The following is a 144179-nucleotide window of genomic DNA, read 5'->3' as shown; positions in this document are numbered from 1 at the left end:
AAGCAATTTAAAAATAGAGTGTTGAATGATATAAAGGGAAAAAAAGATTGAGATTCAAGAAGATATATGGCAAGTTCACAATGCTGTGAGATGTATACCTCATTAGCAATCAAGAAATGAAGTGCATCAAAAGTTGGTAGGCATCAGAGGGTGAAAGTTTTCTTTCTTCTCATTCTTCTTTTTGCTTATCTTCTTCCTACTTTTCAAATTTTTGGATGAAATCCTTAATTACATATAAAGGTAGAGGTATAGAGATGCCCACGGAGGGAGCATATATAGACTATATTAGCATAATTATGCATTAAAATTGTTGTAAAAACTAGTTAATATAATAAAAATGAACATGTACACTGTAGCTATTTCATTCTAAAACACGTACTTAATAAAATTTGAATATATGGTAACACCTCTGTACCCCCCAAATGATGCTGAGATTTTGGGGAAAGGAATGAAAGAATATTGAGGATGTTATGAAGATGGAAAGAGAGTGTGGGGTCTAAAAGAAAAGAACTCCCAGCTACCCATTTAAGATGGGTTTTTTTATTTGTTTGTTTAGCTATTTAACAAAGCTTAGCTTGTTAGTTGCAGGAAGGGGAATTGCTTTTTAATTTTATTTCATTTTAGGTTTATAGATACATGTGCAGGCTTGTTACATAGGTAAACTCCTGTCATAGAGGTTTGGACTACAGATTATTCTGTCACCCAGGTATAAGCATAGTACTCAATAGTTGTTTTTAAAAATCCTTTGCTTCTTCCCGCCTTCCACCCTCTAGTAGTACTGAATGTTTGTTGTTCCCCTCTTTGTGTCCATATGTTCTCATTATTTAGCTCCCACTTATAAGTGAGAATATGCAGTATCTGATTTTCTGTTCCTGCATTGGTTTGCTAGAGATAAGGGCCTCCAGTTCCATCCATGTTGCTGCAAAGGACATGATCTCATTCTTTTTATGGCTGCATAGTATTTCACCATGTATATGTAGCACATTTTCTTTATCCAGTCTATTGTTTATGGGCATTTAGATTAATTGCATGTCTTTGCTATTGTGAATAGTGCTACAATAAGTATATGTGTACATGTGTCTTTATGATAGAATAATTTATATTCCTCTGGGTTTATATCTAATAATGGGACTGCTAAGTCAAATGTTAATTCTATTTTTAGTTCTTTCAGGAATAACTATACTGCTTTCCACAATGGCTGAACTAACTTACACTCCCATCAGCAGTGTATTTCCTTTTCTCTACAGCCTTGTCAGCTGTTATTGTTTGATTTTTTAAAAAATAATAGCCACTCTGACTCTGTAAGACAGCATCTAACATGGTTTTGATTTGCATTTCTCTAATGATTAATGATACTGAGCTTTTTTTCATATGCATGTTGACTGTATGTATATATTCTTTTGAGAAGTGTTGGTTCATGTCCTTCGCCCACTTTTTAATGGGGTTTGTTTTTTGCTTGTAATGTAAGTTCCTTATAGACTCTGAATATTAGGTCTTTGTGAAAAGCATAGTTTGCAAATATTTTCTTCCATTCTGTAGCTTGTCTGTTTACTATGTTGATAGTTCCTTTTGCTGTACAGAACTCCTTGATTTAATTAGATCTCATTTGTCGATTTTCACTTTTGTTGGAATTGCTTTTGGCATTTTTTTTTTTTTTTTTTTTGAGATGGAGTTTCGCTCTTGTTACCCAGGCTGGAGTGCAATGGCGCGATCAAAGCTCACTGCAACCTCCGCCTCCTGGGTTCAGGCAATTCTCCTGCCTCAGCCTCCTGAGTAGCTGGGATTACAGTCATGCGCCACCATGCCCAGCTGATTTTTTGTATTTTTAGTAGAGACGGGGTTCCACCATGTTGACCAGGATGGTCTCGATCTCTTGACCTTGTGATACACCCGCCTCGGCCTCCCAAAGTGCTGGGATTAAAGGCTTGAGCCACTGCACCTGGCTGCTTTTGGCATCTTTGAAATCTTTGCCAGTTCCTATGTCTAGAATGATTTTTCCTAAGTTATATTCCATGGTTTTCATGGTTTGGGGTTTTACATTTAAGTCTTTAATCTATCTTGATTTGTTTTAATACAGTGTAAAGAAAGGGCCCAGTTTCAATCTTCTACATATGTCTAGCCAGCCATCCCAGCACCATTTATTAAATGCAGAGTCCTTTCCCATTACTTGTTTTGTAAGCTTTGTTAAAGACCAGATGGTTGGAGATGTGCAGCATTATCTCTGGGCTATTCTCCTCCATTGGTCTATGTTTTTGTGCCAGTAGCATACTGTTTTGGTTACTGTAGCCCTGTAGTGTAATTTGAAGTCTGGTAATATGATGTTTCCAGCTTTGTCCTTTTGTATAGGATTGCCCTAACTATTTGGGCTTTTATTTGTTTCCATAGGAATTTTTTAATGATTTTTTTTTCTAGTTCTGTACAGAATATTACCAGAAATTTGATACAAATAGCATTTAATCTGTAAATATCTTTGGGAAGGCAATGTGGCTATTTTAATTATATTAATTCCTCTTATCCATGAGCATAAAATGTTTTTCCATTTGTTTGTAGCATCTTTGATTTCTTAGAGTTCTTTCACATCCCTAGTAAGCTGTATTCCTAGATATTTTAATCTTTATGTGGCAACTGTGAATGGGATTCTGTTTCTGGTTTGGCTTTTGGCTTCGATATTGTTGGTAGGAATGCTACTAATTTTGTATATTGATTTTGTATCCTGAAACTGTGCTGAAGTTGTTTATTAGCTTAAGGAGCTTTTGTTCAGAGACTGTAGGGTTTTCTAGTTAAAGAAGCGTGCCATCTACAAACAGGAATAGTTCGATTACCTCTCTTTTAATTTGGATGCTCTTTTATTTATTTATTTATTTTTTCTTGCCTGATTGCTCTGGCCAGAACTTCCAAAACTATTGACTAGAGGTGAGGAGAAAGAGCAATCCTGTCTTGGTGCCTGTTTCCAGCTTTTTCCCATTCACTGTGCTGTTGGCTGTGGGTTTGTCATTGATGGCTCTTACTGTTTTGAAGTATGTTCCTTCAATGCCTAGTTTATTGAGAGTTCTTAACATAAAGTCATGTTATATATTATTGAAAGTATTTTCAATACTTATTGAGATAATCATGTAGTTTTCAAACTTAGTTCTGTTTATATGATGAGTCACATTTATTGATTTGTATTTGTCCTAATCTTACATTTCAGAGATATTAACTTTTTGATGTGCTGCTGGATTTGGTTTGCTAGTATTTTGTTGAGGACTTTTGCATCTCTATGTTCATTAAGGATACTGGTCTGAAGTTTTCTTTTTTTTGTTGTGTCTCTCTGTCAGGTTTTGATGTCAGGATAATGCTGGCCTCATAGAATAAGTTAGGGAAGAGTACCTCTTCCTTAATTTTTTGTAACAGTTTCAACAGGAATGGTATTGGCTCTTCTTTGTACACCATCAAAATTGAAAGAACTAGAGGAGCATGATCAAAAAATCTCAAAAGCTAGCAGAAAACAAGAAATAACGAATATCAGAGCAGAAGTGAAGGAGATAGAGACACACACACACACAAAAAAAACCTTCAAAAAATCAATAAATCCAGGAGCTGGTTTTTTGAAAACATCAACAAAACAGACAGACTGCTAGCAAGATTAATAAAAAAGAGAGAAGAATTAAATAGACGCAATAAAAAACGATAAAGGGGATATCACCACTGATTCCACAGAAATAAAAAATACCATCAGAGATTACTACAAACAACTCTATGCACATAAAGCAGTAAACCTGAAATAAATGGATAAATTCCTAGACGCATGCACCCTCCCAAGCCTAAACCACAAAGAAGTAGAAAGCCTGAAGAGACTAATAACAAGGGCTGAAGTTTAGGCAGCAATTAATAGCCTACCAATCAAAAACAACCCAGGTTCAGATGGGTTCACAGCTGAATTCTACCAGACATAAAGAGAGGAGCTGGTAACGCTCCTTCTGAAATGATTCCAAACAATCCAAAAAGAGGAATCCTTCCCAAATCATTTTATGAGACCAACATCATCCTGATACCAAAACCCGGCAGAGACTCAACAAAAAAAGAAAACTTCAGGCCAATATCCATGATGAACATAAATGCAAAAATTTTCAATAAACTACTGGCAAACCGATTACAATAGCACATCAAAAAGCTTATCCACCATGATCAGGCAGGCTTCATCCTGGGGATGCAAGGCTGGTTCAACATACACAAGTCTATACATGTAATTCACCACATAAACAGAACCAAAGACAAAAACCACATGATTATCTCAATAGATACAGAGAAGGCCTTTGACAAAATTCAACAGCCCTTTTTGCCAAAAACCCTCAATAAACTAGGTACTGATGGAATGTATCTTAAAATAATAAAAGCTATTTACAACAAACCCACAGACAATATCATATTGAATGGTCAAAAACTGGACGCATTCCCTTGAAAATCTGGCACTAGACAAGGATGCCCTCTCTCACCATTCCTATTCAATATAGTATTGGAAGTGCTAGTCAGAGCAATCAGGCAAGGAAAAGAAATACAGGGTATTCAATTAGGAAAGGAGGAAGATTCTATTCTAGAAATAGAAATTCCATCTGACCCAGCAATCCCATTACTGGGTATATATCCAAAGGATTATAAATCTTTCTATTATAAAGACACATGCACACATATGTTCATTGCAGCACTGTTTACAATAGCAAAGACCTGGAACCAACCCAAATGCCCATATAGGATAGACTGGACAGGAAAATGTAGCACATATACACCATGGAATACTATGCAGCCGTAAGAAATGATGAGTTTGTGTCCGTTGTAGGGACATGGATGAATCTAGAATCCATCATTCTCAGCAAACTGATCAAGAACAGAAAATCAAACACCACATGTTCTCACTCATAGGTGAGTGTTGAATAATGAGAACACATGGACACACACCACACACTGGGGTCTGTTGGGGGAGACTAGGGGAGGGACAGTGGGGGGTAGGTATTTGGGAAGGGATAACATGGGGAGAAATGCCAGATATAGGTGACAGGGACAGAAGGCAGCAAACCTCATTGCCACGTATGTACCTATGCAACAATCCTGCATGTTCTGCACATGTACCCCAGAACCTAAAGTACCATATATATATATATATATATATATATATATATATATATATATATATATATGTTTTAAATGGGAGGGTAGGAAGTCTGGTGTAGAGACAAGGATGTGCTGAAGTACAGAAAAGTTTTTGGAAAACTGCCATAGCCAACCAAATTTTGGAATAAATTGTACTTAAATATCAATAAAAAAAGAAAAATAAAAAGAAAAAACAACCATTTTTGGTAAATGATGCGAATAGCTAAGAAAATTAACTGAACAATTACTACAACTAGAAGGACTAGAATCAGTACATTACTAATAAAATATTCACACACAAAAATTCAATAGTTCTGTTTAGAACAACAACCAATTAGAAAATGTAATTGAAACATTTTGAAATGCTAATTCACTGAATAAAAAAAAATACAATAAACCACATGAACCTAGGAAGAAATCATCAAGTCCCACATAATGGTAAATATAAAGCTTCATAAAATAACTTGAAAGAAGACCCTACTAAATGGAAAGAAGTACCATGTTTCTGGATGGGAAGATCTAATTTTGTAGATATTTCAGTTTTTTTCCCCAAATAAATTCAACGGTTTTGCAGTAAGATTTCCCACAGAATGTTTTGGAGAATTTTAAAAATTGATTCTAAGATTTACTTAGAGAAATGTTCAAAAATAGCCAAAAAAGTTTCAAAATCAAATACATTCATCCAAAAATGTCTATTCCCTGTTCCTTATTTTCCAGACATTGTTCTGGGATCTAGAAATAGGGTTGAAATAAAAATTTTAATGTAGGCCGGGCACGGTGGCTCAAGCCTGTAATCCCAGCACTTAGGGAGGTCAAAGCGGGTGGATCATGAGGTCAAGAGATCGAGACCATTCTGGCCAACATGGTGAAACCCTGTCTCTATTAAAAATACAAAAATTAGCTGGGCGTGGTGGCATGTGCCTGTAGTCCCAGTTACTTGGGAGGCTGAGGCAGGAGAATTGCTTGAACCCGGGAGGCGGAGGTTGCAGTGAGTCAAGATTGTGCCACTGTACTCCAGCCTGGTGACAGAGTGAGACTCTGTCTCAAAAAAAATAAATAAATAAAAAATAAATAAATAAAATAAAATTGTAATCTAATTTGAGGTCAAAACATGGCAAAATCAATTATATAGCAGTCAATGTTAGAAAATACTATCTTTTCTGCTAGTTTTGAAAGCTCATTTATATTAACTACCAGTTTGAAAAAGTAGATCGAAATAATGAAAACCAAATTCACATAAGAATACAACATTTAATATGTATTAAGGATGTCAAGTACCAAGCTATGCACATTAATACTTTTTTTCTTAATCCTCACATCAATTCCGTAAAATAGATACTAATATCACCACCATTTACATTTGAGGAAACTGAGCTTTAGACATGAAATTTAGCTTTTCCCAGGAGAGTAATTAAGTCTGGATTTGAACTAAAATTCATCTATCTGTAGAGCTGAAGAACTTTATCAATATCTTCTATGAAGATTAATGATGACACAACATAGCAATAGTTTTATATGTTCAACCTAACTATTAATTAAATAAATGGCTACTGAACAGCAATAATCAACTATTAAGTTGAGCATGATTAAAAAATATCCAAACTTGAGTAGGGCACAATGTGGACATATAAAATTTTACATTTCAGGAAAGCATTCCAGTAAAGGGGTTTGACAATCTTTGAAATCTTTAAAAAGTTTTAAGATAAATTTTCTTATGTATGTTTAAAGTATACAACATATTATGGGATACAAATAGATAGCAAAAAGTTTACTATAGTGAAACAAATTAACATCCATCATCTTACACTGTTACCAATGTTTTTAGTAGCAAGAATTGCTGAAAATTTCATTTTGCATGAATCCCATACACATACCTTTTTTCCTATTGTTGTCATGTTGTACATTGGCTGTCTCAGCCTGTTTATCCCATCATATATTGCTTTATATTCTCTGACCTACATATCCTCATCTCCCTACCTCCCACTGCCATGCCTCCGTTAACCACTCTTTTGTTCTTTATCTCTATATATTTTATTTATTATTATTATATTCCATGGTAAGTGACATCAAGCAATATTTTTTCTATGGCTGGCTTATTTCACTAAGCAAAATGTCCTCCAGGCTTATTTATGTTGTGGCAAATGGAAAAAAAAATTGTTCTTTTTTCAAGGTGAATAATATTCCATTGTGTATACACACCACAGCTTCTTTATTCATTAATTTGTCTGTGGTACTTAGGTCATTTCCATATGTTAGCTGTCGTGAATAATGCTGCAATGAACATGGGAGTGAAGATGTCTTTACAAGGTGGTGATTTTATTTCCTCTGGGTATATGACCAGAAGAGGGATTGATAGGTCACAGTTCTAGCTTTAGTTTTGGTTTATTTTTAATTTCTTTGGAAAGAATATGGAAATACTATTTTCTCAATGACTGTACCAATTTACAGTCCCATCAGCAGTGTACAAGAGTTCCACCTTCTCCACACCCCTGCTAACATTTGTTATCTTTTGGCTTTTTGACAATAGCTATACTAACAGGTATAAGTTAGTATCTCACAGTGGTTTTGATTTGCATTTCACTGACAATATGATGCTGAACATCTCTTCATATAACTGTTGGTCATTTTTATGTTTTCTTTGGAGAAGTGTCTAGTTAGGTCTTTTGCCCTTATTTTTTTAGTTCAGTTATTTGTTTTCCACAACTGAGTTGTGTAAGTTCTATATAAATTTTGGATATTAATTTCTTGTCAGATGCATGATTTGCAAATATTTCCTGCTACTCTATATCCTGCTGTTTTGTTTCGTTATTTCCTTTGCTGTTCAGAAGCTTTAAACAGTGTTCTACTTTTAGAAATTTCACTTGAAAAATAATCAGAAACGCAGACACAATTTTAAATAGAAGGATGTTCAGTTCAATGTCGTTTATAACAGCAAAATTTTGAACTTATCTAAGTGATAATAGCGTCTTCATAAGATAAATGACTGTAGATAATATTAGAAATCAAAATTAAGAAGAGTATACAATAACATGAGACATGATAATTATGCAATATTAAGTAATAAAGATGGAATACAAAAGTTATAAGCCTAATACGAAATTTTAGATAAACATACATTGATATAATGTTCTATACATAGAAAATATTTATTTAAATTAAAATACATTTTATAAAATAAAATTTATATAATAGTTGTTTACACATTTAAGGAAAATAAAATAGTAACAGAGATCATAAAAACCAGTGAAATGATTTTAACCGGGAAGGTGTTAAGTTTCTTTCTGAAAATTTACTGTATTTCCTTATTCTACAAATCAAAATAGATTACGTGGCCATACAAATACATAAATATAACAAAATGAAAAATAAAACTAGATAAGAATCATCCCATTGTCTTTTGCACAGAAGGCAATTAAAACCTGTAAGTATACTAAAATGGGGTTGCTAAGCCTTCCTCTACCTTTCCTGATACAGAGAAAATGCTAATTAATTTATAGGTAATATTTAAAGTTTATTTTATGCAACATGTCAGCAGATGCCATGAAAAGAGAAAAGTGTGCTTTACAGTCCTGTGGAAGGTAATAAATGTCAAAGACATGTAGATACAGTTATAACTTTATGAACACTCAGGGTAATGCACACAAGTAAAACCTTACACAAACACCAAATAAAAAGACATGTTTTCTAAGCACAGTCAGGGGACTGTTTTTAGCTCTATGTGTAATGTAGGTGAGACAGAGGGTTAAGGGCTGCAGTACAGTGGTCTGCAATAAACCCTCTGCAAGCTAGGGCTTTGATGGGGTGCTAATTGAGTAGCAGGTGAACATAAATAGAAAGCACCAAGGGTGTGTAGCGGGGAGTGTTTTTGTTGATGAGAGAACATAAAAAGGCTGAGCTCTGTAATAAGAAATAAATACAATCTGGGGTTTATTTCTCCAACCTCATTCTACCCGCCATGGTATGGGCCTCTCTAGCTAAAAATGCTTTCTTAGGGATTAACATGGCTTTTTAATGTGTGGATGAACTATAGAATAAATCAAATAGGTTTTCTAAGCATATAAAAACTTAAGAGTTTTGTGTCTAGTGTTCTGCGTTTGTTCACTAGTTTGTGGTTAGATGCAATGTTTTGTTTGGTTCTTGCTGATTTCTGACGTGATTGGCCCAGAATGTCCCAAGACATTAACAATGGCTGAATCATGCAGCATCTAAAGTAAAATTTCATCAAGATTTTATCAGAATGCAGATACCAAAAACATAGAAAACAGAGTGGACAGAAACATGAAGCCTGACTCAAGCTTTCTGAAGTTCAGGATTCTTTTTTAAAAAAGTAAATACTTTTTTTGTTCAATTCACCTAGACAGGTTTAAAATATTTGTAAGTTCTAATGTTGATATTTCACTTTTGCCAGGAAATCATATAATACAAATACATATAACCATTATATTGAAGATTTACCTTTCTCTGAGTATTTTGAGGTGTCTGTAAAATACCATATTCACTGACAATGCCGTATATTTGAAAAAAATGAGGTCCCTGCACAGTGATGTTACTTCTAACAAAATATTACATCTAAGATGTAAGACATTTTAAAACTATTATATTTTAATAGTGATAGCTAGTGACACCTTTTTTTGTGCACCAGGAACTGTGCTAATCACTTTATACATACTACTTCATTTGATCCTCACAACAATCTTAGGAAGTAAACATTCTTAATTTACATTTCCAAGTAAGGATACCAATCTTTAGAAAGATTAACTATCTTGGCCGGGCGCGGTGGCTCAAGCCTGTAATCCCAGCACTTTGGGAGGCCGAGGCGGGTGGATCACAAGGTCAAGAGATTGAGACCATCTTGGTCAACATGGTGAAACCCCGTCTCTACTAAAAATACAAAAAAAAAAAAAAAATAGCTGGGCATGGTGGTGCGTGCCTGTAATCCCAGCTACTTAGGAGGCTGAGGCAGGAGAATTGCCTGAACCCAGGAGGCGGAGGTTGCGGTGAGCCGAGATCGCGCCATTGCACTCCAGCCTGGGTAACAAGAGCGAAACTCCGTCTCAAAAAAAAAAAAAAAAAAAAAGAAAAAAGAAAGATTAAGTATCTTTTCTGTAGTCACATAATGAATTAGCTGTGAAGCCAGAGGTTAAAGCTAAGTAACTGACTCTCTGCAGAGCACAAATCATAGCCTACTATGTTATACACCCTCCTTACATTTGCTCTTCCAAGTTCCTGTAGAATATTCACTAAATGAATGCTTTGTTACAATAAAGACTCTTGCTCTTCTAAGAGAGTTAAGGTAGACTGACAAAAGTTTACTTCCTCACATTCTCTAGAACAGTGATGTTCAAATTCTCACGTTCAAATCACCTGAGGATCTTTTGAAATGTAGATACTGATTCAGTGGTTCTGAGGTGGGACCTGGGAGTCTCCATTTTCAACAAGCTTCCTGGTGATGTCCTTTTTGCTGCTGCTCCTGACCATACTTTAAGTAGCAGAGCTGTAGAATTTTTCCTGAGATGCAGCGCAGGGATAGAAATATAGCTCCAGTTGTTTTCCTGTGTCCTCCTTTACATTCCCTAGTTTCTTTGATGTCACAGTGGAGTCTGGAATACCCTTTTCAACTTCCTCTTTCCTCTTCTGTTCTATTTTCCCCTTGTCTCAAAGAAGAAAATTGGAATGCTAATATAAATATAAATACTATCATCAAATTCTGAAAGGGAGATAGCCAGTTCAGGCATGTGTTAAGGGAAAAGAATCCTGTGCCTTCTTTGTATTACTTTATAGATTACAGACTATTTCATCGAAGTCTGAAATAAGTCCTATACAGAACCCTACGTGTCACTAAGCTCACAGGGTGAAAATCAGAAAAACAAGCATCTCCAAAATTACCATTTTTAGAAGTATCAGAACAACCCTATAAGAATAAAAAAAAGCAAGAAGTAAAATGGTGAATGTTTTAGGAACCAAAATATTGCTTGGAAATTTAAGACTCATTTTAGATTTCTCCTGCACATTCAAACTTGTTGCTTCATATCCAACCATTTACCACACCCTGTAGATTTTACATAACAAACAGCAGTTCTTCAACCACCACTGCCTTGGTTTACTTCACATCACTTCTCACTTTACCAGTTTCCTAATATGGGCAGGAGAGAGGGTTCCTATTTAGCCCCAGGACTACTTCAAGGCCATTCTCTACCCTGCTGCCAAGGAAACTTCTCTAATTAATCTAATGTCACTTTGTTTTACCTCCTTCAGCAGCACCCTATGGTGTCAAAGTTCAGGCTTCCCGGGTTAGCACACATAGCTTATTGTGGTCACACCCTCTCTGCTCAGTAATTCATTACTTCCATTACCTCACACAAACCTTTTACTGGTACCAAACCAGAATATAGCTCTACTATTGCATTACAGTGCTTTACACCTCCCTGCTTTCTCAATTGCTATTTTTATTCAGAACCTTTCCCTCTTCCCTTCTTTCCTCTCCTTCCTAGCCCTCCTGTCTACACACCAAGCCAACTTGCCAAGACTCAGTTCAAGAAATGTTCTGAAATATCTGGAAGCTCCCTGAATCCCCCTATTAAGAAAGTCAGAAGAACCATAGTAGGAAAAACAAGACCTCATAGACTACATATACAAAACTCTAGATCACAAATATGACTCTAAAATATAATTGGGTGGGGCTAAGTTAGGAAAAACTACAAGACCTATATGGTATCAAAACAGTATGGTTGAAATCAGAAGACAAAGGGACTACTGATGACCCTGAGAGCTGGAAAGCCCCAACTATCAGGTACCCCTAGAAAGCACAGAGGCCTTTTCTGAGAACAATGCAACACAATGGGAGAGGATTTTGAAAGTTTTACTTTGATAGTAATGAGGGTAAGTGCAAGTGGTCTAAAGTATGATCTGATGGTCCCAGAAAGATTTGGGGTCTGGGGCCTATAGACTCTCAAAAGTGATAGACAATGCAAGCCTTACATTACAGAGCTTAGCCCTAAGGACACACTGTTGGTATTCTAAGCCACAGAGAGGAAAACAGGAACTATAAGTGCAAAGAAAAAAAGAGTTGAAGATAAAACTGAGAAGAGTAGGAGAGAAGAAGATCTAAGAGGTAGCTATTTTGATATATCTTCTCTTCTAAAAGTACAGAAAAAGTCATTTTATTTAACAATGAAGAGCAGCAAAAGAATGCTACAGGATCCTATGTAAAATTACTATAAAAATATAAGAGTGAAAAAAATCTCCCAAATAAGGAAAGCACACCAGAAAGATATGTCTACAAAACAGATGAAGAACCCAATGTTTCAAAATGAGCTAATAATAAGCAAGAGAATTATAGTGCCTATAAAGAACAAAATACATCAGAACTTTAAAACTCAGAAGTGAGATGACTGAAGAAAAAGATTTTAAAAGAGAGGTAAAAGAATTCAGGAAAGAATTAGCAACAAAAGAAAAAATAAGTACCTCTAAAGTTAGTAAAAAACTCAAAAGTCAATAAACACAACAAAATATGCCTCAAGAGAAATAGAATATAGAAAAGAGAAAATTTTATAGATAACAGAATTACAAGACTACTAAAAAGCATTTGAGAATAAGTGATGAATATAGATGATAAGCACAGGAGACTCAACATAAATATACTAGTGGTCTCTGAAGAAGAAAATGAAAGCAATGGACAAAATAATTATTAAAACTATAATTCAGGAAAATATTGTAGAATAATAAAAAACCTTAAAACTAAACATTGAAAGGGCATGCCCTTTAGCTGTGGATTAAATCTATAATGGCAATGTCAAGAAATAGTCTACCAAATGACTGGAAATATATACATGAATATACGTGTGTGGATGTATTTGTGTGTGTGCGTGTGTGTGTATTCAGGGAATATCATTCCCTTAAACCCTTCCTGAATAATCCATTAGAGAATTAGCTTCATACAATAAAAATGACTTGAGAGGTTTTGACATAAGAATAAGAGGTAGCACTAAATATATTTTTTCTATAGAATCAAGGCAGATGATTTTAACAATAAAATGTCTGTGTGCCCTAATAAGGTAGCTATAGTACAAGAATCAAATATAGATGAGTACAATAAACTCATGTGTTATTTAACATGCATTCATCAGGTCTACAAGGAGATTACATCAACAAGTGCTGGATTCGAGGGAAGAAAGAAAGAGAAAGAGGTCACTAGCTGTTTGCATTAGTGCTCATAGTGGAAAACAACAGTCAATCGCCAGAAAGTAAGAGATGGAAATTACTATTATACAAAGAATTGATTAAAATAAATACAAAAGTAATGATTAAAACAAAAAAATACAAACCTTCCTAAATTCCAGAAGATATTTTTAAAACTTTTAAATTTACTTGTGTTGAAAGAGAAGAGTTAGAGTGAAATAATCAGAAATAAAAGCTAAACTTCCTTTATTACAACTTGCTTCAAAATTTTGACTTTTGGATGGTTGTGATGGCTCATGCTTTGTAATCCCAATGCTTTGTAAGGCTGAAAAGGGAGGATCACTTGAGGTCAGGAGCTCAACACTGATGTGAGCTATCCTCATGCCACTGCACTCCAGCCTGGGTGACAGAGCAAGACACTGTCTTAATAGTAAGTAAATGAAATACAATTTGATTTTGGACCCTTGTAAATATTTTACATAATCACAAAGCAAGCTTAATTTTATAAAATACAACTTCTAAAACTTAAAAATACAAGAATAAAAATGACCCAACTGTATAAACAATGGAGGCATAACTATACAGAAAGGAACTAATTCAAGTGAATTTAAAACACGGTCATTTGATTGTACATTCCTACTGGAATATGCCCTAATGACTAAAAGTATAATAAAAGAAAATTTTAAAAATCCACTAAGATTAGACTACTTTGAGTAATCATATAGTTAGTGGACATGTTGGTAGTGTTATTCTTAGGTTGTTGTGTGATTATTATGGGATAAACAAATGAGAATTATGCTGGTGTTATTAAAAGCAGAGATCTTTTACAGTGAGAGGAAGAAACACTATCGTAACACAGATAAGGTTAAGTAGTCTTGAACTATAGACTTGAATTTTGATTGTCAGTACAAAGTCACGATTTTCTTTTCTTTTAAAAATATTTCTCAACTCTACCCTCCGGAATGTCTCAAAACAATGAACAGCCCAGTTGAAATTAGTGTCTTTAGCTCAGAATATGGGTTCTAAATAAGACACCTCACTATGAAGAAACAGAGATCCCTGCATAAATCGCTGATTCCAAGTCTGGGATTGGAATGGGAAATGTCCGAGATAGTCCTTAATGAATTGACAAGCAAACTGGAGGGACTGGAAAAATGTGGTAACTTGCCCGGTAGGGCTCTAACGTGTAAGGAATGCAGCTTCTCTGTCTTACCTGAGACCTGCTGAATCAGAAAATGTCGGGCAGGGCGCAGCAGTCTGAGGTTTAACAAGTCTTCCAAGTGATGTTGAATACTGAAGTTTGAAAACCATTGCTCTAGGGGAGTGATTATCAATGGCTCTTAACATCAAAAAATGAGAAGCAACCAAACATTATCCTTTGTCTGACAGAAGTACATACAGCCAGCCTATGAAGTAATCTTGCCTCCAACCAAAACCAAAGTTGAACCTGGGTCAGAATAGGCTTTAGTTCTTACAATCAAGTTAAAGAAAACAGAGATAAACATGTTATGCAATCAAGAAAATCCAGACAGAGAAAAATTCTATAGGTTAAATAACCCAGGTTTTTCCAAGAAAAAAATTTCAAGAAAAAAAAATATTCAGGGAAAAATAATCTATAAAATAAGAAAGGCCAATTATAGTAATAGATGGACCCTAGCTGATCAAAATTCAGATAAATAAACTGAAAAAAAGGACATTTATAATACAATTAGATAATTTGGAGCACTGACTATTCAATAATATTAATGTTTAATCATTGATTTGTTCTGGAAGATGGTGATACTCTACTTACATTTTGGAGATACTCATGTAATTATATGCTGTCCAGAAAAAAATTCAAAATAAATCTGGGGAGGAGATGGGGATGTAGATGAGAGAAATAAAATTGGCATTGAGTTGATGGCGTTAATGATTACTGAAACTGAGTAATGGTTACTTAGCAGCTTAGAAGCCTATTACAATATTGTTTCCACTTTTATATGTTTTAATTTTTCAGTAATAAAAGGTTTCACGTCAAGTATCATCTTTTCCAAGAAACTTTTCCTTAGCACCACTCCCAACTTGATTTAGAAAGCCTTTGTCGATGCTTCCCCACTACTCTGTGTGTTACTTTATCTTACCTATGATCAGTTCCTTGAGAATACTGGGTTTTACCACCTTTTATAATCCAGTGGCTATTGCAATCCCTGGACAAAGCATATTTTTCAGTTCAGGGTCCTCAAGGGAAATAGAAATCATACCCAAACAGGGTAACTGAAGGAGTTTCAATAAAGGAATTACTTACAAGGATATAATCATGGTTAAGAGAAAAAAGTTAGAGAGGTGGCATATGGGACTGACAACAGCAGGAAGCCATTACCTCATCTTGCCCCATGGGAAGGGAATGGGAGATTTACCTGAAATCTAGTGGGAACTGTGGCTTTAGGAAAGGGCTCCTGAGAGGAGTGGTGGTCTTTGTTAGAGGAACAGATCTGGAGCCCTATAGGGGGGTGGTTGCAGGGAAATACATACTTCAAAGTCACTCCAATATTCTGCCGGTGGTTTTCATTGATTGAATCCAAGTAGAGGCCAGTGAGCCTGTTAATGCAGTCACTAGGAAGAATGTGGGGGTGGAAAGTGGATCTTGATGGCGAAAAAATTTAGCACATTAATCAATAATAATTTTTGAATAAAAGAATGATGCCCACAAGGAAATAAATCCAAAGACAAAATGAAATAATGGTCCAGGAAAGTAATCAGTATTGATGTCAGAGGCAGACGCAATGCCACAAAGACATGAGGCTTCCTTAGAGATTCAGGGGGTTTCCAAATCATGATTCTTAAACTTTTATGTGTGCGCACACACACAGCTGTATGAATGCGTATGTACAGAGGGGTGTGTTTGTCTGTGTGTTTATATAAAGAGGTACATTTGATTACACCATTCTCATAAATCTCTTACTCTTCCTCTTAATCCACAGGGCACAGATTCTGAAAAAAATCAGTTTATTTTTAGCAGATTATTAAAATAACCACAGATACTTCTACTGAACATTTAAAAGAATGATCCTTGTCTTTTCTATCAGCTTTTTAAATCTCTAATAAAAAAATTATTTGGATACATACCGTATCACCTCCAGTAGCATTTTTTTAAAGCAGCAAGTTAATATCAGAATAGCAGTGTAAATACACCTGCAATTGTCAGTTAACCTCTCACTATTATTTTTAGACTGCCTGCGGCAGTGTATCAGTACTGTCAGAAGGAAAAAATAATACAGAAGACGACATTTTCACATTCTTTTCCACAAGCCAACACACAAAATAGGCTCATTATCAACATGTGGTTGTCTACAGTTCAACATTAATATATCTTTAGCTCTCCAATAACTGCTGTGGAGTTGTCTAATTCAGCAAAATGTAAACATGTGTTCCCCCAGGAATGATATGCTGCCAGGTAAATGAGACTTTTTCCCACCTCAAATCCTTCCTTGAAATAAACTAGTCAAGTCTAAAGATTCCAGGGCACAATTCTACATAAAAATGTTTTTTCTGAATATCACAGTGCTGCTAGTGTTTCTACCCAGTGAGTTCAACCTGATGGTCCTGTTACATACACAAGGCCAACAAATATTCACATCAAGAAACGATTTTTTTTCTTGTACCGAATTCTCATAGGACCTTTACCTGATAATAGCTACTAATGTCTGTGGGAAAAACAAAAATTATATTATTCTGGAATATGTATATCTTCATACTTTCCATTATATCCACAACTATATCTTAAAGCATTTACCTGGTAATAGGGACATCAATTCAAACTCTTTGGCATCAGGGACCAGCTTTGTCCCTGGGGAGAGGCAGGAATAGTTTTGGAATGACACTGTTCCATCTTAAATCAGCAGGTTTTAGATTCTCATAAGGAATGCTCAGCCTAGATGCCTTGCATGTACAGTTCACAAGAGGGTTTGTGCTCCTATGAGAATCTAACGCCACGGCTGATCTGACAGGAGGTGGAACTCAAGCAGCAATCCTTGCTCTCCCATCACTCACCTCCTGCTGTGCAGCTGGGTTCCTAACAGGCCACAGACTGGCACCAGGCTGCAGCCTGGGAATTGGGGACCCCTGGGCTAGAGTGCTGGTTTGCAAATCCCAATCTTGAAGCCGTATCCCAACTAAATATCCCAAGACATAATAATAAACATTTACTATTCTTCATGCACAAAGATGGTTTAGTTCTCTACCGGTTAGATGGCAGTATACTTTTTTTTTTTTTTTTAGTAGAGGTAATGGGTTTGCATCATACACACAGATACACTCTCCTCCATGAAACTAGGAATATTCGTTCAGCTATAATAGCTACCAGCATGCACAGTAGCCAAACCTACGACTTCTTCCATAAGGGCCACAAAGTTTCAACCAGTTGAGTTTCCTAATGCATCTGAATCTTATGAAGTACTGTAAAGTACAGTGGTATGCTTAGAAGAACATGTGATCTGCAGCCAGATTTGAGGTTTGGGTCAATCTCTGCCACTTACAAGCTATGTAAACGTGGGCAAGCCACTAAATGTATTTGAATTATAGTTTTCTTATTGATAAATTGTAACTATTTAAAATATTTTCTGTCTTATAGAGCTGTTGTGAGGATCAAATCACCTAAGAAGTGTGAAAGAACTTTATAAATTCCTAAGTGCAATATAAAGTAAGTTTTCTGGCCTTTGACATAATTGTTTTATTTGATCAACCTACATTATTGAGATCTGTCAACATGATTTTCAATGATCGAGTTCTGTTTTCTGTTTCCTCCATCTTTTCCATTTATCCTCTGTTTCCAGTTTTACTATTCTCCATCTTAATTTAAAATGTTAATTCCTAATAAAAATCTCAAATCTGAGTAAATCCTATAGCTCAATATTTCAGCAAAATTTGCTCTTTTTACCCTTCAAATCTATTTCTAGTTCGGCTTCAGGTATTAAAGCCAGAGACCACAAATGTGGTCAGGCCAAGAGTTAGCCTCAGGATTAAGGACCCAAAGAAGCCTAAGAGGTCAAAAACCTCCCTGAAGAGCCCATCTATGGAGAGAGGTGTATCTCACAGAGAGTTACGCTCACAGTGATTGAGGGTTAAAAAACTCCAACACCTTATACAAGGAGATGCCAGCAAGAGGAAAGGAAAGTTGTTTTAGATGTTTTGGTCCACCAGCAGATTCTCTTGCCAATAGGAATTTGTAAAGAATTAAGAATGGCTAAATGCCGTATGAGGAAAAGCATTTGACTCATAGTAAGAACTAGTTTCACTTACTGTTTCTGCTAGTTCTGGAACTGGTTTGAAGTCTTGTTTTGTCTTTTTGGGCTTCAGATTCCTCAACTATAAAAAGTCTAGATCATTTTTAAATTTCCATCAAGCTCTAAAATGCTACATTACTCATAAGTAATTCATTTCTATTTTTACTATGCAAAATAAGATCTGTCAAAAATAAAATATAAACAGCCATCACCACTAAACTTTGTGTTTGATATGATTTTGAAGTTTTCCCATTCACTTAAGAAAATTCAAAGGTTCTATTTAAGAAGGAAGGTTCCATAAAGAGTCAAATTAATATCCTTTGTACCTACATCTTTAAGATGACTGCTTGACAGGAATCCTGATTTAGAATAGGAGCTTCTGCCTGCAGCAACCAATCAAAATGATTATTAGTGTAGCATTCCTATGTAACCACATGCAAATAATTACCTCTTAAATGAGGTATGTGGAATTCTTAATTGCCACATGTAGAGAAAATCACAATCACTGGGACCTGAAAAAATTGTAATTAGAAATTCCTACTGTGTCACATTCCAGACTTCTTGTTGGTTTTGCAACACTGGACCCAGAAGACGAAAGCACAAGGTCACTGTAAGAGCATCCTTCACTTGGCATAAAACCAAGGACTTAAACTTTCTTATCTGGACAGGAACCCTCTTTTCCTTCATAACACTTCTTTCTGTCTTTCCTATCCTCTTTATTGTACCCACAAAATATACTGTCAGAGCTTTCATATTTATAAGCCATTGAAGAGATAATAACAGATAAGAACTTTTTTTTTACTTAATTTTGAATTTGTTGTTGTTTTGATTCAAGAAAACATTGAAATGAATTAGTGTAAAGGGGGAGAAGAATAAATCTAGCCTGATGAAGAGTGGAAGATATTAAGCAAATGATTTGTCCTGGAGCAGGGGAGTCAGTGAGTATTTTACATTGATAAAATCAGAAGCAAGTGAGCTAAAATATGAGAATGTGTTTATTAAACCATAAGATACTATATAAATACTATTATTGTAATCAGTACTTTAAGCAGAGCAAAAATGGAAAAGAGAAAGAGATTTTTGCTAAATGGTAGTGCTACCCCTACAAAAGATGTGTTCTGGGCTGGAAGTTGATCCTTTAAGTTTCATGTCTTCATCAGATGCTATAACTCTTGATTGCTTTTGAGTTTCATCAAGTTATCTTCTCTTCCTCCACCCACCTAACATTGATGCCCGGATAATGCTAGTCTCAGTTGCATACTCAGTTCAGTGTTTGAATCCATGGATCATGGATAGCCTCTTATAACTAATGGAAAGAAGTTCATATGTAATTAAAGATGAAGGAAGTCATTTTAAGACATCCTCTTTCAGCAGTTGCAAATAAATGGTGTTTTCAGATCAGCATCTCAGGAGCTCTGTCAGAAAGCACAGATTTTAGAATCTTTAGTTACAGTTCCCAGTGTTCTCTGAGGCTACAATGGCAATCGTAAGCCCATTTGTCTTTCTCTGATTCTTGGCTTTAGGCTGTTAAGCCTTGGCCTTCTGCCTTCTAAGTATGCATATTTGGTCTCCAAGGACACTGGTGAGAGGACATGGATAGTCAGGGAAAATCTAAAGTCACAACTGGGATAAAAACAGAGAAAATCATAAGTCTTTTCCTCCATGTGGAGGATGTGCAGTATCACCTTCTTATGTGCAGGACAATTTATGTCTTTCCCAAGGTAATAGAACAGAACCACTGTGGTAATGTTTTTTCCATTGCTACCAGCCTACTATGTGTGGTATTATAATTATTATTAAAATAAATAATGAAAATGTTGTTGGATGTTGGTCTCAGAAAACTCAGCCTTTAAGAATTTTTCTGCTCTGCAAGTAGCCTTCCTGTCATAACTGCAAACAAAGGATTAAAGGGACCTGCAGGGTCCCAGAATGCTCTTCCTAACTGTCATGGCCCGTCCTTAAATGTTAAGAGCTGTTGAATCTCTGTCTGCAGAACTCGATGCTTCAAAAACATAAATAAATCGTTCTTAAAGCCCAGGTAGAACACAGCCCTGCTGTCGTGAATACTGACGACTTTCCCTAGTTGAGGGACTACTGAGGTTGGGGGAGGGGAGTAAGACAAAGGAAAGGAAACCTCTCAGAGTCACAACAACAGACTCTTGCATCTCTGAGGAGTTCCAACCGGCTGAGTTCACTGTTAAGCTCTGAATAGAATTACCTACATGTCAGTCAGTCAAGGTAGTTTAAAATACCTGTGCTTCTAAAGCCAAGGTGTCATTATGGATTTAGCACTACCAGCAGCGTTCTCTTTGTCACACAATGAAGCAATATGGCTAATTAACGCTCACTAGGGAGTCTGGGATAATGATGCCTCTTTCTTCCTAGAGCCAATTACCCCAAATATTCAGATTACCTACCTACTATTTCACTGAAAGAAGTGTCTGGGTGTTTTTTTTTTTTTTTTTTTTTTTTTTTTTTTTTTTTTTTTTAATTCAGGGATTATGTATCATGTAACGTCACATTATGTGATGTTGTGTCACAGCCTGACAGCTTACAACGAGGGATATGCTGAATATATTGGGTAGTTAATACCTGTCTAAATTAACAAGACAACCAACTTTCCAAAGAAAGAAAGTCTGAGAAATATCTGGGGTACCTCCTGGGATATCTGGAGGGAGAAAACATCTGATTCACTGAATCAACCACTGTGTGTCACTGTTGCTTCTCATAAAGACACATGAAAGGATATCTGTCTGCAGAGATGGCACACATATCTACACATAAGCTATCAATGGTTTTATACAGAATCCATAATGGATACTCATTCATAGAGATTCTATGTCAGTTCTGATTAAATGATCTCACTCATCTAGGAATTAATTATCAAGAGTCAGGGTAACACACTGAAAAGGGTATGGGACTAAGCAAACCAGTTGAGAACCTGGTATGTCACCTCTATTTATTCATCTATTCATTCAAAAAATATTCATTGCATACCTATTCTCTACAGGGATTCTGATACCAGCAGATAGACTATATTCCAGCTCCTCTTTTCATTGTGCCTCAAATAAGCCAAGTATAATCCTGCCTCAGGGCCTTTGCACAAGTTGATACCACCACCTAGAATGGTCTCCCCAAGGTATCTTTATGATGAATTTTCTTGCCATCTTTAACATTTTCCCAAATGTCAGCTTCTCAATGAGGCCTATCCTGGCCAACTTATTTAAAATCCTATCCCCTCTTTCATTTCAGTACTCCTTGTTTTATTTTTACTCCATAGGAAAAAAAAATCAGATAAACTCATCGGAGAAACTTTCTTTGAGGATGTGATATGGAAACAGAGTGGAAAATGACGAGATATAGACATCCCAGAAAGGAAAGAAAAGATGGCTTACTTTCCTCTTTTGTGACAGGGATAAATACTATCTATCTATCTTCTTACCAGATAGATAGTATTTATCCCTGTTGCATATATTAAATGAGATAATATACGCAACAGTCATAGAATGTACTTTCTCAATGTTCTAGTTATGTCATTTACTCATTCAGAACTTTCAGTGACCTCCCGTTTTGTTCTAAACAAAATCCAGACTCTTAGATCAATAACTCCATTGCTCAGTCCTAGTTTCTTTCAGGCCTCTTTCTTTCTTCACCAAACTCCCTCAACTTCCACCAACTCTCTCTCTCTCTCTCTTCTCTCTCTCTCTCTCTCTTTCTTTCATGAAACTATGTAACTTCTTATAAAACCCAAATGTCAACATCCTGTTTTGATGTTATTTCCATTGCCCCTACTGGGAATAAACAGTCTGCCCTGAGGAAGCTTTCCCTTAAAGCTTGATCAATCCTGTGTGTCCCATGCATCTTCTGCTTTCTTTTACTCTATTACTTCTTGCACAATACTATGATAGCTACTTTTATTTCCTTCCCTGGAGCTACACTGTCAGATTACTGGGGATAGAGCTGTATGTTATTTATTTTTTCTAATCCCAGCTCTTGATGCAGAGCCTAGATGTTAAACTCACAATGCAAACATCTGAATGAGTGACTGAATCCATTCAATAAATCAGCACTGAATCAGTGATGGGCACATAGATTGTTCATAATAAATGTTGACACTCTCCCATCACTCCCAACTAACTCATTTAATTGTAAATGTGAACAATGAACCTTTTAGTTTGCATAGGTTATATAAAGTCATACTTATAATTATCTAAAATTTGATATTAATAAAATATTGTGTTTGACAACGCAACAAATATGCTTTAAGGTCTATTATAAGCAGACATTTTATATTATTCTATGGGTGAGGGGTAAGCATAAAGTCACAAATGAAAAATGTTAAGATCCATACCTTCAATGAGTATATAATCTACTAAGGAAGACAAAGATACGTGAACAATTAACCAGCCATAGTTTAGACCAAAATGAATTATCATAATACTAGCATATATGAAAGAAAATGATTGACAGCGTTGTATAAAAAAGGAAAAATAAGAACAAGAAAACAATGAGCCTTTAAGAAAATGCTATGAGGATGAGGCTGGAGTGTCAGATGCATTCAAGGGTCCGGGATCTGGACACATGGAACCATAGAACAGAAAAGGTAAATGAGGTCGGGGTGGAGGAAGAGCAGATGACAGAATGCATTAGGATGTTTATTTCAATGTCTCAATGCTATTTGCAGGCACAATGAATTTAGTATCAGCATACTGATAGAATATAAGAACTTGTGGCAACATGTAAAGAATAGCTGAAGTTTCTGTCAATTCATCAGACTCATTCTCCATCCAGCTTTGTTCCCTTGCTGGTGAAGAATTGACAGAAACAGGCTTCAGAAGGTGGATAATAAGAAACTTCTCTAAGCTAATAGAACATGTTCTAACCCAATGAAAAGAAACTAAGAACCTTAAAAAAAAGTTTGACAAAATACTAACAAGAATAAACAGATAGAGAGGAATATAAATGAATTGATGGAGCTGAAAAACACAACATGAGAACTTCACGAAGCATACACAAGTTTCAGTAGCTGAACTGACCAAGCAGAAGAAAGGATATCAGAGGACAAAGATGAACTCAATGAAATAAAATGAGAAGTCAAGATTAGAGAAAAAAGGGTAAAAGGAAAAGAACAAAGTCTCCAAGAAATATGGGAGTATGTGAAAATACCTAATCTACGTTTGATAGGTGTACCTGAATGTGATGGACAGAATGACTCCAAGCTGGAAAATATTCTTCAGGATATTATCCAGGAAAACATCCCTAACCTAACAAGGCAGGCCAATATTCAAGTCCAGAAAATACAGAGAATACCACAAAGATATTCCTCAACAAGAGCGACCACAAGGCACATAATCGTCAGATTCACCAGGGTTGAAATAAAGGAGAATATACTAAGGGCAGCCAGAGAGAAAGGTCAGGTTACCCACAAAGGGAAGCCCATCAGACTCACAGCCGATCTCTCAGCAGAAACCCTACAAACCAGAAGAGAGTGGGGGCCAATATTCAACATCCTTAAAGAAAAGCACTTTCAACCTAGAATTTCATATCCAGCCAAACTAAGCTTTATAAGAGAAGGAGAAATAAAATCCTTTACCAACAAGCAATTACTCAGAGATTTCATCACCACCAGGCATGCTTTACAAGAGCTCCTGAAAGAAGCACTAAACATAAAAAGAACAACCAGTGCCAGTCACTCCAAAAATGTACCAAATGGTAAAGAGCATCAACACAATGAATAAACTGAATCAACTAATGGGCAAAACAACTAGCTAGCATCAAAATGGTAGGATCAAATTCACACATAACAAAATTAACCTGAAATGTAAATGGGCTAAATGCCCCAATCAAAAGACATAGACTGGCAAATTGGAAAAAAAGCCAAAAACCCATGGGTGTGCTGTATCCAGGAAACCCATCTCACATGCAAGGACACACAAAGGCTTAAAATAAAGGGATGGAGGAAGATTTACCAAGCAAATGGAGAGCAAAAAAAAAAAAGCAGGAGTTGCAATCCTAGTCTCCCATGAAATAGACTTCAAACCAATAAAGATCAAAAGAGACAAAAAAGGACATTATGTAACAGTAAAAGGATCAATGCAACAAAAAGAGTTAATGATCCTAAATACATACACACCCAATACAGGAGCACCCAGATACATAAAGCAGGCTCTTAATGACTTACAAGGAGACTTAGACTCCTACACAATAACAATGGAGATTTTAACACTCCACTGACAATATTAGACAGATCAACGAGACAGAAAATTAATAAGGACATCCAGGACTTGAACTGAGATCTAAACCAAGCAAACCTAATAGACATTTACAGAACTCTCCACCCCAAATCCACAGAATATACATTCTTCTCAGCACCACATCACACCTACTCTAAAACTGACCATATAACTGGAAGTAAATCACTCCTCAGCAAATGCAAAAGAATGGAAATCATAACAGTCTCTCAGACCACAGGGCAATCAAATTAGAACTCAGAATTCAGAAACTAACTCAGAACTGCACAGCTTCATGGAAACTGAACAAACGGCTCCTGAATGTTGACTGGATAAACAATGCAATGAAGGCAGAAATAAAGATCTTCTTCAAACCAACAAGAATGAAAACACAACATACCAGAAACTATGAGGCACATTTAAAGCACTGTCTAGAGGAAAGTATATAGCAATAAATGCCCACATGAGAAGTAAGGAAAGATCTAAAATCGACGCCCTATCATCAAAATTGAAAGAGCTAGAGGAGCAAGATAAAAAAAAAAAAAAAAAAAAAAAAACACTCAAAAGGTAGCAGAAGACAAGAAATAACTAAGATCAGAGCTGAGCTAAAGGAGATAGAGACACAAAAAAAAACCCTTTAAAAAATGAATAAATCCAGAAGCCAGTTTTTCAAAAAGATCAACAAAACAGACAGAACACTATCCAGATTAACAAAGAAGAAAAGAGAGAATAATCAAATAGATGCAACAAAAAACGATAAAGGGGATATTATTCAGATTCCACAGAAATACAAACCATCATCAGAGATTATTACAAACAACTCTATGCATATAAACTACTAAACCTGGAAGGAATGGATAAATTTCTCGACACTTCCATCCTCCCAAGCCTAAACCAGGAAGAAGTCGAAAGCCTGAATAGACCAATAAGAAGGACTGAAGTTGAGGCAGCAATTAATAGCCTACCAAACAAAAATAGCCCAGGTCCAGATAGGTTCACAGTTGAAATCCACCAGACATATACAGAAGAGCTGGTACCATTCCTCTGAAACTATTCCAAACAATCCAAAAAGAGGAATCCTTCCCAAAACATTTTATGAGACCAACATCATCCTGATACCGAAACCCAGAAGGAACTCAACAAGAAAACAAAACTTCAGGCCGATATCCATGCTGAATATAAATGCAGAATTCTTCAATAAACTACTGGCAAACCAGCTGCAACAGCACATCGAAAAGCTTATCCACCATGATCAAGTAGGCTTCATCCCGGGGATGCAAGGCTGGTTCAACATACACAAGTCTATAAATGTAATTCACCACATAAACAGAACCAAAGACAAAAACCACATGATTATCTCAATAGATACAGAGAAGGCCTTTGACAAAATTCAACAGCCCTTTTTGCCAAAAACCCTCAATAAACTAGGTACTGATGGAATGTATCTTAAAATAATAAAAGCTATTTACAACAAACCCACAGACAACATCATACTGAATGGGCAAAAACTGGAAGCATTCCCTTGAAAATCTAGCACTAGACAAGGATGCCCTCTCTCACCACTCGTATTCAATATAGTATTGGAAGTTCTAGCCAGAGCAATCTGGCAAGAAAAAGAAATAAAGGGTATTCAGTTAGGAAAGGAGGAAGTCAAATTGTCTCTATTTGCAGAAGACATGATTGTATATTTAGAAGACCCCATTGTCACAGCCCAAAATCTCATGAAACTGATAAGCAACTTCAGCAAATTCTCAGGATACAAAATCAATGTGCAGAAATCACAAGCATTCCTACACACCAATAACAGACTTAAAGAGAGCCAAATCAAGAACAAACTGCCATTCACAATTGCTACAAAGAGAATAAAATACCTAGGAATACAACTAACAAAGGATGTAAAGGACCTCTTCAAGGAGAACTACAAACCACTGCTCAATGAAATAAGAGAGGACATAAACAGATGGTAAAACATTCAATGTTCATGGTTAGGAAGAATCAATATTGTGAAAATGGCCATACTGCCCAAAGTAATTTATAGATTCAGTACTATCCCCATTAAGCTACCAATAACCTTCTTCACAGAACTGGAAAAAAAAACACCTCAAACTTCATACGGAACCAAAAGATAGCCTGCATAGTTAAGACAATCCTAAGCAAAAAGAACAAAGCTGGAGGCATCACACTGCCTGACTTCAAACCATACTACAAGGCTACAGTAATCCAAACAGCATGGTACTGGTACCAAAACAGATATATAGATCAATGGAACAGAACAGAGGCCTTGGAGGCAATGCCACACATCTACAACCATCTGATCTTTGACAAACCTGACGAAAACAAGCAATGAGGAAAGGATCCCCTGTTTAATACATCATGTTGGAAAACATGGCTAGCCATGTGCCGAAAGCAGAAACTGGAACCCTTCCTGACACCTTACATTAAAATTAACTCCAGATGGATTAAAGACTTAAACATAAGACCTAACATCATAAAAACCCTAGATGAAAATCTAGGCCAAAACATTCAGGACATAGGCATAGGCAAGGACTTCATGACTAAAACACCAATAGTAATGGCAACAAAAGCCAAAATAGACAAATGGAACCTAATCGAACTCCACAGCTTCTGCACAGCAAAAGAAACAGTCATTAGAGTGAATCGGCAACCAACAGAATGGGAAAAAATTTTCGCAATCTACCCATCTAACAAAGGGCTGATATCCAGAATCTACAAAGAACTAAAACAGATTTACAAGAAAAAAACAAATAAGCCCATTCAAAAGTGGGTAAAGGATATGAACAGACACTTTACAAAAGAAGACATACATAAGGTCAACAAACATATGAAAAAATACTCATCATTAGTGGTCATTAGAGAAATGCAAATCAAAACTACATTGAGATACCATCTCAAATCCCAGCACTTTGGGAGGCCGAGGTGGGTGGATCACGAGGTCAAGAGATCAAGACCATCCTGGTCAACATGGTGAAACCCCATCTCTACTAAAAATACAAAAATTAGCTGGGCATAGTGGCGCATGCCTGTAGTCCCAGCTACTCGGGAGGCTGAGGCAGGAGAATTGCCTGAACCCAGGAGGCGGAGGTTGCGGTGAGCCGAGATTGCGCCATTGCACTCCAGCCTGGGTAACAAGAGCGAAACTCCGTCTCAAAAAAAAAAAAAAAAAAAAAAAAATCTGGAAACCACAGATGCTGGAGAGGATGTGGAGAAATAGGAACAGTTTTACACTGTTGGTGGGAGTGTAAATTAGTTCAACCATTGTGGAAGACAGTGTGGCAATTCCTCAAGGACCTAGAAATAGAAATTCCATTAGATCCAGCAATCCCATTACTGGGTATATATCCAAAGGATTATAAATCATTCTATTATAAGGACACATGCAAGCAAATGTTCATTGCAGCACTGTTTACAATAGCAAAGACCTGGAACCAACCCAAATGCCCATCGATGATAAACTGGACAGGGAAAATGTGGCACATATACACCAGGAAATACTATGCATTCATAAAAAACGATGAGTTCGGCCGGGCGCGGTGGCTCACGCCTGTAATCCCAGCACTTTGGGAGGCCGAGGCCGGTGGATCACGAGGTCAAGAGATCGAGACCATCCTGGTCAACATGGTGAAACCCCGTCTCTACTAAAAATACAAAAAACTAGCTGGGCATGGTGGCGTGTGCCTGTAATCCCAGCTACTTAGGAGGCTGAGGCAGGAGAATTGCCTGAGCCCAGGAGGCGGAGGTTGCGGTGAGCCGAGATCGCGCCATTGCACTCCAGCCTGGGTAACAAGAGCGAAACTCCGTCTCAAAAAAAAAAAAAAACAAAAAAAAAAAAACACCCCCCAAAAAACAACAACAACGACAACAAAAACGATGAGTTCGTGTACTTTCAGGGACATGAATGAACCTGAAAACCATAATTCTCAGCAAACTGACACAAGAACATAAAATCAAACACCACATGTTCTCACTCATAGGCAGGTGTTGATCAATGAGAACACCTGGATACAGGTAGGGGAGCATCACACACTGGGGTCTGTCGAGGGGAAACAAGGAAGGGACAGTGGTGGATCAGGAGTTGGGGAGGTATAACATGGGGAGAAATGCCAGATATAGGTGATGGGGAGAAAGGCAGCAAATCACACTGCCATGTGTGTACCTATGCAACAATCTTGCATGTTCTTCACATGTACCCCAAAACCTAAAATGCATTTAAAAAAAAAAAAGGAAATCTCAAGGCCGGGCGTGGTGGCTCAAGCCTGTAATCTCAGCACTTTGGGAGGCCGAGGCGGGTGGATCACGAGGTCAACAGATCGAGACCATCCTGGTCAACATGGTGAAACCCCGTCTCTACTAAAAAGACAAAAAGTTAGCTGGGCATGGTGGTGCATGCCTGTAATCCCAGCTACTCAGGAGGCTGAGGAAGGAGAATTGCCTGAACCCAGGAGGCGGAGGTTGCGGTGAGCCGAGATTGCGCCATTGCACTCCAGCCTGGGTAACAAGAGCGAAACTCCGTCTCAAAAAAAAAAGAAATCTCAAAAAAAAGAACATCTGAAGTTAAGTTTGGAGAAGTGGTAAGGGGCTGGGATCCTGAAGGCAGGAAGGCAAGTTACTAGGAGATTATAAAAGAATGAAAAAAAGTGGGGAGGAAATAAACTAGAGCACCACTGAGATGAATGGGAAACAAACAGTCAGCATTGTGAAGACAGACCAATGCATGCATCTGACAAGTCAGTGATGAGACCAGTGATGATTCCAGGAATTCAAGGAGAAGTTCAAGGAAATGGTGAGTCCATTGTCCTAGAATAAGAACTGTATACAGAATAATTTAGGTGGCAGAGGGGAGGGGCAGGTTCACTAATGATTGATTATTCAGTCTTAGACCTCATTAGCTGAGGTGTTAGGAGTGCAAGGGACACTCTGACATCAGATAGAACAGGCTGTTAGTTATGAATTGACTCGAGATTCAATTAGTAAAAAGTATATTTTTGCTAATATAAGGATACAAGAAACATTCACATTAAAATAGTTTGTTTTCCTTTCACTGTCTTTTGAATTGTTTCCTTAGGGTGAGTTTCCACAACTGTGTCACAATCCTTTACAAGGGCCTCTTCCAATCCTCTAATCCTTTCACTTGAAGCCAGTAAAATCTACCTACCTCACCGCTTCCTTAGAAACCTTGATACTTGTTTTGCTTTCAGCCCTGTTCCAACATCCCAACATAGCACAATCCTTATGGCATTCCCCAATAATTTACAGTAATCACTTTAATAATTTTATGATATGCTCTCCAAACAAGATCTCAGTTGTTTCAAGCCAGTACTTTGAGAACAGTTTCTAAGACACTGTTATAATCTTGTTTCCAAGACCTCATTAACATAAGCCGACTTTGTCCCAGGGTAGTGAGAGTGAAACATAATAAAACACTTGATTTTTTGGTTGGAGTCCATAGCACTATTATGCTATTAACATATAAAGATATGAATCACTAAAAATCAAGTTTTAGCTGTACGATTCGCATATTTCCGTTGACAACACAATGGTAGAAGTCATAAATAGTATTTTTGACATTCATAAACCTTGGTATATCCAACAAGCATATCTCTATGTCTTCCTTTAGTTACTGTAAATGTAGTCTCTCACATTCTAAGCATGTAATCAGTAAGCCCAGAAAGTGATTTTTTTCATTGGCTAAAATGAATATCAGGGACAGACATAATCCTGACTGTTGACTCTGATGAAGGTTTCAATTGTAAACATGGATTCAATAAAACCTTAAATAAATTATGCCAAATGCTTTGCCTCAGTGTGTTACATTATTTTTTAGTTTAACAAATTGTATTCTATATCTTTTGGGGTTTCTTTCCTCATTTGTAAAAACTGCACTTCACTTATTACTTTTTTATATCTGACAAAATTTGTTTTTGTAAAGCTGCGTTCTTACTCCTTTAAAAAATACTAAATGGGAAATTAGATTTTTCCAAGAGTAAATAAAGTCTTCACTTTAATTCAAAATTACGAATCCAAAACATTTGAGAGATTTCACAAACTGGCCCAGCATGTTCTGTTGGCCTTGGAGGAATAAGATGATCCAGGGAGGATACACAGCTCATAGATCACCATCAGCATCTCTTGGCCACAGAAAGAAATATATAAGATCATCCTGCTCCACTCCCAGAAAACTTTTTAGGCCTAGATTTCCATCTCCAGCCTTGCCTTGCCTACAAATGTGAGTTATTTTGGTGCTCACTCACCACGTAATGGCCACCTTACCCAATATGGAGATATAAAGATAAGACACAGACCATTTCGCTGAGGTGTTAGTAGAGCACTTTGCCTTGCTGGCCCCTCTGCTTTTCTGCCTAGCCAGCTGCTTCTCTTTCATCAATACCCAGATCAAATGTCACATTCTCTGTGTAGCCTTATCTAATGCCTCCCCTTTATCCCCAAGAGGACTAGCCTCTTTCTCTTAACTCCTCCATGACTCTATTCATATCTGCAGTAACTTGATGCATTTTGATGTATCTGTTTATCTGGTTATATTAAAAAACTCATTTAAGCACAGGGACTTACTTAAGATTTATTAGAGGTAAGAAATACTCAAGAAATGGATATGAAAGATAGGAAGAGAGGGAACATGCCCTACAACATAACAATGAAAAGCTTAGACTATAGAGCCACATGGGTTCAAATTGCATCTATGCAACGTACTAGCTTTGTGATCCCAATTTAAATCTGAATGAGTTATTGAACTCTGTGCTGCAAATGGAGAATACGGTAATACTGATCTCTCTTAAGAGTTACTGCTTGGCAACTTTAAAGATCAATCTCTAGAGAATGAAAATAGGGGGAGACAAGCTTTGGTTGTATTGCTCATTTCTATACTCTGCAATTAATCATTAAGACAATCTACCCTCTAAACATAGAGGAAAAACAAGATCAATGTACAGTTTTTCTCAAATTTTGATGAAGTATAAGTATACCTTTGACAATATATTCAGAATTCTCTTACTTCTAACAAAGGGACAAATTTCACTGAAATGTTATCTTAAATGACTTTTCTCTGACCATAAAATTCAACTTGCTAATTGTATCTATCTATTAGAAAATAAGAAGAAAACAACATCATCCATAATTCTTCAACCCAATAGTTCTTCAAAAGCTATTGTTAAAATAGTTTTAAAAGTTGTAGTTTTAAAAATTGTAAGCAATTCTTAGTATGGTTAAAAATTTTTAACTTTTCTTCTGTTCATACTTTGGCTCATAATTCAAGTTTACTGGGTACATTTTCATATAACATTGCTTAATAGAAATTTTTCAAGTTATTAAATATTCTTTGAAAACATAATTATCTACTTATATTTATTTAATATGCTCCCACTACTAGATATTTAGGCAATAGCATTTTGACAATCATATTTGCTATAAGTTGTGCACATGCGTTTTTTACATGTTAGATAACATACTTTATAGCATTTTCACCTAATTTCACTAGATTCTAAAAAATAGGTCAAATGGTACATCTTTATTTTGTAGAAGAAACAAGGGATCAGTGTTAAGCAATTCCTTAGCAAATCAATGCTAAAATAAAGACCACAGGTTAAGGCATCTGGCTCAGTTTACTACTCTTTCCATCATATCACTTCATATATAAAATTGAAGTAACAAACCTGAGTATAAAATGACCATTGGGTGCATGTGTTTGTGAGCACTGACAATTTTGTCAACTCACACATTCTTTCCTAATTCCCTTTGTGATAAGTGAGAAAAACATGTGATACTGCCCCTTAAGGAACCAGAGCCTCTGCTTTGGACTAAACCAGCACTGGACTGTTATCCACTGAGCTAATTATCTCATTTCTGCACAAGGAGGTTATATGCACACTAGCAGCACTAAAAGCTCTACTGAGGCATGCAAAAGGGGAATCCTCTAGTGGGCAGAAATTTGAGTGGCGTATCAGGTTTTTCAGCTTACGTAGAAGGAGATATGACTAGAGATGGGGATGGATACTGATTTTTGGTCAGTAGCTAACTGGATGATCAGGGACTAGAAGGAACATACTGGAGCACTGATTATGTAAGAGCCATCATGCCAAGATTCTGCTCCTCACTGTATCCCATGTGTTAACAATGCTTAGCATATTGTGTACTCTCAAAAACATTTGCTAAAAGAAAGAAGAAATAAGACCTATTGTTGGCTAGCACAATAAGACGACTATAGTCAAAAATAATTAATTGTACATTTTAAAATAACTAAAAGAGTATAACTGGATCGTTTGTAACACAAAGGATAAATTCTGGAGGTGATGCATACCCCCATTGACCCTGATGTGATTATTACATATTAGATGCCTGGATCAAAATGTCTCATGTAACCTACAAATATATACATCTGCTCTGTACCCATAAAAATTAAAAATTAAAAAAAATTAATAAAAAGAAGGAATCTCAGAAAAAGATAGGCTATGCTTCTTAGAATTGCCTGAGAATTTGAGAATATTTGCATGTTTTATGAATTGTCATCCAAGGACAGCCACTGCAGAAAAACAGATACTCTGGTAAGAATTCTATCCAAATTTTTCCCAATCAGCTTTGTCCCATAACTGCTTGAGGGCTTGTTTAAAGTATCTATGAACTACTGGCTACAGTAGCAAGGCTTGATGTATATACACACTCAACCATAATGATTTGCCTTCCCCAGAGCTGTTCTGGAAATGAACAGATACCTTGTCACATTGTGTTCCAACAGCAGAAATCAATCCTAAGCCTCCAACATGGCACCACTTCCTGCTGATTAATAACATTGGACCTATCCCCCAAGGAAGGGCTAAAAATTCTTCCTTACTGGAAGAGAGCAAAAAGAGTTTTTCTGCCCTGCCTGATCTGCATCTAGAAGCTCAGCATCCATAGTCTTACTTTATATAATATTTTTTATGCCTATATCCTTTCATTGTAACCTAAGAAGTCACTATACAGAAAGACAATAAAGCAGTGGGTTAAAACTTATGGGATTCACTGGTCTTTTTATGTACGCCATCATTTGAAAAAAACTGTACCTAAAGAATTGCATAATTGGTCTATTGAAGACTTAATTGTGGCACAAGCTGGAGAATGACTACTTGCAGACTTGGCACTGGCCTATCTAATGCCTATATGATATGGAATATGCTCTAAGTCAGTGACTATACATGATACCATTTTCCCCATACCCAGAATGTAGGAATTTGGGAACCAGCTGGTATTAGTTAAGTGTGTGGTTCCTCACACTATTTTACCTAATGAACCACTTCCAAGATTTTTGCTTTTCATCACTATGACTTTGGGCTCTTAAGATTTAGAAGTATTCATTTCTAAAGGAAGAATGCTTCTATCATGGGAAGGACATACATATGAAAAGTTGAAACTCTTGTCTTCATTTCCTCTTGTCACTGAAACAACAGGCAAAAAAAAATAGGTTACTATATTGACTGAAGAGTTTTATCTTAATCAACAAGAGGAAATAAGACAGACAATGGGACAAGCTTGTGTGCAAGGGATTATTTAGGGATACCCCAACACTTTTATGTCTAATAGTAAAATGGATTGGAAGCCTGAAGCATACCAGAAGGATGACCAGCAAGTCATATCCCTTCAAGAATGAAGTGACTCTTCATTCATTCAAGAAACTAACTAACTGAAGTACTAGTTGAGAGAAAATTGATTATTTAAAGCATAGCAGAGGAAGGAAGTTCTAGCTATGAATTATGGTTCAGTAGCTGGTTGCAATAATAGACTTTATTAGTTAACTTTTCTTCCTCTCTCTCTTTTGTTTATATTTATGAATATTAACCTATTTAAAATTTCTCTATGTCTCTTATTTTTTATATTAAATGTATAATAAATTTCTCATTTAGTCATTTATAGAATACCAAGGTAAACATCTGTTTGAACCAAAATAAACATTGCTCAGAGATGGATTCACAAGTAATAGCATATTTGTCTCTCTTTAGGTGAGAAGTTAAGCAGTTACTCATTTGTGCAATGGATACAGTGCATTACATGTAGGACTGTGTTTCTTTTTTATTATTTGGTAATATTTATATACACTGAGTAAAGAAAGAGTATGATTATTTTTATGTTGTGAATTCACACTCAGCATTCATTCCAACAACTTTTCAGCATACCTCCCTCTACTTTAGAGGCTGGGAAGCTAAAAATGACTTTTCCAAGATGCTCCTGCAGTGTGCTTCAGGATACCTGAAGCTTGAGTACCCCAGCTTTGTTGTATGTGAGAATGTGATCATTTAGATTTTCACATAGAAATCATGAAACTGAGTCATCTATTTTGCAGCCCAAAATACTTAAGAAACTGTGTTTTTGTGTTACCTAGCAAGGCACCCAGCCAGGTGATCCTAAAGTGAAGATCCAGAAGATAAGCATCCCCCATCAGCTCAGCCTTCCCACTGAAATTGTGTATTTCTTCTTAAATCTGAATTGACTGTTAAAACATTTAAGAAAAAACTCTGATGGGAAAGCAGGAGGTCAAGACAAACAGAAAAGGGCCACATGTAACAAAAACTATGGCATTTAAAATGATCATTAATACCCTAAATAGATGAGAAAAGATGTTACATCTACAAAAGAATAAAAGGATGTAATCTATAAAGGAAGTCTGAGAATAAATAAAAGCTTTTGGAAATTAAAAGTAAGAGAGCATAAATGGAAAAAAAAATGTGGAAGGATCAAAGATAAAGCCACAGCAATGTCATAAAGAGCAGAGGAAAAGACAAAACATGTAAAATAGGCATAAAAATAAGAAAATTAAGGGAAAAATCCAAATAACAGAAAGATCCAAGGAGAAGAAAAATCCATGGAGGAAGTCATCAATGACATGCTTGCAGCATTTTTTTCCAGAACTGAAGTACCTAAAATTCTGGCATAAACGGTCTACTAAGTGTCCAGCACAGCATATGAAAATAGACCCACAGCACACAATGCCTTTGAAAATTTAAAACAGCAGGGCAGAGAAAAGCTTCAGGAGAAAAAAACAGTCTCAAATAGCCACATTAGAAGAATGAGAAGACAGGAAGTAGGTGTCTAAAAAATCAGAACATAGCAATAGAAGCACGTTATTTAGAGATAGGTAAATAAAAAGAATCTGAATTTAAAAGTGTGAACATGTTTTCTCCCAGGAAACAGAATAAAAGAAAGAGGTCTAGAGGATCACAGCCTTGTAAAATATTTGCCACATTAAACTATTTCCATGCATAATTCTGATGAAATTAAAAATGAAATAGAAGAAGAGAGAGCCAAAAACAAAATCCTTCTGCACATCATCTCACATAATGCTTCTGTTAAAATACCACTTTTAGCATTTTTTCTCTATTTTCTAGCCTTCAACAATTCCCATTTAGAATTTGTATTTCTGACATAAATCATTGAAAATGTGATTCCATAGCTGCTTCTCTTCAACCTAAAATCTTTATTCTACTCAGACTGTTCTTAGTAACAGTCTTAAATATAAGCATACATCTTTCATTATTCTCTCATCACAATATGAGTCAAATTCCAATTTTCTCTTTTCTACCAATCTTGAGCGTACACTTTTAGCTCTCTTCTTTAAATTATTCTGTATGTATATTTTAATATGTTTTATATCACTTTCTAATTCTTATGTGTCAGTTCTATTCATGACTGCTGAGTAGATGTATGATACTCCTCATGTATCTGAATGGGATTTGAAAGTACACACACTATAAATTCCAAAGCATTGTTCATGAATCAGGAATGAATGAATACATACATACATCCATATATGCATACATGCAGGTGGGAAACTAATGAATGGTAAACAAATGTTCTATTTAAAATTGTTGGAATTTTAAAAACATGATATGCATTTTTATCTTTAAGGAAAGAGTATGTTATCATCAAATTAAATTTTCCAGGGTCTTTTCTCTGAACTGAGATATTCTTATGGATTTGTAACACTCACATTTTATGGACTCCAGAGTCTTAAGAAATGAGGAATCAGCATCTAATTGAAACATCTAGAATCATCTTAGTCCCTAATAATCTTAGAAACCACAAAAATCTTAAGAATCCTATGACCATGGGTAATTTTAATAATATTTTCTAGGTATTTTTTCAGTGGTAAAATTTGCACTTAAGAAATCATTTCAAGTGCCATAACAAGTCATTTTCAGGTGAAAAAGAAACATGAAAGCATCCACTGTTATAAGAGAAATGAGAGGCTAATATCCATCACTGCAGTGCTCACCAAAGGGTCTTCTGGAGGGGCCACTTGCCAGGGTGAATATTTTGCTTAGCCTTGGTGACAAGTTGGTATCCTCTCCTTTATTATTCTCTTCCTTAGCCAAACCACAAACATCCAGGTAGTCTGAGCCAAAAACCATATCCTTCCCTCCACAACACAAACACATACAAAGAAGTTAAAATACCAATCCCTTCCTATGCTCTAAAATTATTTAAAATGTTCATTTATATTTTCTGTCATCACTAGTTTACATTATTTAAATAGGATGATAAAAATTAGGTCCTTGTATTTTAACCAGCAAAACTTCATCCAAATAAAATTCAAAGAGAATTTTTTTTTAACAGGGGTGGTGGATTATTAACCACCTCTGAACTGGAGTTAATGGATATGAAGGAAGGCGCACAAATAATTACGGCAGATTGGTAATAATGTACAGCCAGGTAAGGAAGATAACACACTTGGGCCACACCTGGAAAGCAGGATCTAGTATTTGTGTAGTGCACCTCAGGGATGCGGCCCCCTCCTCAGCCACTCAGTCACCATGGGATCCCCTGTAAAAGTCACATGAACCCAAGACTCAGATTCTTCATGACAAAAAATATATTTGATTATGTGGAAAATAATAATGACTATCATTTATCCTATCCACTTCTGTTTGCTAAGCAATGAATATCTTCTCTTATCTAATTCTAACAGCAAACCTCTGAGATTACTTTGATGAGAAAGAGGCTCAGAGAAGTTCAGTCATCTCCCCATATTCACATAGACACCAATTGGAGGAGTTAGGAATTCTGCTCCGTTCCTTTTAATCCCACTCTACGTTATGAGTACAGAAAAAAAATGGGTCAAAGACAGGCTTTTATTCTCAAAAACACAAAACAACTATTAGGATGGGAAGAGCAGAATTTTCATATCGATTTTGTTAATAACACAAAGAGATTGTATATAATGACAACTAGAATTAAGATGACATCTCACAATATTTAACTTTTTGTTTAAAAACATTACATCAGAAATGCTTATCACAGAGCTTAGAGATCACTTAATATAATATTCTCTTTGCATATGTTTAAGATTCTAAGGCCCTCAGAGGAGGTATTTCCTTAAGGGTACACAAAGCCAGGACTGGCCTGAAACCTAGCTGACCCGTCAGCAGTCCACTGCTATCTATCCTCTGCAGAGGGCAATGCCTCTCTCTCCCTCTGTCTTTTACACACACACACACACACACACACACACACACACACACACACTTCTACACACTTCTGATAGTTCTAATAATATTCAGTGTCTTTTGATTAGTAGGGAAATACTTCTCTTTTTCAAGCTCAGAGGAGGTAATAGCATGCCCATTTCTCTTTTTAATTTTCCACTGTTCACAGTACAACTGAGAGAATCTGACAGAGATTGGCACTGGCAACACCCACTGCAATGGCACATATCTGTCAAGTGAGGGATCAGAAAAGAGGCCAACATAAAAATATTTGTAATTTTCCGCTTATGAATGGTGCTTCTATCATGCCGCTGATGAGATCCCACCCCTTCTCCCAGCCACTGGCCCCTCCCATTTGTTCCCAATGCTATTACCTTAGTGTATCTTTCATTCTCAATTTCTAAAGCAAAAGATATGCTTGATGCTTACAGCATTTTTGCTGAGCCAAATACAAAAACAGAGAGTGAAGGTTAGAGAAGGAGGAAGAAAAGTGAAACTTTTTGCTCATGCTAACAACAAAACCACTTACTGCTTTCAGCCAGTATCATTCTCTATTCACAATCTGTGTAGGAATATGAATTCACTACTGCAATAGAGCATTCCCTGGGGTGAAACTCAGCAGTCACAATAGCCAAACAGCTCAAAAAGTTAACGTACAGTGAGCAAAAAGAAAAGAATGCTTATGTCAGCCCAAACTGCCAAAGTAGTGGCACATCAGACCATAGACTCAGAGAAATCAGTCTGAGACCTGGAAGGCATTTTAGATAACAACTCCAGTCCCCATGTTTTCAACACAGGGAAACCAAGGCTGACAAAGGTTAAATGCTTGGTCCAAAATCACACAGGGTTCAAGTCAGAAAGCGAACCCAGGTTTCAAAATCCCACTCTGTTATTATTCCACTACAACTAATATGTCCTATCAGGCTCCATTGTTCAGTCCTTTTATGCCGACAGTGAGGAGGAGGACTACCATGCCTCCACCTAGAGTTTCTTACCGCGCGGTGAGAAACAGACTCTCCTATGCTAGGCGTGAGATCCCAGTTCATTAACAAAAAGTGAGACTCTTTGTTTCCTGTGGCCTTGGGATGGCAGGGACCAGAAGTACACGCTATCAGTGAGGCACATAAACGGGGAAGAAAGTAGACACAACTGTTAAAAAAACATCCCCTGTCCTTCTGAGATTCTGGAAAAATTAGAGACATGATAATAACCCACAACAGGTGCCACACAAGCTTAGAAAGCTACTGCTAGAAAAGAAAAATGAATACATTTTTACATAATTCATGTATTCATGTACCATTTGCCAGGAACTATGCTGTGCAATTTTACATTGTTTTACACTTTTACATTGTTTAAAATTGCCAACATCCTTGAGAGGTAGGAATAATTATCTCCATCACAGTGAACACAGTAGGCTGTCTACCTTTTCCTTTGTCTTTTTAACAAAACATTTCTCAGTATCCACAAAAGTTTTCCTACAGTGAAAACTCTAAATCCAAACTTTCTAGAAATAATACAAATATTATAAAAGCCTTCCATTAATAGAAAATAAAACAATCCAACTAACACTTTTATGACTCTAGCATAACCTTGATACCAAAGCCTAATATTTACAGTGCTGGAAAAGAAAAATATATGTTGTAATAAAGATGCAAAATTCCTGAAATATTAGCAAAACAAATTCAGCAATGTGTAAAAAGACAATAAGCTCATGACTAAATAAAATTATCATACGAGAAGATAATTCTAATCTTAAGCAAGGTTGGTTTAAGAGTAGAAATCAAGTCAATTAATTAACCAATCAATAACATTAATTAAATAATCTATAAAAATACATGATTTTTAATGGGGGCAAAGAAATTAGGGAATTCAACATCTATGATTGATTTATACTTTAAACACTCTTAGCAGCCCAGAAATAAAAGAGAATTTCTTTTTTATCTGCATACACACACACACACACACACACACACACACACACAAATCAAATTGATGAATTATTAAAATCTATTCTTTTGCGACTCAAAACAAGAAAGGAATGGTCTTCAGGTCAAGAACTTGAGGTCCTAGCCAGTGCAGATTAACAAGAAAAAAAAATGATCCAAGAATTTAAAAGGGAATAATTATCACTATTATTATCAAAAAATGATATGATTGTGTACCCTGTAAGTATAAAAGACTTTATAACAAATTATTAGAATATATCAGAAAATTTTAAGCAAATTTTCTGGTTATGAGATTAATATTTTTGATCTGGCCCGGTGGCTCATGCCTGTAATCCCAGCACTTTGGGATGACAACATAAGTGGATCACTAGGTCAGGAGTTCAAGACCAGTCTGGCCAATATGGTGAAACCCTGTCTATACTAAAAATACAAAAATTAGCCAGGCATGGTGGCAGGTGCCTGTAATCCCAGCTACTTGGGAGGCCGAGGCAGGAGAATCGCTTGAATCCAGGTGGCAGGGGTTACAATGAGCCAAGATCGCGTCTCTGCACTCCAGCCTGGGCAACAGAGTGAGACTCTGTCTCAAAAAAAATAATTATTTCTTTACTTATGTCATTAGCATATACTGACCACAAAGAGAAATTAAAATGTTAAGAAAGCTACCATTTAAGCTTTATGAAAAAAACCCACTAAATTAGCTCTAACTATATAAGCAGATATAGTATATTCATGGATTGAAAGGCATTTTAAAGAATATAAATTCTCACAAAATTGATATATAAGTGTAATGCCCTGTTGATAATATCAGAATACTTTTTAAGACATTTAGTAAGTTGAACCTAAATTTTAAACGAATATTCCAAAGGGCCAAGAAAAGGCAAAATATCCTTGAGGAAAAATAAGGCAGGAGGACTTTCCCTACCAGATATCATGTTTTACTAAAAAGCTGTCATAATGACAAGCTGCTATGGGTTTTGGATAGATCAATGGAACAGATTCGTGTGTGTAGAAAGACCTACATATAAAATGGACATAATAGATGTGATAGAGGTGGTATTGCAAATCTGCAAAATGGAATAACTTTTTCCAGAAAACTGTACTAGGGCTGCTATTTACCTAAAATATGGAGGCGTGTAGATTATTTTACACACTTGCTTATACTAAAAAAAGTTGAAAGATAAGCTATGAAATACACCAAAATAACCCATAGAAAAGTGATAGAATAATGTGTCAGAAATAGATGCCAGACTTCTCTGAATATCCATTATTTTTTAGATTTGAAATTCTCAATATTTTATCTGATTCTAAAACCAAACTAAATTTTTTTTTAATTCCTAAAAACAAAACAAAACAAACAAACAAACAAACAAAACAGAAAGAAACACACCCTTAACAGTATTGCTAGCTGCTGACAAAACCACTGTGTAGGAAGAATTAATTTTACCTAAAGAAAAATCTTGCCTTTGCTCTCAGCTACCAAGAGATGATGTCTAGCCCTCCTGCAATTGGTTGTCTAACAGGAGCGTCTTTGCCTGAGGGCTTTGGCCACTGGACAGTCTAACAATGAGATCTGTCATGGAAACTGTGCACCATGACACATCCGTTCTAACCTTCTGAGTAACTTGACACTGTAAAAGCATCAGTCTGTCCTCCAGGAGAATGAGCTACAAGAGCACTTTGCGATCTAGTCCCAGTAAAAACTCTGGACACCAAAGGCTCAGTCAGGTGAGCTTCCCTGGTGGACAATATCCTTGGAATATTTTCCCACATCACAGCAAGGAAGGTGTAATGCGATCTAGGACATCATGGAGAGGGAACAGCCAGAAACTTTGGGCTGGACCTTCCCAGACTTCAATTTATGTGTCATTCCAATTTAGTGATTCTAGTTTTTATCATTTCACTGTAATAAATCTCTTATCATAAATATTGAGTTTATTTGAGTTCTGTGAGTCATTCTAATGAATTATTAATCCTGAAAGCAGTCCTGTGAATCTCTGAGTTTGTAGCCAGCTTAACTAATATGAAGGTGGCCTTGAGAACCCCTGAAATGGTGGCCAGTGTTAGAAGTAAGGGCAGTATTGTGGAAACTGTTTCCTCAGACTGGGCAGTTTGACTAAACATCTATGTAACCACATAAAGCTAAACTATTTCAAATGACTAAAACGGTCATTATCACTAGGAGGTTTTTAAAAATAAAAAAATAATAATTAATCTGTATTTAGCAAACTGTGATATTGGTTTATAAGAACTTCCAAGATATGGCCCATTCACTGGAGGCCTTATTTTATGTAGGCATGAGGCTATATCCAAAGCCTTGCCATAATAAACTATGTCAGCCTGGCTATGTTCCAAGAGATCAACTTATGTTTAAAATATGTTTCATGACATTTAGCCAGATGTTTCAGTAACACAAAAATTTAATGATAATAATAACAATGATAGATAAGGTTTTTGCAGCATTCGATTTGTGCCTGGCGTTACATGCTTTACACACATTATCACATTTAATTCTCACCAAAATCCTGTATTATTAATCCACTTAAGATTGTCTTATTACAGCATTACTCATTAATTTCCTTGAGCTGACAGCACTTTATAAAACGGAATAACCAAAATTGGTGCCACAGGTCACAATGTCAAGCTTCTTAGAAAAGCATTGAATTGTAGTTCTAACACATACCAAGAATTACTATTGCTCTTCTAAAGGATATTTTTCTATACAGTGAAAAATGAGAAAAAAAAATACATAAACAGACATTAAAAACAGAATAAATGTGGTACATTCTGGTAGCAAGGTCTCAGTGTCTCTATTACCCTTTTCTTCTCTTTACCCCAGTCACCCCATATCATGAGAGTGAGAAATGGCTCATCATGTGAGGCCAAACAGCAATTAGCTTCTCAGCATGCTTCTGGAAACAAAGACTTTTGGAAGCAAAGACTTTGTCCACTTTAAGTGTCTTCATTTCTGAAATATCACTTTTTTCTTCCATAACTTCTATTTTTTTAATAGATCATTTCAATGTCTTGATCAACAGTAAAAAAAAAAAAAAATCAGAAATGGTAGAAAATGCATATAAATGCAACTCATCAGGGCCTGAAAATAGCATATAGGATCTTTGGGATTCTAATCTCACCTTTATCTTAGAGATAATCTAATTTAATATGTACATTTTACGGATACATACAGATGTTCCTCAACTTATGATAGGGTTGTGTCCTGATAAACCTATCTTGTGCTGAAAATATCATAGATAAAAAATGCATTAAATACACCTAAACTACGGAACATCATACACTAGCCTAATCTACCTTAAACTTGCTCAGAACACTTATATTAGCTAGAAGTTAGGTAGGATAATCTAATATAAAGCCTATTTTGTAACAAAGTGTTGAGTATCTCATGTAGTTTATCAAATACTGTACTGAAAGTGGAAAACAGAACGGTTGTATGTGTGAAGTACAGTTTTTATTGAATGCGTATTGCTTTAACATCATCATTAAGTTGAAAAATTCTAAGTCAAATCATCATAAGTCAGGGATTATCTGCATAAATATACAAATGTATATACACCCAGATGATTCACTCTCCATCTCTTTGGGTGACAATTTCTCATTATCTCCTCTCTCTTTAAACCTCAAACACCACTTCTACTTTTTGTTATTCTTAGCTGATTAAGTAGATTCTTAATTCATTGGAAAATAGGAGCAATGAGAATATAAAGTCCCCATATTTCCTACTATCAAATGTATTTACCTCTCTGAATCTACCTATGTGCTCTGCATAGCCTCCTGTTCTAGTGGGTTAACCGTCTGTGTTCTATTTAATGCCGACCCCTCAGCTGAGCTAGGTCCCATCCCCTCTCATTTACTCTGGGGCTTTGCCCCTGCAATTGTTTTCCTCTTTTCTGCATCATCTATTTTTCTCTCTCCTGGATGATGCTCCTCTGCACACCAACTAGACTAATCTTTTAAAAATATTTAGTTTACTTTCCTGTTCTCTAGCAAATTACGGTTTATTACACCTAAAATAAGACCCAAAGACCGCAAAACCTCTACACAACCCCTATCAATTTTCTGCCTTCTTTATTCTATTCCTCACACCCCAAGCTAATTCTCACCCTGAGGCTTCGTTCTTTCTTCAGATCATTTCTTCTGAATTTGCTTCCCTTCCTTCTTTCATGCAATTATTGCTCAAAGAGTTACCTCCTCAAAATGAGCTGCCTTGACCCCTTATATAAAGTAGCACCCAACTATGAGCTTTTACCACTGTACTCAATAATTTTTTATAGCATTTATCTGAATTAAAATGAATTAAATGAATTTAAATGAATTAAAGTCCCATACAATTCCTAGTCAATGCTATTTCATAGCATTTATATCTTGACATTATTTAACCTACTGATTTACTTATTTATTGTCTGCACTCATGCTAAAATGTCATTTAAGGATAGAGAATTTACATTTAAGGATAGAGAAATTACACTACAACCTAAGACAGTACATGCACAGAGCAGACGCTGAATATTTGCTAGCTATCACAATGAACATTAAATGTGTACATACAGTGCTTCATTGTTATCATTTAAGAACAAATTCCATATTATATAAACAATATTCCATGGATATTCTATAAACCATTCTAATAGTATATGTAAGCACACAAGTTCTTTTTATTAAAATACATAACTCTTCACATTAAAAAATGAAACCACAAAACTCATGTCTCATTATTTTAAAAATCTCTCCTACTATGCCAATATGGGGCATTAGGTTTCTATTTAATAAAAACACTGACAATAAGAAATAAAAATATATAATATTTATATGTGTCATTTAGTTTGTTCATGACTAGTAATGGTTCCTATAGCTTAGATGCAAATTATCTGCTTAAAAGACAATTAGTTAATAAATGTTAAAACAAAATATGATTCCTCTGTTTTGTTTCATTAAATAGTTATATGAATTGCTGAACTAGAAGCTGTTTCTAGTTTCTTCCAGTTATAACATTCTATGAAACTAGGAATTTTTTTTTTACAGCACACACAAATTAACTAAAGTCATTCAATTATCACTAACAAAAAAGAGAAATGATAAAATAGTGACCTGTTGATTCTTTATCTGTTCGAGTTGATGACAATGGACTAGAAAAATCCTACTTAACTTTAGAAAGAAAATAAAGTCTAAGGCTTCATTCCAACAGCCAACCAGCATGGAATTTACAATCAGTTTAGCAAGAGGGTGGTTAATATTTTTATTTTATTATTTCAGAAAATCCTGAACTAAAGCTACAAGAGATGATGACATTTTCAGTTCTGTTTGTCTCTTTTCTTATTCTCTATCTCTGCAGTGATTTGCCTAAGTTTTGGCTGTGATGCCACAGGATTTCTATACTGCTATACATCTCACACTCCCTCCAACACTACTTTTCCAAATTGATGTATGTCTTTTATATTTAGAACTTTGTCAAACATGTATTACTCACACCCTCCTGGTCTGATGATTAAAAACTAAAGAAAGGAACTTAGCCAAGGATCTGAGCCATGTTTTCCTCCCCTATAATAAACACGAGCTCACTTGTCTGTAAGAAAAACCAGCACCCTTCGGTCTTAATGTTGACTTGAACTTCAGTCAGATCGAGTCAGACCAAAGAGTGCCAAAATCGCATGTTCACATGCTTCTGCAAGCACCAGTTCAACTATTACTTTATTTATAAAGTTTCTCAAGTAAATTTTGAGGACAAAGAAGGAAGGGTTAGAGGCATAAAATACAGTGGTCTACCAAAAGTAGAAGTTCCTTTGAAGACTTATGATGTGCTTTAAAAATGAATTTGAATTTACACTCTATAACAAAAATAAATGTTGACATATAATGTTTTAATTATCATAAATAAAAATGATCATAAATAAAAACAATTGCTAATTTTCTTTACAGTTGATGGTAAAATTATGTATTGAGTCTATCAGTTTAGGATAGCTGGGCTGAGATGAAGCAAGCTGGTTCAGTGCTAAGCACGGCTTCTTTTTTGACTTATCATCACACTGCTTTGAAATCCTAGACTCACATAAATGTGTAAATACAAATGGCAACAATTTTTTCATGCTTTTTGAGACATTTCAGGAAAAATCGCTGCAGTGCTATGGCCAGAATGCTGCCAAAGAGATGACAGAGTGCTTGATACCCATAGAGGAATTTAAATAGTGGTATCTTACTACCAGTTATGCTCATGTGTATCTTATTATGAAATTGAAATTTCTGTGGTACATTCTGTTCTATCTCAAATAAGTATTAATCAAAGCCCTTTCCCAGTAAATAAAAAATACTTATAATTATGTTCTAATAATTGATGTAGATTCTTAAATTTTTATCAGTTATAAATGAATTAAAGTCCCATAAAACTCATAGTCCCTACATCAAGTTTCTTGATTCAACTCTCAAATTTCAGTTCAGTGCAACTATGTCAAGTAATGTAAAACCATATGGAGTTCTACCATATTGATATGGATTGAAAGAGTCAGCAAAATAGGTCAGAGTAGTCAGCCACTTATTATCATAAGGCTGAGAAACGTATTCATTCTCTTCAGGGTTTTACTATGTACTATGGATGATACCTTAATTTCTTGAATTTAAAACACACATACACACATCAAGTCACCTTCTGCACTTTGTTCATGCTAAGTCTATGTAATAATGATTATAATGATATCTGACATTTATAATATATTTACAAGACAGTGATATGTAATTATTTTATATACATCATCTATTTAATTCAATTCTTTAAGCAACCCTATTAGTAGGTATAATGATTACCTACATTTTACACATGAAAAATCCAATATTCAACAGGTAAAAACAGGATTCAGGCTCAGGCTCTCCAGAGTTGTAAATTATAACCATCATGTTATATTGCATCCATCTATTTAGAAAAAGACACTTTCAATGTCACTTCCCATTTCATTTATAAATTTCCTGGGCTAAAAATGATTACTGTATGAATGTTTCAAGCCTTTCCTTTTCCTCATGTCTCTGTATGTTGGAAAGATTTCTAGCTTTGAGTGCTTTAGATTTTTGCTCACTCCTGCCCTTAAAGGAGTCCTTTCCTCCCTACTCATTCCTTAGACCTTTGTGATGGGAGAAAAGTAATGGTGAGAAATTAAGGGAGCAAATGTTTCACAGGTGAGGTATAGAAGGGTTTTTCTGAAAATTTTGAGGAGAGAAGAAAAGGAGTAACTATGGTCTATAGGGATAGTTACAAGAAAGCAACAAAAATTGCTATGCTATTATGCCTCTCTTCATTTTGTTCAATAAACACAAGAAATATAATTTTTAAATTATTTTTGGTTGCTGGGGCCATGTTCTTTGGACCAGAGTAGGACTGGAATCCAATTGTGAAGGCTGAAATTTTATAACCAATTTATTTTATTAATTTTAATTAATACTAATTATATATTCATGGAGTACATAGTGATGTTTTGATACATATAGTGTACAGTGATCAGACCAGGGTAATTGGAATATCCAACATCTCAAGCACTTATCATTTCTTTGTGTTGGGAATATTAAACATTCTCCTATTTTTTCAATTATAGCTAATTGAAACTATACATTATTATTAACTATAGTCATCCTAGAGTGCTATAGAACATTAGAAATTATCCTTCCTATTTAGCTGTAGTTTAATATTTTTTTTACACAAATCCATAACAAATTTTCTAAAGAGAAATCTTTCCAAACCTTTGCATTAAATAAATATTGCCTTTTAGCACCCTGCTGTATGCATCAAGAAAATCAAGAGGTCAACTTTTGGGGCTTGGCGCTCTGCTTGAAACTGTGGTAGCTACTGCCAGGGAGAGGGCAGCATGACCTTCACAGCAAGTTTTTCACATTCTAGATTTTTCCCCATCTGGGCTCAGCTGAATATCTTTTCCCAGTCAACATCATGATTTTGAAATTACTCACTGGCAGAACACTTCTTTGCCACTTATTGCAACACTAAATATTTATCAAATTAGCATGGCTTCATATCTGCCATCAGTGCAAATACAGAGCATAAGGATTAATAAAAATATATGTTATGCCACAAATTAAAGAACTAGAGTAACTTCAGTTTTTCTAACAGTTGTTCAGGAATACATTTAAGACCACAATAAATACACCATTTGAACATTCAGTAAGGGCAATTCTCTGAGTCTATTTTTGGTTTGGACAGATTTGAGCAGATACACATCACTGAATTTTCCTCTGTTATTTGAGATTTACTTTCCATGGTAATTCTGAAATCGACATTGAAGTGAGTAATTTCTGTTGCTTTTGTCTACTGTGGAAGTAACTGCAATAGATACTGTATGTGCCCTCCCTTCCCTACTTTCTGGTCATTCTTTTTTGTACACTAAAGCCTGCCTACTGGAAACACCTGCAAGTCTCTGCCTGAGATCTTCTTCCTGGATGTAGGAGCTCACTCAACTAGAGACCAGGACCAGCTACAAGTCTTAAACAGTAAGAGCTCATAGAGATAGTTTCAAATATGACAGAGGAAGCAGTGGTTAAATACCCTAGTTTCCCTGGCCCCTCTGTCTTGCTGACTCTGAGGTGTGTTCTATACTATACCCAGAACTCCCCAGAGGGCTTGCACCTTAGTTTTCCACATCCCATATAGCTTAATAATGCACTCTTTCCCTTTTTTGTTTTACTTCATTTTTTTGTCTCATCTGCCTGCTTCCCAGTGATGTCTTCCAAAGTCACTTCCCAATTACACTACTTGCACTCAAATCCTTGTCACATGGTTAACTTCCAGAAGATGCTAAATTGAGAAACTATTTTACTTACATTTTTATAAATCAAAATTAGATTGGCTAATTGCAAATGCAGCAAGATGAACATATTTATAGGCACCAACAATGTTTCATATAATCAAAATGTTTTAAATGTTGACTTGTAATGAGATTAATTTAATTTTCATTAATCAAGGAATATACACACACACATATAATATATATTTATATATTTAAATGTATTAATAAAAATTAAACATATTAATATACAAATATGTATGTGTATTCCTTGATTATATTTGATATATATATGCATATATTTACATCAAGGAATACACACACACACCTACGTGTGTGTGTGTGTGTGTGTGTGTGTGTGTGTATTCCTTGATTATATATGTTTGTTTCGACCCCTGCAGGCCTGGTGAAGAATCACACACTTACATAGCAATATTTGTTATTTTGAAGATAAGTCTTAATGGCATTGGCCAATCATATCAACATAATTATTTTGCCATAGTGTTTCAACCTGTTAACCTGTTCATGATGATAATCCTGTAGTGTTTAATAGCACTGGATACTTCCATACCACAGAACTGCATTTTAATTAACTGCAGAAATGTTTTCTTCACTGAGTTGCTACTTTTGCTTTTGCGTGCATGCAGTAAAGCTTGTTGAAGAGTTTAGAAAATCAGAACACCTATCTATGATCTCTCGTGAAACTAAGTCTAAGAAAAATGCATCATTTTGACTGTGACATCTAGTATTTTTGGAACATCCCTGGGGTTGTGCATACAGCAGCTGGAGAAGCACTGTCTGGATGATCCATGGCTCCCCTCAAAAGAGTGCTCATCTGTTTCCCCCAAACATTAAAAAAGCCAGAGATTCTAAAAGTCTTGCATGGGTAACTGGAAAGTATATTTACAATCTTTCTTTCAGGTATATTTCTTTATTTTATTAGTCTGGAAAAGTACAGAAAATCACCTTAAGCAGTGTCAGTTGAAAATCAAATAAGGAAGGATCTCATTAATCTTCCCCACTCCTCATCAACTCTTCCACTCTTTCCTAGGCCCACCATTCCCTGTTTTGAGTTCTGTGGCAGATGTTATTGTTAAGATGATCAACAGAAGCATTCACACCCAATAAACCCTCCCCAAGAAGCCCAGTTCATGTGTGAGAGCACATGATGAGCACAAGACCTCATATGTAGATGCTTGACAGCTAGGGATACCTATGGTAGTGGCTGGGCATGGTGGCTCATGCCTGTAAGCCAAGCACTTTGAGGAGCTGAGGTTGGAGGACTGCTTGTGCCCAGGAGTTCAAGACCAGTCTGGGCAACATAGCAGGACCCCAACTTCACAAAAACTTAAAAAATTAGCTGAATGCAGTAGTATATGCCTGGAATCCAAAATACTCAAGAGGCTGGGACAGGAGGGTTGACTTAGGCCAGAAATTTGAAGCTGCAGTGAGCCATAACTGCACTCCAGCCCAGGTGACAGCAAGACCCTGTCTCTGGAAAACAAACAAACAAACAAAAAAACCAATAGGACACAGAAATTTCAAGATAATAGTAAACTGACAAAAATCCACTGAAAGTGGTTATAGAGAATATTCCAACAGATTTATATGCGTTCAGTATTTTTTATTAAATCTTAAATCCTGTTAATTTCTAATAAAGCAGCTCATTAGATTTGCAAAAAGCTGTGATCATGAAATAAAATACAGTTTTATTATGAGGGAATATAATAATTCAAATTAGGATAAAATGGTATTTAAAATAGAATCTTAGGGAAACAGTAATGCACAGATGAGAATTGTTTGCAATTAGGATATTGTTTGTTTGTATACAAAACACTTGAGGGTACTTAGAAATTGCTCCTTCTCTGTTAAAATCTATCTAATTTGTTTATACTGTTAATTTAGATTTCCTATGGAGGAAAAAACGATCTGGAGTATTTTCTTGGTTTTTTGCTTGTTGCTTAAATAAAATTTTGTCTTCTTTCTTCCTTACCCTTTTAATACATGGCCTCTGAAATAATAAGACACTAAACTGAGAATTAGAGATCCCTTGTTATCATTTGAATTATATTCCACTCTTCCCCCTGTCCCCCCAGATTTGTACACTGAAGTTCTAACATCTAGTACTCAGAATATGACCTTATTTGGAGAAAGTACATTTACAGAGTAATCATATTAAAGTGAAACCATTAGGTGAACCCTCATCCACAATGACTGGTACCCCAATAAAAAGGAGAAAACTGGAGGATGGGGCATGTCCCCACCTGGTATGTGCAGCCGGCTCTGAGGGTTGGAGACTTCACCCCCTTGGTGCTCCAATTCGGATCCTGTGCTTACCTCAGCCCTCCTGCAACCCACAGTCCATGAGAACCCTGCCAGACTGAGGGGAACTGTGGGTTGTTGATGCAAATCTGAGCGACAGCTCCCGCCTGGTGCCACAAGTTATTGGCAGAGACCTGCACACAAGTTTGGACCAAGCCAGCGGGAGGGAACTACCCATCCCACAGAAAGAGCCAGAGTTGAAAGCAGCGAAACAGGCCATAAGGCCTGGCAGGCCCCACCCCCACAAAACTCAATCTAAAGCCCTCACACTAGAGAACTTGGCAGTGAATACACCAGTTTGACCCCAACCAGGAAGACTGAGCTCAAGGAAGGAGAGATGCCACTGGGAAGGTGGGGCTAATCTCACCTGCAAACAAACTGTGGGGAAGACTGCCCACCCAGCAACCTGACTGAATCCAAGGCAGCCCAGCAGCCCTCTACAGGCCAAAAAAGATATGGCTCTAACTGCAACAGAAAGGACATATACACAGACATTCCTTCTGAAAACAACTTAAAAGATCAAAGGGAGATAAATACATGAAGATGAAAAGGAGCTACTGCATAAAGGAGGAAACCGCCAAAAATCAGAACACCTCTTCCCCTCCCAGGAATCACAACTTCTCATCATCAAGGGAACAAAACAAGACAGAAAATGAGTTTGACAAATTGACAGAAGCAGACTTCAGAAGGTGGGTAATAATAGATTTCTCTGAGTTAAAAGACCATGTTCTAATCCAACGCAAAGACACCAAGAACCTTGAAAAAAGGTTAGATGAAATGCTAACTAGAATAACCAGCTTAGAGAAGAATATAAACAACTCTATGGAGCTGAAAAACACAGCACGAGAGCTTCACGAGGCATACACAAGTTTCAGCAGCCAAACAGATTAAGCAGAAGAATGGATGTCAGAGATAGAAGATCCAATCAACGAAATAAAATGAGAAGCCAACATTAGAGAAAAAAGAGTGAAAAGAAACAAACGAAGCCTCCAAGAACTATGAGATTATGTGAAAAAAACTAATCAATGCTTGATCAGTGTACCTGAATGTGACAGGGAGAATGAATCCAAGTTGGAAAACACTCTTCAAGATATTATCCAAGAAAACTTCCACAACCTAACAAGGCAGGCCAACATTCAAATCCAGGAAATACAGAGACAACCACAAAGATATTCCTCAAAAAGAGCAACCCCAAAGCAGATAATTGTCAGATTCACCAGGGTTGAAATGAAGAAAAAATTCCTTAGGGCAGCCAGAGAGAAAAGTCAAGTCACCCACAAAGGAAAGATCATCAGACTCACAGTGTATCTCTCTGTAGAAACCCTACAAGCTAGAAGGAAGAGGAGGCCCAATATTCAACATCCTTAAAGAAAAGAACTTTCAACCCAGAATTTCATATCTTGCCAAACAAAGCTTCAAAAGTGAAGGAGAAAGAAACTCCTTTATGGACAAGCAATTACTGAGAGATTTTGTCACTACAAGTCCTGCCTTACAAGAGCTCCTGAAGGAAGTACTAAACATGGAAGGAACAATCGGTACCAGCCACTGCAAAAACGTACCAAATGGTAAAGAACAATGACACAATCAAGAAACTGTATCAACTAACAGTCAAAACAACCAGCCAGTAATAAAATGGCAGGATCAAATTCAAACATAACAACATTAACATTAATATTATTATGTATGAATTTGATCCTGCCATTTTGAATTTAACAAGAATAGCTAACTATCATAAATATATATGTAAATGGCCTAAATGCCCCAATCAAAAGACACAGACTGGCAAACTGGATAAGAAGTCAAGACCCATCGGTGTGCTGCATTCAGGATATCCATCTCACTTGCAAAGACATACATAGACTCAAAATAAAGGGACGGAAGATTTACCAAGCAAATGGAGAGCAAAAAAGAGCAGGAGTTGCAACCCTTGTCTCTGATAAAACGGACTTTAAACCAACGAAAATCAAAAAAATAAAGAAGGGCATTACATAATGGTAAAAGGATAAATGCAACAAGAAGAGATAACTATCCTAAATATATATGCACCCAATACAGGAGCACCCAGATACATAAAGCAAGTTCTTAATGACCTACAAAGAGACTTAGACTCCCACACAATAATAGTGGGAGACTTTAACACTCCACTGACAATATTGGACAGATCAATGAGACAAAAAGTCAACAAGTATATCCAGGACTTGAATGCAGATCTGGACCAAGCGAACCTAATAGACATTTACAGGACACTCCATCCCAAATCCACAGACTATACTTTCTTCTCAGCACCACATGGCACTTACTCTAAAATTGACCACATAACTGGAAGTAAATCACTCCTCAGTAAATGCAAAAGAACAGAAATTACAACAAACACTCTCTCAGACCACAGTGCAATCAAATTAGAACTCAGGATTAAGAAAAGCACTCAACAGCACAATCACAAGGAAACTGAACAACTTACTCCTGAATGATGAATGCATAAACAATGAAATGAAGGCAGAAATAAAAACGTTCTTTGAAACAATCAAGAATGAAGACACAACGTATCAGAATCTATGGGACACATTTAAAGCAGTGTCTAGAGGGAAATTTATAGCAATAAATGCACACATGAGAAACAAGGGAAGACTGAATCAACACCCTATCTTCAAAATTGAAAAAGCTAGAGGAGGAAAAAAAAAAAAAAAACTCAAAAGCTAGCAGAAGACAAGAAATAACTAAGATCAGAGCAGAACTGAAGGAGACAGAGACATAAAAAGCCCTTCAAAAATAAATAAATACAGGAGCTGCTTTTTGGAAAAGATCAATAAAATAGACCACTAGCTAGACTAATAAAAAACAGAAGAGAGAAGAATCAAATAAATGCAATAAAAAATGATAAAGGTGAGATTACCACTGATTCTTCAGAAATACAAACCACCATCAGAGATTACCACAAACAACTCTATGCATGTAAACCAGCAAATCTGGAAGAAATGGATAAATTCCTGGACACGTGTACACTCCCAAGACTAATCCAGAAAGAAGTTGAAACCCTGAATGGACCAATAACAAGGTCTGAAGTTGAGGCAGCAATTAATAGCCTATCAATCAAAAAAACTCCAGGTCCAGACAGGTTCATAGCTGAAATCTACCAGATGTACAAAGAGGAGCTGGTACCATTCCTGTTGAAACTATTTCAAACAATACAAAAAGAAGGAATCCTCCCTAACTCTTTCTACAAAAGCAGCAGCATCATTATACCGAAACCTGGCAGAAACACAACTAAAAGAGAAAACTACAGACCAATATCCATGATGAACACTGATGCAAAAATCTTCAATAAAATACTAGCAAACCAAATCCAACAGAACATCAAAAAGCTTATCCACCACCATCAAGTAGGCTTCATCCCGGGGATGTAAGCCTGGATCAACATATGCAAATCTATAAACATAATGCACTACATAAACAGAACCAAAGACAAAAACCACATGATTATTTCAATAGATGCAGAGAAGACCTTCACCAAATTCAACAGCCATTTATGCTAAAAACTCTCAATAAACTAGGTATTGATGGACCATATCTCAAAGCAATAAAAGCTATTTATGACAAACCCACAGACAGTATCATACTGAAAGGGCAAAAACTAGAAGCATTCCCTTTGAAATGTGGCACTAGACAATGATGCCCTCTCTCACCAGTCCTATTCAATATAGTATTGGAAGTTCTAGCCAGAACAATCATGTAAGAAAAAGAAATAAAGCATATTCAATTAGGAAAAGAAGAAGTCAAACTGTCCCTATTTGCAGACAACATGATCATGTATTTAGAAGACCCCATCATGTCAGCCCAAAACCTCCTTAAGTTGATAAGCAACTTCAGCAAATTCTCAGGATACAAAATCAACGTGCAGAAGTTACAAGCATTCCTATACACCAACAAAAGACAGAGAGCCAAATCATGAGTGAACTGCCATTCACAACTGCTACAAAGAGAATAAAATACCTAGGAATACAACTAACAAAGGATGTAAAGGACCTCTTCAAGGAGAACTACAAACCACTGCTCAAGGAAATAAGAGAGGACATAAACAGATGGAAAAACATTCCATGTTCATGGTTAGGAAGAATCAATATTGTGAAAATGGCCATACTGCCCAAAGTAATTTATAGATTCATCGCTATCCCCATTAAGCTACCAATAACCTTCTTCACAGAACTGGAAAAAACCACCTCAAACTTCATATGGAACCAAAAGATAGCCTGCATAGTTAAGACAATCCTAAGCAAAAAGAACAAAGCTGGAGGCATCACACCACCTGACTTCAAACTATACTACTGTACAAGGCTACAGTAATCAAAACAGCATGGTACTGGTACCAAAACAGAGATATACACCAATGGAACAGAACAGAGGCCTCAGAAACAATGCCACATATCTACAACCATCTGATCTTTGACAAACCTGACAAAAACAAACAATGAAGAAAGGATTCCCTGTTTAATAAATCGTGTTGGGAAACTGGCCAGCCACCTACAGGAAGCTGAAACTGGACCACTTCCTTATATCTTATACAAAAATTAACTCCAGATGGAATAAAGATTTAAACATAAGAACTAACACCATAAAAACCCTAGAAGAAAACCTAGGTAACACCATTCAGGACATAGGCACAGGCAAGGACTTCATGACTAAAACACCAAAAGCAATGATAACAAAAGCCAAAATAGACAAATGGGATCCAATTAAACTCCAGATCTTCTGTACAACAAAAGAAACAATCATTAGCATGAATCAGCAACAGAATGCAAAAAAAATTTTTGCAATCTAACCATCTGACAAAGGGCTAATATCCCCAATCTACAAAGATCTAAAGCAGATACACAAGAAAAAAACTAACGAACCCATTCAAAAGTAGGTGAAGGATATGAACAGACACTTTTCAAAAGGAGACATATACAAGGCCAACAAACATATGAAAAATGCTTATCATGACTGGTCATTAGAAAAACGCAAATCAAAACCACACTGAGATACCATCTCAAGCCAGTTAGAATGGTGATCATTAAAAAATCTGGAGACAATAGATGCTGGAGAGGATGTGGAAATAGGAATGCTTTTACACTGTTGGTGGGAGTGTAAATTAGTTCAACCATTGTGGAAGACAGTGTGGCGATTCCTCAAGGACCTAGAAACAGAAATTCCATTTGACCCAGCAATCCCATTACTGGTATATATTCAAAGGATTATAAATCGTTCTATTATAAGGACACGTGCACACAAATGTTCACTGTGGCACTGTTTGCAATAGCAAAGACTTGGAACCAATCCAAATGCTCATTGATGATAGACTGGACAAAAAATGTGGCATATATACACCATGGAATACTATGCAGACATAAAAAACGATGAGTTCATGTCCTTTGTAGAGACATGGACCAATCTAGAAATGATCATTCTCAGCAAACAGACACATGAACAGAAAACCAAACACCACATGTTTTCACTCACAGGTGGGTGATGAACAATGAGAACACATGGACACAGGGAAGAGAAAAACACTTACTGGGCTATGTCAGGGGATGGGGAGGGGATGGGAGTGGAGGGGCAGCAGTGGGGTGGGGAGGATGGGAAGGGATAACACCAGGAGAAATGCCTGACATAGGTGACAGGGGTGAGGGGGATGGAGACAGCAAACCACCATGGCATGTATGTACATATGCAACAATCCTGCAGGATTCAGGATGTGCACATGTACCCCGGAGCCCAAAGTACAATACAAATAAATAAATAAATCATATAATAAACCCCAACACCACCACCAAAATGATAGTCATTATACTAGCATCCTCCCCATCCCCCCCCCCAAAAAAGGAGTAATTTGGGTACAAACATGCAGCAAAGAGAAACTCCATGTAAAATTCAGAGAAGAGATGGGGTGATATGCCTACAAGTCAAGGAACACCAAAGACTGTCATCAAAACATCAGAGGCCAAGAGGGCATGGACCAGATTCTTCCTCACAGCCCTTAGAAGGGACCAACCCTGACAACACCTTGATCTCAGACTTCTTGGCTTTAGTACTACGAGACAATAAATTTCTGTTGTTAAAGCCCCCCAGTGTGTTTTACTTCATTATGACAGCCCTAGCAAACTAATACAGCTCCCCAATGTGTTCTCCTTCCTATCTCCTTAGAGCAGTGAGCTTGGGAAATTAAGTACTAGATTAGGCATCTAGAGTTCTGTGTTGTGAATCTAGTTTCATCAGTGACTAACTACAAAAACTTGGATATATTACCTAATTGTTCCAGACCTCAGTTTCTTCGTCTGTAAGATAATGGTACCCAATCCAAAAATTCTAAAGTGCAAAAATTCTAAAGTGCATAAACTGGCACAGATTTCTTTCAAGAGAGCATTAGTATGTTCAACTGTGTTTTATCTGTTATACAGAAAAACAGGCTTACAAAATGAGTTCATCAATGACTATGCATATTGCAAAAGTTTCTTTATATTAAAGATAAATTGAATACAACTGTTTTACTGATGAGGATTCTATCTAAGTATGTTATTTATTGAAATTTAATTTACATGTATCTTTTCCAAGTTATCTGTTACAGTGAGTGAGATATGCTTATGGTAGTAAAATTCATTTCCATTACTTTATAGTCAGTACTTGTGCTACAGAACTAGTAATAATGTATCTATTCCCCAAAAATTTTCTATTAAAGTCTTTGGTCACAGTTTCCCAGATGAACGGTGCTGGATAGTTTTTTTTGTTTTTTTTGTTTTTTTTTTTTTTTTTTTTTTTTTTTTTAATAGTAAAAGGGGAAATTGTTTCCCTGAAAAAGTTTCCCCATGTCCAATCATCTTTAGCATATATGCCAATTTAATGCTTGCTTTAGTCTAAAAATAATTATAATCGGAGCTCAAGGGCATGGAGTCAGTACTGACCCAGATTTTCTAGGCCATCTTCAAGATGTCTGGAAGTGGGCCACAACCTTTAACTGCTCTAGACGTTGAATGATTAACAGAAGGGTATCTAATTCAGTGTAATGAAGCTGACACTGAAACGACCAGAAGGAAGACATTTCTCATGTCTTATCTTAGAGCATCATTTGCTAAGTAGGCATCTGTATATGTGGAGTGGACAGACTCATTATTTTCTTTACAAGCTTCAAAACCAGCCTCCACTTTCAAGAAGCAGAAACTTCACTCACTGTGTGGAACTTTTCTGTCCTTTTGAAAACTCAGGTCTCTCCTTCAAGAAATAGTAACAGACACCTTATTATGTATATAATTATCTGATTAACGTGAACTAGAACCACTTTTTATCATAACTGCACATTATTTATAACTTCTTTCAAATAAAAAAAAATTAGGTGAGTAAAACTACGAAATGGCTTCTAAATGTAGAGGCAAATAAAGTCTTGCCGGCTTTCAAGTTATAAGTGACTTGTGAGCTAAGGGCTGAATATATTTAGTTCAGGTAACCACTTCAGCTTGACTGATACAGTTGTTGTTTCAGTGCTTGGGCAAATAGCCTTTTATGTTGCAATCAAGCAATAGATACAAGATTGACAAGTAACAAAGAAAAGGAGCTTTCAGTCAACATGGACTAAAATCCATTATTGTGGTATGTACACTGTGCAGGGGACCTGTAAACACATCTTCATTGATCCCACAGAAAGATAGAAATATCTTTCCTTGTATGGCTCAATCAAGGCCTGTTTCACAAAGGTAAAGTGCAAACAATATTGAAGAAGCAGAAAGAGACTGACATTATAGTCAAACAGTAAATAATGGTTGGGCTTAGGAAATCTATCTATAACATTTCAAATTCCTGTCAGCTCAGATGAAATGCACAACCTCTCTATTGCAAACTGAGAAGGATCAGAACAAGGGGAACTGTACATTCCTTATTGCCATCCCCGTTTTACTAACTGACCAAATCAATAAGGAAAAAAAAATCTCATTTTACAGTTTTGCATTTTCATGGGTATCTCAGTGGATATGCCTCTGAAAAAGATCTCATCTGTGAAGGTCAAGAATTCATTCCTCCCTACTCCAGCCCCCCACATTTAGGATCCGCTGCCATTTATGTGAACGAATTTTGTTAATTATAAAATAGAAAAAAATTAACATGCTATGTGAGTAGAGCTGGGGTTTCCTGCCAATTTGAAATTTTATTAGAATTGCCTACTGCATCAATTCTAAACTTCCACTTTCATTTATGTTTAAATACTTGTAATTAGGAGAAGTTATTTGGGAGCTGTAGACACCACTAAATAGTTTGTATGGGTTTCTAAAAAGGTTGGCAGGATGGTCTGAAGCTCAGCAGAGTTTATAAACAGATTCATCTGTTATGTAAATCTCCATCCGTAATCATTATTTATCCATTATGGCTACTCAGCATTCCAAGAAGAGGAAAAGTGGAAAGAATCAGTAATGTATTAAAAACAACTGCTCTTATACCTACAGATTCCTTAAATTTAGTCATCAGCTGACTAGACATTTAATCATTTGTTCCTCTTTTTTTAAACGTCTAAAACACATCAATACCGCACATTTAAAACAATGTTCTTATTTAGATTCAGAATAGGCATCCAAGAAACAAACTGGATCACCCTTTTATATCACTTACTATCCTGCAGCCCTCTTCTCCTCCTTTCCTTCCAAAACATAAGATTCCAAAGAAAACAAAGACTCATTTAGCTCAGGATGAGTACAGGTTATGCCTACATGCAGAAAACAGTCCTGACAGGATGCTTCGATGCCTGGGAATCTTGTGTAGGGAGTGTTAATGAGGCGCTAACACAGCTCATGGCATAATCTTTTGATGTAGGTTTATAATCAGCGTCCCAAGTAAAAATTCATCATACGGCAATGCAAAATTCTATCTTCAGGACCCCAGGAAGAAGCTTATTAGAATAATACCAAACCCAGTCAGGAATAAACTGAATCCTCACTCCAGTGCGCCACACCCTACCCCACACTTCAGGGAAGGTTTGAGGAGCTGATGTTCCCTTAATAAACAGGACAATTATTGATCTCCTATTATGTGTTAAGCACCATGCTGCCTGTGGTTAGCCTGTGTTAGAAAACACCAGTAAGCACATTTGCACAAATTTAAGTTCCTTTCTCAAATATGGAAAAAATAATTTTTTGCAAGCTTTGAAATAAGAAATATGCACATTCCAAAATTTACATACACTCAGCTGAAATTTGTGATAGAATTATAAAATATTGTATTCATTATATATTATATATTTATTATACATTTTTTTCTTATTCCCTTTTTCTTTTCTTTCTTTTTGAGAATTCAGGTCTTCAAGCAGTAACAGGTATCTCTCTCTCTCTCTCTCTCTCTCTCTCTCTCTCTCTCTCTGTCCCTCCCTCCATATATATATATGTTTGATCAAAGTGAGACTGGAACTACTGAAATCATTTCCTTGACTTGATTCTCTGCTAGATAAACACTTTCCCAGCTTCTATTCTCCCCAACTATTTGACTCTAACTTAAAAAATGTAACTATCTATCCTTCAAGTCCCAGTGAAAAATCCATTCCCTCCATAGTCTCTTTCCGAATTCTTCATCCAGAAATGCTCTCTTCTTTATTGGATGACCCACACAAGCTATACATACCATACCTGTCACAGATCAACTCTATTTTGCCCCATGACTCTCTTCCCTATGTATTAGAAGCTTTATTTATTTTGTGGATGCCTTTACCCACAGCACTTAATAAGCTACCTTAAGCATGGTAGTCATACAGACACATCCACTGATGTGATTTGGATCTGTGTCCTCACCCAAATCTCATGTTCAATTTTAATTCTCAATGTTGGAGGTAGAACCTGGTGAGAGGTGACTGAATCACAGGGGCAGTTTCTCATGGTTTAACATCAACCCCTTGGTGCTGTTATCATCATAGTGAGTTCTCATGAGATCTGGTTGTTAAAATGTGTGTGGCACCTCCCTGGCTCTCTCGGTGCTGCTCTAGCCATATAAGATGTCTGCTTCCACTGTCCCTTTTCTCCTGAGTAAAATCTCCGGAAAGATTTCCCAGAAGCAGAAGCCACCATGTTTCCTGTACAGCCTGTGGAACCATAAATCAGTTAAACCTTTTTTCTTTATAAATTACCATGTCTCAGGTATTTCTTTATATCAATAAAAGAATAGCCTAATACAGAAAACTGGTATCAAGGAGTGGGGCACAAGAAGTGGGGTATTGGTATACAGAGACCTGAAAATGCAGAAGTGACTTTGGAACTGCATAACAGACAGAGGTTGGAAGAGTTTGGAGGTCTCAAAAGAAGACAGAGGGAGGCAGGGAAAATTTTGAACTTCCTAGAGACTTGTTGATGATTGTTACCCACACATTGATAGTGATACAGGGAAGTCCAGGCTGATGAGGTCTCAGATGAAAATCAGGAACTTTGAGGAACTGGAGCAAAGGGCACTTTTGTTATGACCTAGCAAAGAGCCAAGCTGCATTTTACTTCTGCTTTAGGGGTCTGTGGAACTTTGAACTTAAGAGAGATGATTTACAACATCTAGCAGAAGAAATAACTAGGCAGTAAAGTGTTCAAGATGTTGCCTGACTGTTTCTAACTGTCTATTCTCATATGCATGAGCAAGAAAAGATCTAAAATGGAAACATATTTAAAAGAAAAGCAGAGTATAAAAGTTTGGGAAATTTGCTGCCTAGCCATGTGACAGAAAAGAAAAGCCCATTTGCAGCAGAGAAATTCAAACCAGCTATAGAAATTTGCATAAGTAAAAAGGAGCCAAGTGCTAATAGCCAAGACAATAAAGAAAAGACCTTAAAGTGGTCTCAGAAATCTTTGTGTCAGCCCCTCCAATCACAGGCCTGGAGGCCTGGGGGGGAAGAATGGTTTATGGCCAGGCCCCGGGCCTCACTGTCCTGCATAGCCTCGGAACGCCACTCCCTACATCCTGACCACTCCAGCTCTAGCAACAGCTCAAAGGGGCACAGGTACAGTTCAGGCTGCTGCTTCAGAGGTTACAGGGTAGAGAAGCCTTGGTGGCTTCCACATCATATTAAGTTTGCAGATGTACAGAATGCAGGTATTGAGGCTTGGGAGCCTCCCCTGAGATTTCAGAAGATATACAGAGAAACCTGAATGTCCAGGTAGAAGCCTGATGCAGAGACAGAGCCCTCACAGAGAACCTCTGCTAGGAAAGTCTGGAGGGGAAATTTGAGGTTGGAGCCGTCACGCAGAGTCCCCACTAGGGTACTGCCTAGTGGAGTTGTGAGAACAAGACCACCGTCCTCCAGAACCTATAATGGTAGATCCATCAGCAGCTCATACTCTCAGCATGGAAAAGCTACAGGCACTCAACAGCAGCCAATGAGAAATGCAGCAGGGGCTGAACCCTGCAAAGCCACAGAGGAAGAGCTGCCCAAGGCCTTGGGAGCCTACCCTTTATACCAGTGTGCCCTGGATGTGAGACATGGAGTCAAAGGAGACTATTTTGGAGCTTTAAGATTTAATGACTACCCTACTGGGCTTCAGACTTGTGTGGAGCCTGTAGTCTCTTTCTTTTGTCTTATTTCTCCCTTTGGGAATGGGAGTCCTTACCTAATGCCTATGTTCCCAATGTATCTTGAAAAAAAATTTTCCCACAGGTTCATAGGCAGAAGGGGCTTGTATTGTCTCAGAGGAGACTTGGAACTCTAGACTTGTGAGTTAATATTGGAATGAGGTAAGGCTTTGGGGGATCATTGGAAAGGGGTGATGGTATTTTGCAATGTGAAAAGAACATGAAATTTGGGGGACTAGGGGTAGAATAATATAGTTTGGATCTGTGTCCTCACCCAAATCTCATGTTCAACTGTAATCCTCAATATTGGAAGTTGGGCCTAGTTGCAGGTGATTGGATCACAGGAGCAGTTTCTTATGGTTTAACACCATTGCCCTTGGAGCTGTCATCACCATAGTAAGTTCTAATGAGATTAGGTTGTTAAAAAGTGGTGGCATCTCTTCCTGACTTAACCCTACTACTGCCATGTAAGATGCCTGCTCCTGCTTTGAATTCCACCATAAGTAAAAGCTCCCTGAGTCCATCCCAGAAGTAGAAGCTTTCTTCCATGCCTTCTCCATAGCCTGTGCAACCAAGAACCAATGAAATTTTTTTCTTTATAAATTACTCAGTCTCAGGTATTTCTTTATAGCAATGCAACAATGGCCTAAGACACCTACTGAACTGAATCATGCATGTATAAATTAAATGCTAGACCAAAAAAAAAGAACTTCTCAATTTTAATTAAAGCTCCAAAGAGTTATCCAAAAAAATAAGGGAATTTCTCTTAAAGGTTATATAAAAAATAGTAGTTCTATAAATTGAAAATAATTAGCAAAATCATCCTGATTTGTTATCAGGTTCTCTAACCAAATTCTAATTCTGAATAATCTAATTATGAAAGAAACTAAGTTGAACACTGAAGCTTAAAATTATCCAATGTCAATTATTTGTGATGGGCTTTATCATAGATAAAATATAAATAACTCTTTGTGGGAATAATATTTATTGTCTATATGTGTGTATGTCTCATGATTAAGAATCCAGCTCCATTAAAACTGGTCCTGGAGAATGAGATGAGTTTAATTTCCAAGTGGGCTAAATGTTCTTAATTTCAGAGACAGCAGGAATCCAGTAACCAGAGACAATTCAAAGCCCCAAAATATAAATCCTATTGTGTCACTTTTCTCCTCTCTGAATCCTAAATGAATCTCTTCACCAAATGCTCTCTCATTTTTCTCTTACATTCCAGCTCATGAGCCTTGAACAGTATTCTAGGTCTGAAACACCAAGCTATTTGCCTCCCCTCAATTTATAACTATTTTAAAGTCCGTATTTAAGAAGCTTACTTCAATGAACTAGGTGATCCAACCACTAAAGATGATTTATGGCACCTATTTCCTGGACTAGTAATACTTAATATCCAAGAATAAAGAGAATATAAAGAGGTGATGGGTTGGCTCACTCTTTCATAGTAAAGTAGAGCAGTGACAAGCACTGCTCTGTCATTAAGAGGACAGAGTATTCTGGTGTCATCCCGATGTTTCACTTAGAGATTTAGCTTCTCACAGCAATATTAAATTAATGACGACCAAATTCAAGGAATAATGGCTTATACATTTTTTTTGGCTTCTTCAGGTTTTTTTCTTTTCCTTCTCAAACCTCCATGCCTTACATCATGCAGAGTAACAGCCCAAAATAATCTAAAACCTTGGCATTCATGTATTCTGTGTTCGAAAATTCAGAACAACCCCAAAGACTCATGACATGTAGAAATGTATAACTTTGCTAAAGAGTAGAGCGTAGGAAAGAAGCTTTGGCCAGTGAGTAGTTCTTCCCACCCCATCAGCAGCTTCCATTTTCTTTAGGTAGCTTATTGTCTCCTCTTGTTATTTTGTAAGAATTTATGGAACATACTTTATCCTATGTTCCTAAGCATGAATTTGAGAAATTAATCTATTAAAAATTAGTGTTCATTTCTTATTTGCATGTATAACAAATACTGAAATCTGAAATCTGCTATAATTTATAATCTGAGAGGAAATGACTTGTGGCCCTAAGCACGAGGATGGCATATATTTTAGTGTCCCTTATGTTCCTGGAATAGAATGCCATGAGCAACACTCTCCATCTTTTCACCTATCTACTTCTGTGTCTGTAAATACCTCTTAGACAGGACATCTAAGCCCATTCCAGACAAACCTCTTCTCAGTTTCTACCAACTTATTTTCCCTATAGGTAAGAGCTGCTTCCATTACTTCTCATATATTAACTGAATGATCTATCCCTTGAAAATTTTCGGAATGAGAATATAGACTTTCAATTTCTAAACAAAATGGAAAAGACAATCCAAGTAAACAAAATACATGAAACAATGGTTTTCAGACACTGGATATCAGACAGAAAAGGACAAAGGAGCAATTACATAAAGAGCATTAAGATTTCTATGTTTATTACTTGGAATAAATTTCTAGGCCAAGGCAGTGAGTGAGAAAACAGAACCATGTAAAACTTCATGTGTTGAGGAGACAGAGCCAAGAGTGTGGGAAGTCCAAAGTAGCTGGAGTAACCATGGCAGAGTATCAGAGACACAGAAGCTGCACAGAGCATTTCAAATCTGCATAAGATTTCCCTCAAGTCTTCAGCTGAGTGCTGACCAGTGCATGATATGAAGGAACCAATTATCAAAGACCAGAAGATTGCCCAAAAAGAAACTGAAGGAGTAATCCCTAGCGCTTACACACAAGGGTATTGACAAAAGTAGCCATAGATTAAAGGCTGTTCTGGTTAGGCCTTGAAAAGCTTAAAAGTGAACCTCAAGAAATTTAACTATTTTTAGTAATTTAACTGCTGTAATAAAGCATATAACTATTTCTAGATATATAAAAATGTCTAGTATCCAACAATGTAAAACTTACAATATCTGGCATTCAATCAAAGTTTACCAGGCACACAAAGAAACAAGAAAATATAACCCATAATCAGCTCATCAAAATCTGTCCAGAAGTGACTCAGATGCCAAAATTAGTAGACAATGACATTAGAAGAGTTTTTATAACTCTATTTCATATTTTTAGAAAGGTATATAGAAAAGGATGAACATTTAAAGGAGACACATAGAAGAGCAAAATCGACATGAACATTTAAAGGAGACATTTAAAGGATGAACATTTAAAGGAGACACATAGAAGAGCAAAATCAAACTTTTGGAGGTGAAAATAACATCTGAAATTTGAAACAGAAAATATAGCGAACGGAATTAACAATAGGTTGGAAACTGCAGAAGAAAACAATTTAGTGAACTTGATGTATCAGAGTAAACACCATGTAAAAGAACACACAGAATAAACATAGGATGGAAAAAAAATTGAAGATAGCATGAGTAAGCTATGGAACAAGAAGCCCAATATACATGTAATTGAAATCACGGAAGGAACTGCCAGGAAGTTGTTCTATTTAAAGAAAGAAGAACCAAAATCATTTCCTAGCTGATTTTAAGATTGTTTTCTTTATCACAGATTTTGATACCAAAACTCACACTAAATACAAGTCAGGGTCTAAGGAAAAATGTCTAGAGCAGTTCAGAGAGTGGCATAATGTTGAACTCTCTAAGAACACAGGGCATATTAAATTTCAGAATGGCCAGCCCCTGATCAGAGCAAGAACCACCTTTCTTCCTCTAGCCCTTCTGTTAGGAACTTTCAACACAACTCAAGCATCCTTGGGTATGGTTGTGATAAAACTTTATTGTCAAGAAGATTCAATCCCAGTGTTACATAAATTCTGAATAAGCTGAAGTCTTGAAGGACATTTAAGAAGACGTGAGTCTTTTTTTCTCATCTTCCTTATCTTTATTAAGTTCTGGGATACAGGTGCAGAATGTGCAGGTTTGTTACATAGGTATATATGTGCCATGGTGGTTTGCTGCACCCATCAACCCATCATCTAGATTTTAAGCCCCACATGAATTAGCTATTTGTTGTAATGCTCTCCCTCCCCTTCCACCCCACCCACTGACAGGTCCCGATGTGTGATGTTCCCCTCCCTGTGTTCACGGGTTCTCATTGTCCAATTCCCACTTATGAGTGAGAATATGCAGTGTTTGGTTTTCTGTTCCCATGTTAGTTTGCCAAGAATGATGGTTTTCAGCTTCATCTATGCCCGTCAAAGGACCTGATTTTATCTCATTCTTTTTTTTTAGATTGAGCCTTTAAAAAAAAAAAAAAAAGTCTTCCAGGTAAACAAGGTTTAGATACTGCTTAAATCAGCACAATAAATACACTTAAAATGATGTTCCACTAAGAGCCGATGTTGTAAAATCAGAATTACAATCAAGAGGCAAATATACATCAGGATTTTACAACATTAAGATTAGTATTAGTGTATGAGGTGATTGGGGGAAATCTGTGTAAATGCCAATACCTGGTTGTATTTAGACTAACAGTTGAATACAGTTAGGTGTACCCCAGCCACAGTGCCCTCCTCAGCATTCATGAAGCATCACATGCATGCTCCTACCTAAGTACCTTGCATGTGCCACTGTCTCTGCCTGGGTTACTTGTTCCCTCATTTCATTCACTTGAGACTTACTTCACTCTTCATTTTAAGAAAAAAACCCTTCAAATGTCATGCCTCTTCCCAACCACCAGATAGCATCTAATGTTACTCTGTATGCACTTATGAAGCTCTATGCATGTTCACTGCACTCGTCTATACCTGATATTACATCATGTATCCAGTTATTTGTTATTCTAGAACAGAGATTGCTACGCTAAGGCCCACAAGCCAAATCCAGAATTCTGAATATGGCTTTTGAAGGCTAAAATATTTATTGTCTGATCCTTTCAGAAAATGTTTGCCAGTCCCTACACTAAAGTGTGAATTCCATAGAGCAGGAATGTATCTGCTTTATTTCCTGTAGTAGGCTGCATTATTTCCACCCAAAATCTGCATGCTGAAGTCTTAACAGCACTATACCTCAGAATGTGACTGTATTTGGTGATAGGATCTTCAAAGAGCTAAGATAAAGTCACAGGACAGGCTCTAATCCAATACGATGTTTGTGTAAGAAGAGGAAATGTTTACACAAACACACACATGGAAGACCATGTGAAGACACAGGGAGAAGACAATCATCTATAGGCCGAAGAGTCAGGTCTCACAGGAAAGCAACACTGTACAAAGGAAACACACATCCTTTATTTTTGTATCAATAAAATTACTTAAAATTAGGAATTATTTTTTCTCCAAAATAACATGGTTTTTCAAATGAATTTAACCGTTTTTTATCAGAAAATCATTTTAGAATGGTAGACAACGCCTGCTTTATAAAACAGGTGAGTTTGTATGACTCCTGAATTACTGTTGGTAGGCTGCTTTAGAGGAAATACATTTTATTTCAATTCATCATCACGTTACTGTAAAACACATATGAGCTGCCAATTTACAAAAATAACTAATTTTTTCTCACTTTCTAGTAAAGATGCAGAAAAAAGCTATTAAGAGATAAGAATCTAAGTCTCTTTACATTCCACAGATTTAAATAAGTTGAAACAGATTCAAGTATAATTATGGCACGTAATATTTCTATAATATCAGAACAAAATTTTATGACAAGAGTACACAGCAAACTATAGTTTTGTGCATTGTATTGTAGTACCAACATTACCCCTGAAGTTCACAAAATTCCCAGACTCATCAAAACCCTATGTGTGAGCTCCAAGCAGTGTCAGTTTGTCCTTATAATCACTACACAGCTAGGGAAATGCATAGTGAAAAGATCAGAGCTTCAAAACTAATTTGATCAACAGTTATGGAAATGATAATATGAAAGTATTTTTAAAAGAGTATTAAAATTTTTAATTAAAAAAATGTGCCACAAAGCACAAAAATAGGGAAAACTTACTCATTAACACTCGAATTGGTTGAAAGAAAGATGATCTAATTCTAAAATCGAGACATCTGGGGTATACAAAAGTGAAACACCATTCAACTGTGGCTTTTAATCAATATCTGCTCTTCTTAAACTCTATAGAGGCATTCAAGAACCTAACACTTCAAAGACTCACCATAATGAAATGATGCATGCTAGACTGTGACTTGTTCAAGGGCAAGAGCTCTGTGGCTTTTGTTTTCCTGTCTAATATTTATTTATCTTACTACTGTCTGCTCAAGCACAGAGCTGAGCACCAAGTATGCACTCAATAGATGGATGTCAGTTGCTCATGCTACTCTCTCACCTTGGGGAACCTCTAGCATCTCCATTCCTCATTTCTCTCTGTTAACTATCAGCCATCCCCTGCCTTTACTTCTCCCTCTAAACTTTGGGCCCACGGTCTACTGCTTTGGCCACTCCCTTGCCATCTTCCTCAAATCTTCTGCCAAATGGATCCTTGTTCCACTTGCCTGAAAAAGCTCCAAACCGGAGTCAGTTCAAACATCACCACTCTGGCCTCCATTTGGACCACTCGATGCAGCTACCACAAAGCACAACCAAATATGCCAATGTTAACATCGTCTCTTGAACCTCGGCTGCACCCTCACTGCGGCCTGCCACATGCCTTCATCGGCTTTCTTGCCAGTTACGTTGTGCACAAAGACGATTTCAAAGCTTTTCCACTCGCCTAAAATTAGTCTTACCACGGATCTCCTCTTTGAGCCAAAGACCTCAGCTCATACAGAAAACAGAAGTCCTTGAACTTTCTTTCAGCAAGCCTACATGTGTGTCTGTGCCTCTCCCTATCATTCTTTGTTTCTTTCTGGAACAATGAAAAAAGAGGCTGTCCTTCCACCTAATCTCTGAAACATCACTTTTAGTCTCCAGAGAGACATGGCTCAGTTGATGATTCCCTCTTTATCATTTCTGTCTTCAGCCTCTCCCTCTCTAAAGGTGTCTCCCTGTCCACACTTTAAACATGCTCACGTCTCTCCAGATTTAGAAATCACTGTCCCCTATTCCCCACATCACTTTGTGGCTACTTTCCTACACTTTATTGTCCCAGCAAATTTCTTGAAAGGATTGTTGCGTGTGTTGATTTGACTTCCTACGTGCACTTAGCCCACCCACCATACCATGAAAACTTCTCTTGCCAAGTTCACCAAGTTTGTGACTATTTGCAATTAATTCTGGGGACATGTTGGTCCATATCTCAGGTGACTTCCTGGCAGCATGTGGCACCGTTGACTGCTATTGTCCTTCATGAACTCTTCTTCAACTTGACTTCGATGACTTTGATCTCTTTCGTTTTTTTTTTCCTCCTGCCACACTGTAACTCTTTAAAAGTTTGTGCTCTTTGTTCAACGCCCGCCTATGAGTGAGGACATGTAGTGTTTGATTTTCTGCTCTTGTGACACAGGGAGGGGAGCACTACACACTGGGGTCTGTTGGGGGGAAATGGGAGAGGGATGGGGGGTGGGGAGGTGGGGAGAGACAGCATGGGGAGAAATGCCAGATATAGGTGAAGGGGAGGAAGGCAGCAAATCACACTGCCATGTGTGTACCTATGCAACAATCTTGCATGTTCTTCACATGTACCCCAAAACCTAAAATGCAATAAAAAAAAAAAGTTTGTGCTATACTGCACTATAAAACCCTTCTTCCTCTGACCACGGTGGTTTTCAAGTTTTTATTTGTATTGGTTTCTTAAGGCTGCCATAACAAAGTACTACAAATCAGGTATATTGAAACAATAGAATTTTTTTCTCCCTCACTTCAGAAGGCAAGAAATCTAAATCAAGTGCCATAACAGAGTATCAAAAATCAGGTGTGTTGAAAATAGAGAATTTTATTCTCCCTCTTTTCTGAAGGCTGGAAGTCTAAAATCAAGTTTTTGGCTCTGCCAAAAACTTGTCTGGTGGCACTGGGGGAAGATCTTTCCTTGCCTCTTCCTAGCTCCTGGTGTCTTAGGGGCATCATCCTCATCTCTGCCTCTGTAACCATTTCACAACATTCCTACTGCTGTTTTGATAGAGTCCAAACCCCTCAGCGTGAATTCCACGTTCTCTCATGGTCAAGCCTCTGAGTTTCTCACCTTCGGTTCTCACACTCTATGCTTCTGCCATGCTTAACTTCTTCCAGTTCTTCAAAAACACCATCTTTTCTCTCATTTCTTACCCTCTCCACTGGTTATTCTCTCTGCCTGAAATATTTGTTATTTCTCTTTTCATCTGGCCATCTCACACTCATCCACCCTGTCTCAGTTAGATGTCACTTAGTCTTTCCTGAACATCTGAGATTGAATTCTGTATTTCTGCAGTGAGTGTTCATCGTACACTCTAATTTCCTGTGATCACCCTTACCATAACGCTTTAACCATTTGTACTATAGTGCACTATAAAGCCCTTCACGATGCTTAATACATTTAACTGAAGCCCTCAGCACTGTGCCTGGCAAATAGTGCATGTAGAGTAAGTATTTGTTACATGAAAAATGACATACATACTACACACACACTTCTGAGAAAATGAGTTGAGTTCAGAATGCTATATTCATAGACTAAGGTAGAGATCCTTAAAACTAAGTTACACAAATTTCTTAGGAGTCATTGAATAAAGATAAAGATGGAAACCTAGATGTTGGCATCCTTTAACTCCAATAACTCCTACAGAATACTTATTGATTAAATTGAAATTTTAGAATAAAAAGACTATCAAAGATATTTTTATAGCCAGAAACAAAAGTTTATTTTAATATCAATGAATCCTAAATATTAAAAGAAGCCTTTTATCTAGAGTCCAGCCTAATTTGAAAGCAGCAGATAGAGAAACTGAAGGAGACAATTTATAACTTCATATTTTCCTCACCATCATTTTTATTCTTCCTTTTAACTAAGAAATATGTCCTCCCTAGTTTTTCATATCCCTTGACCCAAAAACAATATTCACTTAGTCTAAATAGGAGAAACTAAGACAACACATGGCAACCATTTTCAAGGAATTGAATTTTGTCCTTCCAGAACAAAGAACATATACCTCAGAGATATTGTGGGTTCAATTTCAGACAACCAGAATGAAGTAAATATCTTAAGAAAGCAAGTCACACAAACATTATGGTTTCCAAGTACATGTAAACTTACGTTAACATTTACATAATACTCTAGTCTATTAAGTGTGCAGTAGCATTATGTCTAAAATTAATACACATACTGTAATTTTAAAAATATTTTATTGCTGAAAAAAATGCTAATGATCATGTAAGCCACCAGCAAGTCATAATCTTTTTGCTGGTGGTGGGTCTTGCCTCACTATTAATGGCTGCTGACTGATCAAGGTGGTGGTTGCTGAAGGTCAGGGTGGTTGTGGCAATTTCTTAAAATAAGACAACAATGAAGTTGGCCACGTAGATTGACTTTTCCTTTCATGAAACATTTTTTCTATGACATGCCATGCTGTTCCATAGCATTTTGCCCACAGCAGAACTTCTTTTAAATTGAGACTTAATTCTCTGAAACTGTGTCACTGCTTTATCAACTAAGTTTATGGAATATTCCAAATCCTTTGTTGTCATTTCAACAATGTTCACAGCATCTTCACCAAGAGTAAATTTCACCTCAATAAACCACTTTGTTGACTCATCCATAGGAAGCAACTTTTCAGCCATTCAAGTTTTAACATGACAGTGGAGGAATTCAGTCACATTTTCAGGCTCCACTTCTAATTCTAGCTCTCTTGCTATTCCTACCCCATCTACAGTTACTATATACACTGAAATCTTGAACTCCTCAAAGTCATTCATGAGAATTGAAATTTTGACCTCTTTCCATGAATCATAAGTTCGTTTTTCTGAGATGGAATCTTGCTTTGTTACCCAAACTAGAGTGAAGTGGCATGATCTTGGCTCACTGCAACCTCTACCTTCTGGGTTCAAGCAATTCTCCTGCCTCAGCCTCCCAAGTAGCTAGGATTACAAGCATGTACCACCACACTTAGCTAATTTTTGTATTTTTTAGTACAGGTGGGGTTTCACCATGTTAGCCAGGCTGGTCTTGAACTCCTGACCTTGTTATACACCTACCTTGGCCTCCCTAAGTGCTGGGATTACAGATGTAATCCCACTGTAACTGGCCTGAATGTTCTTTTTTTTTTTTTCTGAGACCGAGTTTCGCTCTTGTTACCCAGGCTGGAGTGTAATGGTGCGATCTCGGCTCACCGCAACCTCCGCCTCCTGGGCTCAGGCAATTCTCCTGCCTCAGCCTCCTGAGTAGCTGGGATTACAGGCACGCACCACCATGCCCAGCTAATTCTTTGTGTTTTTAGTAGAGATGGGGTTTCACCATGTTGACCAGGATGGTCTCGATCTCTTGACCTCGTGATCCACCCTCCTCGGCCTCCCAAAGTGCTGGGATTACAGGCTTGAGCCACCGTGCCCGGCCTTGAATGTTCTTAATAGCATCTAGAATGGTGAATTTTTTCAAGACTGTTCTGTTTACTGAGATCCATCGGATAAGAGGAATCACTATCTATCATAGCTATGATGTTACAAAATATATTTCTTAAATAAGACCCGAAAGTCAAAAATACTCCTTGATTCATAGGCTGTAGAATGGATTTTTTGTTAGCAGGCATGAAAATAACATTCATCTCTTAATACCGCTCCATCAGAGCTCTTAGATGACTAGGTGCATTGCCAATGAGCTGAGCAGTAATACTTTAAAAATAATCTTTTAAAAATATTCAGTAAACCATGCTGTAAACAAATTTGCTCTCATCCGGGCTTTGTCATTTCATTTGTAGAAACACACAGACTAGATTTAGTGCAATTCTTATGGGTCTTAGGATCTTTGGAATTAATAAATGAGTATTGCTTTGACTTAAAGTCACCAGCTACATTCACTTCTAATGTTAGAGTCAGCTTGTCCTTTGAAGCTTCAAAGCTAGGCATTGACTTCTTCTTTCTAGCTATGAAAACCATATATGACATCTTATTCCAATATAAAGCTATTTCATCTACACTGAAAAAAATCTGTTGTTTATTGTAGGCACTTCATCAGTGATCTTAGCTAAATCTTCCAGATAATTTGCTACAGCTTCTCCATCAGCACTTGCTGCTTCGTCTTGCCATTTTATGCTATGGAGATGGACTCTTTCTTTAAACCTCATGAATAAACCTCCTCTAGCTTCCAACTTTACTTCTGCAGCTTCCTCACCTCTCTCAGCCCTCACAGAATTTAAGAGTTAGGAACTTGTTCTGTATTAGGCTTTGGCTTAAGGAAATGCTGTGGTTAGTTTGATCTGTTCAGACCACTAAAACCTTCACCATATCAGCAATAAGGTTGTTTTGCTTACATATCATTTATATGTTCACTGGAATAGAACTTCCAATTTCCTTCCAGAACTTTTTCATTGCATTCATAACTTGCTTAACTGGTAAAAGAAGCCCAGCTTTTGGCCTCTCAGCTTTCAACATGCCTTCCTTACTAAGCCTCATCATTTCTGGATTTTGGTTTAAAATGAGAAACCTCTTACTCTTCCTTTCACTTAAACATTTAGAAGCCATTGTAGGGTTATTAATTGCCCTAATTTCAATACCATTGTGTCTCAGCTAGTAGGGAGGCTTGAGGAGAGGGGTAGAGATGGGAGAACAGCCAGTCAGTAAAGCAGGTAGAACACACAGAACGTTGATCAATTAAGTTTCCCATCTAGTATGGGCACGGTTCATAACATCCAAAACAATTAAATTAGTAACATCCAAGATCACTGATCACAGGCCACCGTACAAATATAATAACAATAAAAAAGATGGAAATACTGCAGAATAACCATGATGTGACACAGAGGCACAAAGTGAGCACATGCTGTTGGAAAAACGCCATGAAGAGACTTGCTCGATGCAATATACAAATTAAAACATTTAATCTGTAAGGAATGCAATATCCGCAAAGCACAATAAAGCAAAGTGCAAAAAAAAAAGCTATGCCTGCATGTATCCTTTGTTGTTTCATAGAGTAGAGCATGGACCAAGGAATGGAATTTTTAAGGGGTCAGATTTGTATTCAGCAGAGTTTAGAATAAACACTTCACAGGCTAAATCACGTAAATTCCACATCAAAGAGAAGCTGCATGTGATAAAGCAATAACAATAACAATAGTTATGGTAGACAAAATAAACAGACCACTAGCCAGATTAATAAAAAAGAAAAGAGAGAAGAATCAAATAGATGCAATAAAAAATGATAAAGGGGATCGATTCCACAGAAATAAAAACTACCATCAGAGATTACTACAAACAACTTTATACACATAAACCAGTAAATCTGGAAAAAAAATGGATAAATTCCTGGACACTTGCATACTCCCAAGGCTAAACCAGGAAGAAGTTGAAACCCTGAATAGACCAAGAAAAGGACTGATGTTGAGGCAGTAATTAATTGCCTACCAACCAAAAGCAGCCCAGATCCAGATGGGTACACAGCTGAATTCTACCACATGTACAAAGAGGAGCTGGGACCACTCCTTCTGAAACTGTATCAAACAATCCAAAAAGAGGAAATCCTTTCCAAATCGTTTTATGAGACCAAAATCATGCTAATACCAAAACCTGGCAGAGACTCAACAAGGAAAGAAGACTTCAGGCCAATATCCATGAGGAACATTGATGCAAAAATTTTCAATAAAATACTGGCAAACCAATTGCAACAGCACATCAAAAAGCTTAGCCATTATGACCAAGTAGGCTTCATCCCAGGGATGCAGGGCTGGTACAACATACATCAATAAACATAACTTGCCACATAAACACAACCAAGGACAAAAAATCACATGATTATCTCAATAGATGCAGAGAAGGTCTTCAACAAAATTCAACAGCCTTTCGTGCTAAAAACTCTCAATAAACTAAGTATTGACGGAATGTATCATAAAATGATAAAAGCTATATATGACAAACCTATAGCCAAGATCATATTGAACGGGCAAAAGCTGGAAGAATTCCCTTTAAAATCAAGCACTAGACAAGGATGCCCTCTCTCACCACTCCTATTCAGTATAGTATTGGAAGTTCTAGCCAGAGCAATCAGGCAAGAAAAAGAAATAAAGCATATTCAATTAGGAAAGGAGGAAGTCAAACGGTCTCTATTTGCCGATGACATGATTGTATATCTAGAAGACCCCATCATCTCAGCCCCAAATCTTCTCAAACTGATAAGCAACTTCAGCAAAGTCTCAGGATACAAAATCAATGTGCAGAAATCACAAGCATTCCTTTACACCAATAACAGACTTAGAGCCAAATCAAGAATGAACTGCCATTCACAATTGCTACAAAGAGAATAAAATATCTAGGAATACAACAAAGGATGTAAAGGACCTCTTCAAGGAGAACTACAAACCACTGCTCAAGGAAATAAGAGAGGACACAAACAGATGAAAAAACATTCCATGCTCATGATTAGGAAGAATCAATATTGGAAAAATGGCCATGCTGCCCAAAGTAATTTATAGATTCAATGCTATACCCATCAAGCTACCTATGACCTTCTTCACAGAACTGGAAAAAACCACCTAAACTTCATATGGAACCAAAAGGGAGCCCGCACACCCAAGTCATTTCTAAGCAAAAAGAACAAAGCTGGAGGCATCACACTCTCTGACTTCAAACTATACTACAAGGCTGCAGTAATCAAAACAGCATGGTACTATACCAAAACAGAGATATTGACCAATGGAACAGAACAGAGGACTCGGAGGCAACACCACACATCTACAGCCATCTGATCTTTGACAAACCTGACAAAAATAGACAATGGGGAAGGGATCCACTTTTTAATAAATGGTGTTGGGATAACTGACTAGCTATGTGCAGAAAACAGAAACTGGACCCCTTCCTGACACCTTACACTAAAATTAACGCCAGACAGATTAAAGACTTAAACGTAAGACCTAACACTATAAAAACGCTAAAGGACAACCTAGGCAAAACTATTCAGGACACAGGCATAGGCAAGGACTTTATGACTAACACACCAAAAGCCTTGGCAACAAAAGTCAAAATAGACAAATGGAATCTAATTAAACTCCAGAGCTTCTGCACAGCAAAAGAAACAATCATTAGCGTGAACCAGTAACCAACAAAACAGGAAAAAAAATTTTGCAATCTACCCATCTGATAAATGGCTAATATCCAGAATCTACAAAGAACTAAAACAGACTTACAGGAAAAAAACAAACCCATCCAAAAGTGGGTGAAAGATATGAACAGACACTTTCCAAAAGAAGACATATGTGAGGCCAACAAACATATGAAAAAATGTTCGTCATCACTGGTCATTAGAGAAAGGCAAATCAAAACCACATTGAGATACCAACTCATACCAGTTAAAATGGCGATCATTAAAATCTGGAGACAACAGATGTTGGAGAGGATGTAGAGAAATAGGAACACTTTTACACTGTTGGTGGGAGTGTAAATTAATTCAAGCATTGTGGAAGACAGTGTGGCGATTCCTCAAGGACATAGAAATAGAAATTCCATTTGACCCAGCAATCCCATTACTGGGTATATATCCAAAAGATTTTGAATTATTCTATTATAAAGAAACATGCACATGTATGTTCACTGTGGCACTGTTTACAATAGCAAAGATCTGGAACCAACCCAAATGCCCATAAATGATAGACTGGACAGGGAAAATGTGGCACATATACACTGTGAAATACTATGCAGCCATAGAAAACGGCGAGTTCGTGTCCTTTGTAGGGACATAGATGAATCTGGAAATCATCATTTTCAGCAAACTGACACAAGAACAGAAAATCAAACACTGCATGTTCTTACTCATAGGCAGGCACTGAACAATGAGAACACAAGGACACAGGGAGGGAAGCATCACACACTGGGGTCTGTTGGGGGAACTAGGGAAGGGACAGTAGGGGTAGGGATTTAGGGAGGTATAACGTGGGGAGAAATGCCAGATATAGGTGATGGGGAGAAAGGCAGCAAATCATATGGCCATGTGTGTCCCTATGCAACAATCCTGCATGTTCTTCACATGTACCCCAGAACCTAAAATACAATAAAATAAAAAAATTAAAAAGTTTATAATAAATTAAAAAAAAATAGGTATGGTATTATTTGCTGGGTACCTGTAATGTACCAGACACTGTGCTAGGCATTTTCATAAGTATCTCATTAACATCCACAACAATTCTGCAAAATCACTATCCTTATTCACATTTTTAGAAAAAAAAACTGAGATATGCAGAGAAAAGTCACTTGGCTAAGCTCACATATTATTAAAAGGCAGAGGTAAGAATTGAAGCCAAGTGTTTCTGACTCTGGATTCCCCCACCCCTCTTTTCTCAAGCCCACACTCCTTAGTGGTAAATGTCTAAAGAAACAATCTCTAAGACTCTCTTTCAACTCTGAGTCTAATCTTCAACCCATTTCTTCAGGATATGTAGGAGAATTTAATGATGAATGTCTCACAGAAAGACAGACTAGTGAGCTTGAAATCTGAAGCTTGACAGGTGAATAAATGTCATGCTCTTTTCACCAAACATAAAGCCATTAGAATCTAGTATCATAAAATGAATTCCTTTAGAAATTTTTAGGAACATTGACAAAATAAGACATTATTTCCCAAATTTTAATCACCTCTATCTCTTTTGTGGTTTTGTACCCCTCATTTTATTGTTTCTCAGGAAAAGTAAATTTTATTTTAGATTGCTTTGTGTTAGGAAGATTACAACTTACAGGATGGAGTAAAATTCAATTTGTAAACTATTTTCAGCCTATTAAGGGTAACTATTTAATTCTATCTGGAATTCATCAAAGAAGAAAGGTGCTTCCCTGGATTATGAAATGCAAAGTAGCATATCCCTGGTATTTGTCATACCACAAGTTTGGTTAAGACTACCCTGCCCAAATAAATTGAGACTAACAATAATACTAGTGGAATTCTTCCTTAGAAAGTCCAATTATATGTATCTATCCTTATTTTAATAGACAGGTTGGTATTACAATGCTTTATTAACATTTCAGTCAGACTTTACATTGATAGAGCTACCAAGGCCCCTGTATAGTTGATATCTTCAGCAATATCTCTCTTTAGTCTACACTCCAAAAAGGTGATTTAACCAATGAAAATGAAGATGATTTCTCATCTATATGTTATGCATTACAGTCCTAGACTCCTTTCTATTCCCTGTGCCACTCTCCCCAATTAAGGTTCTTCACCTCTCACCTAAAGCATGATAAACACCTTCTAACTCACCTTCAGTCTCTAATATTACACTCTCAAACTCACCTTTTTAAGTAACAGCTCTGAGTATATCACCTTTTTCTCCTCTTCAAAAAAAAAAAAAATATGTACCAGTGAATGTCTATTAACCATAAAATATCATTTTTAGCTTTTAGGCAAAAAATAGGATTCTCATTTTGGCCCAGAATTTACCTTTATAAATTCTATTTCTGGCAGTATAGCAGACTAAATACCCTGAGTGAACTTCCTAGCTAAAATAACCTACATGCCAAATAAAATGTAAAAATAATCTTTTGAAATTAACTGCTATACTAGCATGAAAGAATACTTTAACAGCTAAAATAGAAGGAAGGACTCCTGATATGTAAGCAACTGCCAGATTTTCCAGTTTTCAGAGAGTTTTCTACTGACTTCTGGTGATTTTAAGCTCCTCCTTAATGGCTCCACCACACACAAAAAGCAGTAGATAAACCAGAGTCTTTGCAAAGAGGTGAGAACAGGGTACCCCGCACATATACAGTATCCCAAAGAATATCACATTCAGTGTAAGACAGAACAAGAAGTAAATCTGCCAGACCAAAGGAGAAAACCAGGAACCTTATTATATTAGTTGGTTTTCATACTGCTATAAAGAACAGCCCAAGACCGTGTTATACCCGAGTGAGTCAGAAGGAAAGTGCCACACTCTGAGTTCCAATTGTGAGTCCTTTATTGCCAGCAACCAGGAGATGGCTGATACTCAAAATTCTCTCGGCCCTGAAGAAGGGGCTTGATTCCTTTTTATACTTTAAGATAGGGGAAGGGGAGCCTAGCTGAAGCAGAATTTACAGAAGCAGAACAAACAAGTTAGATAAGGAGGCAGGAAACTAGGAGGCAGGAGGTTCCCATAATTGTTGATTACTAAGGAGGCTATACACAAGCGGTTCCCATGATTGCTGGTTACCAAGGCAGGTATTCGGTATTTGCCATACAATCAATTAAGGGGGTATTCACAATAGCAAGTGGGCTTGCCAGGCAGGATATGGTTACAATGGTTATATGCCTCTATAGTTCTAAGCACAGCATGACCCAGCACAGTAGCATGACCCAGGTATGCACTCAAGGGAGAAATGAAGGAAGGGGTGAGGCAGAGGTTAAGATGGAGGCTGTGGGACTCTCAGCAAGATGGAGTCTGTCAGGCCAACACAGGGTAGGTTAGTACAACAGGGTAATTTATAAAGAAAAGAGGTTTAACTGACTCACAGTTCTGCATGGCTAAAAGGCCTCTAGAAATTTACAATTATGGCAGAAGGAGAAGAGGAAGCAAAGCAAGAAAGAAAAAGGAAGCAAGAGCAGAGAAAACTGCCTTATAATACCATCTGAACTCATGACAACTCACTATCACAAGAATAACGTGGAGGAAATCACCCCTATGATCCAATCACTTCCCACCTGGTCCCTTCCTGGACACATGGAGATGATGGAGATTACAATTTGAGAAGAGATTTGGGTGGGGACACAGCTAAACCATATTACTTATCTATATTGATTTTGGTGCTGAAGAAAAATGAAATATATCTTGAGAAGCACATGTAGGTTCTTCTCATGGTGTTACACTCCTGATACTTATGTAGGTCAAAAAATTTCAAATGAATAATTTATTTAGAGTGATTTCATGTTTGTAGTGCCACCATGCAACTCCCAAAAGCAAAGGCAAATCCTCTTTGGAAGAATCTTTGAGGCCTTCAATTTAGGTCTCAAAGAACTCCCATACATACAGGTTCAAAGGAAATGAATAGTTCATAGCCCAAAATCTAATGACGCATAACAAATCATCCTGAGTGGGAGCAAGCAGAAAGGGCAGATAGCGGAGCCCAATGTGTAAAGATTTCAGGTATTGTAATTATGAGACACAGATTATGAAATACCATATTTCTAAAGAATTTTTAAAGCTTGAAAACAGAATAAGAAGTAAGAAACTATAAAGAGGGACAAAGTAGATTTTTAAGAAAATAAATAAAATTTCTGCAAATGAAAACATAATTGAAATCAAATTATACCCTTCCAACCTCATCTTGCACCAGATTTTTGCTGTTCTCGACGTGTTCCCGGAACTTTCTTGCCTCTGTTCTTTTGCTTTAATTACTCTCCCATTTCAAACTACGTGTTTTTCCTCAGCATTTTAAGCTCATATCCATTGATTGAGGGTGAGATCCAATGCTAACTTTTTTATTTAGCCACCACAGACATCCTTCTAAATGAAATTATTCATATAGGTCTTCATGTTTTGTTTACACTATATGTGACATTTAGAATATCATTTATTAGTTGTTGTTGCTAGGTTTATTTGCAAGATTCCATTATAAACAACTTGAGAAAAAGAGATTATAATGTAAGCAATTCTATTTGTCCCAACTGGACAAGTATTTTACCCAGAATAGATGTTAAATATATGCCGATCATACTGATTGGAGCTCAAAATTATTTTACTTCTATAATGTATTCGATTCTATAGCCATAGAAACTTAAGCAATGTACAACAAAAAGTCTCATTTGGCCTAATTCCCACTGTGCCTTATTTATAAAAATGAATCTTAAAATTTTGTCTCCTATAATATTATATATCTTGCTTTCTTTCCATTGAGCTAGATTTATGACAGGAGACCCATATTCTTTCTTGCATCAAATTAAGTCCCAGTTTTTCCCAATTTATGCTATTGTATTACTATTACTATTATTACATTGCATTAGTAATAAAATAAAACCTATTTAAGACCAATTCTGTTAAATGTGTTTAGGGCTCTTTTAAATTGACATATAATAGTTTTACATCTTGGTAGGGTATATACTGATTTTTGATACAATGTTTAGTGATCTGATCAAGATGATTAGCATATCCCTCATTTGAAACATCTGTCATTTCTTTCTTTTGGGATCAGTCAATATCCCCCCTCTTTCTAGCTATTTGAAACTATATATTACATTATTGTTAACTATAGTCATCCTACAATGCAATAGAACATTAGAACTTACTCCTCCTATCTAGCTGTAATTTTGTATCCTTTAATAAACCTCTCCCTATCTCTCCCTTCCCCCTACCCTTCTCAACCTCTTGTATCCTCTGTTCAACGTGTTTGTTGTTGTTGTTGTTGTTGTTGTTGTTGTTGTTGTTGTTGTTTTGAGAAGGAATCTTACTCTGTCCCCAGGCTGGAATGCAGTGGTGCTATCTTAGCTTACTGCAACCTCCACCTCCCAGGTTCAAGCGAATCCCCTGCCTCAGCCTCTCAAGTATCTGAGACTACAGGCATGCAACACCACGCCTGGCTAATTTTTTGTATTTTAGTAGAACCGGAGTTTCACCATGCTGGCCAGTATAGTCTCGATCTCCCAACCTTGGAGACTGACTTTCTTTAGCTTCCACACTAGTGTGAGAACATTCAGTGTTTAACTCTGTGTTTAGCTTATTTCACTTAACATATTCCACTTCCATCCATGTTGCCACAAATGACAGGATTTTACTCTTTTTATGGCTGAATAGTATTTCAATGTGCATACATATTTTCTTTATCAGTTCAGTTATTGTTGGACAACTAGGCTGATTCCATACTTTGGCTTAGTCAATGGTGCTACAGTAAACATGAGGGTGCAGTTGTCTCTTTGATACACTGATTTTCATTCCTTTATATTAATGCCTAGTGGGATTGCTGGATCACATGGCAGTTCTATTTGTAGTTTTCTGAGGAATCTCCATGCCATTCTCCATCATAGCTATACTACTTTACATTCCCACCAACAGTAAATTAAAGTTTGATTTGGGATTTTTTTCTACAGCATTAATATAAGTTATTGAATTTAAGTAGGTCTGACAAAAATTTATACTGTTAGGGAGAAGTGAAGTAATACAAGGTAGGCAGTAGGTTTTTTGGACACTAAACATCAGGATGACTTGGAATGAGATCCTGCTTAAGAAATTTAGAACACTTTAAACTAAAATGCAGGTTGTCTATGAGATAAGTAATAATTTTAAAATGTATTAGTTGAAGAAAAAAGAGTTAGGTGGAAAACATAAATAATACAAAAATATAAGAAATAGAAAAGATGGAAAAAGCAGCTACAATGGAGGTTAAAGATGCTAAACGTCTTTTAGAGAAACGGAAAACAACGTGGGTAGACTCATAGACATCAGGTAAATAGCCAACCATCCTTTAAAGCTCCCTTTCTCTTGGATAATACCAAATGGTTTCAATTTTAAAACCGAAAATCTGGCATGAAGGAGTTCTGTAACATGGCCTGCCCACTTACGGGATTTAGAGTAAAAAATGTAAACCAGCTGTGATATTGAGATTTAGGAATCATTTGTTGTCCATATTCAGTAGCTTTTCCCATGGAATTACAAAAAGAATTGTATGATGGATAGTCTACATCCTAATTAGGTAATTACACAGTGGAAAAGAACAGCTGAAGAGGAGCCATTCATCCTTGTGTCCAGTGCCTGTGTAATCTATGTATCACATCATGGATGGAGGTCTTACTATACAGCAAACTATAATTTTACTATAAAATGTTGGTTTTCATATGGGATTAGAATATATATATATATATATATATATATATATATATATATATTCAAGCCAGTAGAGACAAAATTAGATCTAATCTAAAGCTTCAAGCTGAACGTCAACCAAATTCAAATACGTTATCATTAAGATTTTAATATATTTTAGAGAAAAAAATACTGTTCTTGACTTAGCTCCTCTGCTCTTTCAAGTACAGTCAATCCCAAAGCAGGGATATCACAAGGCATCCCAGCAAATAAAGATATTAAGGGCAAATGCCAAAACTTTCTAGTTGCTAACCTAACGGAAGTCTCTGAACCTAATGGAAAATATAAGTGTTGAGCTCAGAGTAGGTAATCAATCATCTGTTTTATCAACTATTTCTGTGCCCTTGATGTCAAGAGAGGTTATGTGCGCTGTATCTCTCAGAAAAATCTCTCCCTGCCAGGTTACCAGAAAGCAATTCTAAATGTGGAAAGTGTTAGCTATTCAAGAATGGCAGAATGAGAAATCAAAGAAAAAAAAATTCAAAAGCTCAGCTAACCTGGAAATGTGGCATGATGGAAAATATTATTTACAAAGTGTTGGAGGAAGAGTGGGGAGGAGGGAAGTTACAAAGGGAGCTGCAGCAGCAGGTCTTTTCAAGACACCTGTAGCAGAAACATTTGCTGACTTTAACTTAATCATTACTAAATCACAAAGAACACCAGAGATATTGCTAGTGAACCGAGAAGGGGAAGTTGGCCAAAATAAATGCAGGCAAAATTTGCCATTTATCTTCAAAGGGTAAAACATCTTAAGCTCAAGAGAGAAGGAACCCTTTTTCTCTTCCCTGCTCACTTTGCATCTTTGTATCTCAGCCTTTCTTCATCTTGTGGAGTTTCTGGTCAGCCAGCAAAGCTCTCCTCACAGAACCTTGTCTTTGCTTACTGCAGCAACATGTCTTTCACTGCTACAGCATGTGACATGCTTAGGCTTGGAAATGGATTCAGGATTTAGTCCTGGGCCACCGGTACAAATTGCAGAGAACAGCTTGCTCAAACTCTGGGGGAAAGATGCTGACTTAAAGTAATTGATAAGGTCATTCCTGCCGGATGATCCTCCAGTGGAGGAAAGGTAGCTACTATGCTTAGTAGAGAACTGGGAACATCAGTTCCAGAAAGAATGGCTTCGCATTTCACATGACATCCAAGAATTATATCACTCCCTGTAGTCCACCGTATAATAAGAAGTCTGTAGCTTTCATTCTGTAAAAATTATTAATCATTTGTGGCTGAAAAATGAATCAGTGAAGTTAACCTACATTGTCAGGTTTGATTTATCTGGAGGTAAACAACATTCTAAGAGGATTTAGTAGGCTAGTGTTTAGTAAAAGGATATGTCCAGGTCATGGCACTACATGGATTGAATGTCCAAACATTTAAAAGCTCTTTCATCATTGGACTGAATAAGAAAATGACAGCCATCATTTGGTGACCTTAGAATGTCCCAGCCATTTGTAACAGCCTTTCAGTAGTGAATCTAAACTCCCATCAGGCTTGGGTTAAATAAATGACAAGTTATTTTTCTGACTTTAAGATTAATATTGAGCTGCCCTGTTATAAATATGTTCTTCTGAATAGAACATTAAATTACAATTATTTGGAGAAGTAAGTGAAGGAGGAAAGGAGAGAGAGGCAATTTTTTTTCCTCCTTTTCATTTTATTTCATTAGGTTGGTGTCTCCACACCTCATCATAATATTTTTCTGTCGATACAGTGATTGCTACACTAACCACCTGTGCTAGACAAGCACCTGCCTTAAAAATGCAATTTTTAGCTAAGATTTAAATTGCAAACTAGAATTCCAAGGCCCCCTGCCAAAACAAACTCACTTTTCTTTTGAAGAGTATGTTGTCTCCCAAGGAAGATTTTTCTGTACAGTACTCTGTATTTTGACTTAATAGCAAATCTCTCTTTCTCTCTCACTAAATTTTTTTGTCTCTTGTCAGCTGGTTCAGGGCAATGTCTTCATCAAATTCTCAAACAGCCAAACGGGAGGACCCTCTCAAATTCTAAAAATTAACTTCTCTTAGTCATTAACTCACTCATATTTGAGGGATCAAATGTGTTCCTAATATAGTAATTCTGCCTTAACCATGAGAGATATGCTTCAAGAACCCCCATGGATGTCTGAAACTACCAAACACTATACATATATTATGTTTTTTTCTGTTCATGCATACCTATGACAAAGTCAAATTTATAAATTAGGCACAGTCCTCTTGTGCCCTGGGGACATTATTTAGTAAAATAAAGGTTAGTTGAACACAAAGAATGCAATACCAAAACAGTTGATCTGATAATGAGATGGCTACCAAATGACAAATAGGCACCAGTGGTTACAGCGCAGATACACTGGACAAGGGGAGGATTTGCATCCTGGGAAGGACAGCCTGAGATTTCATCATGCTACTCAGAATGTTCCACAATTTTACACTTATTAATTGCTTATTTCTGGAATTTTTCATTCAATATTTGAGATCTCAGTTGACAACAGGGAACTGAAATCTCGAAACACAAAACCTCAGATAATGGCGGAGACTACACCTTTACAGCAATGAAGACTTCCAAGAAAAAAATGTCAAATGTGGCAAACTGAGCTATTGGTTTATGTTTAAACTTTATTTGAGAAGCATATTAAAGTTTATTTTATAATCTAGTTCTGAAAAAGGCTAAGAAGCTCTGTCCTCCACCTCTCATGTCCTCTGGTTTTCAGGGTGCAGTGGAGAGCAATGGAATGAGCCCCAACTCTGGAGAAAGATTTGAATTTGAATCTCTACTTGGCCTTAAGAAGCATCAACCCACCATGCTAATTATTTTCACATAAACCTATTAATATGGGTAGGAAAAAGGGATGAAAATTAAATGTGACTTTTCCTAACATAAACTCATGGAGAAATCCAGATATAGCTTCAGTCGGGACACTGACTCTAATATCTCATATTGAAATGGTTGCCATAAAAATTGATCTTTTATGATAGAAAATGGGCAATGGTAGCCCTCAAGAAGTGCTTTGAAGAACCAACACAAGTGTCAAGTGAGGAATCTCACTGAGTCCAAAGACAGAAATGGCAGAAACCTCACTGGGCACCTCACAGGATTAAAATTCTCTTATCACCTCTTCATACCACTGATGTGTGTGCCTCACTGTGAAACAAACAGTTAACAATAAAAAAAAAAATTAAACAAGAAAGCAGTTGATTTTGTGCTTAACATGAAACAGGTCTAAAAATCTCTTAAATTCCAAATAAGCCTTATCACTTGTCAATTTCTACCTTACGACTGTTGGGAGATAGAACTGATGGAGTGCTCCTACATGTCTTTTATTTTTCTTTGATACATACTAGTTGTACAAATTTTCCTACTTATCTTGCTAGGCCAGGAATGCAAGGCTCTGACTGCTTTTTCCTGGGGCCATTTCTCAGGGCTATATTTGTAGGAAGCAATCTTAGAGGGATGAAATAGTCTCTCCCTCCAGGATGAAGAGCAGGACGGCTTATTTACTATTTGAAAAGTGGGTCTCCCAAGCCTGATGTTCCTCAGCTGCAACACAAAACATACCCTCTTCATGTTGTATGTATAATATTCACCTTTTTATTCTGTGTCACCCCACTGAAACTCAGTGCGCAAATGGAACTAATATAAAATGATGCCACTTGCTGTGCTGTGAATAATATAATCCTCCATCTCTGACTCAGAAATATATACATTCTTTCTGCCAGCACCCATGAAGCAGTAATAGGTCACGTTATTAGCCTGTGAGTAAGCTAAAACCAAACCCCAGACCAGCAATGACATGCTAGTGCCCCAACTTAACTATGACCTTCACAAAGACAATATTTGAGTTCGATTATTTTTGTACCACACGAATACAGTGCTTGCACAGAATAAAGGACTAAGAAACGTGTTCAATAATTAGATGGTTGAATTAATTATTCACCAACTTTACAACAGGAAATTTTGTGTTTAGCTTTACATAAAATAGCCCATGACTCTAAAATAGACCTAGAGACCATATTAAAATAAAAAGTAGGAAGACAATCAAAAATTTAAAAATCAACAGTGACCCAACTGAGCATGAACAAGGTTAATGCTCATACCTGAAAAGAAGATAACACTATTTCATATCTGAATAATGGTTTAAACCTTACAAAGTTCTTCCACATCTATTTTGCACCTCAAAACGAGAGACAGGAAAAACATTATTATCTCTTCAGGGATGAGAAAGTGAATTTGTAAGACAAGCTGAAGATCATTAGGCTTGTAAGTAGCTGAAAAAATTCTGCAATCCAGATATTTACTCCCTTAAAGTTAGGGCTCATTTCAAAATGTGGCATTTTCCACAGCTTCTTTAGTATTCACTTTGCTTCTTTTGAAGGCTCCCTCTCACGTGCTGATTATGTTTAATATGCATACTCTCACCAATATTTTCAGATTCTTTAGTGTATGTGGTTGTGAAGGAACATAATTTCATTATTTAATAAGAAAAACAGGTCTGCGACTCTTTCGAGTCTGATCTGTTCTGAATACCAAATCATCTCACACTCCACATACTCGACTCAACAATACAATGAAGTCAGCAGACCTATTAGATGCATTTATCTTAGCACAAATTTCAAAATCTAAGCTATAAACTCAAGATTTTCTTTTTAAAAAGACAAGTCTCATAGTGCAATATCTATTAAAACTGTAGATGTGGTAACAGACTGATTTTTTTAAATTGATTTACTTGTGAACAGGGCCAGGCTTACACCACTACTAACATAAAGCTTGTTACACTTAAATCTCCAAAGTCCTTTTCTAAATGCTCTTGAATTGCATGTGAACTTTTAAAGAAATGCTTTTTTGAACTAGTTTTCCATCTTTTTGAAATCATCTTAATTTATGATAATATATACTATCTTGTGCTAAGTAGAATAAATTACCTGAAAGGCAAGCAAAATGCACTTAAGTATTATACAAATCGGAAATCATTCACATTTCCAAGTTTTTCCAAAGTAAAACTTTGAAATATTAGTAGTTAAACGTTTCCTTCATGATTTGTATTTCACTACTCAGCATTATTTCCTCTAGAGTATTTAGGATTTTTTATCTGTCATATGAGAAAAAATAACCAGAATTTGAACAAGTTGGTAGTTCTGCTTTATATGATCCAGCTGGCTGCAAAAAGAACCAGCCTGACATATCCATATTATATTTCATAATTTCTTATTTCTACATAATTGATAAACTCCCAAAATTTAGACTTGTAACATACTGATTTAAAGTTATGGACATTTTCTCAAAAGATCTAACAACAGTGTGTCAAAAATATTTATTCAAAGTTTCCATTAGTGTGTTTCTTTTCAGCACTGCTGAAAATTAGAATACATCAATGGCAAATTAAATCAAAGTCTTTGACCCAGTTTCCTAGATTTCACAATTAATAGGACCCAAAATAACATACTTTATGTGTTGTAGAAGTGGGGTAGGAGGCATAGTGGAGTGAGATGATGAACAGTTCAGCAACATGAGGTCAACAGATGCACTCAAAGAATCCAGTGAGTAGTACAGCATCAGTGGGTTGCTTAGGATTCTCATACAGTTCTAATTTCATTCCGTAATGTCCTGCAGAAGGTACTATATAACCTTAAATTCATCCGTCTTTAGAAAAATGCTGTCCAAGTTTTCATCAGTGCAAGATGCCAATTTTAGGGCGGTATGGATTTCTTTTGTCATTCCTAATTCAATCACATACCTAACTTAAGAAATACATAATGGATTTCAGTTATTTTACCCAACCATTAGACCAAAGGAAAATAATCTGTAATGGTACACAACCAATATATGATAACAAACTTGCTAGAGAGAAAGTAAGCAAGATAGAAGAAATAAGAAAGACAGTGAAGTAGTAAATGAGGAACAGAGAAAAATGAAAAGAGAGACAGGCAGGAAAACCCTCAATCCAGGTGGTCCAGTGAAATGACTGTGTTCTTATCTATTCCCTGCTCTTGCTTCTACTCAGTTCCAAGCTTGTTCTCAGGTTACTGGTCCAATACAGATAATTGAGTTAATGAAACCACCTATCTCTTACCTAACATATAGCCACAGGTTTTTATTTCAACTCTTATTTGAACTACTATCCAAAGTGTATGTAATAATAATTAATCACACAATGGCCCAATTTAAATTTCAGGCTAACCCTGAATGACTATTTAGGTATTAACTTCACATTTAAAAAGATAATAACACTTACATGTTTGAGAAGACATAATTGTTTAAAACCTGTACCATAATATTAACCCAAATGAAACTCAAAGGTTTTAAGTGAAAGATTAAAGCATGATGTAAATAGTATCAACAACAATATATGGACCTCTATAAAGGCTAAGCCCAGAAAAAAAAGTATTTCCTACATCAAAGAGAGCCCTCTTGTAAGTTCATTTATTTGCCACTTATAATCTATTTGAATGTCTACTTCTTTAATTCTAAGAATAAAGAGTTCTAAGAACATGGCTATATTGCATAATATTTAGCTACTTATCAACAATTTTTATCATTTGATATCAAAGAAGGGAGGAAGAGCTGGGTACAGTGACTCACACCTGTAATCCCAGCACTTTGGGAGGCCAAGGTGGGCAGATCACGAGGTCAGAAGATTGAGACCATCCTGGCCAACATGGTGAAACCTCATCTCTACTAAAAATACAAAAAATTAGCCAGGCCTGGTGGCATGTGCCTAGGTCTTACCAGCTACTTGGGAGGCCGAGGCAGGAGAACAGCTTGAACCCAGGAGGCACAAGATCACGTCATTGCACTCCAGCCTGGGCAACAAGAACGAAACACCGTCTCAAAAAAAAAAAAAAAAAAAAAAAAAGAAGAAGAAGAAGAGGGGAGGAAGAACTAGATAAATGATGATTTTTCTTCTTCCAGGAAGGTGAACATAAAGAGATACACGTCATCTTTCCTGTAATGCTACAGAATAGAATTATAACTAGTAAATTTATGACTTCAAAGTAAAGAAAAATATAACAAAAATTCATTGGTAAATTTGAAATAAGCCTGCTAATATCAAGAATAAGGTAAACTCTGCTGAATATAATGTATCCAACATGTCACTGCCCTTCCTTTGGCTTTATAAACTTGAGTTCTAATATGGAACATAAATTTTAATTAGGAAACCAAAATTGATACCAATATGAATCCAGTTCTTAACTAGCTGCTTCGGAGAACACACATACACACATGCACAAACATATGCACATACAGACATCTATTATCAAGGAGTTTATCATCTGTTTAGAAGCACCAGACTCTGTCTCCTCTGTTTATTCCTTTTGTTCCCACACAGCCCTATATGTGATCCACTCCAAGCTGAGCAGCCCTCTGCTTCTTCTCTCAGAATTCAAACAGAATATCTATTTCTTCAGCTACATCAAGAAAAAAGGTTTTCTTAATTGAACAAGGCTGTACCCTCCAACTGGCCTTAGTGTTTCTACTCATCAGAGCTGAAGACTACACTATAACTTCAGTCTCTGCTTGTTTTTCCTTCTCCTTGACATCTACTATGCTAGTCTTGCATGAGAAAATGTCCAGGTATCCCCCTATTTTCCATAGAAAAATAAGGTTTGTAGAACAGTGACAGACTTGGGATATGTGACAAGCCATGAGTTCAATCCCCTCACAAGATCATTTCTTCCTGAGAGTGAGTAAAATAAACTGTTTTCCTATGTGGAATGAAAATCCTTTAGGACTCAGGAGCTATTTCCTGCAGCATGAGCAAATGAAACACACAACAGGTACCCAATAAGAACACGGAACAATGAATAACACAAAGAATATCTGACTGCCTCTGTGCTCCCTTTTGAGATGGTGAGATTACCTAACAATCTCATAAGCAACACGATGTGAGCTTTTACAGACTTGTAACATACTGATTTAAAAGGATGGACATTTTCTCAAAAGATCTAACAACAGTGTGTTAAAAATATTTATTCAAGGTTTCCATTAGTTTATTTCTTTTCAGCAGTGCTGAAAATTAGACTACATCAATGGCAAATTAAATCAAAATCTGTGACTTAGATTCCTAGATTTACAATTAATAGGACCAAAAATAACATACTAATTTCTGTAGGATGAGAAAAATTAACACTTTAAAACATTCTGCATTATCAATAAACCTATGGTTCATTTTCACAAATGGCGTTTGTTTCAATTCTCAGCTGTTGGGTGATGATTTGACTTGGAGCAAAGGCAATGTAATTGGGTAACGGCTGAGATGTGGTTGTTTGAGGAGAGCAGAAAGATCCATTGCAGGATTTCTAAGAGTGTGAATTACAATTCCAATGATATCAGAAACAACTAATTCTGTTCTTTAGAAGTGAGGACATAAAAGAAGTTTGAGGTTTTCTTATTTCAAGCTTTAATTGAGGGCTAGGCTGTAATTCATTTTCATCCCTGAGTGAGTGGTAAAAACATACACAGCAGGTAATTCACACCACCTCAAAAACTGTTGGTGCTGTAAGAAGACTAATCAGGGTAAGCTTCCAGTAGCAAATTATCAGCTACAAATTAAAACCTTGCCTCATGCTTGCTAAAAGAAACCTTCCTTTTCACCAACACATACATGTGAATATTAGTAACTGTTGGATTGCAGCAAGATAGGAAGATTAGAAATCCTGCCCACTTGCATTAAAGAGAGCCCTGGAAAGGTGCAAAATAAACTAGACTTCAAAGAATGAAAAATTTTTGGTTAAAAGATGAAAAGTTGTCACTATCCCAGGTAGGGTGGTGTTTATTATGGAAATGGAAATGAATATTGCTCTTAAAGAAAGAAGTAAACTTAAATTCCTAATAGAGTTTGAAACAGTTTTCATTTAAGTCCTTCTGAGTATCTTCTTGAATCATATTCTACAAAATAAGAACAAAAGACTGTTGACTACAATAATAATTAATTAAATTTCTGATGTCAATTAATCTCAAGGAAATAGAGCATGGTGATAGAACAAAAATTCTGTGATTTTCTTGGCTTTATCTCACAACCTCAATGTAATTTAAAAGTATGTTTTTAGCATTTAACCTTCTCAGTGATTTTTGCTTAGATGATGTTCGAAATTGTTTCAAGAAAGCTGCAAAGTGGTAATGATAACACATAAAGAGTTCAAAATGGCTGCACATATCTGATAAATATATATGCTATATACATAATTATGTTATTGGCTTAAATGACCATAATTGCACCTTTTGGGCTGCAGATCCCCTTTAGTTCAATCTCTCTTTGAACAACGCTGTTGTAACAGCAATATAGACAAGGGTATACAGAGAGCAAAAATGTTGATTTTTATAAGGGCTAATTTTCTCAATGCTCAAAATCTTTCTTTTTTTCAATTCAGAAAACAAAAGGAGAGAGAGAGAGAGAGAGAGAAATACACCTTTCATGGATTAGCCAACGCAACATTTCCTTAAGGAAACAAACACACCCTGTTTTTAGAGCTATGTGGACTCACAGCAAACCTGTGACTTTGCCACAGAACTTTGTTTTTCAATCAAGTATGTCTATCTTTAAAGGGAACTAGAGACTTTCTGGAAACCCAGAAAAATTACTTAAGAGTTGCTGAGCTGATATTCTGAATGCCAAGTTTAAAGCCTGAAGCAAATTTAAACACTATCATTGAAATCTCTGGAGGGGGTGAAAGAAGTGGGGAAGAGAGAAGAGGTTTAAAAATGGAAATCTCTAAACAGTCTGCATATAAATGCAACACCTTCATCCTACCACCACCTAGCAAGTCATTCACTTCTTTTAATTTGCAGAGGTCTGATGCATACTGTACTCTGTTTGGTAAATATACGTACAGTCTTGAATTTATCTGAACCTTAAGTCATTTCTGAGGATTCTACCTTGAGAATCACTTCTCCATAGAGTTCTAGCCAGCTGCATCACAGAGATTCAGCCCAATATGTGTGCCTCTGTGTGTATGTATGTGTGTGTTCAACTTAATTCCTCAGTATCTCTGCATCCAAAGCAAAATTATCATAAATGAGGAGGAGTCGAGAATGCAGACTCTTTTCAATAGCTATCTATTTATTTTTCAATATCTGGTTATTTTGTCTTCAGTTATACTCAGAGAAACAAATATTTTCTCAGTGCTCCCAAGAAGTCAAAAAGCAGGCTCTGATGAAAGGATCATTTTGTAAAATTGGATGTCTGGAGAGTATGTCCAAAATCCTGTAAAATTTGCAATTCCAATTTTCTTCTCCAAAGGAATTGGAGTTATACCATTGTCCCACCATGCAATGGCTGATGAGAAGCCATATGCCCTTCAGCACCCAACTACTCCCGGAACTGAGCTGATACTCTAACTTGGGTTTTGGCTCCAGTGAAAGCAGAAAATAAAATGAACCTAGCGTCCGTCTCTTTCATTTTTGAGGTCCCTGAACGTTTCTTGGAAGAGTTAAGTGATACAGGAGTCTCATTAAGTCTACTAAGATAACTGTTTGATGTGTTGCTCAATAGATGAAACACAAAACTCTTCTTTAAAAATCAGTTAAATTGCCTGAAGGAACAACAAATTCATACATCAGCCCATTCTTTATGTTCTAAAGTGCAATTTATGGGGCTAAACGAAAGTAAATGTCATACCTTTAATTTCGTAAAAAGTTATGTACAAGTCTATTATTCAAAATAATCACATAACAGAGAACAGCTACCTTTCTGCTCAGTGGGGTGCCATTTTATAGACTTTAAAATTCACTAAGTTCAAGCAGCTTTCGTTCTAAATAATACATGTGCTAAATATGTCACATTAAAAGTGCTTTTGGCATGTAAATGATCCGTTTTCTCATAGAAATGCTTTTAATGGAATCTGAGCTCACTTTTTTCTTTTTCTTCGTTTTTTTTTTTTTTTTGAAATTCTAAGTGCATTGAATTTCATTGTCCTACAGAACCATGCAGAGCTGAGCGAAGTGAACTGCAGGGACAAGCCAGCCCTTGTCAGCCTGTGTACTTATGTATCATTTGAACTGTCAGAAGTATATAGAGTTCTATTTGATTCAACATTATTTTCTGTTCCAATCTGGGGAAGATTTTCTCATTTGCTCTCATTTTTCCTCCTAGAACTAAGTGTTAGCAAGCAGTTTCAAGTCTAAAAAGTTAGTGATTTACCGTTAAAACCTAAGGCACGTGTATGAACAAGTTTTCTGTGTATTTAACTCTTCAAACCCTTTCCTATTTTTTCTGTTCTGTAACACTGAACAATAAAGCTGATGTTATATGGGTGATTTAAGATACTTACCCTCCAAAAAAGCTTAATTCAAGATTCTTGTTCATGATATGAATAAAACTGAAAGCATAATCTCTCCTTCATGTAGCTTCATTATACTGCTACATACACGGGAGCCTTCCCACACCGTATAAGCAGCCTACCAAGGGAGAGCCTTTCATAACTTCTGAATTGATTGTTCCTTATCTCTCCTTTGTAATGCCATGTAGCAGAATTTGATGATATCAGCTATCCTCTGCTTTTAGAGATCTTTTACTCATACTTTTTAAAATAGAGCAATGTGAATGCAACTTGAAATCCATTATGCAGCTTGTAGAAGTTGTTTCTCATAGACTAGTTAGCTTCAGGGTTCTCCTCAAATTTTAACTTCACCATCTCTTTTACATATAAAGAAAAAATAATGTCTCAGGAAATAAGTCAGAAATGATATGTATAAAATTGCTGAGATCAACTATAAGCAATGGGAGTTGGTTTTATGGTAGGATAATTCATAATACAATCATAACGTATAAATAAGAGTTGAAAACATGAGTTGGGTTGCCATACTTGGCAAACAGAAATATAGAACATCCAGTTAAGTTTGAATTTCTAATAAATAACAAATATTAATTTAGTATAAGTATGCCCCATGCTTATACTGAGAAAATATTCATTGTTTAGCCAAAATTCAAATTTAACTGGACATCTTATATTTTATCCCGTAACTCTAAATATGAACCTACTTTAAAAGACTAACTTAAATAACACAAGATAAAATGTTTATATCAATAGCTCTACCTACTTTTGTGATTTAGACAATGATTGCCCATTACACCTATATACTTTACCTACTCTAATACCAATGTATTCTTTTCAGCTTTAGGAATGAATTTCTAAGGAACAGGTTTAAATGTTTTAATTAAATATGATTAACCAAGAATTCAGACAGGCAGATGCAGTAAGAATAGAGTTGCCTTTTATTTGTTCAATGGGCATTTAAACTATGTCAAGTGCGTCTGTTTTTAGGATACCAAAATGATTCCCTGCCTGAAATTCTCCATTTTAATACTTAAATATATTTACCTGAAAAGGCATTGCCTCTAAATGTTGGACCAGATTTCAATTTCCTAGTTAGACTAGACTGTACCATAATTGCTTTTAAGAAGAGGGTTTACATTTATTGAGCACCTATTATGAACCAGTGCTTTAACATTTTTTTAATTTTCTGTAATCATCACAAGAACTCTAAAAGCTAGATACCAATTACTATTCTCATTGACACAACTACCACCACAAGTTACAGAGCTAACAAATGACAGAAGTATAATCAGTAGCCAAGTCAACTCAATGGCAAAGTTTATATTCTCACCACTGTGAAGGCTGCCTCAGAAGAGTTGGCTGAATTTTTCTTTTTCCTGTCTTTAAAAAAAATAATAATAAGATCGAATTTGAGAAAAACTAAGATGGTAAAATCAGGACATGAGTCTTATATTAACTCAATATTGTTAGGACAAAATCTTACTTTTCTTCCAGTTGTTCTTGTAGCAAACCTGAAATGGATTAGTTAATGAAAATTTTTCTACAAACAGCACCTAGGATTAAAAACATTTTTTCCTACATTTTTTCTTCTTTTTAGGTTCATTACTGTAACATAGAATAGTAAGAATTAGGTACCCACGGAGCCCAACTTCAAGAGAAAATTTTAAACCACATCTACATTAAGCATTGGATCAGTACCCTCTACAACCACTGGGAGTTATTCATTAGCATTCGCAGTGCGAAAAATGCGTGAATAACACCACTGCATTTTGTAAAATGCAATTTTTGGCAGGCTGACTAAGATCTTGGCACACATTATCATTTTCCCAAAATGTATTTGCATCTAGGCTTACTGATTTTTATTACTCGATCTGGACCTTCTCCAAATTCTCCTTATCCTCAAATTTAAATAGAGCACTTCATAAAGGTTTCTTATAAATTAAAAAGTACTGTTAGAACAGGTAGAAACATGAAACTAGCACTTTACCGATTATTTTTTAAAGCCCTAAAACATATTTAGATGCATTTATTTATTGTGTTTCAAAACTGTATTTATTTTGATACAGCCTAAGTGTTTAACAACCAGAGAAAACCATCCCAGAGAGTGGTCCAAAGCATTCAAAGAAAAGGACATAAATCCTGAGAAAGTTGCATGGGAGGAAAAAAAAAGAGGCCCAGTAATTTTTATTTTAATATCATCTTCAGTCATTTAAAGATTGTAGGCTAATACACACACAATTAATCTGAATATGTATATTACAGAAAACATCAGAGTCTATAATGCCACTAGGCAAACAGATACACAAAGTAAATATTGATAAACAGGGTACATTTACTCTTTCTCAACTCTATTTACTAAAGTAAACAGAACTGAAATAGAATGAAGAGATTTTAAAAACAAGACTCCAGGTCTTTCACAACAAATATTTGGATAGTGTAGAAACCACACTAACCAAAATCCACCAGGGTGCCAGGCAGTTTCCCCCACCCCTTTTTGATACCATCACATTGGCCACTCTGATGAGAACAGTTTTGGAGCAACACAGAAGATAACTGAGAGACTTAATTGAACTGATGGTATCACTGACCTTATGAAATATGTTACAGCTATCTAATTGTGTCTGAAAATTTTTATTGCATATAAAGATTTATGTTTTGATATAAAGAGTTTCTGGATCCATTGTGAAATGAGAGAAAATCTTTTTCTTTGAAGAATTTGTATTACAAAGCAGCTTTCTACCAAGAGATATGGTATGTAAACTCTGAATTTAAAGTTATTCTGTGTGTTTCCTGAACAAAAAATATTACACTACCACATAATTTGAATTCTGAAAATATTGTCAAATTTTTAAATTATAGTCTTGCATAGATGTTCTCCACAACTTGCTTCCTATTTCCAAAGACTCTGAGCAGAGTTACACTTTTTAATTAAGGAAGATAGTTGCAATATTATATGCAGACTAGAATGTTAATTAATACTTAAGCATAAGAAATCATTAATTGAGCACAGCAGGCTTGCCCTTCCTGAATTCTGCAGGCAGGTACGGCTCTATGTTCCTCTGGGAAGCAAGAGAATAGTGGATTGGGTGACTCTAACCATCCTCCCCAACACTGCTTAGAGCCAGCAGGTGACAGCAGCTGGGGCTTCCAGCACAGTGGACACACCTCTCCCTAAACTCTGTGGGCAGGTGCAGCCCAGTGTTTTCCCAAGAAAGATTTGGATGGCAGATAAGGTGACACCAGCCATTACCACTACTCATAGCTGGGTGGGACACACTGGCTGGAGCTTCCAGCATAGTACACCAGCCTGTTCCTGAAATCTGAGGGTGGATGCAGTTCCATATACCCCCAGGAAGCACAAAGATGACAGTCTGGCTGACTTCGACCACTCACAGTGCTCCTAGCCAGGCAACCCTTGCTAGTTGGGTCTCTTAACACAGCAGCTCTACCTTTGCCTGAATTCCACAGGCAGGTACAGCTCTGGATTCCCCCAGGAAATACCAAGATGATGGATCAGGCAACTCCATCCACTGCTGCCCCTAGCTAAGAACATCTTGCTGGTTTGGACAGTGCCCAAGCAAAAGTGGGAAGTGCCACAATTAGATAAATGGAGAGTGGTGAGACAGCTGGATTCATGAGTTGGTGGGGGGACCAGGCATGCCTCCAGTCAAGGAAGGGTATAGCTTGTCTGACAGCCATGACCACTGCTGGAGGGAGCTCCATGGCCCAGAACACCTAATGTAGGAAACTCAGGTGGGCACCAGAGATGAGATGGAGGCTCCTTAAAGGCCTGGTAGAGGACCTGGTAAGGGTTTGTCTCTCCCCTTATCCCACCACAGATCACTACTGCAGATGTACCAAAATACCAAAGAACCACATGGCAGAGTAAGAGCCTATCTACAAGCCACCAATCTTAAGTACCACTTACTGGATCACAGCCCAAATTATGACACCTAAAGTATTTTACCATTATACAGCACCTGTGAAATGTAAGGCAAAAATCCAGCTACAAATAAAGATTCTGTAAAGAACCTTGGCCCTCTGAAAGCTTCCAGAAGTGAAGCCAACTCACTATATTCAACATGCCACACAGTTAAAGGAAGACCAGCCTTCTCAAATGAAAACAAATCAGCACAAGAACTCTGGTGATTTGGAAAGGCAAAGTATCACTTTACCTCCAAATGAACAAACTAGTCCCCCAACAGTTCCTAAGGAGGCTGAAATAGTTGAAATGACACAGAATTCTGAAACTGAAAAAAAAGGAAGCTCATCAACATCCAGGAGAAAGCTGAAATTCAATCCAAGGAATTTAATAAAATAATCCAGGAGTTGATAGATGAAATCGCCATTTTAAGAAAAACCAAAGTGAACTTCTGGAATCAAATAATTCACTTCAAGAATTTTATAATACAGCTGGAAACAAACAGAATACACCAAACTGAGGAAAGAATCTCAGAGCTCCAAGACCAGTTCTTTGTATCAGCTCAGTCAGACAAAAACAAAGACAAAAAAAAAAAAAAAAAAAAAAAAATTAATGAACAAAACCTGAGAAACATGAGATTATGTAAAGAGATAAAATCTATGACCCATTGGCATCCTGAGAGAGAAGGAGAGAGAATAAGCAATTTGGAAAACATATTTGAGGATATAGTCCATGAAAGTGTCCCCAATCTTGCTAGAGAAGTGGATATACAAATTCAAGAAATACAGAGAACCTTTGTCAGATACTATGCAAAACAGTCATCCTCAACACACATAATTATCAGATTCGCTAAGGCCAGGGCAAAAAAAAAATTTTTTTTAAAGAGCTAGAAAGAAAAGTCAGGTCACCTGCAAAGAGAATTCCAACAGGCTAGTAGCAGGCCTCTGAGCAGAAACCTTATGAATGAGGAGAGACTGGGGAACTCATTTTCAGTGCTCTAAATGAAAATAAATCCCAGACAAGAATTTAATAGCCTACCAAATGAAGCTTTATAAGTGAAGGAGAAATAAAATCCTTCTCAGACAGGCAAGCACTGAGGAAATTTATCATAAACTAAGGAAATGTATTAACCCAAGACTAGCCTTATAAGAGGTCTAGAAGGGAGTGCTAACCATGGAAATGAAAGATTGAAACCCACAACTACAGAGACATACTCAAGCACTTAGACCACAGAGAATATAAAGCAATGACAAAATCAAGTCTACAAAACAACTAGTTAACAAAAAAATGGCAGTACCAAAATCTCATGTATCAGTACTAACCTTGAATGTAAATGGTCTAAATGCCTAATTTAAAAGGTATAGAGTGGAAAACTGGATTAAAAGACAGGAATTGACTATCTGTTATCTTTAAGAGATGCATCTCATAACTAGTGACATCCAAAGGCTCAAAGTAAAGGGATGGAGAAAAATCTATGTTGTAAACAGGAAACAAAAAGGAGCAGAAATCACTATCCTTTTATCAGATGAAACAGACTTTATACTAACAATAATCAGAAAGGACAAAGAAGGCCATTACATAATGATAAAGGGTTCAATTCAATAAGAAGACTTAACTATCCTAAATATATATTCATCCAACACTGGAACACGCAGATTCATAAAAGAAGTTCTTCTTGACGTAGGCAAAAGGGTTAGACAGCCACACAATAATAGTGGGAGACTTCAACACCCCACTGACAGCATTAAACTGATTACTGAGGCAGAAAACTCACAAATTCTGGAATTAAATTCAACACTTGAACAATTAGATCTAATAAACATCCACAGAATAACCCGCCCAACAACCGCAGAATATACATTCTTCTCATCCATACAAGCAATACATTCTAATGTTAACCACATGCTCAGCCAGAAGCAAGTCTCAATAAATTAAAAAATATCAAAATTATACCAAGTATACTCTCAGGCCATAGTGCAATAAAAATATAAATCAATACCAAGAAGATCTCTCAAAACTACATAAAACTCTACAAATTAAACAATATGCTCCTGAATAACTCTTGAGGGAAACTATGAAATTAAGGCAGAAATAAAACAATTCTTTGAAATTAATGAAAACAGAGACATAACTTACCAAAATGTTTGGGACACAGCTAAAGCAGTGTTAAGAGGAAAGTTCACAGCACTAAATGCCTTCAAGAGTTTAGAAAGATCTCAAATTAACAATCTAACATCACACCTAGAGAACGGGAGAAGAAAAAAAAAAAAAAAAGAAAGAAAGAAAAATCCAACCCTAAAGCTAGCAGGAAAAAAGAAATAGCAAAAATCAGAGAACTGAACAAAATTGCCAGGCAGGGTGGCTCACACCTGTAATTCCAAAATTTTGGGAGGCCAAGGCAGGTGCATTTCTTGAGCCCAAGAGTTCAAGACCAACCTGGGCAACAAAGTGAGACCCCATCTTACAAAAAAAAAAAAAAAAAAAAAAAAAACTGGGTATGGAGGTGCATGCCAGCAGTTCCGGTTACGTGGGATGCTGAGACAAGAGGATCTCCTGACCTTGGAATGTTGAGGCTGTAGTGAGTGAGCCATGGTCATATCATTATACTCTAGCCTGGGCAACAGAACAAGATTTTGTCACACACACAAAAAAAAGCATACAAAACTGAGATGTAGAAGTTCATACAAAAGATCAATAAAACCAACACTTGGTTCTGTAAAATAATAAACAAGATTGACATACTACTAGCTAGATTTTAACAAAGAAAAAAATAGAAGAAGATCCAAATAAGTTTAATCAGAAAAAAAAGACTACAACTGATTCCACAGAAATACAGAAGATCCTCAGATTCTATTATGAATACCTCCATGCAAACAAATTAGAAAATCTAGAGTATGTAAATAAAATCCTTAAAAACACAACCTCCCAATATTGAACAGAAAAAAAGTGAAAATTTGAGCAGATCGTTAAGAAATTTCAAAATGGAATCACCAATGCAAAAGAAACAAAACAAAAAACTCTACCAGCCAAAAAAGTAGCTGGATCAGAAGGATTCAGAGCCAAATTCTACTATAAATACAAAGAAGTGATACTAATCTTATCAAAACTATTCCAAAAGAATTAAGGAAGAAGGGCTCCTTCTTAACTCAATCTATGAAGGCAGACCCATCTTGATACTAAAATCTGGCAGAGACACAACAAATATGGTAAACTTCAGGCCAACATCACTGATAAACACAGTCTCAAAAATCCTCCACAAAATACTAGCAAACTGAATCCAGAGCACCTCAAAAATGTAATTCACCACAATCAAGTAGGTTTTATTCCTTGGAAACAAGATTAGTTCAACATATGCAATTCAATAAATGTAATTTATCACATAAAAAGAATCAAAAACAAAAACAATACGATCATCTCAATAGACACAGGGAAAGATTTCAACAAAATCCAACATCCCTTCATAATAAAACCCCTCAACAGGCTAGGTATAAAAGGAACATACCGCAAAGTAGTAAGAGCCATCTGTGACAAACCCATAGCCAACATCATACTGAATGGGCAAAAACTGGAACCACTCCCCTTGAGAACTACAAGGCAAGGATGCCCACTCTCACCATGCCTATTCGACATAGCACTGGAAGTCCTAGCCTCAGTGGTTAAGTCAAGAAAAAGAAATAGAGGCCATTCAAATAGGAAAAAAAGAAATCAAACTATTGCTCTTTGCTGATAATATGATTTTATATATAGCAAACACTGAAGACTGCCACAAAGTCTCCTGACACTTCAGTAAAGTTTCATGGTACCAAATTGAGGCACAGAAATCAGTAACATTTCTATACATCAATAATGTTGTAGCTGAGAGCCAAATCAAGAACACAATCCCATTTACAATAACCATACACATAAAAATGAAGTACTTAAAATACATCTAACCAAAAAGGTAAGAGATCTCCACAAGAAGAGCTACAAACCACTGCTGAAAGAAATCAGAGATGACAGAAACAAATAAAAGAAAATTTCAGCTGATGGATTGGAAGAGTTAATATTATTAAAATGGCCATACTGCCCAAAGCAATTTATAAACTCAATGCTATATCTATCAAAATACCACCATCATACTTCACAGAATTAGAAAAATTTATCCTAAAATTTATGTGGAACAAAAAAAATCTTGAATAGCCAGAGCAATCCTAAGCAAAAAGAACAAAGCTGCAAGGATCAAATTACTCAACTTTAACTACACTATACAGCTATAGTAAACAAAACATCATGGTACTAATAAAAAAAAATAGACTTATAAATCAATAGAACAATACAGAGAACCCAGAAACAAACCCATACACCAACAGCCATCTGATCTTTGATAAACAGGACAAAGATAAGCAACAAGAAAAGGACTCCCTATTCAAGAAATTATGCTGGGATAGCTCGGTACCCATTTGCAAAAGAACGAAACTGGACCCCTACTTATCACCGTACACAAAAATTAATTCAACATGGATCAAACACAATAATACCTTGAAGTATAAAACCCTCAGAAGAAAACCTAGGAAATACCTTTCTCCACATCAGCTTTGGCAAATTATTTATGACTGGGTCCTCAAAAGTAATTACAACAAAAATAAAAATTAACAAGTGGAACCTAATTAAACTAAAGAGTTTCTGCACAGCAAAATAAATTACCAAAAAAGTAAACAAACAACCTACGGAATGGAAGAAAATACTCACAAACTATGTGTCTGAAAAAAGTCTAATATCCAGCATCTACAAGGAACTTAACAAGCAAAAAGCAAATAACTGAATTTTAAAATGGGCCATGGACATGAACAGACACCTCAAAAGAAGACATACAAGTGGCCAACAAAGGAATGAAAAAAAAAGTTTATCATAATTAACCATCAAAGACATGCAAATCAAAAGCACAATAAGATATCATCTCACAACAGGCAGAATGACTACCACTGAAAAGTCAAAAGATCACAGATGCAGGTGAGACGGCAGAGAAAAGGGAATGCTTATACACTATTGGTAGGAAGACAAATTATTTCAGTCACTACGAAAAGCAGTTTCTCAACTGCTTAAGAACTCAAAATAGAAGAGATAGATTTCTCAAATGACTTAAAATATAACTACCATTCAACCCAGCAATCCCATTACTGGACATATGCTGAAAGGAAAATAATTCATTCTATCATAAAGTCACATGCACTTGCATGTTCATTACAACACTATTGACAATAGCAAACACATGAAATCAACCTTGGTGCCCATCATCAGCGGACTGGATAAAGAAAATGTGGTACATATGTGCCATGGAATAATATACAGTCATAAAAAGGACAAAATTATGCCCTTTGCATCAACGTAGATATAGCTGGCTGGAAGTCATTATTCTAGTGGATTAGACAGAACATAAAATCAAATATTGCATATTTTCACTTATAAAAGGGAGCTAAACAGTAAAAACACATAGACATAAAGAACAAAAGACACTGGGGACTACTAGATGCAGGAGAAAAGGAGGTGGGCATAGGCCATAAAACTAGTTAAGGAGTACTATGCTTGCCACCTAACTGACAGGACCATCTGCATCCCAAACCTTGGTTTCGTGAAATATACCCTTGTAACAACCTTGTCCATGTACCCCTGGATCTAAAATAAAAATAAATCAAATTTAAAAATAAAGTTGTGGATTCTAAGAAAAAAAAAACAAAGAGATGAATAGAGAGAAAGAAAATGAAAAAAGAAAGAAAGACAGAAAGATGGAAAGAAAGAGAAAGAGTGAGGAAGGAGGGAGGGAGGGAGGAAGGTAGGTAGGTAGGTTATGTTTTTAAAAATCATGAATGTTTAGGAATATATTTTCTTTGACATTCCTGAGTGGTCAAATTGAAGTATTTTTGCCCTTTGAGAGGAGGATTCAGTGTACTCACAAATAAACCTGTGTCTATAGTTTTCATACACAAAATAAAGTTTTTTGTGGGCAGGAAAAAATTAATATGAATGCAGTATTTGGAAACTTCAACATGAATGTGACCAGTGCTTGGGCAATCTCATCTTTAAGCTGTGAGATAACCCACATTTCATCATTAAGTCTCTTTTAGCCACATAATTTAAAAATTTTGGGGTGACAGAAATGCGAAAGGAACATGTAAAAGATTGTCGTTTTATTTGTAAGAAAGATGTGGAGAGTTAGCCTGGTGTCAAAAATGCTCTTCATATAACTTCAAAATGATAACATTTCCCACCTGATCCTAGTTGGTGTGACAAAAAGTATAAGCAAAGTAATCCTGCAACATTCTTTTCTTTTTGTCACCTTTGAATATTTCAGAAAATATTTCACAAAGCCTGAGATATCTTCCAGATTTTCATGTACTCATTAATACCCATCCTTAAATGACATTATGACATTTTTACAAGAAAAAGAAGTCCTACCACATTCTAATACTTAACTTGTTGTAGGACTTGAATTCTGACTTTGTTGAGGATTTTGGTTTTATTTGAGATCAAATACATTTTTATTTTTAATATAGCATCAGGACCTGCACTGCATAGAAGGAATCCTATGACTTCAATGGACCCATGCATATTAAGTACTAGAAATCAGATCAAGAATGAAAAAAATAAAATAAGTATGTTTTTAATATAAAGAAGGGCAATGTGGTAAAATGGAATGGAAGGGCACTCGGTGAACATCCTGGCTCCATCTTTTGCTAGTTGTGTGACCTTGGACTGAGAATGCGGTATGTTTTTTGTTGTTGTTCTTGATTTTCTGTGGGGTTTTTGTTTGTCTGTTTTTTGTTGAGAAGGAGTCTTGCTCTGTTGCCCATACTGGGGTGTAGTGGCATGATATCAACTCACTGCAACCTCCACCTCCTGGGTTCTAGCGATTCTCATGCCTCAGCCTCGTGAGTAGCTGGGATTACAGGCGCATGCCACCACACCTGACTAACTGTTGTATTTTTAGAAAAGACAGAGTTTCACCAGGTTGGCCAATCTGGTCTCCAACTCCTGACCTCATGATCTGCCCACCTTGGTCTCTCAAGCACTGGGAATACAGGCATGAGCCATTGCACCCGCCTATAATTTCCTGTTTTAAAGAAGAAAAACAGGTGTATACCTATCCCTTAGTTGGCAATTTGAAAACTTGAAAATCTCTGAAAGCCCAAAGGTTTTTTTTTTTTTAATTTCACTGATGGCAGAACAGAAGTGAACTGATGTTAATATGCATATCTGTCTTGTTCATGTTATGTTGCTACAGCAGAATATCACAAAGTGGGTGATTTACAAATAACAGAAATGTATGTCTTACACTTCTGGAAGCTGGGAAGTACAAAGTCAAGGGGCATACCGAGGGCCTTTTTGCTCTGTTATCCCATGCCACAGCAAGAGGTGGAAGGGCAAGAGAGTATGAGACAAGAGGAAGGGGGTCCAACTCATCTTTTTGTTGGGATAGCACTCCAGTGACAACAGTATTAATCCATTCATGAGAGCAGAGCCCTCATGACATAATCATAACCTCTTCAAGCTCTCACCTCTCAAAACTTTTGCATCTGAGGTTAAGTTCTCAACACATGAACTTGGGGGACACATTCAAACCATAGCAATACATTTTACCACAGAAATATTAACATGATGATTCAAGATCTTACCTACATTTCACAAAAAGTATTACCATAAAATATATACCACATTGTTTCTAAAATTTTTTAAACATGAATTTTAAACACATCTGGCCTCAAAGTCTTTAGATGTAAGAATTGTGGACCCATACGGCTATTAATAAAGCATTCTTCTGTCCCTTTGCCATTTAGAAATTTCAAATAATCATCTTGAGTTGATTTTTGTATAGGTGTAAGAAAGGATTCCAGCTTTAGTCTTCTGTATATGGCTAGCCAATGATCCCAGCAGCATTCACTGAATAGGGAGTATTTTCACCATTGCTTAGTTTTGTCAGCTTTGTCAAAGATCAGGTAGTCTTGGTGTGTGGCCTTATTTCTAGGCTCTCTATTCTGTTCCATTCATCTATGTGAATGTTTCTGCACCAGTACTATGCTGTTTTGGTTATTGTAGCCCTACAGTATAGTCTGAAGTCCAATGATGCCTCCAGCTTCGTTCTTTTTGCTTAAAATTGCCTTAGCTATTTGGTCTGTTTTTTGGTTCCATATGAATGCTAAAATAGATTTTTTTTTCTAGTTCTGTGAAGAATGTCACTGGTAGTTTTATAAGAATAGCATTGAATCTGTAAATTGTTTTGGGCAGTAAGGCCATTTTAACAATAACGATTCTTCCTATTCATGAGCATGGAATATTTCTCCATGTGTTTGTGTCTTTTCTGATTTCTTTGAGCAGTGTTTTGTAATTCTCATTGTAGAAGTCTTTCACCTCCCTGATTAGCTGTATTCCTAGGTATTTTATTCTTCTGTGGCTATGGTAAATGGGATTGCCTTTCTGATTTGACTTTTGGCTTGCTGTTATTACTGTATAGAAATGTTGGTGATTTTTGTACACTGGTTTTGTATCCTGAAACTTTGCTCAAGTTGTTTATTGGCTGAAAGAGTTTTGGGCCAAGACTATTGAGGTTTTCTACATATATAATCATGTCATCTGCAAAGATAGCTTGACTTTCTCTCTTTCTATTTGGATGTCTTTTATTTCTTTTTCTTGTCTGATGGCTCAGGCTAGGACTTCCAATACTATGTTAAATAGGATTGGTGAGACATGGCATACTTGTCTTTTGCTGGTTTTCAGGAGAAATGTTTTTGGCTTTTGCCCATTCAGTATGTTGGCTGTGAGTTTCTCACAGATGGTTCTTATTATTTTGAGCCATGTTCCTTCAATATCTAGTTGCTGAGATTTTATAACATGAAGGGGTGTTGAATTTTATCAAAAGCCTTTTCTGTGTCTACTGAGACAAGCATGTGGTTTTTGTCTTTAGTTCTGTTTATGTGATGGATTAAGTAAAACCCCAAAATATAAAAACCCTGGAAGATGACCTAGGCAATACTATCTTGCATATAAGAAGAAACAAAGATTTCATGACAAAGACACCAAAAGCAATCACAACAAATGCAAAAACTGGTAAGTGGGATCTAACTAAATGTAAGACCTTTTGCACGCAAAAGAAACTATCAACAGAATAAAGAGACAGCCTACAGAATGGAAGAAAATATTTGCAACCTATGCATCTGACAAAGGTCTAATATTCAGCATCTGTAAGAAATTTAAATGTACAAGAGAAAAACAACCCCATTAAAAGGTGGGTAAATGGTCCTGTGCAATGTCTCACACCTGTAATCCCAACACTTTACAAGGTCAAGGCAAGTGGATTAACCACATACATAAAAATTTTTAATGTGTTGACAATGTTGCATTTTGATGCTCCCATTTCTATTTCCAAGTTTGAAAATTACTTTAAAGTGTGGAGTGTTATGTGTCAGAATATGGCAAAGGCACAGAAGGTGTTTGTATTATATGTTGAACAGTGTATTATACATTATTATTATTTATTATATGTTTGAGGTCCTCATGTCAAATCCTGGATGTAGAGGACAATAAAGAGCTACTTTGTATTTGGGGGGAAAAGCAAGAAAATTAAAATAATTCAGCAAAATCAAGGAAGTGGTTAGAATGACTTAATTTCATTTAGGTCATCTGTTAAATTCTCCACTTCAAATGGATTTTAAATGACTCGTTATAAAGACAGGAAGTAGTAAATTTGCTTACAAAAGTATATTTGAAGAGTCCTGCAATTGGAAACAGTCTAAATAAATTATCAGGCAATATGTTCAAAAAATTACAAGATATTGAAAGAGTGAAGCTGGCAAGTCATTAGAACACATTGAGATTGCCTGGAGAGAAGAGAGGGCAAGCCTTGTCAAAAACTCTCACCTTGAACCTGACTACAATACAATTTGTATTTATTCACGTTAAGCCCTCATCAACAAAACAGACCTACAAGCACTAATAGTGAATCAGGGTCCTATGAAGGATGAATGAGTATTTTTTAAAGAATGGTGGATTAAGAGCAGTAATGTCCCTTTCTGACCAGTCCTGAATGGGTTTTACCAGACCAAACAATACCTGTTTTTTGCCTAATAAGGATAAGACTGCTTGGCTTAGGTCAAAACACAAAACAGCAAGGAAGGGTTTAGACACTTGCAATCCCTGAGGTCTTGTAACAAAGGGCAGGGATTGCATCTCCTGGGTCCTGGCCTCATTCTTACATCAATGATTATGTTCAAGCTCTCTAAATCCCTTCAGTGCACTGCTTCATTTCTTATTCTCAACTGTTGTGTAATGAGCACCTGCCAAGTTTCTCTTAAATTTTTCTTGGATAAATTTTCAGGCAGTTTCCAAGGTATCTCTCTTTTGTGATATAAACTCTGCAATGTATTTCAGGTGAGGAATTTAAAATCCCACTCATAATTGTTTGAAATCTTCCCTCATTCAAGCTGTCAGAGCTTGACAGCCCTGGTTCTGTTGTTATGCACTATTAAATGGGAGCTGCTCTCCAGCCTAGGGGTACCTCTCCGTTTCAGTGGTAGGGAAATGGGTGAAGCTTATTGGGGATCCTTGGGGAAGGCAATGCCACATAAATGGGAGTTTCAGCAGGAGAAATGAAAATAATAAGTCCCCTTCTGAAAGCTCAGACCTACAAAATTTTTTAATGTGTTGACAATATTGCATTTTGATGTTTCCATTTCTATTTCTGAGTTTCAAAATAACTTTAAAGTGTGCAATTTTATAGGTCAGAATATGAGAAAGGTACACAATGTGTTTGTATTTTAAATTTGGAGTTTTCTCTAAAAGCCATAGAACAGTAAATGTTTTGAAGATACTATATTCAGGTGAAGGTGAAGAGAAGGGGAAAAGATGTGACGATTTTTCCATCTGATTTCTATTTCGATAAATATCCTAATGACTTTGGCTGCAAGATGCAGAGGTCATTAGAAAGCAGTATCACTAATCTAGATGGAAACAAATTTCAATCTGGGGCAGTAATATATCTTAAAGCTCGTAAACACATTGTACCCAATTATCTTAATATGTTTTACATGATAAGAGCAATTGCAAAATATCTAGAAGAATTGATGGACTCAGGGTAATTATTTTAATTTATTCACACTTAGACACTGAGTTAGGCTATGAGATATACTTCCATCAGGACTTTCTTTTGGAGACATCCGTTGATTTATTCATTCACTCATTCAATAAACACATCACTCACATTCTTCAGATATTGTGCTCAAAATACGTGGCATGAAATACATGACAAATAAGTAATTGTAAACTACCCTAAAGGGCTGACACTCCAGTGCAAAAAATGAAGCAGGTATATAAATAAAGCTAACGCAGTACACAGTGAAATGAGTACTACAAGAGGTATACCAACAATCCCTCTTAGAAAAGGTCATCGAGGCTGGGTATGGTGGCTCATGTCTACAATCCCAGCACTTTGGGAGGTCAAAGTTGGCAGATTACTTGAGGTCAGCAGTTTGAGACCACCTGACCAACATGGTGAAACCCCCTATCTACCGAAAATACAAAAATTAACTGTGTGTGGTGGCAGGCACCTGTAATCTCAGGTACTCGAGAGGCTGAGGCAGGAGAATTGCTTGAACTCGGGAGGTAAAGGTTGCAGTGAGCCAAGATTGCACCATTGTACTCCAGCCTGGGCAATACAGTGAAACTCGGTCTTAAACGAAAAAAAAGAAAAAAGAAAGAAAGAAAGAAAGAAAGAACAAGAAAAAGTCATTAACATGAAATGACATTTCTAGCAAAGGATAGTTTTGGGGAGAGATTAAATTTGAGTCGGACTTTAATACAGAATTTAGAAAGCAGGGGCTGGGGGGAAGGAGGCAAACCTAAAAGGAAGAAAACTATCCAGGACCAGGCGGACAGGGGCTCATGCCTGTAATCCCAGCACTTTCAGAGGCTGAGGCAGGCAGATCACTCAAGCTCAGGAATTCAAGACCACCCTAGGCAACATGGTGAAACTCTGTCTCTAAAAAAAATACAAAAATTCACCAGGCAAAATGGTGAGCACCTGTGTTCCCAGCGACTCAGGAGGCCGAGGTGAGAGGATTGCTTGAGCCCAGGAGGTTGAGGCTACAGTGAGACAAAACGGTGCCACTGGACAGCAGAGTGAGACCCTATCTCAAAAAAAAAAAAAAAAAAAAAAAAAGAAAGAAAAAAAAAAGGAAAGAAAAAAGAGAACAATCAAGGCTGAGGTATGGTGTGAGCCAAAGACAAGAAGATCAGGAAGCACAATGTACACATAGGGAGCAACAGGCAATGTAGTCTGCACCAAATGCAGAGAATACAAAGGTGAGGAGAGGGAAATACAACTGGAGGAGACAGCCAGGTCATGAGGGAGGCTCAGCAAAAATACACACAGGTAAGAACTTCGGACTTCATTAATAAGCACTGGGAGCCATTAAAAGTTTTTGAGACTAAAATGGCATGATTTTATTAAACAGGTTCATCAGTAAGAAATTGGATGGACAGATTGGAAAAGTCAAAGAACCAAGGTCAGAGCACAAACGAGGCAGCCCCTGCCCTGGGCGAGGCGGGCACTAATGAAGGAAGAAGATAACATAGTGGCAAAAGGAGTGGACAGTACTAGAGGTTTGGGAGTCTGAGGAGATTCAAGCATGTTGACAGGCTGAGTGGAGGGGAAGAGCCCAGGGAGACAGAGATGATGGAGACACAAAGAATGTGCAGAAGAATGGAGAAACGTCCAAATGGAGGTGGCAGCCAAGAGCAACTGGAGCAGGCTAGAGTTCACAAGTAGTAGTGCTGGAAGTCAACAAAGAATAAGGAGGCCTGGGGGCAATCAGGGATTTGACAGAGAAGGAAAAATGTCTAGACCAATCAATGCAGAGGAGAGAGAAGAGTCCAGGAGGTGAGTGTGCAGAGTATCAGACAGAAAAGCACACTGCACTCAAACTGGCAGCTCGCAAAGCAGTGCTAAAAACTCAAACGGGCAACAAAGGCAAATGAGATCACGGTGGATTCAAATTTCCAACAGAACACTCTGTGGCAGAACTAGACAGAGCTGCACGAAAAGCAGCAACACCCTGAGAGTCATGCAATTAGAAAACTATGCAACAGTTTGGTCTAAACGAAGTGATAATGTTTTATGTGACCTTTCCCTATTAATTTAGCCAAGTTGATGTAGGTTTTGTTTTGTTTTTATATTATCTGTAGAGCAAACCTCTCATTTCACTATTAAGTAACACATATTAAATGACTCTGGAACAAGATACAAATTTTCTTCCTCCATAGCTCTCCCTGTTCACAAAACAAGTATCAGAGGTAAACAAGCAAAGAGAATGGCCAGGGAACAGCAGTGGATGTTGGGTTCAGGACATGTTCTCTGACACCAGGTGCAAGGAGCGGCACTGAAGAAAAGGCCTGCCTCCTCACCCCATACCATTCTTCGTAGAAGTCACAATTGTCCTCCAGCTCCAGGGGAGTAGGTTCATCAAAGTTACGCCCTCTCTGTCAGTCATGAAAAGAGCTGGCACTTCATTTTTTTTTTCTAATTTTGCTAACTACCGGTTCTCCCTCAAAGTACAGGCCCACCACATCAGAGGCAGAAGGAGAGGGCTTAGCTCTCCACTGCATACTTTCTGAGAGATGAGAATGAATGTGTTTCAGGAAGACAAAATATACATACAGCATACTGATCTTAAAATACAGGATATCATGACTATGTGTTTGTTTACTAAGAATACACCTAAAGTATATTATCTAGTAAGTTGCACTTTACTTTTGTGGAGTGCAGATTAAAAAAAAAATGTTGCTACTATACAAATAGGCATAAATCATAAAATTTTCTCCTGCTGGGCACAGTGGCTCATGCCTGTAATCCCAGCACTTTGGGAGGCTGAAAAGGGCAGATCACAAGGTCAGGAGTTAAAAACCAGCCTGGCCAATATGGTGAAACCCCATCTCTACTAAAAATACAAAAATTAGCTGGGCATGGTGGCAGGCACCTGTAGTCCCAGGTGCTCGGGAGGCTGAGGCAGAAGAATCACTTGAACCCTGGAGGCAGAGGTTTCAGTGAGCTGAGATTGCGCCACTGTACTCCAGTGTGGGAGACACAGAAAAACTCCATCTCAAAGAAAAAAAAAACGTTTTTTTTTCTCCCATACCTCTACACCTCTCCTCTTTCTAGTCCTTGCCATTTCCAGCACATATATATATATATATATATATATATATATATATATATATATAGTCACTTGAATTCAAAGTATAGGTCAACACACGGTACTATAAAATAAAGCTTTATACTTCTCAGTGTTTATTCTTATAAAATATATATTTTTAAATTTTATAATTAGAGTCTAGATACATGGATCCATCTACACAGGACATAAGACAAATAAGAACATTTTCCAAACAAAGAAGTCCACTGAGATGTAGGCATTACTTTAATAACGTGGGCGTGAGTCAGGATTGCCCCAGGAAAACACGTGTTAGAGATGCTGGTACCCTGTACTAGAATGTCTCCTCCCCACCAACTTTTTCTCTTATTACAAGACGCCAATAAATGCCACACACAGAGGTGCTTATTGTTGTCTTGTAATAAGAGAAAAAGGTTGGGAGGCCGAGGCGGGTGGATCACGAGGTCAAGAGATCAAGACCATCCTGGCCAACATGGTGGAATCCCGTCTCTACTAAAAATACAAAAATTAGCTGGGAGTGTTGGTGCACACCTGCAGTCCCAACTACTCGGGAGGCTGAGTCAGGAGAACTGCTTGAACCCGGGAGGCGGAGGTTGCAGTGAGCCAAGATCGTACCACTGCACTCCAGCCTGGCGCCTGGCGATGGAGCGAGACACTGTCTCAGAAAGAAAAAAACAAACAAAGAAAAAGCAGGTTAGCATTAAGAGCTGAGAACAAAGAACCATAAGAAATGTAAGCTGAGTCACTCTTAAAAGAGATATTAAGAGGAAAGGCCCCTGATTACAAGAAACTCTTCTGTACCTCTGGCCAGTAAAGGTTTAATTCAGTAGGTTTGGGCTGCTCAAATCCTACACATTTCCAAGATCTTCAGGACTGACCCTTGGTCCAGCTCCTGGAGATGACTTTTTAGCCCTTGAAGTATCCTATTCTGGATAGGCTGGAGTGCAGTGGTACAATCTCAACTCACTGCAACCTCCACCTCCTGGGTTCAAGCGATTCTCCTGCCTCAGCCTCCCAAATAGCTGCAATTACAGGTGTGCACAACCACACCCAGCTAATTTTTGTATTTTCAGTGGAGACAGGGTTTCACCGTGTTGGTCAGGCTGATCTGGAACTACTGACTGTAGGTGATCTGCCCACCTCGGTCTCCCTTAGTTCTGGGATTACATATGTGAGTCACCACACTCGGTATGGAGTATCCTACTTAAGCAGAGTGCCTTTTGTGTACCTGAAGCTTTGGTCCATACCAAATAGCATATGCTACCAATGTTATTTACGGTGAACACTTATTTTTGTGTGCCTGGGATTTGGGCCACACTGTATCAGTTGGACCTATTGATTAGCAATTTTTGCAACTAATTTTACTGACTTTGCAAAAGAGAGCCCACCCAAAGTACACAGGTTAAATCAAATGGAGAATAAACCTGAATTATTTTGAACATTCAGCAGAGTGTATGAACAAGGTTACTCTAATAATTCTTTTTCTAATGTAACTATCATCTTTATGGAAACTCAGTGAACTGCTCCATATTTAATATAGGCTTTAGATAAAAATTAATTAATTAAAATTAAGAAGCAAAGTCCCTGTTTTGTGTTAGAAGAATAAATCGAAAGCCCAGTAATCCTCTCCAGATTCTATTCTATAGAATTATTGTTATTTCTCCATTACTTCTTTAAGACCTAGGTTACTTTTTAAGACCTAGGTTGAAGGTCATCCACTCCCATCACACTATGTGGTCTTTTACAACTCTAACAAAATGTGTTTCTCTCAGTGCTCCCAAAATCTCTTTACATGTTTTCTAAACACGGGTCATATTGTATGCACAAAGCATTTTGTTTTCATGTCTCTCTAATTTGCAGGATTGTGAGTTCCTCATGGTAAGGGCAGCATGCATTTGATGCTTCTGGTCTTTAAGAACTCTCTCACGTCCTGGTATACAGAAGGCACTCACTTAAAAATAAATACATAAATGAGCTAAAGGATAAGCAAAAGAATAAATGGACACACATGCATCTTGAACTCTTACACATAACTAGGTAAGAGAGATTACATATTGTTCTGTTTGCAAGGTCTTTGAAAAAAAATCTTCCTCCTAAAAGATTATGCTGGGCAGAAAGTTGGAAAAAAATTTATCATGAAAGAGTTGATGTTTTCCAGGCAGAGAATTTGTGATAATGAGGAATAAGGCATATAGGCCTATTGCCTGGGACTAGATAAAGTAATATAAAATTCTAGGATTTGCTATTATTTATGAAGTATGGTTATCTTTCTTGAAGATACCTGGATTTCTCAATTACGTTCTTATACCTGTAAGAACAAAACCAGTAACATGTTTTCAAAATATCAAAATCAACTTATTTCTAGTTTTCATTACCAGAAAAATTGGCAGGAAGATGGTAAGTGAAGCCTGCAATGATACTCACAGCAAGAGTCAACTTCAAAATATTTGGAGCCTAGGTTACTAACCACCAAACAGACAGACCTGTACTTCCTGAAGTGGTCTTTCTAGAAGGACTGTTTCGAAAAAGTAGTCTCTCCTTTCAACCAATATTTATGAAGCATCTACCATGTGAGAGTCTTTGTGCTAGGCTCTGTGAGAGCTGTAGAGAGATGAATAAGCCATGGTTGCTGCTCTCAAGGAATTTTCAATAAAACACTTGTCTTCAGATGCCAAAAAGCAAGGGGCACTGTGACTACACAAAGAAGATCGTTCGGAGCAGAGAATCACATACCAACTCTTTGCATAGTTATAAAAGGCATGTTTGTAAGTGATTTATTTGTAAAAATCTCATTTCCATTTGAGGTTTTTTTGGGCTTTAGGAGGTACAGATCATTAGAGTAAACCGTGTGCAGATGTCACCTTCTCCCTAGTTTCAAATCCCCCATGACTGTCAGATGATAGAGGAAGGTTAAAAGAGAAAAAATAGAAGAGAAAGATTTGTCACCTATAATACAAGTGAACTCACCTCTGAATTGTACTGGGGTCTTAAAAGAAGACTATCATAGAAGGGAAAGAAAACAGAGGGGAGCTAGCAATGCTAGGAAAACTAATCAAGCTGTAGAACTGTCTCCAGAAAGGCATGGCCACTGTCTGAAGGACATCACTTGTCCCCCAGAAAAAGTAAACTTTCCTCCATAAAATGTAAGCTCCAGTGGTCCTATCCCATTTAAAGTCGGGGCTGCAGCACAAGTGAATAGCATACAACCTGCAGCAGAAAGAGATACATGATCATAACAACACCAGAAATTTAATAAGTGCTTACCATGTGCCAAAAAGTGTAGTAGACACTTAGTCTTCAAGACTACACACTATACATTGTATTTTATAGACTTTTAGACATTCATTATCTTACTCATGGTCATACAACTAGGAGGTAGCACCAACTTCTTTGGTTCTAGAACCTGTACTTCTGAAGATCAACAACTAGGTGGGAGCCCAGCGAGCTGAACTTCAAGGCTCCACTTCTACCATTTGTAAGGCAGAAGCCTGGTCACAATGGCAAATATGGAAAAAGAGAAAAATATGTAACTCACTGGGCACAAATGTCTAGAACCTACAAATCTGGGACAACAAAACCAATTTTAATTCCCCTGTAGTGAGATAAATCCCCATGAAAACAACAACAAAAAAAGGAAGTGGAATTAAATACAGCATACAATATTTGTGAAACATCTAATGTGAAGAATATTTTCCTTCAGTTGTTTAATACTGAGTGTGCAAACAAAGTTGCTCTAATAATCCTTTTTCTAATGTAACTATCATTTTTATGGAATCTCAGTGAACTGCTCCATATGTAATATAGGCTATAAGTAAAAATTAACTACTTAAAATTAAAAGGCAAAGCCCTGTTATGAGTTAAAAGATTAAGCCAGCAGCTAGGTAATCCTCTCCCGATTCTATTCTACAAAATTATTATTATTTCTCCATTACTTCACTTTACACTTACTAAAGTATATTACTTAAGTATAGAATATTGGAGATATGTATATACAATATATATAAAAGCGTATTACTTGGATAAAGGGTATATTACTCCTTTATACTTGGATATATTAATAAATATGGTCCTGTATTGTCTCTCTCAAACATCTTTAAAAATGGGATTCTAGGCCAGGCACAGTGGCTCACATCTGTAATCCCAGGACTTTGCGGGGGCCAAGGCAGTTGGATTGTTAGATCAGAAGTTTGAGACCATCCTGGCTAACACAGTCAAACCCATCTCTGCTAAAAATATAAAAAATAAGCTGGGTATGGTGGCACATGCCTGTAGTCCCAACTACTCAGGAGGCTGAGGCAGGAGAATTGCTTTAAACCAGGAGGCATAGGTTGCTGTGAGCCAAGATCACACCATTGCACTCCAGCCTGGGCTACAAGAGCAAAATTTCATGAGAAAAGAAAAGAAATGAAAAGAAAAGAAAAAAGAAATTAATGAAACTCCTTTGGTTATTATCCTCTTCTGACAAACCTCTTTTTCTTGGATGGGGGTGGACAAAAGGTGCATAGAAAGCAGATAAAAGCATTACATACGTGGTATTTTAGTTCCAGTCCATCTTTGATAATCATTGAGCTTCACAAAATGGCTTCTGTTCCCAGCATGCTCTCTCCCCATTTCCCCCCTTAAATCTAGGGAGAACGTGCTATCATTCTGCCACTAGATGGCACTGCCACAAATTGGGATGGACAGTACTCTGTGGACCCTAAACTTGTAACAATTTAGACAAAAAGCAATAAAGATTAAATATACACCAAAATGCACTAAACCTTAGAGTGATGCAGAGAACAGTGCAACAAACAAACAAAATATACTGAAAGAGTATTGTCCCAATGGAATATAAATCAGTAAAGATCCTACTTTATTACTGGATTCTCTCTTGGATACACTAAGATATAATGTTATTTGTCCAACATATTTTGGCTCCCAATATTTTTCCTTTCAAGCTATTGAAGTTAATATTTAACAAACACATTTTCTGCCAAGTTTTAATGTGATATCATCCTCTGAAGAAACAAAGTCCAGAAATAATTTGTCTTTCTGGCAATATTTATTACTATTTTGACACAAAACCTGAATTATTATTGAAAGTAAATAGGAAATCAAGGACTCAGGTCTCTTGAATTTTTTTAAGGGGCTCTCAAGGTTAACATATACTCTGTGGCAATGAAGAGGCGGATAAATAAAGGCTATATGGTGTCATATAATCTGTAATATTTCCTGTAACTGTGACTGTTTTTTAAATAAAATTTTCTAGATGACAAATTTAATTTCCCCTTTGGTTTTGTTTATACATTGGAGTTTTCTGGTGTCAGGGAACTGAACACAAAGCTGAGTGCTCCAGGTCTCTCTCCTTTTATTTTGACTCTTTGAAATTTACAGCTGAGAACTTCCCATAAGATCTTTTAATTTCAAAAGAATTATGTATATAATGTGTACTATGATATAATTATATATAATTGGTCACATAATTGAAGCTATATGAATTATATTTATATATTTTAATTATACTCTTACATGTTATATAGAATTGTTATAGTTTATTTTATATATAAATATACATGTACACATATACACATATATATATATACACACACACATATATATCTCCACTAAAAAAAATTCTCAACTTGTTAAGGAAAATAAAAAGGAACTAACTTAAATTCCATTCAGGAAGTTACTGAAATGCCTACTGGAACAATGAGAAAGACAGCAAATTCCCGTCTTCACACAGCTGGGTGTGTTTAAAAGAACCACAGGAAATGAACCAGCTTCCAACCTGTTAGCCACTTTCAAAGGGCAAATGGCTGCAAGCCCTTGGGGACCAAGGGATCCATTTAAGATGGCACAGCAAAGCTGAAAACTGGCCCTGGTCCAACAGTTTCAGCCTTGAATTAATTGAGGTAGGGTGTTTGTGTGTGTGTGTGTGTGTGTGTGTGTGTGTGTGTGTGTGTGTATAAAACAGTATGCCCACATACACAGAGCCAATAAATGTTACATGAACTCTGCATGCATTCTGTTCTAAATTCAAACAGGAAATAAAGTTAGGTCATGGCTGTCTTTTGGTCAGGGCAAGGATGACAATCACAATAACTTTGCAAAACATAGTCAAAGAAGGAAACAGGAGGAAGGTGTGATAGGGGTTTCACTGTCTACCAAAGCAGTACAGAAAATAGTTTATAATAAACATCCTAGACCCACAGAAAGGCTGTGAATGCCAGAGCGAATTTTTCCATCCTCCAGCTACGCCTCTATTGTGATGGTCTGGAATGTAATTAGGACTTTTTTTGAACAGGTATTGGAGAGACAGTGAACAGGGCCATTTGTGAGCATTTTCTTCTGTTCCAGGAGAAAAACAGCCCAGTCAGTCACTGAGAGTTTGACTCCTTAAAGAGCTTTACCATTCCTTCACAGTTGTTTGTTCTGAGACTACACATAGACCAAGGAAAATCTGAAAACCTCCAGAAGCATTTCTTTCACAATGAGCCACTACACTGAAGCATATAGTATTTGACAGCCTTTTGTGAGTAGCACGGTACGTGGATTTTTTTTTTTTTCTCCAGCAGTGATATCCTTTCACCTCATTATAAAATATAACCTGTCATAGCTAAATTGAGGAGTTTTTCAACAGGGCTGGAAAAACTCATCTTTAATTACTGTATAGGAGAATGCTTCTGAATTATCAACTGTGTAGAAAAAGGCTGAAAGACAATCTGACCACGGCAGGAAACAGACATTCCTTGATAGAGAAGCCATGTTGTTGGGTTTTCAGTTTCTTGGGTGATGGTGCTTTGATAGTGATGGCTTTGAAATTCATATAAGATGAGGAAGAAAAAGAAGCACTTTCATTAGTCGAGTAGCATTGTGTGTACACTTAACTGTCTATGGACAAATTAGTTTAGGGATTTTATTGGCTTGGTAGTCTTAGATTGTAAATATCTAGATGTGAACTCCAGGACAGTTTCTAATGGAAGTTTTCTTTATATCAGCTTAATGTGTTGGTTACTATCCCAAGTTTTGACAGACGTGCTTCTAAATTCAAGCTCTGTTACTAACTAGCTGATCATCTTGGCAATGACTAACTTTCTAAACTTTGGTTATCTTATCTGCAAAATGGAGAGTTCATCATACCTACCTTATATGACTGTTGAGAATATTAAATGAGATAATGAATGTGAAGGGTTTATCAAAGCTTAGTGTGTTATATCCACTCAATAAACAGTGGCTATCATTCCTAGAAACATTTTGTACTGAATTTTTGATAGTTTGGGCAGAGAATGAAAATTATGTTTTTAAAGGGAGACTAAGAATTAAAAGAAGTGTCCCTTTCCTACAGGTGGGCACAGGAAAAAATTCCTCAGATGTCTGTCTCCCAGTTGCAGAAATGGGACAGGAGCCAAACCAATAGACTCTTGGACATTGGACACACCAAGTCCTATTTTAATTAATGTCCTCTCAAAGCCACTGTTTTGATCCTGCAGATTAGTCAGCTATTCAAGATTATTTCTCAAAAAAAAAAAAGTTTTCAATGGACAAATGACTGGGAAACACTAAACATTTAACATCTCAGTCTTGGAAATCCACAATGCACACTGGTTTATTACACATTTCAGGAAGTCCTGCAATAAAGAAACCATGTTTACTTTGGCTGATTCAGGTTCTCCAAGCCTACTCGATAATACAACTTTTTTTTCACCCAATGGTTATTGCTTCACTAATAACTCATTCACATTACATGCCAGCCACAGTGTTAAGCATTTTACATATATTAACTCATTAAATCTCAATAACGATACTATTAGATTGGTACCCTTATTATTTCTATGTTTCTTGCCCAAGATTGCACAGTCACTAAGTGATAGCAGGATTCAAATCCTAGTGCTCTGACATGAGCCACATTCTCAATCAGCATTTTATATTTCTTATGAGATGTATTATGTGTATCAGTTATTTGTTAATCAGTTCTTGCATTACTGTTATATAAAGAAACATCTGCGGCCGGGTAGTTTATTAAGAAAGAGGTTTACGCCACACGTTCTCACTCATAGGCGAGTGTTGAACAATGAGAACACATGGACCCAGGGAGGGGAGTATCACACACTGGGGTCTGCTGGGGGGAAATAGAGGAGGGACAGCGGTGGGTGGGGAGTTGGAGAGAGAGAGCATGGGGAGAAATGCCAGATATAGGTGAAGGGGAGGAAGGCAGCAAATCACACTGCCATGTGTGTACCTATGCAACAATCTTGCATGTTCTTCACATGTACCCCAAAACCTAAAATGCAATAAAAAATAAAAAATAAAAATTTTAAAAAGAAAGAAAGAAAGAGGTTTAATTGGCTCATGACTCTACAGGCAGTACAAGAAGCATGTTGCTGAGATCTGCTTCCTGAGACGAGGGCCTCAAGAAGCTTACAATCATGGTAGAAGGTGAAGGGGTGAGCTTGTTCATCACACAGCAAGAGTAGGAGCAAGGGACAGAAGCCACACACTTTTAAACAACCAGATCTGATGTAAACTCCCGAGTGAGAACTTACTCATCACCAAGGAGATGGTGCTAAGCCATTCATGACGGATACATCTGCAAGTTCCAAACAGTATTTACTAAGCCCCACCTCTAACACTGTGGGTTACATTTCAACGTGAGATTTGGAGGACAAACATCCAAAGCATATCAAGCTAGGATGTTTTAGCTGCAAATAACAGAAATCTCAGTCAAAATTGACTTAAAGGATAAAGAGAATTGGTCAGACACGGTGGCTCATGCCTATAATCCCAGAACTTTGGGGAGCCAAGGTGGGCAGATCACTTGTGTTCAGGAATTCGAGATCAAACTGGCCAACATGGTGAAACTCCACCTCTACTATAAATACAAAAATTAGCCAGTTGTGGTGAAACACATCTATAATCCCTGCTACTCAGGAGGCTGAGGCAGGAGAATCAATTGCTTGAACCCAGGAGGCAGAGGCTGTGGTGAGCTGAGATCACAGTACTATACTGTAGCCTGGGCAATGGACAGAGTGAGACGCAGTCTCAAAAAAAGGAACAAAGAACAAAGGGAGTTTATGGTCATACTTAACTAAAAAAAATAGTGAGTTTCAAGCACGAGGTGTGTATGTAGTTCTATTCTCTGAAATTCACTCATTCATTTCTGACCTCCTCCTCCTCTCAACTTCATTCTCAGGCTGGCTCCATTATATAACAGTAGTCTCTCCTAGGTAGTACCCGCATATCTCCAAAGAGAAGAGAAAGCTTCCTTTCCTGAAACATTAAATAAAAGCGTTAACCTCTTCTGATTAAGTTGTAGGCCCACCTTGGATCATTCACTATGGCCATAGAAATGTGATGTGCTGATTGTCTTCGGCTTGTCCATACCCAAACAAATTATGGTAGAGTGGATGAGTTTAGGTCAGTCTGGGCCCTTTTGTGAAGCTGAGATTACAGCCAATTCCAGGCAAGCTGTATTATGGGAAAATCGGGGTTTTCCATGAAAGACAAAGGGAGAAATGGAGTCCTACAGATTATGCTTTAAATAAAAGAATTCCCATTCAAGTCTGAGGTAAGTGTTCTAGAAATATACTTTCAAAAACACTACTGTATATTTTTCTTTCTTTCTTTTTTTTTTTTTTTTTGAGACAGGGTCTCGCTCTGTCACCAGGCTGGAGTGCAGTGGCGCAATCTTGGCTCACTGCAACCTCTGCCTCCAGGGTTCAAGCAATTCTCCTGCCTCAGCCTCCCAGGTAGCTGGGTCTACAGATGCACGCTACAACGCCCAGCTAATTTTTTATATTTTAGTAGAGACAGGGTTTCACTATGTTGGCCAGGACGGTCTTGATCTCTTGACCTCGTGATCCGCCCACCCCAGCCTCCCAAAGTGCTGCGACTACAGACGTGAGCCACTGTGCTCAGCCTGTATATTTTTATTAATCCTGCACCCAAAATGGAGAAAGGGTATTAGGGAAACTGAAGTCAATGGAGACAGTATATCTAAGCCTTGACTTTTCCCTGACAATTTGACCTCTTCTTTCAGCAATCCTAATGGTACCTACCACAGAAGTAGACTATAAAACTACCTTGACAATTTTCATCTGGAAAACAGAAGTGTCTCTGTAATCTATTAATGATTTTAATGAAAAATACCTAAGTTCTTCTCTGTATTATAAACAACCCAAAGGATATGGAACCACAGAGTAAAAGTAAAATCACCATTCCTCTTGTTCACTCTTTCTATTCTTCTTCTCAGAGGTCATCATTTTAGTGTACATATTCCTGAACTCTCCAAACACATACACATACACATACACACATAAGAAAATATACCTTTTGTAACACAAATGGGAATGTGTTATTTTTTTTTCACTTAAATGTACATCTAAAGAACTTCCCATCAGTACAAACAAAACTTCTTAATTCTTTTTAACCGCTGCATAGAATATCACAGTATGCATGCACTGTCACTTAAGATTTTCCAGTGGTAATTGACAAACACGTAGGAGTTCCTAATATTTTTTACTATCTAAAAAAGAAAGGCTCAAATTTCTGCTCCATCCTTGTACCTGCCACAATGTGTACGTGTAAAAGTTTTTTCTCTAAGACTCTAACCCACCAGTGAAATTGCTTGGTTAAAGGGGTTTGAACACTTTAAATTTTGAAAGAATTTACCAAATTGCCCTCCAAAAGACTGTCTAATTTCCACTCCCACCAACAGCGTATGAGAATACCTGTTTCTCCACTGGATATTAGCAATCTTTTTGCATTCAATTTCAAAGAGTAATCAACAGGACTCCAGTTAACTGTGTGATGAAAGTGGCTCCCTAAGAGCTTTAAGAATGTATCATTAGACACGAAAGAAAACAATTATTTGGTGTGACCTCACTCTGTGATTGGTATAATAATAATAATAATAATAAAACCCTCTTGATTGAACAGCTACTTATCTTAGCCTTTAAAGACATTAACTACCTGCCTTACAGCTTTTTTAAGAGGTCAATAAAGGTTATTTATCCCCATTTTGCAGATGCAAATTTTAAAGCATAAAAAAGTAAGTAAAAATTTTCTACCAGGCTGTGTACAAGAATGGAAAAGAAGAATGCAGTTCTTTTGAGTTCCTACTTCTTCATTTTCTGGTGATAAGGCGGCCTCTCAAAGCCAGAAACAAAGTTCTGACATACAACTTTTACAGCCATTGAAAATACAGCTACCTGCCTTAGAAACAAAGTTCTTCTTTAACTCTCACTTAAAGCTAAATGATAATTCAGAAATACAACAGAATACAAGCCAAAGAAACTTCGGGTTCAGTTTTCAGACATGTGATGGCCTTTGCTTCCTCTGGTAAAGGTTACTAGTGTTTTTTTTTCATTGGCTGACCCAGCTGATGTGAACGGAAATGAACAGAAAATAAGGCGCAATCTGACGAGCTCGATATTACCTTCTCTTTACACTCCTAGATAGTCAGCGAAAAATTCAAGGACTTATGAACTTAAAATCTCTATACAGTAGGTGACTGAAACATTGGCAACTTACTTGGGGCACTTTTGACATCATTGCTTCGAGCTCAGCCCCAGACATATGTCCCAGAGGGAAGCCATGGGGGCTTTAACGCACATCTTGTTTCTTTGCAGAGAAGTCACAACTTACCCAAACATACTTGTTCACAGACAATCAAAATGAAATCTCCAGATTAATGACAGCTGGCCCAGGGAAGGCAAGAACACCCCTTCCCATGTGGGAGCAAGTTACTTGCACACCTTGAAATGAATACTTTTCTTCTGAGTATTTGATTATTTTGTAGATTTCAATCTCAGGTCAACAGATTGTAATGGCATCAATACAAATATAAAGCAGTCACAAGGATTGTGACAAAGTGGCTTTACAGATCAGAAATGAATTTTTTTTAAGTAATAATGCTTAGCTAGGGTAAGAATAAATGTCAGTAAACTTACTCTTCTGCAAAGAGTTTTCTTTTCTCTGTTCCCTGCTTCAGTACCTTGACTTGGAGGCACAATCCTGTTCCACATCTACCCAGGCTCCATCAACATCCGGTATTCCCTGTCTAAAGCTCTGACACATTTGTCACAACAGCTAAGGTTGAGGACAGGAGTTGAAACAATTTCACAAGGCTTGTTATGAATCACATGGCCCCTATGTAGTCCTCTTAACTTCCTTTGTTCCCATCCTTCCAATAAAACATGAGCACCAGCCATTTCCCCTTGCACAGTGTGGGGTGGAAAGGCTGAAGCCTTTGAGCTCCTGTTCCAGTCTACAGATCATTAGTGCAGATGATATTGTTCAGTACATCAAACCTTTCATGCCAACTTCTAAATGAGAGAGAAAACTGAAGTGATGACAATGATCTCTCAGTACCCCTTTTAATAAAGATACTTTGTGTTAATAAAAATGTTCCTTTTAATAAAATTTAAAGAAAATCTTAAGGCCTTAGGACCATGTGGAGAGGGGGTTGGTAGAATAGGTAAGAAGAGAGAGGACAGTGACTGGAAAAAAACGAAGTAAAAAAGAAATAAGGACAATAAAGGATACATATTTGGTGTCCTGGGTGTATTATCCTGCTGCTCAATCTCCCACTAGGATCTGTAGATCTGTGATTCTTTAGAAGTCATCAGATAACTCCAACTGTTTTCTAAAGTTTAAATATCACAGATTGATAGGCCCTGAGTTAGGATGGAGACATCTGTGGTTGTATCTCTGCGAGACAAGCATAATGACAACTTGTATTTTCAGAAGGTGTTTCTCTCAAAGCTGAAGACACTTCATACATTAGATCTAATTATACTTCCACAACATTGATGGCTTCTGGGAAGAAAGTGGTATTGGGACAGTGAGTGTTATGGAGGGATGTAAATACCATTATCATTATTTTTTGCCTAATAAAAATAAAACATGGAGTGTTTCGAAAAGTGCCCTAAGGCAAGGTTTTTAAGCTTCTTAGCTGCTCTACTCTTTCATTCAAATAAGAACTGATGCTAAACACTAACATAAAAAACAGAAACAAACCCCTCTCTGAAAAAAATAAAATCAATGCTCAACACTCTTTGATGAAAGTAGGGATCCTGCCTGTCTCTACTTTGCTCTATCCTTTAAAACTCATAAAACTAAGTATTAGAGAGAAATAATTACCTTTCCAGATGTGAGGCCATAAACTATCAATGTAGAATATGAATCAGTCTCCCATATTCTACTTCTACCAAGTGATATAACCTCCCAGGAATGACAAGGAACCAGCACCTGTTGCTATAAGTGAGGGATATAAACTTTATCTTTACAAACCATCATCATGTACAACCTAGCTATCTTTTTAACATTTTCTACTGTGGAAATAACACTTATTGAGAAGCATTTTCGTAACTGCTTGATAGCATTACATTCGCCACAAATGATGACTCTGGTTACCCTGAGCATTCTGAGAACACAGACTGAACTTATTGACATGACTTTTTGTTACTCTCTGATACTACCACTGCTACGAATTCCAAGAAGGCCACGTTTTCCCATAGTTTATGAAAAACTCATTTTTGGACTTTGGAATTTGACAAAGGAGAGCCCCACCATACGTCTATCCATCTCGGGATGCTAACGTAGTGTTGCCAGTAGTAGCAAGTATATGTGTTCATTGAAGGAAATATGAACTAAAAATACGGCCCTACGGATCTGTTATGAGTAAGAAGTAATGTCTTTCTATGGCAGCTAAGTGATGTGACAGTCTGGAGCAGATTCCAAGCAACCCACATCCTCTCTTAGTGCCAGAGGAAGGTTTGTGGCCTAGAATGGAAGTGATATGATAAAAGTGTGTGAATTTCTGTTGGAAAACAACTCAAGTGTCCTCACATATTTTTTCTAACCTATGTAATGGAATTTTTAACTGTATCTTGCAGGTCCTCTCTACCCAACATAACTTCCAAATAGGCACTTTGTAAGAAAAATACAATGAAAAATCAAAGGCAAAGTTGGCTTCCGTTCTTGTCTTCTGCTGTTTCTATCAATGCAAATTAAATTTTTAAAATTCATTTTCTATTATAAGCCTTCATTTTTTCTATGATTTTTGGTAAGAAACCCAAAATGCCTTGTAGCCCTTGAGTCATAGTCTGTCTTAAACTGGAATGTTACCACAGGTCTGAGTGTGTTACTATTGGACCAAAAGCTAAGGCAGAAGAAGAGATTCTAAAGAGAGAAAAGTGAGAGGTCAAGTTGGAAAATATAATAAAAAGAAGTGATTGACAAAATAATAAAAGGAAGTGATTGGGAAGAAAAGGATAGGAAGAATGAGAAAGAGATGAGTGTGTAAGGATTAAGTGCCCTGTAATATCACCTGTGATTATGGACCATCTGTGATTATGGATCATAATCACAGATGGTCTATAAAAGCTGAACACTACTATCTACCTACCTGTCCACATGATGAAAATCAGGAAAGTTACATTATTTCTACACATCATAATCATTATAACACAACAATCTTTTACAAACTGAAAAAAAAACAGACTTTAGCAGCTTTATAGGATATAGCTATTATTGATTATAGACACCTGATTAATGACCAACTAATTTTTTATTCATGCTGTTTCTGCTCCTCAAACCCACAAGGAGAAATTAATAGAACTAGGGTTAGAATCTACTCATTTGTCATTTTTTTCTCTAAATCTTGAGATCCTTGCACTCTCTCAACATTTAATCGGTAGTCTGTACCTAGAGTGGAGTAGGCAACCTTCAGGAAGTGGAGACACTTCTTGACAATGACCAACAATATGTACCCACATGTTCTTATACATCTGTGGCTCCCAAACTTTCTAAGACAGAAGATTTGATTAGGTCAGTCTTTCACCACCCACAGTGATGGGCAGGTTATTGCCTTGCTTGTTTCTAGTCCATAAATCTTTGCACTTGGCACTACTCTATGGTCAAATAGTTGTGACAAGCCCCCCTGGGATAATCTGACTTAATGCATATGAAGTAAGCCATAGCAGTGATAAGAAGAAAGAAAGATTGAGGGACACTTTCCTCAAAAATCTTGGCAGTTATTTTAAATTTCAAGGGCCCTTCTCTAGAATAAGACATTAATTTAATCAAAGAACTAGAAAAACATCTGCTCCATAGGTCTTATGTAGCTCGAATGATACTGGATTTGAAATGGAATTATGAAACTCCATATGTCTGTGGCCATGGAAGTTATTTAATAGTGTTAAACAGGAAGTAGCAGACAGTCTTTATCTTTAGAATGGGAAATTCCTTTTCAGCACAGATTTATTCAGTATGTTCGTGTTCCAATCAAAAGCTAGAACAGGGCACTGTAGGTCAGCAAAGAAAGACATCACACATAGAGCACTGAGTATCAGATCACAGACAGAGAACAGAGTTCAAGAAACTCACAAATATATCAAAGTAATCTTCAGGACAATAATACATTGAGGGGTAGAATTTTAGAATGTATTATTCAGAAGTAAAACTTTGGAAATGCAGCCAGTTTAGGTAAATTTTATAGGTAATACAGTCTGGACTTTGGTCATTTTCCAACCAAAATCATGAGAAATATCTTAATTAGTATTAAAATCCATGATTCAAGGCAATATCCATTTTTGCAAAACAATGTAGGAAAAAATAAAATGATACAGAGAGAATGATCTCAGGACAATTAAAACAGAAATAAATACCAGAATGGAGACATTTTATTTATGCCTAGTCAGTTAAGCATTGTACTGATTCTTAAAGACACAGAATTAGTAGCAGATAGAGAACTACTATGTAGAGCATTTACGATGTATATATCTGCATTCATGATTAAGTTAGTAATAGCTAAATGTGATGCAGTTTCCATTTTATAATGTAGGTTTTATCATTCTCAAACATGTATTTTTATTATACAACTTCAAGATAAGAATCTTCTTTCGTCTGGCCTTTCCTTCTCAAATATAACATTCTTTCTCATAAATCCCTACCCAAAGGCCAGGGTTCTGATCTTTAATCATCTTCTCGTTTAACATACATAAATTTCCTACAGGTTATTTCATAGCTCTCACATTCGTTTCACAGTGTAGTAGACACAGAAATACACTGCCCAGAACCCCCTCGAAGGTGAGATGTGCTAGCCAGCTACAGAAAGTGAAGCCAGCCGGCTCACGCCTGTAATCCCAGCACTTTGGGAGGCCGAGGTGGGCAGATCATGAGGTCAGGAGTTTGAGACCAGCCTGGCCAACATAGTGAAACCCTGTCTCTACCAAAAATACAAAAAAAAAAAAAAAAAATCAGCTGGGCATGGTGGTACATGCCTGTAGTCCCAGCGACTTGGGAGGCTGACACAGGAGAGTCCCTTGAACCCGGGAGGCAGAGGTTGTGGTGAGCCGAGATGGCACCACTGCACTCCAGCCTGGGCAAAAGAGTGAGACTCTATCTCAAAAATAAGAAAAAGGGGGGGTGGGGAGAGAAAGAAGGAAAGAAAGAGAGAAAGAAAGAAAGGAGGGAGGGAGGGAGGGGAGCGGAGGAAGGAAGGAAAGAAGAAAGGAAGAGAGAGAGAGAAAAAAAGAAAGAGGAAGGAAGGAAGGAAGGGAAAAGAAAAGAAAAGAAAAGAAAAAGAAAGAAAGAAAGAAAAAGAAAAAAAGAAAGAAAGAAAGAGGAGCCAGCCAAGACCCTTCAGAATGTACCTCAGTTACAGAGAGCCACTTCATCCAAGGTCATGCCTGTCTCAGGAGAACCCACCTCTGGTGACTGAGTGTGGTAAAAGTATAAAGATGTAGACTACACTTTTTTAAAAATGAGAAAAATAACTCAATCCAAAATAACACAGGAAAGAAAATTATATAAATAAGATGGTAAAAGTTAATCCATATCAATAACCACAATAAATATAAGTACACTATGTTCTTCAGCTAAAAAAATAAGATATTCAGATTGTGGTTTAAAAACTTATCAAACTTATGATTGAAACATGAAGACGCAGAAATATTGAAAGGTAGACAATAGAAAAACAGTAATTGTGCAGCTATATTATTGTAACATAAAATAAAATAAATCTGAAGGTAATAGTTTTGCTAGCAATAAAGAGGGTTATTATATTGTAACATAATGGTCCCTTTGCCAAGAAGATACTAAAGTTTTAAACATTTATGCATCTAATGACTTGGCTTTGAAATATTTTTAAATAAGAGCAGAAATTTATGAAAGAAAAAGTCAAAATATAGTAGAGATTAAAAAATCCAAACACTGGCTTTTTGAAAAACAAACTTGACAAACCATTAGCAAAAGAAATTATTTTTAAAAGGCCAAAGATAATCAATATGAATGCATAGATTCAACAGACATAATAGAAAACTATAAACTAGTTTATATCATTAAATTTGAAAAATTAAACAACATGAACATGTGGCTACAAAAATATACTTCAAAAAACTGACTCTAGAAGAATCAGAAACTGTCAATGACATAAGCAACTAAAGAAACTGAAATCTTTTCTCATAAGAAAACACTAGGCTTAGATTATTTTATATAAATTCTCTGCAAAAAATTGAGAAAATAAACAATTTTAATCTTAGACCAACTCTTTCATAAAAGAGAAAAAGGATACATTTTCTAAATTATTTTATTTGCTCAGTGTATCTTTGATATCAAATCAGGTAAAGTTAATATGAAAAGTGTAAAAAGAAAATTATAGGCCAATTCACTTATAAAATGAATGCAAAAGTAACTAAACAAATGGCGGGTATGAAATACATAATAAATACATAATGAGATTTTTCATAGGTAATTGGGAGTATGAAGACTGAAAAGTCCCAAAATCTGTAATCAAGAAGCTAGAGACCCAAGAAGTCAACAATGTAGGTATTTTCCAACTCCAAATGTCAGAGAAACAGGAAAGCCAATGGTGTAAGCCCAAAAGCTGGCAGCCTTGAGACTCGAAAAGAGACAACTTCTTAGTTTGTGTCTAAAGGCAAAGATCAACTCCAGCACTCAGGCAGATTGAGTTCACTCTTATTCAGCCTTCATGGTCTATTCAGTTTCTCAATTGGTTAGATGAGACCCACTCAATTTAGTGAGTGCACTCTTATTCACTCAGCCCACCAATTCGATTGTCAATGTCATCTAGAAACACCCTCACAGACGCACCAAGAAAAATATTTGGCCAAAGATCTGGGCACGCTTTGGCCCAATCAAGTTGACACATAAGATTAGCCATCATAGGCCACGTGTGGTGGCTCACACCTGTCATCCCAGCCCTTTGGGAGGCTGAGTCAGGCTGGTCACCTGAGGTCAGGAATTTGAGACCAGCCTGGCCAAGATGGTGAAACCCCATCTCTACTAAAAATACAAAACAAAAAAAACAATTAGTGGGGCGTGACAGTGAATGCCTGTAATTCCAGCTACTCGAGAGGCTGAGGCAGAATGCCTGTAATCCCAGCTACTTGGGAGACTGAACCTAGGAGACAGACGTTGCAGTGAACCGAGATTGTACCACTGCACTGAAGCCTGGGCAACAGAAGAGACTCTGTCTCAAAAATAATAATTATATATATATATATATATATATATATATATATATATATATAGCTATCACAATAAGAAAATGTATAAATGTTGTATATTTATACAATGGAATTCCTTATAGGAGTGAAAATTAGTGAACTCTAGTTATGTACATATACTGGGAATTCTTACAGAAACCTTAAGTTGAAAAAAATACCTGCAGAAGATACATACTGCTTGGTACTATTTATACGGAGTTTGAATCATTACTAAACAATGTGATGTTTAAGGATATTTACATGCAGTATAAAACAACAAAGAAAAATAAGTGCTACTCAAAAAAAAATGAAAGACACTGATTATCTTGAGGGAGAGAAAAAAGTTAGGAAAATATCCTGAGAAGCATACAAGGACCTTCAAAAGTGCTTATTATATTCCATTTCTTAGAATGGGTATAAGTGTACACATATTATTCTTTATACATTGCATAAAAATTATACATATACACATATATACATATATATTCAGCCTATTCTCATTATTCTCAGTAGTTACATTCTATAAAGTTACCGCTAACACTGAATTAGCAAATACTGAACCATTAATCCTAAGGGATAGTTATGTTCCTGAAAGCTTCTATTCACATTTTTATCAACAAATCAATACATAGCCTTGTTTTATGTGTGTTTATGTATAAAGACACCATTTAATTTTATTATTTTTTCGAGACATAGTCTCAAGGCTGGAGTGCAGTAGCGTGATCTTGGCTCATTGCAACCTCCGTCTCCCGGATATACTGTTAATTCATTAGCAATGAACTCACAGCCAACAGCACTATAATTCATGCCTGCACAGACCTTACCCAAAATGTGCATATTTTCTATAAGAGATATAACAGCCTTCTTGTGCTTAGGAATACTAGACAGTACTTCAGCACTATGCTTAGGGACCATTTTAAACAGGGAAATCACCAACAAAAAGCACAAAAATACCAAAAAAATGGCACTAAATAGATCTCCAAGAGGACATATTTACATTATGAATCTGAAGCAGGAAGGCAGAGTATCAACTTCTTCAAGCTCAGCTAGGAATGCACACATCAGGTGACTCAAATTTTTTACCGCTCTTTATATGTCTGCAAATGACCCAGAAAGCACCATAAACATTGATTTTGAGGTTTCAATAAATTTTAGTGAGTAGGCAAATTTGCAAATATTGAATCTATGAATAATAAAAATTGACTGTGTGTACACATTTTTGCATGTAGCAAATAATCATTTTATAAATGGGAAGAACAAACATTCCTTATGACTGTAGCTCAAAGGTGTGATTGGGTTGAATGCATATGCTCATATCATAAAAAAGGTTGAATGCTCCCTCCACTATCCCTCCTCCACAATGATCTCACACAGTGATTTCTAGAAGTAAGCAGGGTACTGCCTCCCAACGTTCTTTGTGCATGCTAGTCATCCTGCAGTGCTAGTCCCATCTCTCAGAGGTTGCTGTAATCTTACTGCTCTATACGTGCTGCCAAGACTTCCAGGGAAGCTTCACTACCCAGTGCTCATTGACATTAGAAAGCCACGACACGGCTTATGTGCAGTTTCTGTGCTCACCTAAAAGGATCTCATCCTCCAGGAGCTGACGGGCACCACTCATACAAAAAGGTAGGGGCCTTTTCTCCGATGCCACTTCAAAGTTAGTTGCCTGGGTTCCCAAATTTTCCCTGAGGCCAGTCTTATAAAATCTCTGCTAAATGGGAATTTCAGATACAACCTTTAACACTTTTCATTGGGCTCAAAATCAATCCAAATAAATCAGTGGAAGTTGAGATTCTTCTTTCTCATCTCCAGGCCACTGTCTCCACCAAATTTCTCTCTCCTCATCTCTAACATGTATAAAGAGAGATGACAAATATTGGGAGAAAAGACATGGGCTATTGTCTACACCTGGTAATTGACAGTCTTTCTGATATTGTTGGAAATCTCAGCTTTGTAACCTACTGAAGAATTTTGGGGGTGGAGTTTCCTTCAAACTCTGAATTAAAAACCTCTTTTGCTCTCAATGTTGAAATAAGTTGGAAATAAATTGGTCATGTGTTTCCCATTTTCCTTTCCCATAGCTGAGTCAATATAAAAGTTCTATTAACTTGAAATGAAGAAAGAGAAAACACATTTTCTTAAAAGATGGAAATTCCAATGAACAGATATCATAAAGATTTCCGGGTTTTTTTAGCTGAAATTTAGAATATGTATTTGAAGATCGGCCTTAACTCCTAACAACAACAACAACACAGAAAAACAGTCTAGTAATATATACAAGGTAACATGGGTTCTTAAACTACTAAATACTCACCTTAAATATAATTAGAGCTTTTCATGAGTGTCACTTTATTTTGTGCCTCCTTTCAAAACTTTAAGAACTAAATAACTGTAACTGATTATCTCTTCTGAAAGCAGCTATCGTACCCCATGAAATATGTATCTTTCTTCTACCTTGGAGTCATGTGCATTAACAGTATTTTAATAAGAATATATGGAAATCAGACAATCTCCTATCATGATAAATTTTAACTACTCTCTGGCCGAGCACAATGGCTTACGACTATAATCCCAGCACTTTGGGAGGCCAAGGCAGGTGGATCACGAGGTCAAGAGATCGAGACCATCCTGGCCAACATGGTGAAACCGCGTCTCTACTAAAAAGGAAAAAAATTAGCTGAGCGTGGTGGTGTGCTACTCGGGAGGCTGAGGCAGGAGAATTGCTTGAACCCAGGAGTCAGAGATTGCAGTGAGCTGAGATTGCGCCACTGTACTCCAGCCTGGCGAAAGAACAGACTCTTAAAAAAAAAAAAAATCATTTAAACTACTCTGAAAGTTCTTGTACTTACTATAACTTAACTGTTTAGAAAGTATTTAAGGTTACACCTAAAATGTAAATTTCAAGTTTTCTTCTAAGCTTTTTCTGCATTAAATCCAGATACTCAATCTTCTCCCAGTGATTGAAGGACACTTATTTAAATTTGATAGCAGGAAAAATGCTGTCATTTAGAGTTCTGATTACCAAGTATTTTTTTTTTTTACTGTAAAATACAATAATTTCTGTGATTTACAATAATCTCTTGGCTTTCATTCTTTCATGTCCATTAAAATTCCAGTTTCTTTCTCTCTCAGTTCCTCTGACATTTCCATACTGTGAGGTCCTAAATGTCTTACAAATACAACATTTAAACAGCATGGATAATTAGCTAAAATTGTGTTCCGAAGAAAAGCAAATCAAACACCTATTGTTTTTCCCTTATTGACAGAAAATAACTTTTTTCCTTGAATTAATACACATCTTGTCTTTCATACTATATTTGATGGCAGACCTCCAAAAAGGAGGTTTCAAAATTTTAAGCCAAAGATTCCTGGAAACCCCAATAAAGTAAGAATTTTAATTTAATATCCAATGGTAATACATGTGCATTCTCAGGCCTTTGGTAATAACAATGAGATGTCATTATTCTAAGCAGCATACACTATGAAACTAAGATAAATTTAACCTTATAAATGTAATTTCATGCTTTTAATATAATTTATTTCACTGATGGATATTTTCCTTCAAAATACGCACTCTAATTTCTCTGCCTATCTTCTTTATCATGCCATGACTCCTTTAGTAAGTGCCAGGTTGCTCCTTAGAGTCTCTAGTCTAGCCTACTTCTGGCTGTTCGTAACAGTATAATTTAAGGCTGCATGTGCTTATGGCTAAAGCCAAAGTGTACTCAGAGTTTTAATCATGGCTCTGTAATTATTCTTAATTTAATCCTAATGTCCACTGGTATTTATTTGTCATCCTGATTAATGTGCATAATTTTAGAGAATTCCTTAAATCTGTTTTAGAAAATGAACAAGTACATATATACAACATCCTATTTATGACTCTGATAAACTAGGCGTGATTTTCCTTTGGTTGCAATGGAGACATTAATATTTATTCATCAGCTATTTAGCCAACTAGTCATTGCCTATTCTACACTAGACATGGTGATAAAAATGAAGACCCAACCCAGCGGAGGCTCATGCCTATAATCCCAGCACTTTGGGAGGCTGAGGCAGGCAGATCACGAGATCAAGACATCGAGATCAACCTGGTCAACATGGTGAAACCCCATCTCTACTAAAAATATAAAAATTAGCTGGGCGTGGCGGCACACACCTATAGTCCCAGCTACTCCGGAAGCTGAGGCAAGGGAATCGCTTAAACGGGAGGCAAAGGTTGCAGTGAGCCGAGATCACATCACTGCACTCCAGCCTGATGACAGAGTAAGACTGTCTAAAAAAAGAAAAAAAAAAAATGAAGACCCTTACTTCTATCAATGAAACAGCACAGCACAGAAAAGTAAAACAGACCTCTAAACAAATAAACCTAACAAAAAATTACAGTTGCTATAATTAAAATGTTCATTGACATAGATGAGCACAAAAAAAATCTGAGTGGCCAATTCCCCAGGGGAGTGTCAAGGTGAAGAAAGGTAATTCAGATAGAAGTATTTCTGGAAAAGTTGTGTGGAAGAGATTGTGACCCTGAAGGGTTCTAGGAACTGCAGTCTCTTATGACTGGAACTTACAGGGAAAAGGGGTTTTTTTTTGAAAGGAAAGGTCTGGAGAGAGTTGAGATCATGGCAGACCTGGTCTGGTACAATGGTGGTTTGAACTTTATCCTACAGTTAAAAGGGAGCCAATAAGCAAAGGAGTAACATGACCAAGTAGTTTGGTATACACAGCTTTCAGTAACCATAGAAACTAGACAAAAGCATAAAGAGCAGCTTGAAATTACCCCAGTAGTTCAGACAAGGGACTTGGCCTCTTCAGCTTGGGGGTATGGTGGGAATAAAGAGATTACTATTAACAAAGTGTTCCTATACCCTCTGAAAGTAGAAGGCAGAGCCAGATTAAAAAAAAATAATAATTTTGTCATATAAACAAAAAACCATTTTAGACCATGGGATGCATTTTCTAAGTTTGAACACAGCAATGAAATCTGAGGCCTTGATTGCACCACCTAGGGCCAGACCGGTGCCTACTGTGAGGTCCTCATATGACACGATAAGACAGTGCTAGAAGCAATTTATTCATTACTCTCCTCTACAAAAACTGAAAGTATTAATTTTGCATGTGATAAAAAATGAGCTCTTTGTAAAGGTATAAAAATTAACTACTAAGTGACATGAACAATACGTGTTTCTCCAAGCATTTTGTGTGTATGTGCCTAGGCCACAAGAGTGTCTGTTGCTTGCATCCTTGGGAGTCTGGAAGGATAAAGTCATCCGTGTAATGGGACAACTTCCCTGAAGAAGGGTATATGGAACTTGCTAATTCTCAGAACCACAAGGAGAAAAATCATAGTTGTAGTTGGTACTCTTGTCCCTTTCATTCCTCAATCTCAATATATTAAACCACCAGATGAAGGAGTTGGGTAAGTAATCCTTTTGGCCTAAAACATAAGAAGGAAAAGCCAAAAAGTATTTTTGGTGATCCTAAATTGATGGGACAAACCTGATCTAGAATCAGCTCAAAAAATAGCAAGAATTAGAAGAGAATAGGTTTGGTCTCAGTGATACTGATTCACCCCAAACGTTACACTAATTTCTACATGGTTTATTTTGGCCCAGTTGCCCCGAGGCTGTCTCTCCATTACTTGTGATAAACCTATAGATGTGCCAGTGCAAATTTATTAACTCACAAAGTATTCTACAGAGTATAAAAATGCAAAACAGCACTGATATAAATCAAGAATAGCAGCAGGCAATAACATACCCAATCTGTGAGGTGTGTATTATTTTCCTTAAGAGAAAGATTATACTCAAGGAAGATTATTTATAGTTTCCTTTTGAATGATGTTAAAAAATATTCAGAAAGCCAAATTAAACTTGCATAAGTGATTCAGTGATTCTGATTTCAACAGATATGTATTGCCTTTGTTCACAAAGTTGGCTCCTGATTGTCAGGCAGTTAAACCCAATGAGCAAAAACATGATCATCCTCTGTTTTGAAGACCAAGCCTAGTTTAGATCCAGTTGATCTCTGATCCAGGTTTTTTAGATATGTGTGGAAGTGCAAGATCTTACAATCAGAAGGTTATGTAAAGTCCTCTATGAGAGCATCTATACAAATGTTAAATATACTCAACAACCCTATTTTTATACCCAAGGCTTCAGAAATACCAGCATGAAAGAATTAAGCTATAAGAACAAGAATACTTATTACAGTTGGTAATGGTTTCAAATTAGAAATAATGTAAACGTCCTACTATAGAAAATGCATAAATATATATTTGGTATAAGCTAGATGTATAGGTATGGGAAGAGGCTAATTCTTAAGTAAATAAAAGCAAGTCATATAACAATAACTACAGATTAATTTTTGTTTAAAAAGGGAAAATTGTTAGTACTGGTTAACTCTAGTGGTTGAGGTGTGAAACTCTGGATTTTTACTTAATATAATTATATACTGACTGATTTTTTTTTAGAAAAAATAAGAAAGTACTATTCTTGTAATTTTAAAACAGACAAAAAAAGACAGTTATCAAATTCATTTTCCTGCCTTTAGGAAATTATCACCTAAACCCAAAATCTTCCTGGCATCTTTCAGACACTTTTCATTAATTTAGCTCTGGGAATTTCAGCTAATACAAATCAAAATTTCTGATAACACCTAAGGGGTATGACATCACATGATTAGAAATTTAAAATGATTTGCATAAATCTGTGGATTAAAAATACTTTCACACAGCTCTAGTGCCAAACAAAGTCAATGGAATTTTAAGATCTTCCTTAGGTGTGGTATAATTTCCCTTCATAGCTCTTCTTCCCAGCTCCGACCCTCCCTCTTTTATAAATGGATAAACTATGAATGTGGAAGAAGTAGGAATTTCTGTAGGAGGTGGACAGTAAGTGGTGGTAATTGCAAACATACATTCAGAGACGGCCCAGTATATTTAGGCATCTTATCATGAGCATATCATTTTTTAGAGCAAACATTTTCTCTACCTTCTGTGCATATCAGTACACATACCAAAAGCTAAAAGGAGTCTTTCCATTTTACAGCCAACTGGATTTGCTTAAATTGTTAACTAAAAAATAAAGCTGGAAAAATAATAGGCTTCTTCTACAGGTATAAGAGATTAATTTATCTAGCTGCCTCAAAAAGTTCAGATACATCGATAAAAAAATCCAACTCACTCTATGTGAATAACTTAAAACTTTGCAAATTTTATCTAGATACAAAGTCTCCACTTTTACCATTTTGTATATTGTCAAATGAATAAAAATGAATTATAAAACTTAACTGTTTCAACATCTTAAATACATGTGAAAAAATAAAATATTTACCTTTCTCTCTGTTTATTTATCTTTTCTAGAGTCATAAAACATCTTGCTCTAAGAATCTATATCTTGTTTGAAATTAGGAATATTGAACATATAAAAGAAGAAAAAGAGCCTATCACAAGGAAAACTGTAGTACGTTAGAACTAGTTGGAACTTTGAAAAGAGATTGTGAAATAAATCTTTAATATTATATTTTTCTTACCCCTTTACATTTTGATATATTCTGTCTTTTTAAGACAATAATACCTTAAGGTTTCCAGGTAAGTGCCAAAAGCTTAGAAATCACCAAATGTTTTAACGACCCACATTTCCCTCATGCCTATAGTAAGTGCAAAGGGCATATTGCATCTTCTCCTAAATAGCTAACCATAAATTGTCTCAGAGACTTGTCAATCTGGATATTGCTGAGATATTCAAAGAATCTTTCATCTGAGACCTATTATGTTGAAATTAAGAGTCATTTCCAAGTCAGAAGTCAGAGGTCATCTCTAAAACAGTCACATATATCTGTTTTTAAAGAAGTAATTTAATGTTAAGAAAAATTAGAATCTCATTTATTAAGCACAGGAGTCCTCAAACCAGTGAGTTGCTATTGATTGGTAATTTAGCTGAAAGCATCATTTTACACTAAAATCACCAGTAGAGTGTGGTATTATCAGGAATCAAAGACAGGAAGAGTTTCAAGGAACCCATCGTTAAATCCAACTATTTTGCTTTATAGATGAGGAAACTGAAATCCAGAATGTATTTGATTTAACTTCTTAGAGTCCTGCAAAACAGTTTTTCATAAATATGTATTACAACAAGTGGTATCTTTTAATGTTATGTTTTTACATTTTTTCTGAAAATTTAACTTTCTTTATAATTAGAATCAATTATACTAGCAAAAACTCAATACATGAGCCCCAAAGTCTTGTCATTATGTCTTCAACACATTAAAGTGGAAGTAACCAGAAGGCTTTGGAAATTCAGGTCTGAAGCTCTCCAGAGATGGAGGGGGAAAAAAAAAGGCATCAAATGCTTATGAATGGTTGTTAAAATGATAGTGCATATAAGATAATCTGGTAGGAGTAAATAGTGAGAAGCAAGCCAAGCTGCAGATCACAACCTCCAAAATATTTTGATCACTTAACTCCTCAGTTTAAAAAAAAAACTGAGGATGCACCATCAGTATACTATATTTACATACTTTCATATTGTACTTGATCTCGAGAAAGCTAGATAACTTTTCCGGACTTCACGGATGTATTAAGGATTAAATAACCTAACATAAGCCTAGTATCTAGTAAGACTCCAATTAATGTAAGTAATTTATACATATAAACATCATATGCATATAATAGACATATGTTGTATTAGTGTAACATAGTCATAATAAAACCCACTAAAAATAAAAATTTGAAAAAGACCAGCTAGAAATTAAATATAAATAGAATTTCTAATATGTTCTTCTCATGTTTCAATCGATTATTTTGTAGACCGCCATGGGACACACTCACCCCTATTTGTAAACCCCTTTTTCAGAGGACTTCTCTTTCAAGGGGTAAGCTATCAAGAAAACCATGACTCAGTGATGTGCTGCAGTCAAATGGAACCAGATAAAGACAACTGTGCATTCAGTGATGTCACATTGGCAGCTGGAAACGAATCATGGTGAGAGTATTTACACCAAAGAAATCAGAAAACACTGTGTGTCAGAACTTTCTTTTTCCCCTCCAGAGAAATGGTTATTAGATATTCACCAGCACATCACTGTCAGCATTTCAGAAGTGGGAAAAGAACAAAGAAAAAGTATGGTGAAGTCAGAAGGCCAAAAATAAAAGGGAATGAGAAGGCTGGGTAGTCAGACTTGTACATTGGGAGGCCAAGGCAGAAGGATCTCTTGAGCCCAGGAGTTAGTTTGAGATCATCCTGGGCAATATAGTGAGACCCATCTCTAACAAAAAAAAAAAAAAAAAAGTTGTCAAAAGCTACGTATGTATCTTTGGATTGAATGATTAGGCCAAAGTGACTGGGGAGAAGCAGATATCAGTATGTGGGGCAGAGAGAAGGTAGGAAGAAAAGCAGTCAGTGAGAGAATCAAGTGCAGTGCAGCCACAGGCCTGGGGAGAAAGCTGGATCATGGAAGCGGTGGGGATAGAAGTAAATAAAGCAGCCAGGGCTGATGGAGAGGGTGGGACACAGGTTGAGAGAAGCCGGGATAAACCCTAGAGCCCTACAAAACAGTACCAAAAGAAGACACAGAGACTGCTGTCAGTGGGAGGCGCTAACAGTGGCGTGCAGAGAGCTAGCAAGTTTCTGTGACAGGTGAGTACAGGAAGGCAGGAGGGTCACTTAGAGGGCACAGGCTGAGCTGAGCAGGCACGAGTTAGAAAACATTGTAAGGGGGAACTAAGGTGACCCAGAAAATAGGAAATAGGAAAGCAGGAAGAAAAAGCCCTCAAATTCGATCCTTGTAACTGGATATGAATCAGTTAAAAGGAATTTAACATATGATATGCTAAGGCATTAATTTCTACCTTTTTTAAAAAACTAAAATTTCATTAAAAGCAATGATGCTTAATCCTCGAACATGGTGACTCAACCATTATTTCCATGTGGTTAAATTCTTCTATTTTGTTTAATTGAAAGGAAAATAATTACTCTGATTGGGTTATTTTTATACACAAAGTTTAAACATTTGATTAGAAATTATACTGCAAACTGCACATCTCATTGCATATTTAACACTCACAAATTCACTCGACCTGAGAGATGGCTGAAAGCCCAGGCATAATATTGCGCTGATACCTTTGTAACTGGGACAAAATCACCCTGGATAAATACATCTGCCACTTACAGGTGAAGACAAGTGTTCAATTAATTGAGTTTACAGTTTTGTTTTCTCTTTTTATTACTTCTCTTAACATAATGCTCACTTTCTGTGCCCCTGGAAGAGGAACAGGGAAAGGCCAGGTGAAAAATAAACTTCCACCAGCAATATTTGTAGAGCTGTTTCTGGTAAATAGTCAAACTCACCAGACTCTTATATCATCATTTATCTGCACTTGTCTTTTAACATGGCTTTTTGTGCTGTCATAAGCAATTCTTAATTTCCATCAATAACCTTTCATTTCAAGCATGGCCAGTTTGCATTATGAATGTGAGAGCTGAAAACTATCCTTTGGGAAGCTGGAGATTGAGGACTATACCGTAGGAGGATACTTTAGAGATTGGGCTAAACTCAACGATCATAGACCAGGTAGGGTCTAATCTGTAAATTGGGTTGGTTTGGCATAACAGCCCTAAAGCTTAATGGAACTGTCTTTAAGAAAATTTACAAAGATGGTACCTTGTCCACCTGAAGCAGCTTTTGTTCTCGGTCACATTGTATGTATTTGATTCATGCTGTTAATAACCCATCCAGAGTTAACCAGACTTACTGGGAAAGTAAAGATTAAAACTTACTAAAACTGTAGCAACTACCTTGCTGCCTTCTGAGGAAATTACATTCACTCTAGAAAAACTCTGCCTGGCTTTCAAACTGCCATAACTCCAAGTAAGATCTGAAAAGCACAAGGGAGTTATAAAGAAAATATTAGTTCTGATTCTTTGCAAGAGGCTAGAGGAAACTCAGATTTGGCAGTGGGCAGAGGGGAATGGCACAGGAACTGTGTTCAAATGGATCTAGACAAAATAATAAACAAATTGATCTGATGGCTTTTGTAACTTCAATAATGGGTATCACCTAGACTTGAATACTTCTTGGAACAGAGCATGCATTTGGTCTATGCTTTCTAAATAACTATCTGCCTGACTAACTCACTGATTGAGTCAGACTTTAGAAACGTTGCCCTTCAGAACTCTGGCTGAAAACCAAGTTCAAAAAATATGACTCAACATGAAGAACATACCAATTACTGCCAATTAGCCAAGAAGTAGCAAGAGTACAACGTGTCACCTGATTAAAAATGAGTCAGTGCTAACTGTCAATAACAGAAAAAGACACATAATAAGGCAAATGGATTTGGGGGAGTTTCACTTTTTAGTTCATGGTAAGCATGATACATTTATTGTTCTCCTTTAAAAGACAAATTAAATAAGGCCGCATTACTTTCCATTCTCTGTGGTCTCAAATTAATCATTTTGCATGAGTAGCTTCTCAAAATCATATGCTAGTTTTCAGAAGAGAAACAAAAACTGACTAGAAATTGATTCTCTCACTTTTAACTCACATTAGTTTGGTTCAATGCTGTTTAGCATATGTGGTTGGTTTGACCAATGGGATCGCGACTCTGCGAGGGCCACCTCAATTCACGACATTTCACAGCAGCTAATGGATGTACCTAACATTGATCTACAGGGCGAAGAGGCTAGATGTGCTCAGAGATTCCAAAAACAATCTTCTTACAGTTGTAGGTAAGCATCTCTTAGCACCTAATCTAACAGCTTAACTAAGAAATTATTAACATGTAGTTCACAGATATTTTCAGCACCTTCTACTTGGTGGAGTCAGTCCCTTTCAAATCTCTGATTTTACACAGTCACAGACATTTGGTATTGAGATTGTCTTCTCAGGATAGGGGCAAATTATGCAAGAACATGACCTACAGAGTAACAGGGACACCATTAACCTGAATGCATCTGGAACTGGGTAAAGTCATCGAGCATCACATATAACCAAGCGAACTGAGGTACATTGAAAGAACTATGGAGGGTGCCAGGAAGACCTAAATAATCTCCTATGAAGAACCATGACCATAGTCACGAAAACTAGAAAGAAATCCAAAGCAGAAAGCAAGCAATGCCATCAGAAGCTGAGGAAATGGAAATGGTGTGGCAGTGTAAAGGAGGAATAACAGGGCAAAGGATCAGAACGAAGGCCAAGAATTCAGAACATCATCAGAACTGAAGGCCCCTTTTATGTATGAGGTGGTGCAAGGAGAATAAAGGACAATACGGAAGACCTACATCATTAGATCATTGAAACTTGCCTATCAAAATCCCTTGCCATTTCACCAAATAGGTGACTATAGCAGATTTCTGGGGCATGCTTGCTTTGGGACACTGGGACCCTTAGATCTTAATTTTCTGTATTTATTACTTGTTCTTTTCAGAGTTTAAGATGACTAACACCTCTTATCAAGTTAGACCTCCCACCTTTTTAAAAATCTACTATAATATTTTGTTAGCTATAAGCAGAGAGGGGTAAGTAATTTGACTTTGGCTAATACACTAAAAAGAGAAATCTGAACATTATTTTGGTTTTATTCTTCGGTTTTTCACTATCTTCTACTATATTAATATTTTGACTGGCAGGTTATTTTACATCTGGAATGAG

The sequence above is a fragment of the Saimiri boliviensis genome, chromosome 2 (genome assembly GCF_048565385.1).
Source record: "Saimiri boliviensis isolate mSaiBol1 chromosome 2, mSaiBol1.pri, whole genome shotgun sequence".
NCBI lineage: Eukaryota > Metazoa > Chordata > Mammalia > Primates > Cebidae > Saimiri > Saimiri boliviensis.
The sequence above is the reverse complement of the archived record's forward strand: the minus strand, read 5'-3'. Positions refer to the sequence as shown.